Source organism: Salvelinus sp. IW2-2015, linkage group LG20, assembly GCF_002910315.2.
Source record: "Salvelinus sp. IW2-2015 linkage group LG20, ASM291031v2, whole genome shotgun sequence".
Classification (NCBI taxonomy): Eukaryota; Metazoa; Chordata; class Actinopteri; order Salmoniformes; family Salmonidae; genus Salvelinus; species Salvelinus sp. IW2-2015.
Genome location: NC_036860.1, coordinates 46,619,595 through 46,763,773, shown reverse-complemented (window position 1 = coordinate 46,763,773; position 144,179 = coordinate 46,619,595). Strand labels below are relative to the sequence as shown.

Here is a 144,179-nt window from a genome sequence, read left to right as displayed (position 1 = left end):
GTTGACTGCACCATAAGAGAGAGAGGAGAGAGATTGAGAGGAGAGAGTAATGACAATTAGTTTACTGGGAATTTTCTTATGCTTGCAAAAAATATAAATAATTGTAAGGTAATATACAAAAAAAAGTAATACAATTTACTATGGATGCAAGTGTAAACACACACACACACATAAACATATATATAACATGTTAAATATACAGTACAAGTCAAAGTTTGGACACAGCTATTTCATGGGTTTTTCTTTATTTTTACTATTTTCTACATTGTAGAATATAGTGAAGACATCAAAACTATGAAGTAACACATATGGGATCATGTAGTAAAGCCAAAATAGTAACAAAAAACAAATCAACAAATTATTCTTTAATAATTTGAGACCTTATCTTCAAAGTAGCCACCTTTGCCTTGAATGAAAGCTGCACACTCTTGGATTCTCTCAACGAGCTTCATGAGAAATGCTTTTCCAACAGTCTTGAAAGAGTTCCCACATATGTGAGCACTTGTTGGCTGCTTTTCCTTCAGTCTGCTGTCCAAACTCATCCCAATCGCATCTCAATGGGGCTCCAAAATGGCGAAACGGTCTAAGGCACTGCATTCAGTCCTAGACGCATCACTACAGACCCCCTGGTTAAACTTAGGCTTGTATCACAACAGCTGTGATTGGGCGGTGCACAGTTGCCCAGCGTCGTCCTGATTTGGCCGGTGTAGCGTCCATTAGTTAATAAGAATTTCTTCATTAAACTGACTTGCCCTAGTTAAATAAAGGTAAACATTTTTTTGTGGAGGCAGGTCATCTGATGCAGCACTCCATCACTCGCCTTCTTGGTCAAATAGCCCATTACACAGTGGTGGATGATGTTTGGATCCATTGTCCTGTTGAAAACAAATCAGTAAGACAAAACCAGATGGGAATGGCGTAATCGCTGCAGAATGCTGTGGTAGCCAGCTGGTTTAAGTGTTTGAATTCTAAATAAAATCCCAGAAAAGCACCCCCCAACCATACACATCCATTGCTTCATGCATGGACCGAACACATGGAGATTATCCGTTCTCTACTGTGCGTTTACAAAGACACAGTGGTTGGAAACAGAAATTCAAATTTGGACTCACAGAATAAGGACATTTAACCGCTCATATGTCATTGCTATGTTGTTTCTTGGCCCAAAAGTATATTCTTCTTATTGGTGTCTTAGTTAGTGGTTTCTTTGCGAGCATTTCTACCATGAAGGCCTGATTCAACAGTCTCCTCTGAACAGTTGATGTTGAGATGTGTCTGTTAGTGAACTCTGTGAAGCATTTATTTCGGCTGAACATTCTGAGACTGAATAAATCTAATGAACTTATCCTCTGCAGCAGGGTATCTGGGTCTTCCTTCCCCTGTGGCAGGTCCTCATGAGAGCAGTTTTCATCATAGCACTTGATGTTTTTTTGCGACGTGCCTTGAAGAAACTTTCAAAGTTTTGTAATTCGCACTTGATTGACCTTCATGTTCTGAAAGTAATGATGGACTGTTGTGTTCTCTTTTTTATTTGAGCTGTTCTTGTGCCATGATATGGACTTGGGTCTTTTACCAATAGGGCAATTTTGTATACCACCCCTACCTTGTCACAACACAACTGATTGGCTCAAACACACACCTTAACAAGGCACACCTGATAATTGAAATGTATTCCAGGTGACTACCTCATGAAACTGGTTGAGAGAATGCGAAGAGTGTGCAAGGCTGTCATCAAGGCAAAGGGTGGCTACTTTGAAGAATCTCAAATATAAAATATATTTTGATTTGTTTAACACTTTTTTGGTTACTACATTATTCAATATGTGTTTTTTCATAGTTTTGATMTCTTCACTATTATTCTACAATGTAGAAAATAGTATAAAAGYCCAAACRTTTGACTGGTACTGTATATGTAGCATATTAATGTGTTAATACTCATCACACAAATGAAAGTTAGCCATATTATCATCCTCCATTAGTTGCTGTCAATCAGTTATGTGTGCTAGTGGAACAGAAAGSCAGTGGTACGGCCGGGTGAGAGGAGGAAGGAGGACGTTTATTTGGAGTATATTTTTGGTTCCAACTCCATGAAAGATTCATTGGTCACTCAGTTTGAACAATGCAGAGGAAGAGGAGCAGCCAATGCAGGGCGGAAGAGGGAATYTACCAAACAAGGAGGGTGTACTACATGTGTGCAGTGTGTTTATCTGTATGTGTGAATGCGCATACACGTGTGTTTGCGTGTGTATATGTGTTCACTGTTAACATTTTAAAATATGAGACACCAAACCCGTTCACAGGGATGGTTAACTCTCGAGGTTCCACTAGTCTGTACCGATCTAGATAAATCCACCTTCAGTTTAGTGCCCCCCATTTTTGGATAGAGGACAAATCTCCCTACATTTTGACTCTCTGGTGCCTCTAGGACAGTTTAGGACTTTAATGTTAAATGAATTTAATGAGAATTGCAGCGATTTGGATTGAATGTAAATAATTGTACTTGTGGTGTTTGAAACTGTAGTGTTGATTCTGTAATTTGGTGAAGATTTTTAATTGTTGTACTGCTGTCCTCGGGGCACCATTGTAAATGAGACCCTGATCTCAATGGGTTCCACTGAATAAATACAAATGCCTGTCACATGCATTAATTTTTCTTTTGGAGAAACCCAATACCACTCTATTTCCCAAGTGTTGTATGATTGAATACTTTTTTTCTGGGTCTTTGAATTCATTTGTTTTCATGTAAGCAGCCCAGTGGTTGGCAGTAATTCCATGTAGTATCCCAGTAGGGTTCCTCTCTGACCATACATTACATCACAGTGACTCAACAACACACTGTATTCTCTTGKCTTGTTCTGTCATAAGAAAGGTACATTATCTATTCTATAGCCAAACAACAACAACAAAAACAACAACAACCATATACARCAAATACAGCATGGTAACCATGGTTGCTCCCAATCTAATTTCATAGTAGGCCTTTATGGATTTCCATAATACATGTTTGTGTAATTTGGCTGGTAGCCTGAGAGCTGACTGTCTYTTATCTGGAGAATATATAAGAATGGCACTCTCTGCACAGCATATGGTATCTATTTGTTACAGATATACCATGACAATTAAGACACYATGTAGGTGTACACAGAAATACTAATTAAGCAGGGTAAAATTGGATCCGTAGCATGTTAACTTTCCCATTCAGATAATAATGAACGACAGCGCTAACATCCCCCTTTGTGAATATTTAGTAGATGGAGAGAGACACATGCAGACAGTGTTGCTAGGAGACCACACACTCAGTGACTGGCGTGAGAGACTGGCTGGTTTCACAGGCAGCCCTCCCCCAATTCTTACAGTCCAGCTTCTTCTCCCTTTTCACTGTTTGTCTATCGTCTCCTCTTTTCTCCCTTTTTTCCATATACGTATCCCCTCTCTCCCTTCCTCCATTTCGATATCTTACTATCTATCTCTCTCCGTCCCCCTCCCCCCTCTCTTTCTCGCTCTTATCCTCCCTCTCCCTCCCTCCTTCCCAGTCCTTCTCTCCCAGACTGATTGGCTGCAGCATGTCGGGCTGCCATGGCGTACAGTCGGGCTTGTTAGAGTGTGGTGAGGGTGACAGTGTGAATGCGTGCGGCGCGGGGTCAAGCCATGACAGCACACAGTGCGGCGCTGTACAGTGTGGCGGTGTGGTGGAGCCCCGTAACAGGCCAGCACTGTGGCGTGACAGACAGCAGCCCCATGGCCCAATAGAGCAGACGGCCTGACTGCCAGGTGCTCTCTCTGCCACCACTGGGAGGCAGGGGAGGAAAGGAGGGAGGGGAGGAGTGGCAGGGGAAGACAGGGAGGGATGAGGGAGGGAGAGAGAGAGAGAGGCAGGGCGAGAGGGAGGGAACGAGGGGAGAAGGGGGAGACAGGGATGGGGAGATAGGAAGGAGGGAGACAGGAGGAGTTTATGTAGGGCTCATTGTCTCGGGAGCTCCGTCTCCCACAAACAACCCAGATGGCAGCGAATGCAAAGCGTGGATTCAGAAGTCATCCAAGGTTGAGTTTAAATAGGAGATGTAGAAACAGCCACAGACACAGTCCTTTGACACCACAGATCCTCAATATACTGTAAGCCTGTAAGGTTAGCCACTCCCTTTTTACAACCAGAGATGTTTCTCACAGTAATTATTGTTTGGTTAGTTCAAACTGTGGGCATATCTCATTTTCATATTTTTTCCACATAATTTACTGTATCAGTTCTCTACCTTTTAATCAGTGAGCATTTGAGGTTATAGCTCGAAGGGTTTTGTGTGTGTCCGTGTGTCAGTGTGTGTGTCCGTGTGTCAGTGCAGTGTGTGTGTCCGTGTGTCAGTGTGTGTGTCAGTGTGTGTGTCCTTGTGTGTCAGTGTGTGTGTCCAGTGTGTCAGTGTGTGTGTGTCCATGTGTCAGTGTGTGTGTCCATGTGTCAGTGTGTGTGTCCATGTGTCAGTGTGTGTGTCCATTGTGTCAGTGTGTGTGTCCTTGTGTCATGTGTGTCAGTGTGTGTGTCCATGTGTCAGTGTGTGTGTCCATGTGTCAGTGTGTGGTCCATGTGTTCAGTGTGTTGTCCATGTGTCAGTGTTGTGTGTCCATTGTGTCAGTGTGTGTGTCCATGTGTCAGTGTGTATGTCCATGTGTCAGTGTGTGTGTCCATGTGTTCAGTGTGTATGTCCATGTGTCAGTGTGTGTGTCCTGTGTGTCAGTGTGTGTGTCCATGTGTCAGTGTGTTATGTCCATGTGTCAGTGTGTGTGTCCATGTTTCAGTGTGTGTGTCCATGTTTCAGTGTGTGTGTCCATGTGTCAGTGTGTGTGTCCATGTGTCAGTGTGTGTTTTGTTTGCTCATGTGCCTGAATGGCTAAATTATCTGCAGCCTTGCATGCAGATCCAGTTATGTGAATCACGCCTCCATCTGCCTCCATCTGCCTCCTAGCTCTAATGAGGTGGATTTGAATGACTTCTGACCCTGTAAATGCCTCTTAAACTGATTTAAAAATCCCCAAATTGCTGCTTTAATGTGTCAGTGTGTGGGCTTTGGTTGCATATATACATTGTGGGCTGCATACACAATATAGCCTATATAGTGTGTGTGTGTGTGTTTGTGTGTGTGAGAGAGAGAGCACGTGCGCACAAGTGAGTGTCCGCGCATGTGTGCATGCATGTGTGCGCGTGCCGTGTGCTTATACTGTAGCACGTGTAAGAGCTGAATAAGAGTGCATGTGAGTGCTGCTTTTGCCTCCACGTTCATTTAGGCTCTGATAAGAACATGCATGCYTGGTGTGTATGGTGTGCTGCTGTATGGTGGAGTAGTGAACCTGATGAACCATCTCCCATGAGGTGTCCTAATCCTCAGCAGCCTGGGTACTTGCACACTTCTCAACAGCTGTAATGCGACAATTGCAGGGCTGCCTGCTCAGCCACCAAATCCTGGAAGCCCAACTCAGTGGCCCTGTTAACAGAAGGCCGACCTACACTTTCTCAGCTCACTAACCTAATTAACACTGAGTCACACAGCACGCCACACCATACTACGCCACACCACGGAGGGTAGCCAGGCCACAGCATGCAGCGGGGCATTGTGGGTAGGGAGGCCAGGGCTCTGGACAACAGGAATAACGGGAGCTACGATGACACACAGGGCCATCTCAGAACCATGATGGGATGACACCGCTCTCTGTATGATCTCTCAAAAAAAATCTAGTTGTTTCAACTTATTATTATTCAGTAACTGGTTCCACAGCCTTTTTTTTGTTTACTCAACTTTTCATTCAAATGTTACCTAAACTTAAAATTTGTAGTTGGTCCAAACTTATCACGGCTCAGGAGACGACCCTGATGCAGACAGTTCGAAGTAACAAAGGTTTATTACAAAAACAGGGGGCAGGCAAACAACAGGTCAAGGGCAGGCAGAGGTCAGTAATCCAGAGCAGAGTCCGAAAGGTACAGATCGGCAGGCATGCTCAGGTAAGGGCAGCTCCAACTTGAGAAAACGTAGGCCAAAATTTTCAGTCAACTTAAAATTATTTGTTTGCGCAACTTATCTCATATGTTCATTCAACTAGAAATGATTATTTCGGCATCTTAACTAAAAAAGTATGTGCAACTGGTTCCACACACAAACAGTGCTTTTAACATACACTGTTTTCAACATACATAATTACATTGTGCATGTTCATTTTTACAGTAGTTATTATTCAACATGCAATCTACCCGGGATTTGAACTCACAACCTTGTGGTTCACGGCATTCCGATCTTCTATTAATCTGACTATTCTCTAATTCTTACAGTCCAGCTTCTTCTCCTTTTTCACTGTTTACCTTTTTCTCCATTTACTTATCCCCTCTCCCTTTCTCTCTATCAATCTGTCCCCACTTCGTTTTTTGTCTATTCATGTTTATCTCTATCCTGCTCTCTTTATCGGCTTCCCTCATCTTTCCCAATACCTCCTCTCCTCTCTCCCTCGATCTCCTGCCTGAGCTGTCTTCCTCCCTCCCTACCCTTTCCCTCCCCTTTCTCTCTCCCTGTCTTTCTATGCATCTCTATCCATCCTACTCTTGAGGACTGTTTATCTCTCTCCCTCTCTCCCATGCCCACTCCTCCCTTTCTCACTCTATATCTCTTGCTATCTGTGTCAATTATCAGTTAATGTGACTATTCTCTCCTAATTGATTTGATTTACTTATTTCAGCATTTATGGTTTTCTGTATTAGTTGTGTGATGTTGGTGGGCATATTACTTTGTTTTAACTTGACTCCTTAATCACTATAATAAATCCAATTGTTTTACTTTAGAGTACTTTTAACAAAGCTGAGATTTACTTTGGAGTGGAAGGTGTAAAAGTACGTTTGGAATCAGTCAATGACACAGACATGGTGGCGTAGCAGGAAGAATGATATGCCATGAACCAAGAGTTTGTGAGTTCAAATCCCAGGTGGTGACATGTTGAATAATAATTACTGTATAATGAACATGCACAATGTATTCATGCATGTCAAATATGTAAGTTGAAAGTGTTATATGTCAAAAGCAGTGCATGAGTAGCTAGTTCCACAGCCTCTTTTAGTAAAGATGCCCAAATAATCATTTKTATTTGAATCAACATATGAGACAAGTTGAGCAAACATATCATTTTAAGTTGACTGAATCTTCTCAATATTTTATTTTTTTACAGTGCATACTGTATATATGGCTCTACAATCTTCCATTTACTGTAATCGGATTGAGGTTGAGATTTATATTGGTTATAAGACATTAAATTGGCTATCCCAACCTGTACAAATATGTAAAGTCCAACATGAACAACAAAGTACAGAGACAGACGTACAATAAGTTACGTATAATCTAATGGAGTAAATGTTGTTTAATTCCCTGTGCCGTTGGAGAAGGGTTGATACAGTTATGTGTGGGTGGATTCCTTGAGTGCTATATTAAATGTGTACTAGTAGACCATTATTGATTTTGTCCACATTGGATGTTGGCATACTTTTGATCCAGTGTTTGTGATCCTTCTCAAACCAAAACCAATAGCAAGGAAAGAGTGTCCCGTGCAGTATAAGTAAAACCACCAAAAGCCCCTGAACTCTCACACTGACAGCTGTGCTTTTCTTAGCGAATCGCAACACTGTGCTTGCATACTCCAATGCACACAACACTGTTGGGCATTCAAATATCTGCCTCGCAACAAGCCTTACTCCTCATGTCATGTGCACGAAGCCTTGTGTGCGCTACATATGACCAACCACATTACTGCCTGGGTAGCAGACAGCTTTAGTCAGGCGACCCCAAGGCCCCCAGCCAGAGAGCAACACAGCAGTTGAGTTACCATGCTTACTCAGATAGTCATAATTGGATAATGAACATATACTGTAAATAGTGTTTTCATGTGATCCACTGTAGGTTGGGCATTGGTGTAAACAACACAGTGGCTGAGTAAACATACAGTACCCTGTGCCTTACTGTCTGGCTTCCTGGGTGCCTGGCACAATGCACAGTTTGTTTTAGCCTGGACGACAGGATATCCACCATGACACAAGGAGCCTTATTAGCAATGTTTCCTGCATTGTAGCGTCCGTTTGTCTGGATACTTTTCCATGTTTTGGTCAGATATTTTGTCAGACATAGTTTATAATGCTGCATCTCATCTCTGTTTTAACTTTCCCTCCTGATCATAACTCCTACCCTGAATCCCTCCTGGTCTGTTCACCTGTATGGAAGAGAAAGACCCCAACCTGGTCTCGGAGTATTTCATATTATTCTATATGTAAATCTGAGACACTTCATTTAGTATGATATGTGACGTTTCGTAATATATGTATTAATTTGTGGATGACATTTCGTATGACATGTTACGAATTACAACTCATATTATATGTTATAGATTTGCAAAATGTGCAATATGTTAAGAATTTGCAAAATGTACTATATGTTACGAATTTGCAAAAGTATGCTATATTACGAATACTAGCTAGTTGGCTAGGTGGCTAACGTTAGCTAGCTGGCTAACGTTAGCTAGGRTAGGGTTAGGGTTAAGAGTTAGGTTAAAGGGTTAAGGTTAAGGTTAGGGGAAGGGTTAGATAAAYGMGTTAAGGTTAGGGTTAAGGTTAGGTGAAGGGTTAGCTAACATGCTAAGTAGTTGCAAAGTACCTAAAAAGTAGTAAGTAGTTGAAAAGTTGCTAAAATGCTAAAGTTGTCTATGATGAGATTCGAACTCATAACTGTTGTGGTTGCTAGACGTTCGCGTTATACGCCTACCCATCCACCACGACCAACCATCCTACTTTAATTTTAAGTAGCCATCTGTCTAATGTAACCATACCAAATGTAACATATCATACTAATTTGAGTGTCCKGGATTTACATTTACTATGTTACGTCTAGTCTATGAGACAAGGCTGAGGAGCCAGGTACTATAATCGTGCTGTGACTGCTACTGCCCTACATACAGCATGTCGACATGAGAGCTGTGTAACTGTGTAGGGGAGCTGTGTAAAAGGAGAACTGGAAGTGACTGTCATGTCAGCTCAACGTGTAGTAGATGACTATTAACAATGCCACTGTCTCCATCTCCTCTGTGTCTAGGTGATTGAAGTGTGGCCTGCAGTGACATCCATCCCCTTCTCCCTATTGGTCTTCTATACCATGAGCTCTGGCTCCGCCCAGGATGTGGCGGTGGAGCATTTCTTGCGTGACATAGAGAGGCGGGGCAAGCGGCTACATTGTGCTGTGATCGGTTGCGAGGAGCAACGTCCCCGTGGCGACATGAACCTGCTGTATCGTAAGAGCCGGCTGGACTGGAGGCACAAGGACCAGGAAGGCAATAAGAAGAGGTGAGGAGGGGTGAACTGATCTCAACTCACAGCAGCATGCTGGACTGGAGTGATGGAATGCGATTATTCAGTTGAGTTGAGTTGTAAATCTCTGAGCTGAAGTGGAAGAGTTTTATCGTTCATATTTTATGTGTAACCATGTCGAAAGGAAGTAGAGAAACAAGAGAAGAGAGGAACAGAAGATCAGAAGGGAGGAGCTTTATTGCCTTCATTATAGGGACAATGTGGCCCATTGGTGCCTATGTAGATTATGGCAAGCGTACACACACTTACACACCCGCAGGCACACACACACACACACACACACACACACACACACACACACACACACACACACACACACCACACACACACACACACACACACACACACACACACACACACACACACACACACACACACACACACACAACACACCACAGACAGCTCTGCTCTTGGCTTTTCTTCACGTAATGCAATGAGACAGAAAACAGTTGCATCTCTGTTCTCCATGATGAACAGGCTCAGTGCTGTTTTCGCTGCCTGCACTAGCTTCCCCCCTCTCAATAGGAAGGTGTACAATGACATTGTCTCCCTGCTGGTTCACTGCTTCATAAGGGATGATGGCAGAGTTAAGGCACATCAGTAGGATAAGACTACTCATTGTGACCTATAAACAAGGCATGCATTTAGATGTGTGTAGTTTGTTACGTTTTATCGTTCTTGCTTCTCTACCTCAAACAAACATGGCAACCTGCACTCAGGGATCATTCACAGGCAATAACCTCCTAAATGAGGCCTTTGATTGCATGCTCGGAAGCAAAACATCTCTTCCTCCTCTCCTCACACACGAAGAGACCCAGTTTACCGCCCCCCTTTTCTCTCTCTCTCTCTCTCTCTCTCTCTCTCTCTCTCTCTCTCTCTCTCTCTCTCTCTCTCTCTCTCTCTCTCTCTCTCTCTCTCTCTCTCTCTCTCTCTCGCTCTCGCTCTCTTTCTCTCTTTCTAATACACACACACACACATATGTGTGCACCCACGCACTCAGTTCCCACTCTTTCCCAGCAGGGAAACAGAAGGTGGTCGTAGCCTCCAGCGCCATTCCTCCGGTCCTGCTAGGAACGTCAGATCTGACCCATTCGTCCCCTTGTTCCTTCCTCACCATGGCTACCTCTCCCCTCCTTTCCTCTCGGAAGGGTCTTGGAATCGGAGAGACAGGTCGAAATGGTGATGATCCATAGTTGACACACTAAGTAGAGGCTTTTTATATACTGTGCTATACAGCCAATATATCCCTTCTAGGCGGTTATAGTGAAGAACGGTTTCATTTCAGGTCTTTTCATGGTAATTGCTGTGCACAGTGTTTTTCTACTGACTTCAGCCACTGTTGTTATGGCTGAGTCACCTCTATAAAGGTTCATTTACAGAGCTATACCGTATATTCTATTTGTAATAACTCCAGATTTGGACCATGTCAGCTGCAACTCCCCGTCCCATTTAATTGTCCGTTAAGGTACACTGTTGTATGGATTCTGCTCAAATGTAATCAATCATTAGCTTGATTGGTGAGATATTGATTTTGGTTTCTCCTATTAGGAAACCAAAGATGTTCGGAATCTGTGGCATTCCTGCATGATGGTAGTTTGGATGAGGTCATGATGACCTTCAAAAGATCTTCAGGGATTATCCATTTGAAGTTTTTGGCTTTAGAAAGCAATTAAGAATTTAGTTGTCTGTTTAATCAAAGGAACAGTACAGTAGTTCATACATTAAATTCCGATGTATTTACTTTTCATCAAGTAAACTCCAGTTGAGATTTTTATGCTGCACTGCCACACCTTTCCTCAGGCACTAAACGCCCCTCACACATTATATGTTTTAAGGGTGCTTTTTCCTTTGTGCGCTTGTTTGTAGTATGTTTAGTACTTTGGCAAGTAATACCATGTGCATTTTCTCAGGTTTCGAGACAAACCACTAAACAAATAAACAGGCAAACCAGTTGCCATGGAAACAGATACAATACTTGGCAGAGGTCATGGTGAGTGTAGTAAAGGGACAATGAAATAAAACAGATAAAGAATTAGTTAGAGAAACTCGGTGACGTACACACAGGAGGATTATAGTCAGAAAGGAGCAGCTAGATTTGGGAGGGCTGGGTTTTAGGGGAAGCAATTTCCTAATTAAATGTGTTTGTGATCTAAGGGAGCAGATGTGGAGGGATAGAAATGGAAGGATAGAAGAGTTCTGAAGAGGGAGGGCTCCCCCCCCCCCCCATGAGATACCGGCATGCACAGCTGCTGCACGCCTCGCCCAATCTCCTCATCACTCCTCTCTAACGGGAAACTACGCTCCCCGTGCCATCCATGCATGAGGAGCAGTGTGTGTGTGTGTGTGTGTGTGTGTGTGTGTGTGTGTGTGTGTGTGTGTGTGTGGTGTTGTGTGTGTGTGTGTGTGTGTGTGTGTGTGTGTGTGTGTGTGTGTGTGTGTGTGTGTGTGTGTGTGTGTGTGTGTGTGTGTGTGAGAGAGGAGAGGGCAGAGGAGTAGAGGGAGCCGTAGGACTGCAGATTTAATTGAATGTAAGCTATGTAGAGACCATTTTTTTAACAGAAAAAGAAAAAAGGAGAGAGGCAGAAAAGGGGAAGGCAACACAATGGGAAAATAAATGAACGTCCTTCAATAAGACGTGATTAACTGCTGAATGAGGGAATGTTGTTCTTCCTGTGTTGTTCAGCTCCAGCCAGAAGGACCCCTCCTCAGCCACGGTGGGCAAGGTCCGTGACTTGGCATCCTTCCGGCGCCACTTCCGCATGGGCTTCATGACCATGCCTGCCTCCCAGGACCTGTCCCCTCACTCCTGTGCCTCCGCCATGGCTCCCCGCTCCCAGTCCTGCCACGCCGTGGGCGCTGGAGACACAGGTCTGGAGAATGGGGAAGATTACTCTGACACCCAGTCACAYCACGGCGGGCGCTGCCCCCCTGCTAAACCCAAACGCCATCCCAGCACCCGTCTCAGCTCCTCCTCGGACCCCAGAGCACCTCACGCCCCACCGGACGCCCCTCCGCCACCCCCGCCCACTCACCCGCAGGCCAAACACTCAGAGAAGAAGAACGGTAGGCTATGGAAACAGTAATGAGGGCAGTGAAGTGGGGAAATGTGAAAATGTGTGTTAATATTATTTTCCCTGTTGTAATTATTGAATTATCTCTCATTCATTGCTCTCTCCCTTTCCCCTGCAGCCATGAAGAAGTCTGACTCAGGGGACATGTCCAAAAAGGTGCCGCCTTTGAAGCCCAAACGAAGCCCCAGTACTCAGCTCTCGTTTGAGCCCCCAACTCCCTGTGTGCCCCCTCTTGCCACACCCATCCAGGGGGGTGAGGGTCAGCCTCAGGGGGACGATGAGCCCGTCTACATAGAGATGGTGGGCCAAGTGTTCACCAGGGAGAGCCAGACTGCCACCCCTCACCCTGTCACGCCCGTAGCCACCACGCCTGATTCAGACTCAGACCAGAGCGAGGCCATCTATGAGGAGATGAAGTACCCACTGCCAGAGGACAGAGAGGGACACAAACGCCTCCCTCTCAAACACGAGAGACTCAAATCCTCCAAACACCACCACTCCTCCTCTGGCACGTCCGCCCATCTACCTCGCCCCTCCTCCTCCCCCTCCTGCTCCAAACCTAAAGCCACAGTGTCCATCTCCCACTCCTCGCCCCTCCCCTCCTCCACCTCCACCACCCCTGTCCCCCAGCCACTCTCCTCCAGCCCGCAACCCCCACGGGCCCCTACCCCCTATCTCCTCCAGGGGAACAAATCAGAGACAGAGTCCAACAGTAAGATCCCAGCCCCCTTCCCCAACCTGCTGCAGCACCGGCCTCCGCTGCTCGCCTTCCCCCAGCCAGCTGCTGCCTCCAGCGGGGTCGGGGTCCAACACAAAGCTGTTGCTGCCAAACTGGGAACCATCAGCATCCAGACCTCCTCCAGTATGACAACGCCATCCAGCACCTCCTCTGCCTCTACCACCCCCTCTTCCAATCTCCCCATGCTCCTGTCAGGCTGTAAGGAGTCTAGGGAAAGAGACAAGCAGAGCAGAGACAAAGACAAAGACAAAGACAGAGACAGAGACAGAGACAGAGACAGAGACAGAGACAGAGACAGAGACAGCCAGCTCGGCCCTGCACCAGGGCTAAGGGCCAGGAGCCACTCCACACCGCTGCCCCCTTCCTCCAAGTCCACCTCCCCTTACTCCCACCAGCACCACCACCCCCACCACCGGCCCTCACACTACCACCACTACCGCAAACCAGAAAGAGGAGACTCGCCCAACCCCAACACCAACAACAAGAATGGCTCAGAAACCTCCTCCAAGTCCACTGCCCAGACCCAGACCCAGGGCTCTGGCAAGGAGGGCAAGTCTGTGAGCTTCTGCTTGAAGTCAGACAAAGGAGACAGGGACAGGGACAGAGAGAGGGAAAGAGACGGTCACAGGGACAATCACAGAGACAGAGACAGGGACAATGACAGAGAGAGACACAGGGAGAGAGACAGAGAGCGAGACCGTGACAGAGACAGAGAAACAGGGTCCCACTCTACCTCCTCTCAGGCTGAGAGCACTCCCACCACCAACAGCCATTCATCCCAGACCAGCACCAGTTCAAACCCAACCCAGTCCTCCTCCTCCACCTCCTCCCACTCTCGCCCTCACTCTCGCTCCCAACTCCACCGCTACCACACCCCCCACGGCCTACCCGCCTACAAGCCCCCCTCCTCAGACAGCCCCCTGCTCTGGACCTACCCCTCGGTGGGCTTCCGGAGACCCCCGGCGTACGACAGCCTGCGAGGAGGGTCTCATCTGCCCTCCTTACACCTCCAGGGTCACGGTGATGTGTCCTCCAAAAGCAGCACGGTGCCTGGGCCCGTCCAGGGGAAGGCTGGGTTCATGCCCTGGGACAACAGTGGCTTTGGAGATGACGGATCTTACTTGCCCATGCAGAGGAAACTGTCCTTCAGCCAAGGCAGCAGAGAGACAGAGAGAGAGAGTAAGTTAACATGTGCTGGACGGCATCATGGGTTTGAATTGAGTATTGAAATGTATCAGAAGTTCCTCAGATCCCTGGGGAAGGGATAATCAGACTATTAGACTGAGCTAAGTGACATCTGTCACTACACTATACTTTGTCAATAGACGATTATTCCATGTTTACTCAACAATTCCCTCTGACATTCCCCTCTCAGAGGATGAAGGGCGGGCGTGGAATGGCAGTGCCGATGCCCTCCTGAGGATAGACAAGGAGGACCTGGGCCCTGGACGTCGAGGAGGAGGAGGCCACTCTGGGATCCCAGTACGCTTCACTGGAGGGAGGGGGCTGGGCCACAGTGAGTCCCTGGCCGGGATGGAGGGGGGGTCCTTGGGGTTCCGAGCCCTGCCTAGAGGGGGTCTCCCCCTCCCCTGCCAAACCTTTCCAGCCTGCCGCAATGGAGGTAAGCACTAAGACACCCAGCACAGACTCCTTCACCCAGAATATTTTCAAGGAAAGGGGTATGTCTAGGATTTCACTAGCACACAAAAATCGCTTTAGAAAAGAGACGACATCAGCAGGTTTATCTGAAGATCCTYTTACGTGCATTTCTTAAATCCACAGTCACATCATCATGGTGTTATGGGTTAAGATCATCAGTGGCAGCATATGTAGTACCAGAGCTATATATACACACACARAGTCAGGCACATCATACCTCCCCCCACATGTATGCATAGTTGCACGTAGATACATGAAATAATGCAATCCATTTTATACGCACAGCCATTCTCCCTGACAACATGAACAGCACAGTTGATTTGTGGTTATAGACAGCTATATGAACAGTGCTGGTTCTTTCTGTTCCAGAACTGGGTCGATTGAGCCGCTCATCATCCACCTCTGGGGTGAGACAGGTGGGTGGAAGCGACGTTCAGCGGCAGAGCAGCCTGCCCCATCGAGAGGTACTGAATCAGGTGAATAATACCTATTATTATAATGARGATGATTATTATAATGACGATGAGCTTTGGTATTACTGTGATTACTGTCATTTGTACAAGTAGTAGTATTGGAATTATTCTGAAGAATATGGCCATTCTTATTATTCCCTGTGCTGATAGCAACAACCCTCCTCCTGAGCTATTTATAGTGTGGAGATATGTTCAGTGAGCAGAATAAGGTTGCGCCTTAAAGAATAWGTCCAGGGGAGAGCGATGCTCTAATTGACGTATGCAGAGATGCGTGGATGTAAGAAGTATGCTTCTCTACAGTGTTTTGGGGCAGTGAGACACTGTCCAATAGCGTTGCATTTTGCCCAGTCACTTGGCTGCATCTCAAATGCTGACGCAGTTCGAGTGTGCTGTGCTGTGCTGCAGAGACTGTTCGCGTGTGCTGCGTAACCCTCCCTTGCACGCCACGGGAGCTACAGGCTCGAATATGGTGTCACACTGCCGCCTGGTGGCAGACTTGGGTGCAACACGTTCTTATGGCTGTTGTGGTTGCTGGGTTTGGTCTTCAGTGCTACAACAGAGATGCAGTGTTTACAGCAGGGATGGGCAACTTTGATGGTGTTGGAGGCCACAAAAAAATCTGAACTCATCATGAGCCGCAGTGGCTCACGGGTCTACATACCCACATCCATGCCCACATATGCAGTCTACTGATTTGTGCAATCAGTCCATTTGTGCAGTTAAACTACTTGACTCTCTTAACTAAATGCTTTATACCATTAGCCAAGGCCAGCCCTAGCGTTTTGGGGCCCCTAGAAGATATTTGGTTGGGGGCAAAACCACCWTGAGGGCAAAACATTTTACTAGCCCCGTCGTGACGTCGGAGAGAAAACATTTTATTTGCAATTCTACACATTTTGCCATGGGAAGGAGACAATATATGTACATTTTCTAACACATTTCATGCAATTGTACTCATTTTGACATAACTTATGCCATGTTAATATGATATCTGAGTGAGAGTGACTAACAAAATCAATGGGGCACATYCCCTGCGTGCCAGATTGGTATTTGGCCATGATTACTACAAGTTTAGATAGCTGGCTAGACTTAACCTTTTACTGCAGTGGGCTTAATCAGGGTCACACAGTCTTTCTTGATAMTCTTAAACAAATCTACTTTGAAACAAAAGTATACACCTCACACACATTGTTATGGGCTTAAAAAAATACATGTCAGATATAGAGTTGAAAGTATAACATTATGAGTTTGCATCCCAATATTACTCTTTATATACATCACAGAAGACTGAAATATAACAAAACCGTTTGACATAGAAACACCAGATTTTCTGTGTTTTTTAATTTTTATTAACATTCCACCCATGATGCCACTAGAGGGAGATTTGGTTAATTGACCTCACCAATCAAAAACATTGTTAGCTGACATGGCTAATTGAGTGACTGTCAGTGACTGACATAACATGTAACAAACTGTGACAAACTGTATTCATGCATACCCCACATAAGATTTTAGGTKAAAAAATATTTCTTTAACTCCTCTCCTTCCACCCTCCCTGCCTCTCTCTCTGTCCAGTTGCATGGGCTGTCCCAATCCTCCCAAACGCCCTGCAGTCCTATCCTGTCCAGACAGCAGCAGCAGCTCCAGCTCCACCAGCAGCAGCTGCAGTTACAGCAACAGCTCCAGCAGCTGCAGCAGCAGCACCACCTCCAGCTGCAGTTCCAACACCTGGCCCAGCTGGCCCAGGGACAGCCTCCCACCACCGGGGGCGCTGCCACGTCCGCAGCCCAAACCCAGAGGGATGGCAAGCTGCTGGAGGTCATTGAGAGGAAGCGCTGCCTATGCAAAGAGATCAAGGCCCACCGCCGCCCAGATAATAACCTATGTAAGCAGGACAGCATGCCCATCCTGCCCAGCTGGAGACGGACCCCTGAGCCCCGGAAGACAGGCACGCCCCCCTGTCAGAGGCCCCAGGCCGTGGTGTGGGACACAGCCATCTGAGGGGGGGGGGGGGTTGTTGGGGCAGCGGAGGTACAGTAGAAAAACAGGGGCAAGTAAATAAGTACTATTGTGGTGAGAATCAAGAAGTTTACACGTGGAGAGAGATGGTGACAATCCCTCTCTACAAAGGGAAAGAGGATGAGGACTATTTCCTTTCTTAGGAGTGACAGTGTGATTACCGCCGACCTCCACAGAAGAGTGAGAATATACATGAGAGTAAGATGAGAGTTTTGTGCTCTCACACAGTAAAATAAACTTTATTTGGAGCTGATACAAGGTCTACAAGGTTAATGAGATGTTTTGAAGTGTGTGGGCCAGAGAGATAATGAACTGAAACATAAATCGTTATTTTGCCAAGAGTGATCAACTCTACTTTGTAGAGATATAAAAAGATTGGGAAGATTCAGTTGAGGGATATACCAATCCAATTTGAAACCAAGAAGAGACATACGTACAATCTTTCAGTACAGTGTGATTTCTTACACTTTAGTTTTACAAGCCCTTGTACAAGCCCTTCCTTGACTCTTTATTAATTTCTTAAACGCCAGTCAACTCAGACTTTGTTGAGGCAAAAAAAAGGGGAGAATTTAGCCTATAAGAGCAATGCTGGTTTAACTAATTAGGCCTAATTTCCCCTAACTTAACTGCAGCTTACATTAATTTTCTCTCCCGCCACTGTCACAAATGGCTATTGGTAGGGAGAGTTTGAATGAGACTTCAGGTTGATCCTCAGCAAGACACATCTTATACAAACTTATGTTGAAGCACACAGACACAGACCCTTCCCACACACACACACACACACACACACACACACACACACACACACACACACACACACACACACACACACCACACACACACACACACACACACACACACACCTTACAGTTGAAGTCGGAAGTTTACATACACTTAGGTTGGAATCATTAAAACTTGTTTTCAACCACTCTTTCAACCACCCAACTTATTGTGGGAAGCTTGGTGGAAGGCTACCTGAAACGTTTGACCCAAATTAAACAATTTAAAGGCAATGCTACCAAATATTAATTGAGTGTATGTAAACTTCTGACCCACTGGGAATGTGATGAAAGAAATAAAAGCTGAAATAAATCATTCTCTCTACTATTATTCTGACATTTCACATTCTTAAAATAAAGTAGTGATCCTAACTGACCTAAGACAGGGAATTTTTACTAGGATTAAATGTCAGGAATTGTGAAAAACAGAGTTGAAATGTATTTGGCTAAGGTGTATGTAAACTTCCGACTTCAACTGTATAATCTCTAGCCTTTGATAAAAATGAGAAAGGATTCTTATTATTAAAGAAACATTGAAACATGTTGAATGCATATGAGATGGTTTGGTTTGCCTTGTGGTCTGGGTATCAGTAGATTGTTATTGTGGAGATGAAGTGGATGAAAATACTACCTAACTGTTTGCATTTTTGTAATGTAAATATACAGACTTTCTCAGCATTCCTGCAATTTTACAGCAATATGTTCCCAATGTGGGAGTAACGATGTTAAAGCGTGTCAGCCGGCCAAAACATATCTCGGACATGAACTCAAAGTCATAGTTAACATGTCATATCATGCATGTCATTGAACAGACATAAAGTACTGTATAAAACCATATCAATGAATCGACTACAAGTTATCGTGTGGAGATGGTCATGTGAGATTGTCCGATTTTCACATAGATCTTGAAGATGCCATTATATCACTACATACACCATGAAAAGTCCTGCTGAAATGTTATGTTGTGGTTGTGTAAAAAAGATGAATGTGTTGCTGGGGAAATCTTTTCAAAAAGTTAATATAATGGCAGATGGCACATACTGTACACTCAAACATAGTAGGCATGCTGAGGGTTTAATATTTTGTTATTAATAACAAAAGTAGTGCACTGGGCCTTTACTAGACTTGTATTAGTCAACTGATAAAGCTGTCTGTAGCGGGGGCTAAAGAATCTGCACTCAAATCATACTGTACACTCAAATGAAATACAAACGGATAATTGTACAAAAAAAACATCACTGGTCGAAAAAACCACCACCGGTCATGCGGACTCACAGTAACTTATTGATGAGTGTCCCATCCCACAAAACAATATTTTCAACACAGATAGTAGGAGATGCTGCAGTTGATAAGGTAGTGCAACATCATCACACACACACCTCAAATAGAATGCTGGAAGAACCTGCCCAAAAACACAGAAAACCCCTATATAATATGTAAATAGATATGTACAGCTGTATTAATAATGTAGCAATTATTTCCACTTTCATACTTGTAATCAATAAATATAATGTAGCATATAATGTATAAATGTATTTGGTCATATATTTTGTTTTTTACTTTTTTTTAATTGGGTACTTTATCTGTTGCAACTGGTCCACACAGACGTTACTGTACGGTTTTACCAATACATGACAAGCCCTCAAGACAAAGGCAGTCTCACAATTGTTGTATCATATTTATGCAAGATTCCCTTTAAGCAGTACATACAGTTGTTGTATTTATGCCCTTTTCTACATACATTGAATTTATGTACAGGTTTGAACAACTCAGTTTGACCATTGTTTGGACATTTTCTGAAATACTTTGCTGCTATCTCAAACTACTACTAGCTACTGTTGTTGTTTATTGAATTATAATGGCATTTGTGACCATATCTAACATTACTACTCTTGTGCTTATTGTTACATACTTTTAATTGATTTACTGAAAACCATGTGAGATGAAGTTTGTACTGTAAAGAGTCAGTCTCTCTGTACTTGTATTCTGGCACTTGAATGTCTCCTGGTTGAAGTTGTTGTTTCACTGGTTAGCACCAACCTGTACAGTTCCAGGGCCACCCCGTGACATCGCACCAATGTTACCAAGATACTGCTTCACTTTCTGCTACTCAAGGTTATTATCACCCATTTGACTATAATTTCAACTAAACAAACAGAGATGAGGACCATGTTGAGGGAGAGAGGGGAAGTGCAATGCATTCCTTACATTGAAAACATGTCAGAGTTTGGATTCTATCCCAAACCCATTGATAAGTGTGCCCAATTGTATTTCAGATATACCAAGTAGTCATCTTTTTAAACATTTATTACAACAATTGATAACTTAGGCATCATTGACAAACTAGTTTACAGAAGCTGTCAGCTTTGCGTGTCGCCTAAAACAGTGGCCATTATATGAGTGCCATACTATATTGATATGGTAAGATACGGTGTAACTTGGAAATCACTGTAGTGCTATATTCACATTGATATTGTCATTAAATCAGTTTTATATAATGACCAGGATTTTTGCATGTCTTTATGTTTCATTTCATGACAAACAGAAGRGTACAAATATGATCTATTTGCTTTATCTCTTCACATCTCTTATGTATCATGTTCAATATCATTGGTAAGATAAGTAGTGGTGAATGTAGAACATTGTCTCTGGTTAAAACCATTGCCGACAGACAGAATGCACTCTAACAGGATTCTGCTGCAGGCTATGAACCCAGTGACACGACCCAGACACAGACGTGTTGTAATGTCTTAGATCTCCAAGTGAGGGCACCATTCACATCCACTGTACCAGTTACTATTCTCTCTCTGAGATTCATGTACCTATCAATTCAGTATATGTACACACACACACACACACACACACACACACACACACACACACACACACACACACAACACACACACACACACACAACACACACCACACACACACACCACCACACACACCACACACACACACACACACACAGAGAGAGATGTGAATGAATGCCGGTGGCAGAGCAGGCCACATTCTATGGCACCAGAAGTGTTGCAGAGTAATCCATCAGCCTTTAGACTTGACCTCTGCACTGCTATGAGACTGACTGGCAGACCAGACGCCCCTGCCACACAATGCATTAATTTAGCTAAGGCAACTCCCTCGAAAATAAGCAGTGAGCTACATTCCCTATATCATAGACATCAGTTGCCAGTTGCGTGCAAATAAGCATCATATTGATATTGTGTGAGGCAGCACCATATGGTCCTCCCTCCTCCTTCCCTCATGACAGCCGGGTTTAGAGGACTGCATGGGAATTAACCGCAACATAATGAATAAATCCTCAGAGGAGTCTGCATTATTCAARAGTGTGGGTTTCAGGGAGGGGATGTTGAGGGGGAGACATTTTGTTTAGATGGATGTTACTATATGAGCTATGTTCAAGAGCCTAATCTATGAGCAGCACCACTGTTTTCACACACATGCACGAGCTGCATGAGGAATCCCAAGAGCTTATATCATTTGCTGGAATGCTTTTCACTCAAATCCTTGCTCTGCCATTAAGCGAGCAACACAGGTTGTAGAGGGCATATGATTGGTTAGAGAGGCAAGCTGGTTGGCTGCTGGTGTTCTCTGGTGAGAGGGGAGGAGGATGATTGTAGCTTTCTCCTCCGAGGGGTTGGAGTGATGGGTAGGGGAGGGGGTGATGCTTGAGGGGTAAGTGAGGGTGAGCGAGACAGAGGCTGGTAGAGAGAGAGAGAGATAGAGAGAGAGAGAGAGAGAACGCTTTACCGCAGTATCACTACATTTCTGCATCACTCATCAAAACTCTGCGGCATGCTAACTAGATCTGGGGGGAGGGCTTTGTGCTGAGTGTAGTGTCAACACCACCGTCGTTTAGTATAGATTGACTGTAATTAGATACAGTAGCACGGAGCCGCCGGATTGTTCATCCTTTTCTTTCAAACAGCTCGTCCATTTGTGCGCTCGCTAACGACTTTCTGCAGCCTATCTGAGTAAAATATTTCACATCTCACCAAAACGCCTATTACATTAGGTTATAACACCCGGTAACAGTCCGTGGATTAAACTAATTTAGCAAAATGGCAAAGGATGCTGAGAAGAGCACTTGGAAGGACTTCATATGGAACTCCAGGACCCGAGAATTTTGTGGCAGGACAGGGAGCAGCTGGGGTGAGTCTTCTACCTAGTAATGGTCGCCTGCAGCAATGCAGCACAGATGGCCCCTCTACATCTAACACAGGGATGGGCAACTCCAGTCCTCGGGGACCGGAGTGGTGTCACACTTTTTCCCCATCCCTAGCAAACACAGCTGATGAAACTAATTGTATTCTGAACTGAATATGATTCGTTTTTATTGGAGTCAGGTGTGTTAGCTGGGGCTGGGGCAAAAGTGTGACACCAATCAGGCCCCGGAGGAATGGAGTTGCCCATCCCTGCTCGAACATAATAGCAGGTCCGCAGCATCTTCTAGTTGGCTGCAGGCTTCACTTTGATGTCATGAGCACCCTTTATTTGTGCTGCTTGAATACTTATGAATGTGTAAAGAGTAAAATAATGTGACCCGGCAGAAATGTAAAATGTGTGTAGCATTCAATGCGCAATTTGAAACCGCTGCCTCACCCGAGCGATTGCTTAATGAGATTGGTCGCTTTCCAGTGCAAGGCGGTGCTGAAGCTCAAATGTGCAATTATGTGTGGTTTGAGCTTGTGTGAGCTCACGAAATTTTGCCTATATTATTATTTAGTATTTATTAATTTATGTCACTGAGTTTTATGCGCAATGCGTCTGGACATAAGGGTGGAGGCAGTGCCAATATTTTTTATGAAATGAATATGCCAGTGCACACCATTTAAATACTATTCTCTGTTGTAGCCTACTTGTTAAAGGCTACAGTAGGCCTCTTTAGATTTAATGGTCTTTACTTAAGCTGTCTTCTGGCGCAGAGCACCCCTTCCTGAGATGTGAGGGGCAGTTGTTACTTCAAATAGCTTCAGAATGTATTAGCCTGACCTGTTATTAAGTTACTTGAATAGGCTTTACCAAACGCAAATGTAGTGGGTTTGTGGTATTCACTTCAACTATAGGCTATTTGCAATCAATGTTACAATGTACGTTTTGTTTCAATGAAGAATCAAATGTATAAGATTAAAGTTGTATCGTCTGCTTAGTGTCAAGATCAGCACAATAATCTGCACTGACAAGATCTGAAATAAAATAGGTAATGTAGTCTAGCATCCGAGATTTTAAGCCATGACCACAACGTTATACTCTCTTTCAACGCCCTTAATAGTGCACTCTTTCAACGCCCTTAATAGTGCACTCTTTCAACGCCCTTAATAGCCTGCAACTATTTCAAATCGCTCTTTTCTAATGACATTGAGGCGTTTTAATCTGGGTAAAGCTGAGGGCCACATTCTATTTGTATCACCTCCAACCCCCCAGCCCTCTCCTCTCTTAGTGTGAGTAAATCTGTGCAGGATTTAATCCTAATCTAATGACTTCATTGGCTGGCCAGCGGAGTATCAATTGTAGTTGTCAAATCAAACTGTATCAATTTCAGAACATTCCCTTTAATTGATTGTACATCTAATCAGAATGGTTTCGGATGTAATCTGTCTTTAATGTAAATGCAATGATTTGAGATGTCACACACGCACACACACATACTCACATACACCTTGCATTTCGCATTTCCACAAGAAACCGTGCACTTGCTACGATATTCATGAATGGAGAGAAATGTAAGTCATAGGTCTACTGAGTGGTGTGTTCACTGACTGTAGTTTCCTTTGCAGTAATTCTCCCAGAATGCACTCCTTCATCCAGCTCAGTGTGTCCCATATGCTTTGAGGACTGGTGGCCTGGTTAAGCTGCACTCTCTAAGGCTTGTTAATTAGGCTATTTCTGTAGTGAGCCAAAACGTTTATAGCCTATACATGGTCCCTGAACTTAGTACATCCTTATTACCTGTCTGCGCCTAAGTGATCCATGTATCCAGGTGCTAGTCTACATGTATCTGTCTTTTAATCAGCTCTGACCTCCTCCACAGCCCACAGAACAAAGATGGAGACTTATAGACGAACCACACCAATCTTATGCACACAGTACTCTAGCTAGTGTAATGGCCACTTTTTTCACTAATAGTGCACACTGCTTAGATAAGATGGGGTAGAAAACCAGCCCAATCATGGAAATGCAAGTGTGTGTGTGTGTGTGTGTGTGTGTGTGTGTGTGTGTGTGTGTGTGTGTGTGTGGTGTGTGTTGTGTGTGTGTGTGTGTGTGTGTGTGTGTGTGTGTGTGTGTGTGTGTGTGTGTGTTTCACAATTATGGAAATAGTTCTTAGATCCATCGGCAATTTCAAAAGTACATGAATATTAAAACAGCCATATCACATGCATATTCTTTTATCCTTACCACATTTTCCATTCAAAGCCTCTTGTTTCATAACCCAGCTTCAAAACAGTGTCCACCGCGTTTGAACACTAATCAAACAAACAAAAAGAAAAGAGACACCTTTTAAAAGGCATCCATGTTGCCATTGTAGGAGGGAAAGCACAGGATGCTACCGGCCTATTCAGCCCCGCCATTTTGTTCTTTGCTTTCAACTCTCCCGGTGATGGGGGGATGAAAAGAGAGGCGGAGGAAGAGTGAAAGAAAGAGGGCACGGTGTACATCATTGGCCGGGGCATGGTGATGAGAGGTCAGGCAGAACAGCCAGTGAACTGGACACCCTCCTGGTGTGGTCAGGGGGAAGGTGACCCTCTCTACACTCCTCTTGATCCTCTCTCTGGGTTTGCACACAACACCCAGTCTGTCTCCCCACAGGGATGGGTGGTATCTGTGGTCACCATGACGCCCCATAATGTTAGATCAGATAAATAATGTCAGGTTCCCCTCCCTGATGGTAGTCCCTCTCGGCATTGGTTGTACCAGAGCCAGGGCTAGACCCAGGGCCTGTACAGCAGGGTTTGTCCTTCCAACACACTATGTAACACAGCTCCCGCTCCATCCCTATCTCTCTTCACCACATCTCACCCCACCCCACAGGATGCTGCTCTGCTCTCCTCTCCGCTTACGATCCTCTCTATAAGGTTACATATCTATGTAGATCCCCTCACCCTGGGGACTGGCAGACAGACACACTTACACATTCACTCTCACTCACCAAGAAGCTCCAGTGTTCGTAACTTTATCCCATGGAGGAGCTTCCCCTTGCTATTTGGTTATGGATCCCTGTAAGCCTGGCTGCGCTGTGAGGCCCACGGCTCCACACAGCTCTAGGCCTGCTGACAGAGGGAGCCCTCATGCTGTTCTTTGACAGGGCCCAGGTGTGGAGCTCCACATTGGGGGCCATCTAGCAGAGACACAGCAGGCCTACACCCCAGGACTGGTCTCAGATGACAATGCTGAGATGGCAGATGGAAGGGAAGGAGGGCTACTGATAGGCTCAGTCAACTCACCTGTTTTATTCATTATATTTTACACTAATTGTATATCTCACATCCTGTATGACCATATAATATTTAGCAGCTGTGGTGATTTTATCTTATCAACCCTACAGKATGGTTCAATAGCCACCCGTTCCCTTTGGGCCCAATGCTGATATGTTACCGTGTTGGTTTGGTCTCCGTATGGTTTGTGTTAGTGGAATACTGTACATGGCAGCTAATCCCCTGACCCCCTGCCCTAATCTCCAGGGGTCTTCTCTCCTCCTCCCCTTTCTACTTCTGTCACCACTCCTCCCTCCCTCTCTTTTACCCTCCCCCTCGTTGCAGCTCTCTCCCCCATTGTTAGTGTTACTTAATAATTAATTAGGACAAAGACCAGACATTCAATCCTGGATTAATCAGCGATGTTTAAGACTGGGGGAAGGGCGTGTGTCTTTATGTGCAGGTTGTGTGTTGTCGGCAGTGTGAGTTCAGACATTTATGGAGAAGTGTGCATGTCCAATTAATGTTTCCATAAATAGATAGATATTCAATATCCATTCATTGAAACATTTTTTTTGTAGTGTATGTTTGAGAGAGAGAGAGAGAGAGAGAGAAAGAGAGAGAGAGAGAGAGAGAGAGATACTATAGAAGGAAGTAAAGGCTTCTGGTTTGAAGTAAAGAGGATTACTCCGTACCTCCTGTGTCTTTTCATATATTTGATCGTCGGCACGGTATAGTGTGATAAATATAGAAGAGTGGTATAGTGTGATAAATATAGAGAGAGTGGTATAGTGTGATAAATATAGAGAGAGTGGTATAGTGTGATAAATATAGAGAGAGTGGTATAGTTTGATAAATGCAGAGAAAGTGTCCAAACAATGACTTGGATCATAGACAACATAACACCTACTCTACATGACATTTTCACTTCTCAGCATTTCCGGCTTTGTTATAACACAGATAATACAGGCAAATAATAAATGGCACCCTATTCCGTATAAGTGGGGAATATGGAATGGCCATCATCTGAAATAGCCCCACTGTTTAGGTAATAGAGTGCCATTTTGGGCATAGCCATATTTTGTTGAATGTTCCATTTCCTTTGATCTTGTGTGATGTTAATACTGTATCTGTTTGCTGGTTGTCTCCCTCCCAGGCCTCATCCTGCTCTTCTACCTAGTGTTCTACATCTTCCTAGCAGGCATGTTCTGCCTCACCATGTACGTCATGCTGCAGACCTTGGATGACTACAAACCCACATGGCAGGACAGGCTTGGCACACCAGGTAGGATGAACTAATACACCAACACACCAATACCACATTCTAAGAGGTTTTGATACACTAAAACCTCAGAATTCAAGCTAACATTTTGGCAAGTCTCTTTACAACTGCTACTGTATAGTCAGTAACAGCCCGGACAATCACACATAGTATAGTATACATGTGATGTTGGCTAAAAGCCCTCCCCATCTTCTCTCTTCTCTGTTCTGCAGGCATGATGATCAGACCCAGGGGAAAGGCGATGGAGATCACCTACAACACCACCAACACTGAGACCTGGGACATGTACATCAAGACACTGGACAACTTCCTCTCCCGTGAGTCTGTCTATCTGGCCGCTTGTCTCTGCCTCTCTGTGTGTCTGTCTATCTGGCCGCTTGTCTCTGCCTCTGTGTGTGTCTGTCCCACGTAATTACATTTCTATTGTGCTAAACAACAGGATTAAAATGTATTTCTCTCCCATCCAGCCTACAACAACTCTCTGCAGGCTGAGAAGAATGAAGAGTGCACACCGGACCAGTACTTTGTTCAGGCAGACAGTGGTGATGTGAAAAACAACCCCAAGCGCTCCTGCCAGTTCAACCGCACCCTTCTAGAAAAATGCTCTGGKCTTGATGACCATACCTATGGATACCAGGCTGGCAAACCATGCATCATCATCAAGCTGAACCGGGTATGGGAGAAGCAGAGAGCAGAGAKGGGCTGGGGAGGGAAGAACTTGGCATGTTGCTAGGTGACGTAAGGGAGAGGGGGATGGAGCAGTCATGTGAATGGTTGGGAGCCTGGAAGAGATCATACCAATTAAGTACAAACAATGTTGGCCATTTTTGAAATTGTTATATCGACAATCACAACAATGATCAGTTGACTGGATCCGCTTTAAGGAGGGATGAAGTGGGYATGATGGTGGAACTCCCAGGTTAACGCATGTCTGTCTGTTGGTCTGTCTGTATTCTAGGTCATTGGGATGTTGCCAGGAAAGGATGGCCAGGCTCCATTTGTCACCTGTGGAGCGAAGGTGAGCCTCTCTCTCTTTCAGTTCTCTCTCTCTCGCTCTCTCTCAGAATGAACCCATCACGTCTCTGGTTCTCATCTATGTCCCCCATTACCATCCTTCATGTCTGTGTCTTTCTTTGCTCGTCTGTGTTGCATGACACAATGTCATTTCCTCATTTCAAACCCTATGTGTATGTTGTTGTTCTCTTCTTTTCTGTTACCGTCCATTTTGTCCTTGCACTCTCAGAGGTACAAAGTTGGCAAAGATGAATGGGTAAGGGTGCCACTGTAGTGATCTTAGTGACAGATAGAGAAGTAGATATGTGGTGTATAGTTGCTAGTGCTACACTAGCACCCTCGTTATTTTATATTCCAAGATATAGAGGTTCAACAGCTTTATTGCATAGCATATACAGGTAGACACAATGGCTAAAGTAAATGTAAATAAATAGTATACTCTAAGTGTCATGGTGTCCTTTCAAAGTTCATCCAGTCCTTCAGATTGGGCAATCTTTCCCTGCTCGCTCACACACTTCCGACAGAACATGCTCTAACATGCTCTAACATGCTCTAACATGCTCTAACATGCTCTAACTAATGGCCTTGATCCTCTGCCCCTGCAGAAAGAAGACTCTGATAAGATTGGACAGGTGGAGTACTACCCTGAAAATGGCACCTTCAACCTRATGTACTACCCTTACTATGGCAAGAAAGCTCAGGTGAGAATCCCCCAATACCAACCTGGCAACACTCACAAATCATCACTTATAAACCTTTGTTTTATGGTTAGATTAACTCATCTTTGTTCCAATGTCATTTCTAATGTTATTACGCATTATTTTGCCTGTGCTTTCAACATGTCATAGATCAAATGTTGCTGAAAAAGAATGCTTAAAAGCTTATGTAACAATATCTTAAAAATGGATAACTACTCCCAGGTGAACTACTCCCAGCCGCTGGTTGCCATCAAGTTTCTCAACATKACCCTCAACGAAGACATCAACATCGAGTGCAGGATCATCTCCAACAACATTCCTCCTGGGAGTMTAAGAGACAAGTTTGCGGGGAAAGTGTCTTTCAAACTGAGGATCAACACTAAAGGCTAGATGTACATTCTCTTTCTCTCACTAACATGTCCACCCACCTCTACATTCTGTACACAGGTACACACACACACACATACAGGGACAGATAACAGAATTAACACCCTCCGTTTGTCGAATAGAAAATGTTTACAACTTCAATTTACCCTAGATGTCGGGCATTGTATGTCCAGTGGAGTGATGATGTCAGAATGGTGGAGTTAAACGGGTGGTAATTCTGTCTCTGTTTCTGTGTGTGAGCTTTGATTCTTTTCTGTAAATTAGTTTGAGGTGAAGTCTATTGATACTGCATGACTAACTAGGGGATATAGTGGACATAAACATGTATGAATTGAAAGTTTGCAAGGAGAAGCAACGCCTCTTACCAGTTTACTGTTGCTCCTTCATCTCTGCCTCCCTATAGAGTGCCCCTCTATATACAAATATACACAAAATACAATACAAACCGTGTATATCTATTTATATATCATAACCTTATATCAGTATGTCTATTTTGTTGCGCTTAAAAATAATCCAACAGCTAAAACATATGATGAAAAAAAATATTTTTGTGGATGAATGGAGAGATGGAGACATTTTGCATGTGTGTATTGTCTTTAGTGCCCTAAGAAGGCGGGAGGCCCCATGTCTCAGCTCTCTGCTCTGCTATGTGGGAATTATAAACGAGGCTATGTTAAACTGCTGGCCACCAGGAGGGACCACGCTGCACTCTGCAGTGATCATCCAATTTAACCCATAAGAAGATAGCATCTCCAACATGGGGAGTTACAGAGGTCAAGACCATTGAGTCTGTGTATGTGTGTGCGTGTGTATGTTTGTATGTGTGTGAGTATGTACTGTACATTTGTTTGTATGACCAAATTCCATTTGCAAGACAGAATGCATACTCTAGGTCGGGAAGATGCATATGCAATGTGCAATATTAATTAAGAATGACACATCATGCACATTCTACACATTAAACAGGACTCTTTTGTCATAAACACTTGAATTGCAGATGGTCATAAATCGGATTAGGCTTCCATAACATGAATATACACTACATTGTCCTTACATGGTTTATGTTCACATCTGTGTTCCTACAGCTCAAGGCTTAGGGCTGGTTTGTTTGTTCATAGTTTTTTGCATGTGCATCGCATCTATTGATATGTTCCTATACATATAAGAAAGAGATGCTGTTCTTCTATTTTGTATTGATTTGCACTGGTTTGTGTTTTTCTTGTGAAGACGACATGCTTATGGTTCTGTGGAGAAGGAAAAATAGAGAGTTTGTTTTGTTTCTACGTTTGTTTAAATTTATATWCAAACATGTCGTACCAATTTAATCAGTTGTACATGACTTGTTATTGCTGTAATAGTGCATCTCAGTTTGAAGGCTGTCTCCAACATCTGATTACATCGGCCAGAATGTCTGTAAGGCTGGTTTGGTGATAACGGTAATATGTTTGATTTATTTTTATTTTGGTAGGATTCTCTACCATTACATTGCTTTAAAAAGGGAGCAACAGACCAACCAACCTTGTAGTTGGAGGGTGTACTATAACTAAAAGCACCTACAGTTGAGCATGTGCAAGAGCGTTTATGAACTTGCTCTAGAATGATGGTCAATGTGCTGGTGCACAGATGCCCTGGATGTGCTGCTGATTTGGGGCTGGATTCAATCCGTAACGCTAAACTTCGGCATACAGATTGAATCCAGCCCTTGATTCAGTACACATAATGAGAAAAAACAGTTGAGGAATCTATAGATCTGAGCAAGTGCTGCTGAACACTGGCTGTGACATTGTGGCAATGTGACTCTGATCCTTCTTCAACGTCATAGCGACACTTTTAGAACCCTAGCATCTGTTCACTCAGCTTAACGGTTGGGTTGACTTTTAGGACCTTTCTTCCATCAGTCAGTATAAGGTGTATATCAATCAATTTTCCTTCATTTTGGTTAAAGTTGCACCTCAGTAATATCATCATCATGAAGACTTGACAGTATAATAATAATCAGTATATAAATAATCTGTTTTGTTTGATAGCTGTATAATACACGTTGAGGGTTGACMGAACAAAGTCAATTGACTCCATGCTAAACATCCATGTTGCGTGTGGCCTACCAATAGTCCTTGTTTTTGACATTGTGAGACAATGGAGTGAACAGTGCTACTTCCTCGTTAGCATTCCTGCTCCACTCAGTCTGTTTCGCATGCTGAGATTTCACTGTAATCTCTTAATCTGGTCAGATAATCTAGAGCAGGTACTTTATCCTCTCTTTGTAGTTCCTCCTTCTTGTGTCAACCCCCCTCTTCTCTCTTTTGTCCACACACACACACACACACACACACACACACACACACACACACACACACACACACACACACACCACACACACACACACACACACACACACACACAACACACACACACACACACACACACACACACACACACACACACACACACACCAAACACCACCCAACAGGAGAGAGGATCCTCCACCCTTTCTGTTAAAAGATTGTCAGGTGAGGAATGACTACGGTATTGCTTGGTTCCAAGTACTTTAAGGTCTATATTATTATTATCATGGTTTTATCCATGTGACCCATGTATTGCCATGTTGTATCACAAGATGTTTTGTCCCATGAGCCCATTCCATTCACAATTCAATCTACAAGTAAATGTGTATCCATGGTGTGTGTAGCCACACAAATACATATATGTGGATATATTCCAGTTGTAAAATTAATGCTTTTCTTTTCTGCCTACAAAAAAGTTGTCCTGCCACATTCCCTCCAACCAAAGATATTCATGATCATTTTAACATTATGAAATAATCGTGCTGCAACTACAGACCACAGATCTCTAAGAGAAAGGGTTTAATTTATGAAGGAAGTCCTATTCTTATATAATGCTACGCACAGAAGGAGCAGGTTTCACTAAATAACAACAGTGCCTCCTGGTGGGTGGACAGATGTGTTGTTCCCCAATATCGCCGAATGTTATTTAATGTTATCTCCATATATCCGTTTTTATATGATAATTTGGAGATGTCTTCAAAAAGCAATATATGTATTTCCTGTGTTGCTGATGATGTTTTTATTCTTGGAATGGCTGTAACAAATTTATAGTAACATTAATCATCAAGAGAGTGAGGAAGAAGACAGAAAGAACATGTATATATTAATATTCACAAATAGATATACAGTTATATGTCTGCCAATGCACATCTTCAAGATTGAACAATAGAAACAKTTAACAGTTTTGTTTTCAAAAGAGATAAAGTATTTTTATTGTTATTTTGTTGTAAAGAGGAGATTATGTGTTAGCTTTGGATTGTAATAAGACAGGGGTGCTACCTGGTAGGTGTTTGACCTGTAAACTCTTGACTCTGGTTGAACACATACCAAGTATGGTTGAATGTAGAACACGTTTCTTTTTGGTTACCTTCTTTCTCTATTTTGTTTTCAACCTTGCAGTATTGAATGTTTGCAATGATGAGCGCTCCACTCTTTCTCAGTCATTGTCTACTGGTTACTCTTTCAGATGAACAGTGCATGTCTTTATATGGGCCACAGTATGATGAGATGAAGGAGGGCATCATCTTGGTTTGATCAGTTACACTGATTCAACAGAAAGCTGCATATTTACACTAACTGCAATGGATTTATCCTCAAACAGCACAATACTCGCCTGTGACCACTGCATGTGGCAAACTAGTGTGAACTACCTATTTGTTTCAAACTCACTTCTGAAGCAGCAAGACACAGCTTTTCACGAAGGTCCACCCTGAAAAGAACAGCAAACGTCTCCCTGATTTAAGACTATCTTGTATCAGACAGATAATTCAAAATGATCTAAGGCAGAAATCCTTTGAAACACATTAGGACAGTCTCACCCAAAAATGAAAATGGCTGATAATTCTATTCTCTTTGGATCTTTTTTTGCTGTTATTGTATTTATATATATTTTTTGCTCATGTTCGTTGTAAAAAATGATAGAGAAATCAATAAACGTGATTGAAAGAAACACAACCGGACTGTCTGTTTCGTTCCCTTTCATCATTTTATATAATTMTATTATCTCAGTTCAGTGTGTCTGTCTATCCTCATCCCTCCTTCAGTCACACAGTCAGTCAGTCAGTCAGTCAGACATAGAATACCCAGGATAATATAACACTGGCATAAAAATAAGCTCTATTCTAAGACTTGACAGAGTAAAAGCAGACATCTCCCAGATTTTTTTTCTTTTTACAGTTTACTATAAAATACTACAGTACTTACTATAGAATTCTGTAGTAAAGTGTTGTATACTGTAGAATACTACACACTGTACTATCTCTCGATAATGTGTAGTACTTACTATAGAATGGTGTAGAATACTGTAGAATACTACAGTAAATACTACAGTAAAGTCTGTAAAACCCTACAGTCCGCAAAAACACAACACTTTTTTAACTATAGTAAATACTACAGTATTTAATTAGCATACAGTGGCTTGCGAAAGTATTCACCCCCTTGGCATTTTTTGTCACGCCCTGACCTTAGAGAGCTTTTTATGTCTCCATTTTGGTTTGGTGAGGGTGTGATTTGGGTGGGCATTCTATGTTCTATTTTCTAGGTTTTTGTATTTTTTTGTTTTGGCCGGGTATGGTTCTCAATCAGGGACAGCTGTCTATCGTTGTCTCTGATTGGGAATCATACTTATGCAGCTTTTTCCCTTTTGTGTTTGTGGGAAGTTGTCTTTGTGTGGGGTACTATAGCCCTCTTAAGCTTCACGGTCGTTTTGTATTGTTTATTGTTTTTGTTGGCGACATTATCCAAATAAAAAGTAATGTACACTTACCACGCTGCGCTTTGGTSTTCCTTCAACGACGGCCGTGACATTTTTACTATTTTGTTGCCTTACAACCTGGAATTAATATATATTTTTGGGGGMTTTGTATCATTTGATTTACACAACATGCCTACCACTTTGAAGACGCAAAATATTTTTTCTTAAGAAGACAAAAAAACTGAACAGGGCAATACTTTGTAGAGCCACCTTTTGCAGCAATTACAGCTGCAAGTCTCTTGGGTATGTCTCTATATGCTTGGCACATCAAGCCACTGGGATTTTTTAAATTTCTTCAAGGCAAAACTGCTCCAGCTCCTTCAAGTTGGATGGGTTCCACTGGTGTACAGCAATCTTAAGTCATACCACAGATTCTCAATTGGATTGAGGTCTGGGCTTTGACTAGGCCATTCCAAGACATGTAAATGTTTCCCCTTAAACCACTCGAGTGTGGCTTTAGCAGTATGCTTACGGTCAGTGTCCTACTGGAAGGTGAACCTCCATCCCAGTCTCAAATCTCTGGAAGACTGAAACAGGTTTCCCTCAAGAATTTCCCTGTTTTTATCGCCATCCACCATTCCATCTATTCTGACCAGTTTCCCAGTCCCTGCCGATGAAAAACATCCCCACAGCATGATGCTTCCACCACCATGCTTCACCGTGGGGATGGTGTTCTCAGGGGGATGAGAGGTYTTGGGTTTGCYCCAGACATAGCATTTTCCTTGATGGCCAAAAAGCTAAATTTTAGTCTCATCTGACCAGAGTACCTTCTTCCATATGTTTGGGGAATCTCCCACATGCCTTTTGGCGAACACCAAACATGTTTGCTTATTTTTTTCTTTAAGCATTGGCTTTTTTTCTGGCCTCTCTTCCGTAATGCCCAGCTCTGTGGAGTGTATGGCTTAAAGTGGTCCTATGGACAGATACTCCAATCTCCGCTGTGGAGCTTTGCAGCTCATTCAGGGTTKTCTTTGGTTTCTTTGTTGCCTCTCTGAATAATGCCCTCCTTGCCTGGTCCGTGTGTTTTGGAGGGCGGCCCTCGCTTGGCAGGTTTGTTGTGGTGCCATATTCTTTKAATTTTTTAAATAATGGATTTAATGGTGCTCCGTGCCACTTTCTTGGTGGTGCCCCTTGCTTAGTGGTGTTGCAGACTCTGGGGCCTTTCAGAACATGTGTATATATACTGAGATCATGTGACCGATCATGCGACACTTAGATTGCACACAGGTGGACTTTATTTAACTAATTATGTTACTTCTGAAGGTAATTGGTTGCACCAGATCTTATTTAYGGGCTTCATAGCAAAGGTGGTGAATGCATATGCACGCACCACTTTTCCGTTTTTTATTTTGTAGAATATTTTTAAACAAGTAATCTTTTTCATTTCAGTTCACCAATTTGGACTATTRTGTGTATGTCCATTACATTAAATCCAAATAAAAATTATTTAAATTACAGGTTGTAATGCAACAAAATAGGAAAAACGTTAAGGGGGATGAATACTTTTGCAAGGCACTGTATACCCTTGCCCATTCCTCTTACCCAATTCGCAATTTGTGACACCCAGAACTGAGAAACCTGCATGCCAAGTATAGACCATATTGTGTTCCCTACAGGTTATAGAAAAGAGCAGAAGCTCTGTACTATCCATTTAGACCCCAGACCCCAGTATTTCTCTAGTAGGTTTCCTGAAGGAGGAAGCCTCCACTTCTATGACAAAGATAATAAAACAAAACACTATAGTAAATACTACAGTAAAGTCTGCAAAATCTCTACAGTAATTTCCACAGTCCGCAAAAACACTACAGTAAATACTACAGCATAGTACAGTCCTAAAAAACACAACAGTAAATACAATAGTATACTACAATCTGCAAAAACACTATGTTAATTATTATAGTAGATACAAAAGTTTTCTTTTACTAACTGTTAATACTTCAGTAAACTACCGTATACTACATTAAATACTACAGTAAAATCTGCAAAATAGTGTTTATACCATGTATGTTATAGTATTTGTTAATGTGGGCTGTAACAGAATCATTCACAAGTCGATTCTCAAATATTTRAACAATGAGTTCTGTAAAGTCAACAGCAATCTAACAAAACTATTTGATGATCCAAACTGATTTTGTATAAAGACGAAGCTACCCAATACTGAGGCTCTGGGAAACTAGGTTGAAAATGTAAATTATATTTTCAACCTAGTCGGGAAAGGGGAAGTAAGGTACCAGGGGAGTCAAGAGGTAGCGTCAGGCAGATGGATGTAATCTAATGTAATCTCATTCACCATGATAATCCCTATGCAGCTCCTCCAACACTCATGTATCCTATTCTCTGCTCTCCTCTGGCAGATGATGGCCACTTACCTAGCCTGACATCAGGACAAGGCATCTAGCCAAGTACCCAGAGCATAAATTCCTGCCATCCAGGACCTCTATACCAGGCGGTGTCAGAGGAAGGCCCTAAAAATGGCCAAAAACTCAAGCCACCCTAGTCATAGACTGTTCTCTCTGCTACCGCACGGCAAGCGGTACCGGAGCGCCAACTCTAAGTCCAAAAGGCTTTTGAACAGCTTCTACCCACATGCCATAASACTGTTGAACAGCTAATCAAATGGTTACCCGGACTATTTGCATTGACACCCATCCCCACCTTTTTTTATACTGCTGCTACTCGCTGTTTATTATCTATTATCTATGCATATTCACTTTACCCCTACCTACATGTACATATTACCTCAATTACCTTGTTTAACCGGTGCCCCCGCACATTGACTTGGTACCGACCCCCTTGTTGCTCTTTTATTTTTTACTTTAGTTTATTTAGTAAATATTTTTTTCTGAACTCTTTATTTTTCTTAAAACTTCATTGTTGGTTAATAAGGGCTTGTAAGCAAGCATTTCACAGTAAGGTCTACACCTGTTGTATTCGGCGCATGTGACAAATAKKATTTGATTTAAATACCTTTCYTGGGAGACATTGGCTTGTACTGTAGATCACCTAAATTACAATGTATAATTTGAACCTCGAAACAATTGAACTAAAACCACTACATTTTAGTACTTTCTTCATAGAAGGTGCAAGATAAGTAAATGTGTTAGAATCTGAATGTCAGACTTGGACTCTGTTCTCAGATTGGACAGTGCTTCATGATGTTAAAATGTCATTGTGGTTCTGTCTTGTCTACCCTGCTCTGACCACTTTACAAGTTTATAACAGAACTTGACACCCAGTCTTTGACCTTCACCTCAACTCTCACCACCCTGTACATTCTCTCTCTCTCTGTCTCTCTTTCTATCTCTCTCGCTCACTCTCTCTACCTCACTTCCTCCTCTGCGCAATGCCCTTTGGCTCTCTCCTTGCCTCTCTCTTCCGTTCATCCTTTCTGGGAATGAGATCCAGTGGAGGACGACAGGGAGAGAGAGCAAGGATTACATAGCATTAGAGGTATTTGTGGGTTTAAAATAGTGTGATCAAGTGTAACACAGGTGGCTGATATACTGAGCATGCAACAGCTCTCTCTCTCACACACACACACAAACACAGACACACACACACACACAGACTCACAGACATACAGTGATTTATGTTGACTCTCCATGAACAACCTAAAGCAATATTTCTGTCTCCATTATCAATCTCAAGAGCATTTTTTAATTTTTCTAACCGTCACAGTACAGTCAGACACTTGGTGGTTATTAATAGTTTTTTAAATTACAGTTAATTCCCTCAAATATATTCTGAGGTCAAAAAGTCATTGTAGCTTACATTCAAAAATCTCTTCAATGGTGGTATTATGCCATTCACAACATGTGTCCAAGTGAGTGGTGAGTGCTTGTGAGGTAGAAGGGGGATTATGTCACAAATGCTCATTTAAATGACTTGTCACTCACTTCAAGGTTGAGTGAGAGAGTTGTGCTTCTGTAGTATAGCACTATGACCTCTAGTGGAGATAGTCCAGTACTGCAACAGGAGATCAAAAAGTAACTAATTGTCATATTTGAGTAAAAGAAAAGATACCTTAATAGAAAATGACTCATGTAAAAGTTAAAGTGAACCAGTACTTTTACTACTTGAGTAAAAGTCTAAAAGTATTGGGTTTTAAATATACTTAAGTATTAAAAGTAAAATAATAAAGTCAAAGTATAAATAATTTCAAATTCCTTATATTAAACAAACCCAAAGGCATGTTTTTTTTTCACGGACAGCCAGGGGCACACTCCAACACTAAACAATAATTTACAAACAAAGCATTTGTGTTTAGTGAGTCTGGCAGATCAGAGGCAGTAGAGATGACTGGAGATGTTCTCTTGGTAAGTGTGTGAATTTGACCATTTTCCTGTCCCGCGAAGCATTCAAAATGTAACGAGAACTTTTGGGTGTCAGGGAAAATGTATGGAGTAAAAAGTACATTCTTTTCTTAAGCGATGTAGTAAAGTAAAAGTAGTCAAACATATAAATAGTGGAGTACACTACAGATACCCCCAAAACTACTTAAGTAGTACTTTAAAGTACTTTTACCTAAGTACATTACACCACTTCCATATCATTGTGTGATTGCTTCATTTTTTCAAGTCAGAGATTCATTTAGATAATGTAAACATATCAAAAATATTATTTGTACAGTGTAAAATGTGTAGGGCTGCTTAAACCATGACAACAACAGTAGCAAAGATCCTAGTGAATCACTGCATTGTAAATGTGGTTTTGATTACCATGAATAATGTCCATCTGATGTGTACTGCAGCCCTAGAAAATATTTACAAATGACATAATGACAGTGTGGGGCATGGATAAAGTCCTTGGGATTGGCCTTTGATTGGCCTTTGAGTCAACGACGGCAATGCCGAATTACGCATAAACATATCAGTCACTCACAACAATCACTGACCTATGGAATTAAATTGTCAGCATCATCCTAATTTACAACAATACCTAATAAATTAGACTTATTTTTCAACCAGACATAATTCATATGTTCTCCGGTCTTCCAACAGTATAACAAGTCCATTACATGATCTCACACAAACAGTGACATGACAATGACTTATCAGTTGTACAACGAAGATGAAGTTTAGATTCAGTTGATTGCTTTCACCTGCACCTTGGTCATATGGCCCTTAATACAATTTAGTTAACGCTGTTGGGAGCACTCACTCATGACTACTTGAGCAGCTCATTGTTCTTGCTAGTGAACTTTAGCCTGATAGTAGAAGGTGTGTTGATAGTACAGCATATGAAACAAGGCACCAGGGGATAGACTGTAAGACCTAGTTTCCACTATTGTGCTGACCCGAGCCATACTGTGCTGGTTCTAGTTTATTTTCACATGGTCCATTCCAGCATGATTCCAACCTCTGTGGCGGATGTGTAACCAGGCCAGTGCAGTACAGCTCAGCTTGGCTTGGTACAGTTCCACTCAGTAGTGTGAAAAGAGTATTACTGTAATATCCAGATGTGGCTGGTCTCTCAGGAACAGAACCCCCCCCCCTTCTCCTACGGCAGAGAGGAGAGGGAGGGGGAAAGGGAGAAAAAAAGAGTAAAAGATTAATTTGAGTAAATTTGGTTATCCATATTCAGTCCATTCATATAAAATCAGCTGTAAAAGTAAGTTTAGAATTGTTTTAATTGTATTTGACCATACTTCTCTCTCTCTCTCTTTCATTGATTTACCCTGTTTATCTAACTTTAACATGTATGACACAAATCCCATTGGTAATCCAAATATCTGTAAAGAGAAAGAAGACTGCTAAGAGTAAGATACGATGTTTTCAAAGATGAGGAAAAAATGTTTTTACTCCCCACTGGGCACACCACGTCATTTCAACGTTGAAATTAGAGTAATATTTGGTTGAGATGTTGATCAATGAGATTTCAAACGTTATTCACCCACTCAAAAAGACAGCCAGAAGTATGTTGAATTTTCAATATTGCTAACACTATGCTTTCACCCATCTAATAGCACAACCAAATTCTAATGGTAAAACAATGTCTGATTTTTGGTTTAGTTGTCATCTAAATGTGTTATCACTGCATTTTCAACCATTTGAAAGTGCAACAATGTTCAAATGGTAATACAATATCTGATATTTTGTATTTATACAACAACTTAAAACCTTTTACTGCAGTGGGCTAAATCAAGGTCACACAGAGTGTTTCTTGGTAGTCTTAAACAAATCTACTTTGAAACCAAAGTATATACCTCACACACATTGTTATGGGCTTAAAAAAAGAAGACACCTGTACCATGTCAGATATAGAGTTGAAATGTATAAAATGTTGAGTTTGCATCCCAATTTTACACTTTATACACATCACAAATTACTGAAATATAACAAAACCATATCTTTGGCGTTTATAAAATAATTATGTTTATTAATTTGGAAATTAGGAAAAATATTAACAACATTCCACCCATTTGACTGCAGGCAAGGGCTACTGTGTTATCACTGTGCTTCATCTAATAGCAGAACCAAATGGCCTGGATTGCAGTTGAGATTACATTAAAAGTACATGGTGCAAGTGATCAATGCTGTTCAAGATTCTGCGCAGATTATTACAGCAATTGTGAAGATCTCCACAGACCTGCGACCTGTGCATGCTATCTGGAACATGCATGCTGTCTATGAATACATTAGAATTTATAGTTACTCTAGACTAACTCAAAATGTGGCCATGGATGTGGTACTCATTTTAAGGTTGAATACTGTTACATTAGTTTGTAAGATAGACTTAACTTCAGACTATTTACTGTATTACAAAAGTAATGAACTGTGTTTAGTTGACAACCCAACCAAATAACAACATTCCAATATCTAATGACTGCGTATACTCTTAGAAAAAAAGGTGCTATCTAGAACCTTTAAAGGGTTCTTTGGCTGTGCCAATAGGAGAACCCTTTGAATAACCCTTTTTGGTTGCAGGTAGAAAACTTTTGATTCCAAGTAGGACCCTTTAGGGTTCCATGTAGAACCCTTTCTACAGAGGGTTCTACATGGGACCCAAAAGGGTTTTACCTGGAACCAAAAAAAGTTCAACCTGGAACCAATAAGGGTTCTCCTATGGGGACAGCCAAAAAAAGTGACAACATTTTTACTGTTAAAAGCGCGTGCACAAATAGGCAATCCAGTGAAAAAAAAGGATCCAGCCGGAATGTCACGATATAATTAGCACTCTGGTTATTACACAGTAATTACAATGAATCATGTCATTTCTAAATTGATACCTGTTCATTTCTGAACTGTAAAACAAAGTGCAACCAAAACATCTAATCCTTCAGAATAGTGACGAAACCTCACTCTGTTAGACAGACAGACATGATTTATAATCACAACGTTATTAGTTTATGTCCTTCTTCCTGACCATTCTACCAAGCTGTCACACACTTTCATGACCTCAGGCACAATGTGTACTTTATGGGGGGTAATAAAGGCTTATTAGATCACTCATATGTTCCGTCTCATATCATGAGACTGACATCTGTGATAGTGGGAGACGCATGACAATAGGCCAGCCACCCTACTGATCTAAATAAGATTCAAGAGCAAACTGATAATTACAAACTTGTGTATAGCACACATCCTTGCATCATGAACTGAAGTTAACTGCTTGGAAATTGAATATTTATTGTGCTTCACTCCTATCTCCTTCTCTATTCTAATACCTTTGTTAAGTGTATGTCTTCCTCACTGCAACTAAAGTTATGGTGCTGGTTGACGTTAGAATAGAGGCAAAGCTTGCCCTGATTATTGTGTAGAGTAGCAAGATGTGGGGGTGTGTGGTGTTAACCCAGCCTAACCAGCAACCTAACCACCACAGGAGGAAATCCAAACTTCTAGAGATTCCTAGGTTAGCAGGTGTCACGGATCCCTCCGGAACTTTCATTACGGACACCTGTCCCCTATTCCCACTGATTAGTACTCGTGTAAGTGTGCCCTTATGTTTCCATTCGGCTGTCGATTATTGTTACAATGTCCGTTAGTGCGGGGTGAGTACCTCTGCTGTGTGTTTTGACTTTCGTGCCCTTGAGGATTGCGCAGATGATAATCATTGTGCGCCAGTGTTATTTATTCGAGGTACTCCTCGCTCTTTTGTTTGGGTTTCAACCCTGTGTTTTTGTTACGTGTTTGTTTGGTCTTCGTCTCCGTGCCTTTACACGGCGCGCCGTAATTTGGGGCTTAATTTAAAAAACMATTATGCATTCCTGCGTCTGTCTCCCGAATCTCTTCATACCAACGTGACAGCAGGCACCATGTAATATTATTATATACATTGCAAACAAGTGAGGCATGTGTAAATCAATAAAGCTACATTACATAGGCTGGCTAACACATGGAATGTTTACTATACCGGACACATGCTCAGCCAAACATGCCCCTCAGTGTTGGCTTGAGACAAATACGTTACTTTTGGCTTTCGTGCCCTTTTTGCTTTCGTGCCTTTTGGCTTTCGTGCCCTTGTCACATGGCGCTGAGCAAGAGCATTAGAACCCCGGTGGCCACAGCTGCCTTGCCCTTTACTCCCATGCTCACACGCGGCTGGGTGTGAGTCAGCCTGGCCCTCTCTCTCACCCCTCTCTCCCGGAATATGCTACTACGCCTGCCAGCCTCTATCTATCCATACCGCTGCCTCTTCCTCATGTGAGTGAGTTCTTTGATCTCCCCACTCAGATTCTGTTTCTGTCTCTCTATTGGCCCCTTTACCTCTGACCCCCACTGTCTTCCTAAATRTGTCACCCTAACTTCTCCTTTTTCTCTGTTTCAAAAACCATCCTGGACCTGCTCTCTTTCTCTATGCTCTGTCCTTCTCCTTTCCTGGCTCCCTCTTTATTTAAGAAACTGTTGGTCTCTCTGTGTCAGTCTTCAGCTTTGTTGATCAATGGAAGGGTCCAGAAATAATCTGAGTTAATCAGCCGCTAGCTGATTAAGCAAGTGTGGTCTGTCCCACCAAAGCAATACCCATTCTCCACACCAGCTAACACAACCAAYACTTTTCTCTAATCACCCCCCTGTAAAAACACAGTCCTACATTCAGGCTTCCCAAATGTCTGACAGCATGTTTAAATATCAGAGGGGAGGTAGTGTAAGAGAACAAATTGACCACAGAAGTCACAGTTCAGTAAATAAAGGACAGGTTATGCTCTATGTAAATACGTTGTTTGTTGTTCCTGTCTGTTGCTTGTTTATCATCCAATGTGMACTCTATACTCTGACAATGTTATCATGCCCTCTATACTATTAAAATTCCACTATTGATCCAATGGCAGGTCAACACAGTCCACACACTCATCGTGCACTACRGAGTCCCATGGTCATCTACATACTACTGAACTCAATGTTTTGGGGATTTCCAAATATATGCGCCAAGACCAATCAATTGCAGATAAAAGAAAGCAGCYGGGTCACTTAGATGTTTTTTGCTGTCATGGTGATGTTAACCATGTTAAAACCCACACACAACAAAGGAGGTTTGTCATAGGATATTTTCCTGCAATTGATTAAATTGCATAATTTGCCAATGAGTTTGCCAAATGAGCTTGTCAATCAATAACTCCACAAAGTCTGCCCTTTTATTGATTTTATTCAATCAATCCCTATCCCAGTCTGCTGTCCCCACATGCTTCAAGATGGCCACCATTGTTCCTGTTCCCAAGAAAGCAAAGGTAACTGAACTAAATGACTATCACCCCGTAGCACTCACTTCTGTCATAATGTAGTGCTTTAAGAGACTAGTCAAGGATCAAATCACCTCCACCCTACCTGACACCCTAGACCTACTTCAATTTGCTTACCGCCCCAATATGTCCACAGACYATGCAATCGCCATCACACTGCACACTGTCCTATCCCATCTGGACAAGAGGAATACCTATAGTAAGAATGTTGTTCATTGACTACAGCTCAGCATTCAACACCATAGTACCCTCCAAACTCATCATTAAGCTTGAGACCCTGGGTCTCGACCCTGCSCTGTGCAACTGGGTCCTGGACTTCCTGAATGGCCGCCCCCAGGTGGTGAAGGTAGATAACAACATCTCCACTCCCATGATCCTCAATACTGGGGCCCCACAAGGGTGCGTTCTCAGCCCCCTCCTGTACTCCCTGTTCACCCACGACTACGTGGCCATGCACGTATCCAACTGAATCATCAAATTTGCAGAAGACACAACAATGGTAGGCTTGATTACCAACAACGACGAGACAGCCCGGAGTGTGGTGTCAGGAAAATAACCTCTCACTCAATGTCAGCAAAACAAAAGAGATGATCGTGGACTTCAGGAAACAGCAAAGGGAGCACCCCCCTATCCACATCGAAGGGACAGCAGTGGAGAAGGTGGAAAATTTTAAGTTCCTCTGTGTTCATATCACCGACAAACTGAAATGGTCCACGCACACAGACAGTGTGGTGAAGAAGGCGCAACAGCGCATCTTCAACCTCAGGAGGCTGAAAGAATGTGGCTTGTCACCAAAAACACTCACTAACTTTTACAGGTGCACAATTGAGAGCATCCTGTCAGGTTGTATCACCGCCTGGTACGGCAACTGCAACTGCACCGCCCACAACCGCAAGGCTCTCCAGAGGGGGGTGCAGTCTGCACAACGCATCATTGCTGTTTAACAATCCGATGGCCTCGAGATAGACGCTGTTTTTCAATCTCTCTGTCCCAGCTTTGATGCACCTGTACTGACCTCGCCCACTGGATGGAAATGGGGTGAACAGGCAGTGGCTCGGTTGGTTATTGCAGTTGCCGTACCAGGCGGTGATACAGCCCGARAGGATGCTCTCGATTGTGCATCTGTAAAAGTGTGTGAGTGTTTTTGGTGACAAGCCAAATTRCTATGTGACTAAAATTATAAATGCTGTGATTGGCTGTAGACCTACAGTATTTTGACGTACGCTGACGTCAGATATATCCTGACAAAACCTGATGACATATCCTGTAGATAGTAGGCCCCATCTTAGATGTATGGGTTGATAAACTACTGGGGTATAGGGGAAATAGTGTAAGTGTTCCTCCATTATCACCATTACTGATTGACTTTGGATATTATCAGTGGCTGTGCTGCTGTTGGGGTGGAGGAGGGGCAGAGACATAAGCTGTGTTCGAATACCTGCTAGCCGAATACCTGCTAGTCGAATACCTGCTAGCCTGCTAGCCGCGGCCCGCTAGCTGTCTAGAGCATATCGGACAGTTAGCTGAATGGGTCCATCGGCCAATTTCTTGGGCCACTATACCTATTTTGCCAATTGGCCTGGACCCCTTTTACTCCACGGAACCCTACTAATCCATCACGACTGGTCTGCTGACGTAACCGCACGAGGAGGCTATAACAGACTTCTTCTGTCGCGACGTCCCTCTAAGGCCATTCTGCTAGCTTGCTAGGCCCGGCCCGCTAGCTGTCTGAACATTGCCGATGTTCTCTAGCCCAGCCTAAAAACTGACTCAAACTGGACCCTAAATGACTCACCCTCGGCTACGCATGCCTCCCCTATCAGCAAAAACATAAAGTTACACGCCACACGTGGATACACGGAACCTTCAGCACAAACAGTGCCTAACGTAGAGAGTCATCTACAAGCTGGGTTTCGTATGGTGGTACTATATAAGTAAGCTGCAGGTAGATAGCCTCCATAGAGCCACGACCTGTACGTAATACAGTCAGGAAAATTACCACTAAAACCCTCTGATATAGGTATTTGCGCACCACGATACCGATGCGACCGAATGCCTGCAAATACAAAGCGAGTTGACAAGTCCCTATGCTACGACTGCGTGGATGCTGTTGATGTGTGCTGGGTACCCAGGTAGTTTGTGTAGTGTGTGTGTTTGGGTACAACGTGTGCTGTGTGGTGTGTAGTGTCAGTGTCGTGTGTGTGTGTGTGTGTGTGTTGTGTGTGTGTGTGTGTGTTGTGTGTTGTGTGGTGTGTGTGGGTGTGTGGTGTGTGTGTGTGTTGTGTGTGTGTGGGTGTGTGAGAGCACGCGAGAGAGAGATGGGGTGGTGAGAGAGGGTGTGGGTCAATCAAAGTATAAATATAATTTAGACTATTGCAACATGAAGGTAGTGTGCATATAATAGTCTATGTTATGTGGGAATGTGTCCTCGTCTGGCTTGAATTTGTGACTCTGCGACCGTGAGATACGTTTGGTCTCCCAGATCAGAGGTCCCGGTTACCTCAAAGGAGCGCATCTCCGTTCACTCATGTATTTTTAGAGGCACTTCGCAGACGGCGGAATTCACACGGAACACATATTACAAGGCATCAATTATTGTCTTGTTGTTTAACATAGAAACTTCATCAACCTTTCTTAATATCCAGCAGCTGCATGATCAAATTTGAGGGAAAAAATCGAATTGACCAAAGCTGCTACAAATTTCGGATTATACCTCCCGGTATCGACATTGTTCATTAGACCTTCATTTTATTTATTCCATGGAAATGTTAATTAACGTGGTTGACGTCGTTATCAATACCAACGACAATTGTATGCTGATATGCTGATGATTGGATTCTTACCTCTCCACGGCATTTTACGCACATAGTCACTGCAGCGCCTGCTCTGCTGCCACTGGTTGGTGTTGGTCACTCAACGAAATGTAACAGGCGCATCGGCGTCTCCAATCTACACACACACACACACACACACACACACACACACACACACACACACACACACACACACACACACACACACACACACACACACACACACACACACACACACACACACACACACACACACACACACACACACACACACCCTGGTACATAATTCATCTTCACGGGACCCCGTCCTATCTGTCGTCTATAACCAGCCGTCATCGTGACAAAATCCTCCCCACCCCACCCCACCCCAAGCCCCCAGAGATTGTTCCCGTTTCACCGGAGCCCCGCAGTGCAAACTGCAAGGAGCAGCATAGACACTATTATTTATACCCTCCCCGGGTAGAGAGAGTGGGGCAGTGCAATGGAACGGGCGCTCCCCCAACTAGGATCCCGGTCACCTGTTCACTTTGCTCACCAGTAGCGTCGACACACACACACACACACACACGCACACACACACACACACGCACACACACACACACACACACACACACACGTTTTCGAAGTGGTCAGCTGTGGTCTAGGCATAATGGGCCTATAGATGCAATATTTGTAAAACAGAGATAGGCTACTTTGTAAATGGACACTATCCCATTCCATCCTACATTCAGAACGTTGTGGGCTATTACTAGTTTGAAACCCGCTGACATATCAAGCAGAAAAGGTCCCCTTCATAATCGGAGTATTGTCATAACTACACCATAGAATAATGATAATGATTATTATTATGAACGACCCGAGTGTGACTTTAAGACCGAGTTTAGCGCTTCCCGGTTGGTGTGTAACCCGAGCCAAGGGTAGCGACAGCTGGAGAAGCGAGACGAGGGGCAGCGGGATAAGGGAGACGGCGAGCCATTCGGAAATAACCTCTCGCTTTCTCTTTCTTTGAATTTGTACTTCACTCAAATCTGGAACTGTGCGTAAAGAGCAATGAACTTTGCGATGGCAACGCACTCCTTTTGGACGTGTTTGATTGCAACTGCAGGCCTACTCTGGGGTGTGACAATACCAGGTAAGTGCGTATATTGATAGTTTTTTCTCATGGCCAGGATCAAGGCTCTTGGCAATGGCACCTCTCGGTTTTTTGACTATTAATCTCCGTCTCCATGCCAAATGTGTCTGCGACTGTTGTTTTGGTGTTTCTATGGGCTTGTTATTATTGTTCCTGTGAGGCAGATGTCATGTTCATGTTTTTATAGGTGCTGTGAAAACTTTCACAAACATTGTTAAAACTTTTGGTGTTAGGGTTGACATGCCTAAATGTCAAACATGTAAATTGAKAAGGGTTCAATGGGTGATTTTAGCAAAGCAATCGGTCACTGATCATTTAAGGTCATTTGGCATTTTAAGTGTTATGGGTCGTTTGAAATGGTAAGTGTTATGTGTTGTAGTCCCTATGGGTTTTACTCCACCCATATCTCATCATATATTGCCATGGCACTCTGCTGTGTCCTCTTGCTCTTTCTCTCTCTCTCTTTCTCCCTGCCTTGTGCAGTGAGTTGTAATGAGGAGTCTAAGCTGATTGGGGACCTGTTCAGAGGCTACAACAAGAACATCCGTCCAGCGGCGCACCCCACTGACAAGGTGGAGGTGCAGGTCAAGCTGATCCTCACCAACCTCATCTCCCTGGTGAGAGACAAACCACACCTGATGCAGTATAACGCCAACAACACATAGTACACACACACACACATTACACACATTATGCATATCAATAAGAATTTCATTGTACCAAGCATTTCATTGTCCTGTTTACCTTGTGWATCCTGTGCATCAGAGGAGGCTGGTACGAGGAGCTATAGGAGGGGCACATTGTAAAGGCTAGAATGGAATACATGGAACACATCAAACATATGGAAAGCACATGTTTGACTCTGTTCCATTTATTCCATTCCAGCCATTACGATGAGCCTGTCCTCCTATAGCTCCTTCCACCAGCCTCCTCTGCTGTGCATATGCAAATAAACTTGACTTTACTTACTGCTGCAACATAACAATGCCATATAACAACACACAACACATTCCAAACATATTACACACARATATTATACACACACATKTTACACACCTGCTGCAACCCAACAACATTCCATACACATTACCAAACAGTCCTGTGCTTCAACCATTCGGGGTGCACTTAGAGCTGTGGTGGTCACGAKATTTCATCAGCCAGTGATTGTCAAGCAAATAACTGTCGGTCTCACGGTAATTGACCGTTAATTAACAAAAACACATTTATCATCTCCTGGCTTCCACACACAGACCGTTGGAATGTCTACATTTAAAAAAAAGTCTAATAAATCCATGTAYTATAGCCTACACCTTRGCAATAAATCATTTWATTTTTTATTTTAGARAGGTCTAAAGAAGCATGATATGAAGAAAATGTAGTCTATTTCAGAAGAACAGAATAGCATACTCTGAYTTGTCCTTATGTTAGGTCCTGATCTGGCTATGCCAAATGGCTGTGGGTTACACTAGTTCATTTAGCAGACAAGATTTGCTTAGAATTCCGTGGCATTATTTTATATTATTTTATAGTATGAAGAATACAATTGAACAAACCTGAATAAAATAGAAAGGATATTTTCTCCAAACTATGTGAGGGAGTGTACTCATGCTGTTATTCTGTGTTGAGCAGTTAACAAAGAAATAGGTTCTCCTATATGCTTAATTTAGAGTTATTAATGTAACTTTAGTTGTTCTACAAACGTTGGGGTATATGTTTTGATTTTTAATACACTGTAAGGCTGCATGATGTGACTCTAATGATATTTTGAAAAGCTCTTAGTCCTGTATTGACGCTTTGCCTGTTTGATGGTTCGTCGGAMMGATTTCTTATACGCTTTCGGGTTAGAGTCCCACTCCTTSAAAGAGGCAGCTCTACCCTTTAGCTCAGTGCGGATGTTGCCTCTAATCCATGGCTTCTGGTTGGGGTATGTACGTACYGTCACTGTGGGGACGACGTCATCAATGCACTTATTGATGAAGCCAGTGACTGATGTGGTGTACTCCTCAATGCCATCTGAAAATATCCCGGGACATATTCCAGTCTGTGCTAGCAAAACAGTTCTATAGCTTAGCATCTGCTTCATCTGACCGCTTTTTTACTGACCGAGTCACTGGTGCTTCCTGTTTTAATTTTTGCTTGTAAGCAGGAATCAGGAGGATAGAATTATGGTCAGATTTGCCAAATGGAGGGCGAGGAAAAGCTTTGTACYCGTCTCTGTATGTGGAGTAAAGGTGGTCTAGAGTTTTTTCCCCTATGGTTGCACATTTAACATGCTGATATAAATMAGGTAAAACGGGTTTTAAGTTTCCCTGCATTAAAGTCCCCGGACACTTTAATGCCAGCTGTATGTTATTCATGTCGTCGTTCAGCCACGACTTGGTGAAACATAAGATATTACAGTTTTMAATGTCCTGTTGGTAGGATATCTGTGCTTTTAGTTCGTCCAATTTATTTTCCAGCAATTGTACGTTGGCCAGTAGTATGGATGGCAAGGGCAGATTAGCCACTCGTCGGCGGATCCTCACAAGGCACCCCGATCTCTTTCCGCGATATCTTTTCAGTCTCTTTCTCCTGCGAATGACGGGGATGAGGGCCTGTTCGGGTGTCTGGAGTAAATCCCTATCATCTGATTAATTAAAGAGAAATTCTTCGTACAGTTCAAGGTGAGTAATCGCTGTTCTGATTTCCAGAATCTATTTTCGGTCATAACAGACGGTAGCAGCAGCATTATGTACAAAATAAATTACAAAAAATGCGGAAAACTAACAGAAAAGCACGGTTGGTTAAGAGCCCATGAAACGGCAGCCATCCTCCCCGGCGCCATCTGTAGTTGGAAAGTTGAGAAATAAATATGGTAGGCCTAGCCTATAGAAAGCTGATGGCATCCTTTTTATTAGTGGTCATCACTGTGTTTTCTCCCGCAATTGCATAGCCTATATAAATGTTGCGCAACATGAGCTCATGGGCTCTCATGAAGTGTTTGATTAGATTTTCGAATACATTTGAATGGATGTCAATAGTGATTAGAGTGACAATATAGTGCTGAGTACCAGGCAGTTAGCAAGTTTGGTAGGCTACTAATGACCAGCAGCTGCATCATAGCTTGGAGAAGCCTAATTACCATGACTAAACGGTAATGTGGAATTTGACTTGTGACCGCTGGTATGGTGGCAACAGTGTGGCCGCAACAGCCCTAGGTGCACTACAGTATTATCACATATCAAACTGCCCAGCATAATTCCWTAGAGCTGCCACAGTTACCAACTACCCTTTCACAATCTCACTGCACCTCCACATGTATTCCTGTAAMGTTATGTAGGCTACCCAAATAAAATAGACAAATGTCTGCATCAGACCATCATATATCTCCTCTGTTACAGAACGAAAAGGAAGAGACTCTCACGACTAATGTCTGGATTGAGATTGTGAGTGTTTCTCTCATTGTTAACCACAGTTATTTTAATATTGTATCTTCTCAATTAGTTTATCATGTGTTTCCTGCATACGTCTTTGACTAGATTATTTCAGTTTTTTTTATTTTCTCCTACTTTTACCTGATTTRTAGCTGTGTGTCTTTTATTTCCCTCTGATCCTCTCACGCTCTCTACTCTACCTACACCCTCTGCTCCCTCTCACAGCAATGGAATGATATTCGCCTGGCCTGGAACACCTCTGAGTATTTTGGCATCGAGGTTATCCGTGTGCCTTACAACACAGTGTGGCTTCCTGACATTGTCCTTGAGAACAAGTGAGTCAGTAGAGYAGGGCTTTCAACGTCTTTTTCCTTTGGCTTTTTTCCTCATTCTGATTTCCGCCCTTCTGTGGCACTGCTATGTTTTGACCAATAGACTCTTGAACTCTTTTCATCGCCCTCTCTACCCTTTCTTTCCARCTCCTCTCTTCCCCTCCTCTGTTCCCTCTCCTCTCTCCCTCCTCCTCTGCAGCATTGATGGCAAGTTTGACGTGGCCTACTATGCCAATGTGTTAATCTACTCCAGTGGCTACATGTACTGGCTGCCTCCAGCTATCTACCGCAGCACATGTGCCATAGAAATCACCTACTTCCCCTTTGACTACCAGAACTGCACTTTAGTCTTTAGGTCCCAGACATACAGTGCAAATGAGTTGGAAATCATGCTGGCTGTTGACACGGAGACTGAACAGCCCATTGAGTGGGTGGACATTGATCCTGAGGCCTTCACTGGTATACACACACTAATGTTGCAATGTTTTGTTTTTATGGATTTTAAAAATTATATTTCAAAACTTACTACCCCCCTCGATAGTTTTCCACTACTACTCTGGTCCTGTATGTGTGACCAAAATACAGTATATGAAACTTTGTAGTTCCTCAAAATCAATCTGTAGGCCTACACCTATCTGCAAACAACTGACACAACCAGTCAACTGGTCCAATCCTAATGAAATGGTTTCTACTCATCCCAGTGTCTTTGTTTCCAACCTGTTAGAGAATGGTGAGTGGGCCATAAAGCACCGGCCAGCCAGGAAGCTGATCAACTCACGCTACACRCCTGATGACCTGGAGTACCAGGAGATCTCCTTCAACCTGGTCATCCAGAGGAAACCTCTGTTCTACATCATCAACATCATTCTGCCCTGCTCACTTATCTCCTCCCTGGTCGTACTGGCCTACTTCTTACCTGCACAGGGTCAGTGGTATAAGAGTGTAACTTAGAGTTAGTGAAACGGGAAGATGATGGAGTATGCCATCACCAACTGAAGTTAGCAGTTGTCCGCTAGTGTTACTAGTGTTGCTAGTGTTGCTTTGTATATTGACTATTATTTCAAATTGTTTATATTTAAGAAATGCTCCAACATAGATTTAATGGTTTTGAMTTTCAAACTAGAGAATGCACTGTATGCTGTTGGACTTTAGTTGGACTCGGTTAGCCTGTGCAATAGAATGTCAATAGATTTCTGCATCCCAACTAAAGCACTTGGAAGCATTTGGAAACACTTGAACAATCTCATGTTATGTCTGGAATTGCTAGAGTACAATATAATATGCCTGTTGTCATCTATGAGGATGATGYTGGGAAAAGCACTGCACTCCCTTCTGTACCCCTCTGACTCTCCATTGTCCCCTTCACAGCTGGGGGACAGAAGTTGACTGTGTCCATCTCTGTCCTGCTGGCTCAGACTGTCTTCCTCTTTCTTATTGCTCAGAAGGTCCCTGAGACATCTCTCAATGTCCCTCTCATTGGCAAGTGAGTAAGAATTTCTCCAGTCTCTTGCTTACTGCCTTCCTCCATATACAGTATTTCTGTAACTCCATAAGAGAGCCCAATCCCCTCTCCATCCACATCTGTRTGTTCTTCTCTTCCCAGGTACCTGATCTTTGTCATGTCTGTGACAACGCTCATCGCCACCAACCAAATCGTGGTGCTCAACATCTCCCTCCGCAGTCCCAATACCCACACCATGTCTCACACTATCAAACACGTATGTATACAGTAACTGTCTAATATCATGGTAATTCAAAATCAAAACCAAAATCAAGGCACCTGTAACATTAGCCCAAACAAACATAGAATGGACAAAGTAAATGTKATCTGTATTAAGAAACAATACGATATGATAAAATGCTACTTTATCAGAATGAATATTCAACTTTTTTCTTGCCAAACTAATACCTATTCCACCTTTCCTCTCCTCTGTTCAGGTCTTCCTGGAGCTTGTCCCTCGATTCCTGGGTATGGATCCTCTGGTGGATGATGGAGAGGCAGAGGCGGAGGTGAATGGAGTGAGGGAGCGACGGCGTAGCTCTTTCGGCCTGATGCAGAGAGCGGAGGAGTATGTGCTAAAACAACCACGCAGCGAGATGATGTTTGACAAGCAGAGAGAGAGGCATGGCCTCACACGATCCTTTGGTAAGATGAAGGAAAGAGATACTGGTAGGGAGCGAAGGGTAGCACATGGGGGAATGTTTATTTGAGGCGACAGTACAGAATGTTACCTTTTATTTTAGGGTATTTTCATACATACTGTATCTGTTTTACCATTTAGAAATGAACACATTTTATGTATCTAGTCACCCCATCTGAAGGTGTCATAACTATTTGGAGAAATGCACTTATAGTGTATTAATTAAAGTAGTAAAAAGTTTAGTATTTGGTCCCATATTCCTAGCATGCAATGACTACATCAAGCATGTGACTCTACAAACTTGTTGCATGTATTTGCAGTTTATTTTGTTTTGGATTAGGTTGAATTGTGAATAATGATGAGTGAGTAAGTTACAGAAGCATAAATATCATACCCCCCCGAAAATGCTAACCTCCCCTGTTATTGGTAATGGTGAGAGGTTAGCATGTTTTGTTGGAGCCTCTGTTATTGGTAATGGTGAGAGGTTAGCATGTTTTGTGTGTAGCCTCTGTTATTGGTAATGGTGAGAGGTTAGCATGTTTTGGTGGTATCTTTGTGCATCTGAAATTTCATTAATGATTATCTGTAATCAAGGTAAGACCCACATTATTTTAAAAGTGTTTTAAACATATATATTCTTATTACAATAAAAGTGACTCCACAATAACACAATACATTATATACCATTAATTTCTATTGGGCACAAGATAATCCTAAACAGAAACTTAAAAAATTGCAAATGCATCCAACAAGTTTGTAGAGTCACAAGCTTGATGTATGTATTGTGTGCTAGGAATATTAGAACAAATACTAAACTGGGATTAAATACGGGGGACTAAATACGTAAACTGCTTTCATTTCTAAACGGTAAAACAGATATGTATGAAAATACCCTCAAATAAAAGGTAACATTCTGTACTATCGCCTCATATTAAACATTTGATCTCAAATCCAAAATTCTGAGATATAGAACTAAATTAAACGTTTTAGCCTCACTGTCCAAATAAATACGGAGTGTAATGTATGTGCATATCCAGCAAGCCACTTTTCTGAATAGATGTCTGGCTCAATTTGAATCGGTTTTTAAAGCATTTTGCTTGTATTTGGTATTATAAATAAGTATCACAATCAATGGGAAAAGGAGCGGGGATAAAGATTAGCACTGTGGTCCATCATCAGTGTACCTTTAGGTAACTGTATGTGTCTCTGCTACACTAGTGGATGGTATTGATGTGTCTCTGCCTTACACTAGTGGATGGTATTGATGTGTCTCTGCTACCCTCTAGTGGATGGTATTGATGTGTCTCTGCTACCCTCTAGTCACTAGAGTCTAGTGGATGGTATTATGTGTCTCTGCTACCCTCTAGTGGATGGTATTGATGTGTCTCTGCTACCCTCTAGTGGATGGTATTGATGTGTCTCTGCTACCTCTAGTGGATGGTATTGATGTGTCTCTGCTACCCTCTAGTGGATGGTATTGATGTGTCTCTGCTACCCTCTAGTGGATGGTATTGATGTGAGCACCACAGCCAGCCTGTACAAGAGCCTCGCCCAAGCTGCTCCTGAGATCAAGGAATGTGTGGATGCTTGCAACTTTATCACCGAGAGCACAAAGCAAGCAAATGACATTGGATCAGTAAGTATTGCTTTTACCCTGGGGATCAGGGGTAAATTTCATCTGAATTCAGCCAGTTCAAGGCCGTATTCACAAAGAGTGCTGATCCAGATTTATTTGTGATAAAATAAATAATTATGATTAAAAGGCCTACTCTGAGACACTTTGTGAATACTGGCCCATGATGAGCTGAGAGAGAAATCCTGATAGAACATTGTGGGTTATTATCTCCCCACTTCTACCCCCTTCTGACTCACTGTTAACTGTCCCATAGGAAATGGAAAGCTGGGTATTGATTGGGAAGATGATTGACAAGGTTTGTTTCTGGGTGGCCATGGCTCTCTTCTCCATCGGAACGGTTGCCATCTTCCTCACGGGACATTTCAACTCCGTCCCAGATTTTCCATTCCCTGGGGAAAACAAACGATACCTCCCCAGTTAGGAGGGCAAGGCAAGCCCCCCCCACCCCCACCCTTAACCTGGTCACAGGTTATAGGACACATCCTCATCGTCTTCATATCATTGAGAGCTAAGATTTATTCACTTCTTACTCTTACTTACTTATTTGTTTGTCTTTTTAGCAGTAGATGACTGAAAATGGTATCGTCTTGATATGACGTCATCCTTTTTGATAAATATTTCATACTGTGTTTTGAGTTTTAGCTTAACCATTTCTTGTTATGTGTGATTTACATGTGTGCATTTTATTTTTTATAAGGCCTGTGACATGAAAATGCCAAAAACCTCAAACAGTTTGTAGCAAAGCAGTTGTGAAATTAATTCAACAAGTCTGCTGTGGGCTTTTGTGGGCTTTGTTATGTTAGAACAAAATGAAGAAGTTAGATCTCTGTTTTTGCCTTCAACCTTATTCATACCTTAGTCTTTACACACCACCTTAGGAGGACGCTGCAGATCACCTATACCCTGCAGAATTCTTGTCTTTCTTGTATCTCACTCTATGGTACACTGAGTACACAAAACACCTGCTCTTTCCATGACATAGACTGACCAGGTGAATCCAGGTGAAKGCTATGATCCCTTATTGATGTCAATTGTTAATCCACTTCAATCAGTGTAGATGAAGGGGAGGAGACAGGTTAAATAAGTATTTTTAAGCCTTGAGACAATTGAGACACGGATTGTGTATGTGTACCAATCAGAAGGTGAATTAAAAAAAAAATGTAAGTGACTTTGAATAGAGTATGGTAATAGGTGTCAGGCACACTGGTTTGTGTCAAGAACTGCAACGCTGCTGGGTTTTTCATGCTCAATGGTTTCCCATGTGTATCAAGAAATCAAGAATGGTCCACCACCCAAAGGACATCCAGACAACTTGACAGAACTGTGGCAACCATTGGAGTCAACATGGGCCAGGATCCCTGTGGAACGCTTTTGACACCTTGTAGAGTCCATGCCCCGACGAATTGAGGCGGTTCTGAGTGCAAAAAGGGGGGTGTTCAACTCAATATTAGGAAAGTGTTCCTAATGTTTGGTATACTCAGTGTACATGTGACACAGGTTTTTACTGATGGATACAATGCCATGTAAGAAGACCGTATACTGTAAGAATATTTGATTTAACTAGTTACTTTCATTTACACACAATACATTTTCATGGTTAAGTGAATTGTTCTGTTTAATTTCTAAGAATGACACAATGACACAGAGACTTAATTAAAAGTTAGAAACTGAGGCCTTGCCTTCCTTTCTGTCCAATTTGTGCCTCATTTTTAAAATGTTATGTAGATATATAATTTATTTTTTGTATACAATTACAATCCTACACAATTAAAACCCCTGTGCTGCTGATGTTAGCATACACAAATCAAATCTATGCAATCATCATGAACAACAATGCATATAATAATTTGTGTATTTTGACATTTATTTTGAACCTTTATTTAACTGAGCATTCGAATAGGCAAGTCAGTTAAGAACAAATTCTTATATACAATGACGGCCTACACAGTCCAAACCCGGACAATGCTGGGCCAATTGTGCGCCACTTTATGGGACTCCCAATCACGGCCGGTTGTGATACAGCCTGGTTTTACATTATGGACATTGAATATGTTGAGTTTTAGTATTAAGAGGATGTGTTGGATGGTACATAGAGTCAGTACAAACTTTTGAGATTCAAACCATTACTTGAAAGTACTGTGTTGTWCTTGTTTAAGACAACAACAAAAATATTGTATAATGAGTGTTATTAGTATTTTATGTTATTAATATTGTAATAATTAAATCTAATAAATGTTTTATCGAAAACTTTTGGGATCATTGTAGAGAGGGTGCACATACAATATGTGGCTATTCAATCTTGAAATGGCAGTTTGAGATAGTCTTCAACATTGTCTGATATTTAAAAACCAAGGTAGCTCCAGACCACCTCCAAAACACTGCTTGCCTGAGTCCAAGTCTTGATTAGAATCATATGGGAATCCAATCACAACACAGCTTTCCCAGGGATTAAATGGAGCAGTAGCATGGCATCCTACCATGCAACACAACAGTTTGAAGGTAGTTTTAATATTAAAGGCAAAGTAAATATTTCTTCAACCCCTGACCTTACCAACAACTCACATGCAAGTAAGGCTGTATTGATTCATTTTGTCTACTACTGTCAAGTACTGTAATGTTTAAATGTTTTGTTTCACTAGAGTATTATTAAAACCTTTGGGAATGAAGATGAAGGTGTTCTTAAGGCATATTAATGGGATACAGTTTCTGATCAGTGAGTGTAGTGTGTACGGTGAAAGTACACATAGGTTCTAGCCTATAGGGGTAGGCTCTACAAGTCTGAGACATTTCACACCACTATAATTATGAAACTTTTGAGTGACATAAGAATAGGCTACACACCTTTAAGATCATGTTTTGATGTTTCTTTGGGCAATAAATAATGTGTTTTAAACTAAAGCTTTTTGATCTTCATATTATTTAGATATAAATTTGTTTTTCTATTCACAATATTAAAACAATGTAACCTGAGATAAAAAAATATATTTTCAGGTTGAACACATTTTATTTACTACTTCCACTGAGTGTACAGGGTGTGCTCAGTCCGACTGACCTTGAATGACTGACCATCATGTGAGCACTATGGCTGGACAATGTCTGCTGGTTCACCCTAATTTGCAGTCTCCACCCAAAGATTTTATGTTAAAAGTAGTTGTTACTTCAAAATGTTAAAGGCCTAGTTCAGTCAAAAACATGATTTCCCTGTGTTTAATATATATTTCCACACTATGAGGTTGGAATAATACTGCGAAATTGTAAAAAAAAAAATATGATAATGCACRTTTAATGTAGGAGCTATTTGAAAAGAGCTGTTTTGGTGGGGTGGAGTTTTTGCCTGCCTGGTGTTATCACCAGGCGGTAAATTTGCTAATAGACCAATAAGAAAGAGAGTTCCAAATTCCACACCTCTCTGCCAATAACAGCTAGTTTTCAGTTTTCCCCTCCCCACTCAGACCACTCCCAGATAGTCCTAGAAAAATTATTGCTTGGTAAATTGCTCTTTGCTAAGAAGTTATATATATATTTTTTTTTTTACCATTTTAATAGGAAACAATAAACAATTTGATATTGAGATAAGAATGGCTGCATTGGACCTTTAATAGAAGAATCGCAATTCAGGCTAATGTTGTGTGCTGACAACCACCGACAACCTGGCTACAACAGGAGCGCTGCTGTCTCCTATGCCAGCCACAATGCAACATTTTCTATGATCATGGATAGGTCATGTGTAAGGAAAATGTATACATTGTTGATARAGTAATGAATTTGTTTATGCGAACAACTTTTCGCGCGCTATTGTATCATATTGAAACTCCTTTATGACTAATTATGCTACAGTAGTATCTAGTCTCGGTGAATGATTTCATGAATAATACATACATACCATGCAGCCGGAAGAAACATTTACGCGTGCATCATTTAGAGTGAGTACGGTATCGGGCGTGTCTCCCTCTTCTCTTTTACTTAAAAAAACTACTGTTAAGTGTACTAGGACGGAGGAACTACAATGAAAAACGATAGAAGTTAATTGATTTTTTGATTCAACAATACGGAATTATTTGGAATTTGACCATCATCTTTCAGATGTTTTCTGTGTGACGCTTTAGTAAGTAGCATACGCCTCTGCCAAATTACCCGATCTAACTTTTTAAAGGGAACTACCGTGATTTAGAAATTGTTTTAAACAACACGTAAATAGGCCTGTTAAAAAGGGCCTATGCGACATTTTTACGGGACCCTTCATTATTGTCTCACATTGCCAAATCTGCTCCTACGCTCGCATGCCAAGATTTTAGGTTTTTCCCTAGAGTGTTTTGGAACTCTGTAACTACAATGGTGAAACTGGGATGAGTGGAGGGTGTGACAAAAACTTTCCATAGGCTATAAAGGTGCTATGAAGAATTATGGCTTAAGCAGGGAAATCTTCTAGCTAGTCAGTCATTTTAATGACAAACTAGCTAGAATATAGAACCTTTTTAGAAAGTGTTGATTATGGTGTAATAAATTAAGCAAATATCTGGCTGATCATAGATTTTCGTTCCATGGGAGTACTGGTTGTTTTACAATAATTATGGAGCCACCAGTTGTGTGAAAAGTACTCAATTGTCATACTTGAGTAAAAGTAAAGATACAGTACCTTAATAGAAAATGACTCAAGTAAAAGTCACCCAGTAAAATACTACTTGAGTAAAAGTCTAAAAGTAGTCCTATCTGGTTTTAAATGTARTTAAGTACAGTGTCTCAAATTGTCATACWTGAGTAAAAGTAAAAAGTAAGAGTAAATGCTATAGATCAAACTCCTTATGTTAAGCAAACCAGACAGCAACATTTTGTTTTTATTTATTTATGGTCAGGGGCAGACTCCAACACTCAGACAATTTACAAATGCAGTATTTGTGTTTAGTGAGTCTGCCAGATCAGAGGCAGTAGGGATGACAYRGTGTTATATTGATAGGTGTGTGTGAATTGCTGTTCTGCCTGAGCATTCGAATTGTAACTAGTACTTTTGGGTGTCAGGGAAAATATATGGGGGTAAAAAGTACATATTTTCTTTAGAAATGATACTCTGCATAGTAAGAGACTTGTAGGAGAAGGTGATGCACATTCTGCCAATGCTTTCTCTCTCTTTCTCTCTCTCTTTCTCTCTCTCTCTCTCTCTCTCTCTCTCTCTCTCTCTCTCTCTCTCTCTCTCTCTCTGGATTGTGTTCCACCTGGAACCTGGTTGCCCTAGAAACAAATCTTGTCAGCCAATCGGATCCCTCAACCCACATGCATTTGCACACACCCTTCTTCTCTCTCATTGTGTCCCAGGCTTCTTATGTATCACACTGTCGATGATAAACCAGGTAAACACCACCAACACATGATTGCGGTGATTGCTCTCTGTATTTGCTGTTTAAAGCTGTTATCTCTTATTTTTTTCCTCTTCAGCTCCTCAGTACCCACCCATATGTCATTGTGCACACATGATATTTAGCTGTTGACACTAGTCCCTCTATACCTGCTTGCTGCTGTGGTGTGATCGGTGTGAACTGTCTGGTTTACTGCGGTGTCTGAGGCACTTGAGAGGTCCCAGGATTATATTTAGACACACTTGAAGCCCCAGTTTCTCCTAGTTCATAGATCAATTTTCCCATTATTTATTACTTAGCTGTGTTATGTATCCTTTATGGTACTGTACTTCCTACATAACGTGTCTGAAAAATTGTTCTCTGCCTTATTGGCACAGGCCTGAAATTAGTCTAAATGACTCTGTCATAGTGTTGTATAGTCCCGCTATTGGCCTGTAGTGGGACTCCAGCTAGATTTGAGAGTTTCTCAGTTATTTAGCCATGTTTGCATTCCCCTCTCTCATAMAGAAAAACAATACTCCAACTAATCTTGCAAACAGTGTAGCCTCTGAAGAAATATTTTGGCAGTAGCAGTCCTAACTTAGTCAAACTTCAACAACACTTTTGTTGAGACACCTGTGCTTTTAACTTTTTGGACACCATAGCTAGATGTCTTGAAGATTATGATGATGGACTGTGATTCATATTTAGTGCTTCTTTTCTGTGTGATAAAAGGGATAGACCACCATGGCCAGTCCAGCYCCAGCATGCTGCAAAACCCCTTCCAGTCCAGAGGGGGGAGCGGCGGAGACCCAAAAGACAAAGCGCTTCATCACGGACAACTATGAGCTAAGCAAGGAAGAGCTAGATGGTCTCATGAAGGAAGGAGGTGAGGAAACACAGACATAKGTTGTTGATATAGCTTATACATTTTTTTATTCCCTCCATCCAAATACCTTTACATCACATCAGACTGATGAGAGATTCCAGTTGTGGTGTTTTATTAATCTGTGATGATGGATTCCCCCCCCCCCCCCCCCCCACAGAAGAAGAGCGTCCCTTCCTGGTGGTCCATCATCTGTTGGATGTAAAAGAGGCAGGTGTGCCGGTATTATTGCCTGGGACCCAGGTCATCTGCAGAGTGGACAGCACTGAGAGATACACCACACGCTCCAAGGTGTGTGTGTGTGTGTGAGAACTGTAAATGTGTATATACAGTTGAAGTCYGACGTTTACATACACCTTAGCCAAATACATTTAAACTCAGTTTTTCACAATTCCCGACATTTAATCCTAGTAAAAATTCCCTGTCTTAGGTCAGTTAGGATCACCACTTTATTTTAAGAATGTGAAATGTCAGAATAATAGWAGAGAGAATGATTTATTTCAGCTGTTATTTCTTTCATCATATTCCCAGTGGGTCAGACGTTTACATACACTCAATTAGTATTTGGTAGCATTGCCTTTAAATTGTTTAACTTGGGTCAAACGTTTCAAGCTTCCCACAATAAATTGGGTGAATTTTGGCCCATTTCTTCTGACAGAGCTGGTGTAACTGAGTCAGGTTTGTAGGCCTCCTTGCTCGCACATGCTTTTTCAGTTCTGCCCACAGATTTTCTATAGGATTAAGGTCAGGGCTTTGTGATGGCCACTCCAATACCTTGACTTTGTTGTCCTTAAGCCATTTTGCCACAACTTTGGAAGTATGCTTGGGGTCATTGTCCATGTGGAAGACCCGTTTGTGACCAATCTTTAACTTCCTGACTGATGTCTTGAGATGTTGCTTCAATATATCCATATACTTTTCCACCCTCATGATTCTATCTATTTTGTGAAGTGCACCAGTCCCTCCTGCAGCAAAGCACCCACAAACCATGATGCTGTACCCCGTGCTTCATGGTTGGGATGGTGTTCTTCAGCTTGCAAGCCTCCCCTTTTTCCTCCAAACATAACGATGGTCATTATGCCAAACAGTTTATTTTTTTGTTTCATCAGACCAGAGGACATTTCTACAAAAAGTTTGATATTTTGTCCCCATGTGCAGTTGCAAAACGTAGTCTGGCTTTTTTATGGCGGTTTTGGAGCAGTGGCTTCTTTCTTGCTGAGCTGCCTTTCAGGTTATGTCGATATAGGACTCATTTTTACTGTGGATATAGATAGTTTTGTAGTTTTGTTTTGTAGTTTGTTTCCTCCAGCATCTTCACAAGGTCCTTTGCTGTTGTTCTGGGATTGATTTGCACTTTTCGACACCAAGTACGTTCATCTCTAGAGACAGAACGCTTCTCCTTCCTGAGCGCGTATGACGGCTGCGTGGCTCATGGTGTTTATACTTGCGTACTATTGTTTGTACACGTGAACATGGTAACTTCAGGCATTTGGAAATTGCTCCAAGAATGAACCAGACTTGTGGAGGTCTAACATTCTTTTCTGAGCTCTTGGCTGATTTCTTTTGATTTTCCCATGATGTCAAGCAGAGGCACTGAGTGTGAAGGTAGGCCTTGAAATACATCCACAGGTACACCTCCAATTGACTCAAAGGATGTCAATTAGCCTATCAGAAGCTTCTAAAGCCATGACATCATTTTCTGGAATTTTCCAAGCTGTTAAAGGCACAGTCAACTTAGGATATGTAAACTTCTGACCCACTGGAATTGTGATACAGTGAATGATAAGTGAAATCATCTGTCTGTCACAATTGTTGGAAAAATGACTTGTGTCATGCACAAAATAGATGTCCTAACCGACTTGCCAAAACTATAGTTTGTTAACATGAAATTTGTGGAGTGGTTGAAAAACAAGTTTTAATGACTCCAACCTAAGTGTATGTAAACTTCTGACTTCAACTGTAGGTGTATGACATATACTGTATTCTCTGCTAGGTCAGTGTGTGCTCTCTGTACACTGTGAAGCTGACCCATGGCAAGTTCACCTGGACGGTCAAGAGGAAGTACAAGCACTTCCAGGAGCTGCATCGTGACCTCTACAAGCACAAGATGATGGCTCACTTCCTGCCTCTGGGAAGGTCAGACTCAGAGCACCAATCAAAGCTCAGACATGCAAAGCAACCCATTATCTGAGTGGAGAGTAATTTGTTTAGAGGGGATGCAATTCAAATAAGAGTGAAGGCCTGTTTTCATTTCTGTATGAGTTTAAGAAGGAACATTTTTAGAATATTCAAATATTTCTTTTTAGATTTGCAGCCCAGAGAGCGCAGCTGAGGGCTATGACAGAGGAGATGCCAAGTCTACACGGCACTGAGAGGATGAGACAAACCTCCAGTAAACCGGTATCACTCTTACATTCATTGACCCACCCAAACTGTATACAGTATGCACAAAGACAGACTCTGATAAACACCATGGTACACACACAGATAGAGACCCACACATAACTCAGTCTAACACAAAGGCTCACTCCACTGGGCACACCATGTCATTTCAACATGGAAATGTGGGTCATATTTGGTTGAGATGTTGATCAATGAGATTTCCACCTTTTATGCACCCACCCACTCAAGACAGACAGAAGTTTGTTGAATTCCKAATGTGTTATAACTTTGCTTTCAACCGTTGAAAAGCACAACAAAGTTCAAATGGGAATAAAATGTGCTTCATATAATAGCACAACTAAATGACCTGGATTGCAGTTGAGATTACATAAAAAGTACATACAGATGTAGGATCTTAATTTGAGCCAGTTTGCTACAGCAGGAAAATAATCTMGCAGCAACAGGAAATGTGAATTATTATGTGGATTATAATTAATGGAATTTTTTGTAGGGGTTGATACATTTTTCAGTAGGGCAAATCAAGTCATTTTAAAGTGGAAATTACATACCATTTAAGCCTTTTTAAACCTTMAACATACTACAAGTTTGCATTTCCTGCCGTGCAGAAAAATTGTGATCCTACATCTGTAGTGCAAAATTATGGACAGATTATTATAGGAATATTGTGAATATCTCCACAGACCTGCAAATTTTGCATGATATCTTGAACATGCACAATGCACACCTTCTATGATTACATAAGACATTTATAGTTACAGTAATCTCAAAATGTGGCCATGGGTGTGTTACTCATTTTAAGGTTGAATAAAAATGGTTACATTAGTTTGTATCTTTTGTTCCACTGACTTAGTCTGGCTTTAATTCCAGTTTGTCTACAAATTAATAGTTTATATTTTGTATTCACGTCTCCATCTCAACCAAAAAAAAGTTAAAGAATAGGACTAAATCAAYTCAAACTTTAATTAAAGTGCATTTAAAGTTTGATTTTATTTAGTCCTATTCTTTAACATAGATTTTTGGTTGAGATGGAGACATGAATCCAACATATTAATTAACAACTTGAAYATAAAATTTAAAAACAACCAAAGCTTGAAACCCTAGGCCTATAATGGTTTGTATATTTTTAGTTGAACCCTGAGTTGAATTGAAACAATAGMTGTTGATGACTTTGCAAATGCTATATAGGCCTAAATATTGATGATATATGACTTATAAAGTATGGTTACATTTTATTTTGCTCTGTTAAACTGACCCTTTGGAATGACGTCAATAGCAACAGGGAATCTATTTAGTTATTAAGAGATCGCTCATAGGACTGTTACCGTGACCCTATTACCGCCACACCGGCGGTCACGAGTCATGATGGCAGTCAAATTCCATGTGACCATTTACGGTAATTAGGCTTCTCCAAGCTCGGATGCTGCTGATGGTCATTAGTAGCCTACCAAACTTGCTAACTGCCTGGTACTCTGTAGTCTATTGCCCCTCTAATCACTGTGACCTCAATGCAAATGTAATCAAATGTAATCAAACACTTCATGAGAGCCCATGAGCTCATGTTGTGCAACATTTCTATAGGCTATGCAATTGCGTGAGAAAACAGAGTGATGGCCTCTTAAAAAGAGGAGGATCCCATCAGCCTTCTACAGGCTAGGTCTAGTATATTTATRRCTCAGCCTTCCTAATATTGAGCACATTGCTTCTCTTTAAAACAGGAGTATAGCCTACCTGGCTGGCATAAAAATTAACCACTGGAAAAGCGTCCTCCATTCGCTATTTKATTGCATAGCTGACGTATTTTTCCCCCCGGTGCCCCTGTTTTGAGAGAGCTGCATGATAATGATCCATTCTAAATCAAAATAAATTTCACACATATATTATTGAGTATATGTAAAGACAAGATTAAATCAAGAATAGTGTGATTTTTGTGACTTTTTCAAATCATAGTCACACACCTAATGTAGCCTAGCACATTGGACTATATGTTTTCATAAGGTTTGTATCACAACTAAAGTGACCAAATAACTTCTTCAAATTTAAGCACATTAATCCGGWTTACAACGGGTGTAGAGCCTAACTGGCATACATACGCAGCGCGTGAGTTTCAAGTTTGGGGAAGATAATTTTCAGCATAAAAATGCACCTTTATAATAAAAGATTACATGCATCATCACATTTGTGGTCACTTTGGATAATGGTGTTCTTTCGGACTATGGAATATTTCATTCTTGGACAGAATAGAATAACTKAAKTTTTGTACTATGGGGGATAGTAGATTGACATAGGCTAGTGCTTTTGCTGTTCGTTAGGCCTACTCATCTTGTTGGCTGACAAAAAGTAAATGTGGACAGTTCTTCCAATATCTTAAATATGCACCTCTGAATTGGATAAGGACGCGTGCGGTTGCATCCCCAATATGTCTGTCTTCACTAGTAGCCTGTGAGAAAGACCCGATCACGTGACTGAGAACCATGAGAGGTGCTTCTGGACACAGCCGGGAGAAGGATATTCTAATTATTATATTCAGCCCAAGGGCACAATGGCCACTGGCCGCAAAAGGCATGGATTTTTKTAGGGGGCATTACGGCCATGCAAAGGGTATGCAGCCGGGAAATTCAAGGCATTATCAAGTGCTTGTCAAATTGTGAATGAGAGACTGATGACGTGTGTACAGCCTGCGCAAAAAAACAACGCATAGCTCATGCCTTACATGCAACTTTTTTCAAATCATCATTAGAGTCGCATCATGCAGCCTTAGAATGTAAGAAAGATCAAAACATATAGCCCAACATTTTTAGCACAACTAAAGTTACATAATTAACTCTAAATTAAGCATATAGGAGGACCTGTTTCTTTGTTAACCGCTCAACACAGAATATTCGCATGTACGCACTCCCTCAAATCATTTGGAGAAAATATCCTTTCTATTTTATTCAGCTGTGTTCATTTGTATTCTTCATACTTTAAAACAATATAAAATAATGCCACGGAATTCTAAACAAATCGTGTCTGCTAAATGAACTAGTGTAGCCCACAGCCATATGGCATAGTCAGATTAGGGCCTAGCATAAGGACAATGCAGAATATGTTTTCTGTTCTTCTGAAATAGACTACATTTTCTTCATATTGTATTTATTAGACTTTTTTTCAAATGTAGATGTTCCAAAGGTCTGCATCAGTGGCTTGTAGGCTATGCGTGGGATCCAGAAGATGCTAAATGCGTTTATGTAATGAATGTAATGACCGCCATATCCCTAATCGCTCAATAATAATTCTGCCGATAATTTAAAAAATATGTAATCTTTATTTAACCTTTCATAACTAAGTCACTTAAGAACAAATTCTTATTTACAATGACTGCCTACCCCGGCCAAACCTGGACGACGCTGGGCCAATTGTGCACCACCCTACGGGACTCCCAATCACAGCCAGATGTGATACAGCCTGGAATCGAACCAGGGACTGTAGTGACGCCTCTTGCACTGAGATGCAGTGCCTTAGACCGCTGCGCCACTCMGGAGCACATTAGTAACACATTGGTAGTAGTGACAAATGTCATAGCTAAGCAGGGCTGGGATTGGTTAAACCCTGGATGGGAGACCAAATGGACAGCTTTAGGTAGATCAATTATCCTAGGATAATGATAGTGAATATAACGTTGAAGATCTGACGGTATTTCAAGGTACAAATAGACAAACCTTTTATAAGATATGTTCTATGTTGAAAATTGGTTAACCAATGATGATATAAGTTCGTAAATTTGTACTGTTAGGTGACCTAAACTGGGACATGCTTAACACCCCGGKCGTCCTACAATCTAAGCTAYATGCCCTCAATCTCACACAAATCATCAAGGAACCTACCAGGTATATCCCTAAATCCGTAACCATGGGCACCCTCTTAGATATCATTCTGACCAACCTGCCCTCTAAATACACCTCTGCTGTCTTCAACCAGGATCTCAGCGATCACTGCCTCATTGCCTGCGTGCGTACTGGGTCCGCGGTCAAATGACCACCCCTCATTACTGTCAAACGCTCCCWAAAACACTTCAGCCAGCAGGCCTTTCTAATCGATCTGGCCCGGGTATCCTGAAAGGATTGACCTCATCACGTCAGTAGAGAGTGCCTGGTTGCTCTTCAAAAGTGCTTTCCTCTCCATCTTAAATAAGCATGCCCCATTCAAAAAATGTAGAACTAAGAACAGATATAGCCCTTGGTTCACCCCAGACTTGACTGCCCTTGACCAGCACAAAAACATCCTGTGGCGTTCTGCATTAGTATCGAATAGCCCCCGCGATATGCAACTTTTCAGGGAAGTCAGGAACCAATATACTCAGTCAGTTAGGAAAGCTAAGGCTAGTTTTTTCAAACAAATTTGCATCCTGTAGCACTAATTCCAAAAAGTTTTGGGACACTGTGAAGTCCATGGAGAATAAGAGCACCTCCTCCCAGCTGCCCACTGCACTGAYGATAGGAAACAATGTCACCACCGACAAATCTACGATAATCGATCATTTCAATAAGCATTTTTCCACGGCTGGCCATGCTTTCCACCTGGCTACCCCTACCCTGGCCAACATCTCAGCACCCCCTGCCGCAACTTGCCCAAACCCTCCCTCCTGCTTCTCCTTCACCCAAAACCAGACAGCTGATGTTCTGAAAGAACTGCAAAATCTGGATCCCTACAAATCAGCTGGGCTAGACAATCTGGACCCTCTCGTTCTAAAATCACCCTCCGAAATTGTTGCAACCCCTTTTACTAGCCAATTCAACCTCTCTTTCGTATCGTCTGAGATCCCCAAAGATTGGATAGCTGCCGCGGTCATCCCCCTCTTCAAAGGGGAAGACACTCTAGACCCAAACTGTTACAGACCTATATCCATCCTGCCTGGTCTTTCTAAAATCTTCGAAGCCAAGTTAATAAACAGATCACCGACCATTTCGAATCCCACCGTACCTTCTCCAATATGCAATCTGGTTTCTGAGCTGGTCATGGGTGCACCTCAGCCACGCTCAAGGTCCTAAAAGATATCATAACCGCCATCGATAAAAGACAGTACTTTGCAGCCGTCTTCATCGACCTGGCCAAGGCTTTCGACTCTGTCAATCACCGCATTCTTATCGGCAGACTCAATAGCCTTGGCTTCTCAAATGATTGCCTCGCCTGGTTCACCAACTACTTCTCAGATAGAGTTCAGTATGTCAAATCGGAGGGCCTGTTGTCCGGACTTCTGGCAGTCTCTATGGGGGTGCCACAGGGTTCAATTCTCGGGCCGACTCTTTTGTCTGTATATATCAATGATGTCGCTCTTTCTGCTGGTGATTCTCTGATTCACCACTACGCAGACGACACCATTCTGTATACATTTTGTCCTTCTTTGGACACTGTGCAAACAAACCTCTAACAAGCTTCAACGCCATACAACACTCCTTCCATGTCCTCCAACTGCTTTTAAATGCTAGTAAAACTAAGTGCATGCTCTTCAACCGGTTGCTGCCTGCACCCTCCCGCCCGACTAGTATCACTACTCTGGACGGTTCTGACCTAGAATATGTGGACATCTACAAATACCTAGGTGTCTGGTTAGACTGTAAACCTTCCTTCCAGACTCACATTAAGCATCTCCAATCCAAAATGAAATCRAGAATCGGCTTCCTATTTCGCAACAAAGCCTCACTCATGCTGCCAAACATAAAACTAACCATCCTACCGATCCTTGACTTCGTCATTAAAACTCGTTTTTCAACCACTCCACAAATTTCTTGTTGACAAACTATAGTTTTGCCAAGTCGGTTAGGACATCTACTTTGTGCATGACTCAAGTAATTTTTCCAACAATTGTTGACAGACAGATTKTTTCACTTATCATTCACTGTATCACAATTCCAGTGGGTCAGAAGTTTACATACACTAAGTTGACTGTGCCTTTAACAGCTTGGAAAGTTCCAGAAAATTATGTCATGGCTTTAGAAGCTTCTGATAGGCTAACTGACATCATTGAGTCAATTGTAGGTGTACCCTGTCTCTTATACACATCTAGATGTGTATAAGAGACAGAGGTACCACGTTCATCTGTACAAACAATAGTACGCAAGTATAAACACCATGGGACCACGCAGCCGTCATACCGCTCAGGAAGGAGAAGCGTTCTGTCTCCGAGAGATGAACGTACTTTGGTGCGAAAAGTGCAAATCAATCCCAGAACAACAGCAAAGGACCTTGTGAAGATGCTGGAGGAAACAGGTACAAAACTATCTATATCCACAGTAAAATGAGTCCTATATCGACATAACCTGAAAGGCCGCTCAGCAAGGAAGAAGCCACTGCTCCAAAACCGCCATAAAAAAAAGCCAAACTACGGTTTGCAACTGCACATGGGGACAAAGATCKWACTTTTTGTAGAAATGTCCTCTGGTCTGATGAAACAAAAATAGAACTGTTTGGCCATAATGACCATCGTTATGTTTGGAGGAAAAAGGGGGAGGCTTGCAAGCCGAAGAACACCATCCAAACCGTGAAGCACGGGGGTAGCAGCATCATGTTGTGGGGATGCTTTGCTGAAGGAGGGACTGGTGCACTTCACAAAATAGATAGCATCATGAGGGCGGAAATTTATGTGGATCTATTGAAGCAACATCTCAAGACATCAGTCAGGAAGTTAAAGCTTGGTAGCTAATGGGTCTTCCAAATGGACAATATCCCCAAGCATACTTCCAAAGTTGTGGCAAAATGGCTTAAGGACAACAAAGTCAAGGTATTGGAGTGGCCATCACAAAGCCATGACCTTAATCCTATAGAACATTTGTGGGCAGAACTGAAAAAGCGTGTGCGAGCAAGGAGGCCTACAAACCTGACTCAGTTACACCAGCTCTGTCAGAAGGAATGGGCCAAAATTCACCCAATTTATTGTGGGAAGCTTGTGGAAGGTTACCTGACACGTTTGACCCAAGTTAAACKATTTAAAGGCAATGCTACCAAATACTAATTGAGTGTATGTAAACTTCTGACCCACTGGGAATGTGATGAAAGAAATAAAAGCTGTAATAAATCATTCTCTCTACTATTATTCTGACATTTCACATTCTTAAAATAAAGTGGTGATCCTAACTGACCTAAAACAGGGAAMTTTMACTAGGATTAAATGTCAGGAATTGTGAAAAACTGAGTTTAAATGTATTTGGCTGAGGTGTATGTAAACTTCCGACTTCGACTGTATGTATATTCTATATATATATATATACTTTTTTTTCTTCTCAGAACCCCCTGCGGCCTAGTAGGCTATAAGTCCTGATTTCTGATTTCTCTGTTATAGAAATACCTTGAAAAATATCTAAATGGCCTCCTGGAGAATTCCTTTTGTAAGAACTTCCACGGCATGGTGAGTGATGACACACACACACACACACCAATTATCATTCAGTGTCAGGATGTGCTGTCATCAATGTCTATCTTGTTCTGATTCCAGCTGGAATTCCTTGATGTCAGTGCTCTCTCTTTTGTCAGTGAGCTTGGACCCAAAGGCCTGTAAGCAATATTAATTGTCTATCAGAGTGTGTGATGGTATACGAGAAAGTGAGAGTGAGTGTTATTCACTATATTTTAATGCGACTAATTCTATGTCCGTGTGAGCAATGTGAGTGATGTCATTGTATTTCAGGGAGGGTTCCATCTTCAAAAGGTCAGGAGGTCATCGTATCCAGGGGCTGAACTGTATTGGTCATCACCAGTTCTGCTTCCGCTGGTCAAAGCGCTGGCTGGTGGTCAAGGACTCCTTCCTGCTCTATATGAACCGGGAAAATGGGGTCGTCTGCTTTGTACTGGTCTTTGACCCAGAGTTCAAAGTTCAAGTGGGCCGTGCATACACTGATACCAAGTATGGGGTCTGTATTCAGAACTTCAACAGGTAAGTCCACAGTGGTGTCCAAAATGGTATTATCTATTTGTAGGCAGACACCCATAAAAGTGTACACTCAAATACAGATCACACTTGTGAAGTACACATTTGTATACCTAATTGTTTATTTATGAGTCAATCCCTAGCTGTGTGTGTATTCGTGCAGGCAGGTAGAGGAGAGTGTGGTAAATTGAGATTTCTTTTTACATTCCGCATCACTATGTCAAGGGGAATACAGTATGTGACCCACCTCCTTGATTCAGTCCTATGTAGCAAAATTTGAATTTATGTTTTTTTTTTACATTGGATAAAAGTAGAGACTCAGAGATAGAACATTGTATATCATACACTGCAGTAGAGGAACAATGGGAAAGTAATTCTGCTTTGAAAGTTGATAAACGTGTAACACTACTTTTGAGAAAATGTTGTTACACCAACTGGAGAGCTCTTATTTTTCCACACCCATTCAGCATCGTTATCACCCGTATAAGCCTTAGCCCCACCCATCTTAAGGGTTCACGTGTGAGGCCATGTACTTAACAGAGTGAGTAAGTTATTGTAGTAAACAACCAAAGATTAAGTCTAAAAGTGGTGAAAAAAGTATTAGTACAAATATACTTTATCTAGTCCTTGTTCTATATCCTATTCTGACTTTGGTGCAGMTRATGTTGTTCTTCACGTTACCATCTCTGGTAAACACACACTAAATAAAATAAAATCTAAGTAGTCCATCACAACTTCTTCCCACTGATCTTTGTCTATAGCYCCTGTTAAATTCAGCAGTAGCAACACTTTTTCAGTTCTTCATGATATCTTTAAAAAAATCCTTGGTAGAAAGGATTATCTACACATAATGAGCAACTCGTGTTATAAACAGAAGCATGCTACATGGCAGACCAATCCGAACTCATGTCCAGCCCATCCATTATCTCAGCCAATCATGGCTAGCAGGAAGGTTCCTGTCTTTTTTCGTTGTCAAACCAACTAGGCTTGTAATTCATTATTTTAAATGTAATTTAATTTATTTACATATGGCATACATGTTTGTTATTAAGGCAAATGACAGTCCACATGTTCGAGAAGGCATTTCTCCCACAGAACTTATTTTGATAAAAATAAAAAATAAACGTTAAAATGCCTCCTGTGTAGTAGTGACGTGCAACATACACATAGATTCCTGGAACGTGTCACATACAGTAATATTTCTAACAAAGATATCTACATATTTCAGGATGTTGTGTATCCCTGGAAATAATCTGAATTCATATAAACATAACCGTTTTGAAAACATAGCTTGTCCAAAAGAAGTGGTCTCTTGGCACAACTTGGGGTAAGTTGAGAATGGGACAGGGTAAGTTGAGTCACCTTGGGGTATGTGGTTGATGGTGTCCTGTGACAGTGGGTAATGGTGCTGATAGGTCAACGTTTAATTAATTAATGTGGTGTATTGTATATCTTAAATGTATGCCTAAATTCAGAMATAGATCTTTCTGTTCAATATCACTTACCCTTCCATTTCTTGACCAGTTGTCTGGGACAGGGATGTTTCAATGTGTCAATTAGTAGGCAAGTTCTCTGCATTTGAGGCTACAAAGCCCATGAAACTGGTCCACAAGATTCTTGATATGTTTAGGAAGTTCAGACTCCATGTCGTCAGATAAGACCTTGTGTGCCTCTGCTACTCTATCATAGCCTCATTCGCACAGGTACATGTTCATTTTGGTTTTTGTCATTGAACCTCTTCTGTCATTCAGTCTATTTTTTTCATCCCTTGCTGCTGCTCAAATGGACTTCCTCCTTTCTCACTTCTTCCTTRGCTGCTCTCTCAAGAATCTCAAGGMGGGCTAGACCCCTGCTTGTTTTATGTGTGTATACAGGGGGCATGAAGATGTCTGCTATGTAACAATAAAATATGCATCTTGAGTTCATACATGACACATTGCAAAAAGACCATGCATATTATGCACGAAACTGACTAAATGTGATGKTAAAATGTATGGGGTATGGTGGAGATTGGCTCAACTTACCCCATGGCCATTGGCATAACTTACCCCAAAGCAAATATGTTGACTATATTAGCCCACACAGCTACAAGGATACACTTTCATGCTAGGTTTAGGACCTCATATTTTAGCTTATAGTCTCAACTGATGTATAAAACATTATTTAAACTATCTACTTTGGTTTAGATATAAGCATCATGAAACCTATAACACAATAAATTCATTCGACTTTGTGAAAATCAGTTTTTTGGACCTAACTTGCTTACCACTTTCCCCATATGGCTTCTTAATTCACAGACTATGAAATGATGAACTCTTCCTAAATATTTGGCCACATGATTATTTTTGTGTATGGTTTTCTAGAAACAATTAGGGTGGCTCAAATAATTATTTGGTTCAACATACCCCACTCTCCCCTATTGCCTCGCTGTGTTGCCTCATATGTGTATGTGTGTTCTTACATGAGCATTGTATGTGTGTTTTAGGAATCTGGTCATCAAGTGTAACAGCTACAGACAGGCTCACTGGTGGAGCCATGAGATCAACAGGCTGGCTGAGCCTTGTGAATTCCTCCAGGTCCAACGCTTTGGGGGCTTTGCCCCACCACGGGAGAACACACTCACTAAATGGTCAGATGTGTGTGTGTGTGTGTGTATTACTTCACATTAGATGATGATATGGTATTTGTACATACTGTATACATCCATAGATTTGTGCTCCCTTAACTTGAATGTAATGTCTCTGTTTATGAATTGGTTGTATTAAAGGTATGTAAATGGCAGTGGCTACTTTGCAGACCTGGCTGATGCTCTGGAGCAGGCCAAGGAGGAGATCTTCATCACAGACTGGTGGTGAGGAGCAGAGCTAGCACAATCGAAATAGAATAGAACGTTATATTATTATACAGTATATCTTTATGGCTAGTAGGAATACTCTGTGTTCCAAGTTTCATGTCACTTATGTCAATTACAGCGAGTGGTTATCCAGAGCCCTATACGGTATACTGTATACATGGCTCTGCTATGCCGTTAGCTAAATTAGAGCATACAGCAAACAAAACAAATATTTGATTTCACTCTCTCAATAACAACGGAGACCACTTTTTCCAACATTTATTAGGTTTGTTTCTAATTAGTCTGTAAACAGCAGGACAGAGWGTAAATATGTACATTGTTAATATTGCATGGTGAATATTTATTTCCCTCCCTCCAAGGCTCAGCCCAGAGGTTTTCCTGAAGAGGCCAGCTACAGGAACATACTGGCGCTTGGACCAGATCCTCAAACGCAAAGCAGTACGGATTTACTTCCCACCTTTCTCCTGACAACATATGTCTATAGTCTCTCTTATACCTGTCCTCCTCCCTCCTCTCCTCTGAAAGCACTGAAGGTTAATCCCTTCCCAGCCAGCACATAATGTTCTCAGAACCATTTGTTTCTTAGAGCTTGGTGAGAGCGTAGTTATCCTATTGGTTATTTTGCATACAACRTTTCCCAACTTTATGGGAATGGTGCAGGATAATTGCTTGGCTTTGGAACATTCTCAGCACATGTAAGGAACTTCACACAAAAAATACATTATTTACTTGGTATTTCATTTAACAGAACGTTTTCCAAAAGTTCAAACATGGTTACATTTAATTAAATRTTTGGTAATGTTCTAGGGACGTTCTCCAAATGGTTTGACATTGGGAATGTTCTCAAATAGTTCAGAGAATGTCAAGAAACAATGTTATTCTGTGGGAATTTCAGTACTTTCTGCATAACGTTTCCTACAGGTTTCCTCATGGTTCTATTTAAAGCCATGTTCTCAAATTGTTCAGAGAACTTTAAGAAACAATGTTCTTCTGTGGGAATTTCAGTACTTAACAGATCATTCCACCACAAGTTCCCATGTGGTTCTATTTTATGTCATATTTTTACCACATTCTGGGAATTTTCTAAAAAATTATGTGACTTAAGTGATGTTCCCAGAACATTCAGAGAATGTATGGTTGGTTCTCTTTTATGCAGGTTCTTGGAAATGTTCCGAAAAATGTATCGTACCCATTACTCTCAATAAGCTCTACATTTCGTTAACTGAACATGAAGAAAACCTTCCATAAAAAACACAATAAAACTTTAGTAACATTCAGAGAACATTCTAAGAAAAAAAAGTTAACCCAAAGTAAGCTAGCAGGGTTATTAAGTCTTAATGAAACATTCAGTGAAAGTTATTAAAAAAACTCTAAATAACCTAAAAATGTAGTTCTTAGAGTCAATAATAACCATAACAAAACTTTCACAACATTTAGAGAATGTTCTCAGAATGTTATTTAYTTACCTACAAATAACCTATATTTTCAGATCTCAGAATAAAAAAATAAAACCTCCCAGGAAAACGTTCAATGAACTTGAGTAAAGCTTTCTGCAAACCTCCCTGCAACTTAAAAATAAACAATCCCAGAACAGGTAAKATTTTCACTTCTGTTCTCAGYATGTTTAAAAAAAACGTTCAGTTTTACCTGTCAGGAAACTTATGGCTTTGTTCCCACAACCAATTTGAAACCAAAAACATACTTTCCAGCAACATCCAAGGAGCCAAATGTTCTAGCTGGGTCCTTTCCTCCTTCCCACCTTTTGTGTATATCCATCCTTTCTTTTATCTGTGCAGGAACAAGGTGTCAAAGTGTGTGTGCTCCTGTACAAGGAGGTGGAGATGGCACTGGGTATAAACAGTGGCCACAGCAAGAAGACACTGATGGACATGCACCCCAACATCAAGGTCTGTCTGAGACACTAATCTCTGCTCTGCAATCAGGTGGTGCTATACACCTCATAAACCAACCCACATAGCATCATCATGCTTTCATTGCTGGTGTTATATTGTGTCATTATTTAAAATTCAAAAAACGTTATTAGATTTGTGTCCTTAGCTTCACTGATGTCTCTCCAACAGGTGATGCGACACCCCAACCACATGTCTGCTGTGGTATTTTTCTGGGCCCATCATGAGAAGATGGTGGCCATCGACCAATCAGTGGCTTTCGTTGGAGGCTTGGACCTGGCCTTTGGGAGGTGGGACGACAGCCAGTACCGGTTGACTGATACAGTTCCCACGGAGACAGCCAATCACATCTCTGAAGAAGTGCCAAAGGCTCCAATTTCTGAGCCAGAGGTGATARATCTCAAGACAAAGTCAAGATGAATCTTTCTTTCTCTTTCTCCTGTGTTGTTCTGATAATCCATAGTTCATATTGTTACCTGGTGTTAAGCAGTGACTTCATTGCCAGACTGTCCTATTCTGCCTCCTAGGCAGCTGATTCAGGTGACCAGGTGGATGGGTCAAACTCAGCCCAGGATCCAAAGCCTCCAGAGCCGGAAGAGGTCAATTCTGAGGATCTGAAGAACAACACCCAGCTGTGGCTTGGCAAGGACTACAGCAACTTCATCAAGAGAGACTGGGTCCAACTGGACCGCCCATTTGAAGGTACAGTATACACATTATACCCCCATTCATAACACCCACTACCACTCTCTCTGTCACTTACTAACATACACACACACACACACCGGAGGGATAATCCTTCATTTTAATGTGTTTTGTTTCCCCAGACAACATTGACCGCACTGAGGTGCCCCGTATGCCGTGGCGTGACCTGTCTGCTGCCCTCCATGGCAAAGCTGCCAGGGACGTGGCCCGCCACTTCATCCAGCGCTGGAACTTTGCCAAGGTCAGAGGTCAAATGAGAGGTTCCTAAGGATCTTTCTTTCATGGCTTTACTTGGATGTACGTACACTACTTCTAAACTAGGTTCCAAAGGACAARACTAGACAAAAATAGGGTTATGTGAGAGAGACATCTGGCTCTTATTGTCTTTGTTTTGTCTGCCTACAGATCTTTAAGTACAAGAACATTAGAAGCACGTTTTTCCCCTGCCTTCTGCCCAAGTCTCACAGTACTGCTGATGCACTGCCATTCACTGTGCCTGGCTCTGGGAAGGCCTCCGTGCAGGTACACATGCTCACACATAAGAGTGAACAAACTCACTCGGACACATACAAGCTCACAGAAATGTTTCTCATTCTCCTTTTTTTGATGATCAATTGTTTATTGATTTTCATTTTCTCCTTTCTTTCTCTCAGGTGTTGCGTTCTGTGGATCGCTGGTCAGCTGGAACTTGTGACAACTCTATCCTCAATGCCTACATCCATACCATCGAGAACAGTGAACACTACATCTACATCGAGGTAACTCTGCTACCAGCACACTACATACATTATATACACATTATTTAATTGCACCCATTTACCAGACTCTTACCAGTCTCATTGCACCAATTTACCAGAGTCAAACCCATGCTAATTTATGCCATATCTATCTTCTCTACCTATCTGTTTGATTGCTGTAAAAGCATAGAAATCAACCAGGAGACGAGGTTGTTTTTTGTAATGCACGACGGTATTCAGTGCCCTGACCTCCCCCATGCTGTCTTGTGACTGTATCTCTGTACTAAAGTCAACTTGGAGCTCAAGGTTGCGATAACGGCAGTCCCCTATGCCTTCACAGTCCACATGGTCCTATCAAGTCCAATTGAATGTATGGGTTGTGGTATAAATTCTCAAATGTCACCCTCTCTGCTCTCAGAACCAGTTCTTCATCAGCTGTGCTGATGGGAAGAACGTGCACAATGGCATCGGTGACGCAATCGTGAAGAGGATACTACGTGCACACAGGTGTGGTTCTACCACCATGTCTCTCGCTTTGTCTGTCTGGGTTTAATCAGTCAGCACACGGCTGGGTTTACTGTATAACATGATTTTACTGGACTGATCATCACACTGGGTTATACACAGGGGTGAAAGTAGAATTAATTTCTTCCTGGTTCGGGACCTCCTATATGTGCTCGTGCCCAATCATAAAATTACATACAGAATCCCTATTCATTCAATAGCACCTCTGTGGGCCTAGTCGTAAATGCTTGTCATTTAACTTTTAAAAAGTATTACCTTTTATTGTGGCATAAACAATCAATCATGATGTTTTCATCTGATTGTCAAAGTAGTCACGTCAAAGGACTCCTTCACTAGGCTCCCCGCGCACCTTCATCCACTCACAACATATTTCCAGCCTCCAAACAAAGTGGTGAATGAAAAGAGACATCTGTTACACAAAACACCAAAAAGTGTCATGACATTTGGCGATTGCCATTAGGCCAGAATTTATGAATCTACTGCTGTCCACGTAGATCTCCGTGTCGGCCACTGAACTCTGCCTTGGCAAAATCTCAGTGTTCATGTCTAACCACATTGCATTTTGAACTGTAGGCTATACCACCCGTTTTCAAGTCCATTCTCAAATTGTTCATGCCTCTGACATGCGGTAATGATAAAAAGTGGTGTGATAGCTTACAGTTTGATTTACATTTTGTTTTAATTAATGTGATAGGCTCATGTTTTACCGGTATGGCGTACCCGCACTATTCATTTTGCCGGGACGCCATACCAGACCGTACCTACTTACTTTCACACCTGGTTATACATGTTTTATACTTGCTTGTCAGTTGATGGTCTGTATCGAGTCAAGTTAAATAATCATGATTCAATATTGTTAATGTCACATACCACATTGTTGCCAATGTTTTTACATTTCTTAAATGTTTTATTTAACCTTTATTTGAACAGGGAAGACATATTGAGACCTAGTTCTCTTTTCCAAATGCGCCCTGTATAATATAAATATAAACAATATACAATATATATATAACTATTATATATATACTATATATATATATATAATATATATATATATATATATATAAGTGGGGAGAACAAGTATTTGATACACTGCCGATTTTTGCAGGTTTTCCTACTTACAAAGCATGTAGAGGTCTGTAATTTTTATCATAGTGACACTTCAACTGTGAGAGACGGAATCTAAAAAAAATCCAGAAAATCACATTGTATGATTTTTAAGTAATTAATTAGCATTTTATTGCATGACATAAGTATTTGATCACCTACCAACCAGTAAGAATTCGGGCTCTCACAGACCTGTTCGTTTTTCTTTAAGAAGCCCTCCTGTTCTCCACTCATTACCTGTATTAACTGCACCTGTTTGAACTCGTTACCTGTATAAAAGACACCTGTCCACACACTCAATCAAACAGACTCCCACTCTCCACAATGGCCAAGACCAGAGAGCTGTGAAGGACATCCGGGATAAAATTGTAGACCTGCACAAGGCTGGGATGGGCTACAGGACATTAGGCAAGCAGCTTGTGAGAAGGCAACAACTGTTGGCGCAATTATTAGAAAATGGAAGAAGTTCAAGATGACGGTCAATCACCCTCGGTCTGGGGCTCCATGCAAGATCTCACCTCGTGGGGCATCAATGATCATGAGGAAGGTGAGGGATCAGCCCAGAACTACACGGCAGGACCTGGTCAATGACCTGAAGAGAGCTGTGACCACAGTCTCAAAGAAAACTATTAGTAACACACTACGCGCGTCATGGATTAAAATCCTGCAGCGCACGCAAGGTCCCCCTGCTCAAGCCAGCGCATGTCCAGGCCCGTCTGAAGTTTGCCAATGACCATCTGGATGATCCAGAGGAGGAATGGGAGAAGGTCATGTGGTCTGATGAGACAAAAATAGAGCTTTTTGGTCTAACTCCACTTGCCGTGTTTGGAGGAAGAAGAAGGATGAGTACAACCCCAAGAACACCATCCCAACCGTGAAGCATGGAGGTCGAAACATCATTCTTTGGGGATGCTTTTCTGCAAAGGGGACAGGACGACTGCACCGTATTGAGGGGAGGATGGATGGGGCCATGCATCGCGAGATCTTGGCCAACAACCTCCTTCCCTCAGTAAGAGCATTGAAGATGGGTCGTGGCTGGGTCTTCCACCATGACAACGACCCGAAACACACAGCCAGGGCAACTAAGGAGTGGCTCCATAAGAAGCATCTCAAGGTCCTGGGTTGGCCTAGCCAGTCTCCAGACCTGAACCCAATAGAACATCTTTGGAGGGAGCTGAAAGTCCGTATTGCCCAGCGACAGCCCCGAAACCTGAAGGATCTGGAGAAGGTCTGTATGGAGGAGTGGGCCAAAATCCCTGCTGCAGTGTGTGCAAAACTGGTCAAGAACTACAGGAAACGTGTGATCTCTGTAATTGCAAACAAAGGTTTCTGTACCAAATATTAAGTTCTGCTTTTCTGATGTATCAAATACTTATGTCATGCAATAAAATGCAAATGAATTACTTAAATATCATACAATGTGATTTTCTGGATTTTTGTTTTAGATTCCGTCTCTCACAGTTGAAGTGTACCTATGATAAACATTACAGACCTCTACATGCTTTGTAAGTAGGAAAACCTGCAAAATCGGCAGTGTATCAAATACTTGTTCTCCCCACTGTATATATACTGTAGATGAAGTTTACAATTTAACAGATTGACCAATGCGGTTTATATAAATGTAGAAAAAATCTACCCGTGGTTCACCTTTATGTACAGTACCAGTCAAAAGTTTGGACACACCTACTCATTCAAGGGTTTTTCTTCATTTTTTACAATTTTCTACATTGTAGAATAACATCAAAACTATGAAATAACACACATGGAATCATGTAGTAACCAAAAAAGTGTTCAACAAATCAAAKTATATTTTATATGTGAGATTCTTCAAATAGCCACCCTTTGCCTTGATGACAGCTTTGCACACTATTGGCATTCTCTCAACCAGCTTCATGAGGAATGTTTTTCCAACAGTCTTGAAGGAGTTCCCAAATATGCTGAGCACTTGTTGGCTGCTTTTCCTTCACTCTGCGGTCCAACTCATCCCAAACCATCTCAATTGGGTTGAGGTCGGGTGATTGTGGAGACCAGGTAATCTGATGAAGCACTCCATCTCCTTCTTGGTCAAATAGCCCTTAAACAACCTGGAGGTGTGTGTTGGGTCATTGTCCTGTTGAAAAACAAGTGATAGTCCCACTAAGCGCAAACCAAATCGGATGGCGTATCGGTGCAGGATGCTGTGGTAGCCATGCTGGTTAAGTGTGCCTTGAATTCTAAATAAATCACACATGCAGAGATCATCCGTTCACCTACTCTGTGTCTCTCAAAAACACGGCGGTTGGAACCAAAATTCTCCAATTTGGACTCATCAGACCAAAGGACAGATTTCCACCAGTCCATTGCTCGTGTTTCTTGGCCCAAGCAAGTCTCTTCTTCTTATTGGTGTCCTTTAGTAGTGGTTTCTTTGCAGCAGTTCAACCATGAAGGCCTGATTCACATGGTCTCCTCTGAACAGTTGATGTTGAGATGTGTCTGTTACTTGAACTCTGTGAAGCATTTATTTGGGCTGCAATCTGAGGTGCAGTTAACTTTAATGAACTTATCCTCTGCAGCAGAGGTAACTCTGGGTCTTCCTTTCCTGTGGCGGTCCTCATGAGAGCCAGTTTCATCATAGCGCTTGATGGTTTTTGCGACTGCACTTGAATTGTTTTTTAAAGTTCTTGCAATTTTCCGCATTTTTTGTCATTTTTATTTTTATTTCACCTTTATTTAACCAGGTAGGCTAGTTGAGAACAAGTTCTCATTTACAACTGCGACCTGGCCAAGATAAAGCAAAGCAGTGCGACACAAACAACAACACAGAGTTACACATGGAATAAACAAACATACAGTCAATAATACAATAGAGAAAGTCTATATACAGTGTGTGCAAATGAGGTAGGATAAGGGGGGTGGGGCGCGTGCTGCGGATGGGTTGACTGAACTTCATGTCTTAAAGTAATGATGGACTGTCGTTTCTCTTTGCTATTTGAGCTAGTTCTGGCAAAATATGAACTTGGTCTTTTACCAATTAGGGCTATCTTCTGTATACCACCCCTACCTTGTCACAACACAACTGATTAGCTCAAACGCATTAAGAAGTAAAGACATTCCACAAATTAATTTTTAACAAGGCACACCGGTTAATTGAAATGCACTCCAGGTGACTACCTTATGAAGCTGGTTGAGAGAATGCCAAGAGTGTGCAAAGCTGTCATCGAGGCAAAGGGTGGCTGCTTTGAAGAATCTCAAATCTAAAAAAATGTTTGACACTTTTTTGCTTAATACACGATTCCGTCTGTGTTTTTTTCATAGTTTTGATTATTCTACAATGTGGAAAACAGTAAAAATAAAGAAAAACCCTGGAATTAGTAGGTGTGTCCGAATTTCTGACTAGGATTGTATCACGATGGCCATAGTTCTTTCACTGAGATAATCATGAAACCATGAACCAGGCGTCAGAGCTCAGGCAACAGTATCAAAAGCTTTTGACAGGTCCACAAACAAAGTAGCACATTTCATTTTAGTGTCAAAAGCATTGACAAGATCATTAACAACTAAAGCTGTTTCTTTAATAGTGCTGTGCCCAGGTCTWAACCCTGATTGGTTTACATTTAAAATACATTTCACTGATACATTTTTGGGGATATATTTTACATTTACCCAGGATTCAAGAATCTTAGCCAGACGTGGAGCCTTGAAATGGGCCGATAATGATTAAGATCACTACTATCCCAGCCCTGATGGAGTGGCAGCACAAGAGTGGATGTCCATACTCTTGGAATATTTCCTGAAAACAATGTTGAATTAAATGATATATAACCCCCTCCTCTTCTACCCCATTCCCTAACTCTATTGCTCTTCCTCAGTGAGCAGAAGAAGTACAGGGTGTTTGTGGTGGTGCCCCTGCTTCCTGGGTTTGAAGGAGACATCAGCGAGGGGGGTGGGAAAGCCATCCAGGCCATATTACACTTCACCTACAGGTCAGAACCCTCCCTTATGGGCCTACACACACACACACACACACACACAGTAAAAAGTAGCACACCATCACTTACAGTATCATACTGCATAATTTTTAAACATACATTTTGTGTAGTGATTTGTGTTTTAAGAAAACAACTTTAAAGATTGTTGTCGATTTGATGATGTAAGTAATATGTATTTTTCACGACAGGACCATGTGCCGTGGAGAGTACTCCATACTGATGAGACTGAGAGAACGTGAGTTTTGTTTCCTTATTTCCAATTCAACCTAATATCTGGAATTACTGTCTGTCTGTCTATCTCATCTCTGATAATATTTCTGCTTTTCTTTCTCTCCTGTGTTTGGCTTACCCTTCTGCTAACTGAAGGCTCATACTAGGTATCTAACTTTACTATCTATATTATCTATAGTATTGTTCTCCATTCTCCCCATACTTAATCATTTCCTCCTCTTTTCCTATAACGCCCATCTGTCTTCTCATGTTTAAATTGTGGTCCTGTTTCGTTAGCGTTCATTTATTCATTGGCTTTAGCTCTATGCCAGTGTGTCAGCCAACCAGTGTCTCCCTACCCCCAGTTGAGGACCAGTGGAGCGAGTACATCACCCTGTGTGGCCTGCGCACACACTCCCAGCTCTCACAGTCCCTGGTCACAGAGCTCATCTACGTACACAGTAAGACCCTCATAGCTGATGACCGCCGCTACATCATCGGTGAGTCACTGTCATCACAGCCACACTTACAGATGAGACAGGATGGGGCATCACTGTGGCTGTTTCCAAAATGGCCCCCTATTCCCTATATACTGTAGTACACTACCTTTGCTCTGGCCAAAAGTAGTGTACTATAGGCAATAGGGTTCCATTTCCGACACAGCTTGTGACTGTGACTCATCACTGGGATCAATCACAGGCTGCTAATTACTGTCTCTGCATAATAATCACAAGGTGAATGATATGCAGAGCTAATAAAATATTCAGCTATAAAAACACACTGGACTTTAGGGGAGGGAGGGAAGGGGAACTTAAAAGGCACCACCCTCATTGAAGATGAATGCATTTTTTCCCGAGGTAGATTGTATTGGAATCGTTATATAAAAACATGCACTCCACACTGTGTAATGTAGGTACAACCCACTGAACCCACCTTTAGGTACAACCCATTGAAACTCTTGCGCTTGCATGGCTCCATGCTATGATATTATTAGGATTACACTGGGACTGGGTAGGGTACAGTAATTATGATGCTTCTGTCAGCTAGATAAGGATGAGTCCTTGAGACACAGAAAAGTTTTATGAACAATGTTTTTTGATTTTGTTGTAAGTAAGTTGCTGCAGCATCTATGGCCATCGTCACTGATATTAGTGTCACAACACGCTCCTCTTTGCTCTCTCTTTCTGTCTCTGGCTCTGTCTCTCTTTTTCTCTCCTCTCCGGTTTCTATTCCCTCCACTCTCTCTGTGCTCTCTCCATCCAGGCTCAGCTAACATCAATGACCGCAGTATGCTGGGAAGCCGGGACAGTGAGCTGGCTGTGCTGGTGGAGGATGAGGAGAGGATCCCCTCCATTATGGGGGGAGAGGAGTACCAGGCTGGACCCCTCACTCTGGCCCTGCGCAAAGAGTGTTTCAGGTTAGGACTCAGCAAAAGAGTCCATACACTTCTGCACTGTCTGTGATTTTACATTAAATTAGTTCACTGATAGAGAGGTTTACTGAGGTTGAGTGGTATGGGAATGATATACACTATATATACAAAAGTATGTGGACACCCCTTCAAATTTGTGGATGTGTTTATTTCAGCCACACTCGTTGCTGACAGGTGTATAAAATCAAGCACACAGCAATGTGATCTTCACAGACAAACATTGGCAGTAGAATGGCCTTTGTTACGTATACTCCCTCTCCGGCCTCTAGGTCATCAGGCTGCTGATTATCCCGCACAACTGTCACCATCGTCTCGCTCACCTGCGCCTCATGACACTCAACTGGACTCCATCACCTCCTTGATTATCTTCCCTATATCTGTCACTCCCCTTGGTTCTTTCCTCAGGTGTTATTGACTCTGTTTTCATGTCGATGCGTTGTTTGTGTTCCGTGTTTCGTGGTTCTTTTATTTATTAAAACACTCACTCCCTGAACTTGCTTCCCGACTCTCAGCGCACTCGTTATAGCCTTACTGAAGAGCTCAGRGACTTTCAACGTGGCACCGTCATAGAATGCCAGCTTTCCAACAGTTCCTCAAATTTCTACCCTGCTAGAGCTGCCCCGGTCAACTCTAAGTGCTGTTATTGTGAAGTGGCAATGTCTAGGAGCAACATTGGCTCAGACTCTGCAACAGTGGAAACGTGTTCTCTGGAGGGATGAAACACCCTTCACCATCTGGCAGACCGACGGACTAAGCTGAGTTTGGTGGATGCCAGGAGAACGCTACCTGCCCCAGTGCATAGTGCCAACTGTAACGTATGGTGGAGGAGGAATAATGTTCTGGGYCGGTTTTTCATGGTTTGGGCCCCTTAGTTCCAGTGAAGGGAAATCTTAACGCTACAGCATACAATGACATTCTAGATGATTCTGTGCTTCCAATTTTGTGGCAATAGTTTGGAAGGCCCTTTCCTGTTTCATCATGACAATGCCCCCGTGCACAAAGCGAAGTCCATACAGAAATGGTTTGTCGAGATCGGTGTGGAAGAACTTGACTGGCCTGCACAGAACCCTGACCTCAACCCCATCGAACACCTTTGGGATGAATTGGAACGCCGACTGCGAGCCAGGCCTAATCGCCCAACATCAGTGCCCGACTTCACTAATGCTCTTGTGGCTGAATGGAAGCAAGTCTCCACAGCAATGCTCCAACATCTAGTGGAAAGCCTTCCCAGAAAAGTGGAGGCTGTTATAGCAGAAAAGGGGGGACCAAATCCATTTTATTGGCCATGATTTTGGAATGAGATGTTCAACAAGCATGTGTCTACATACTTTTGGTCATGTAGTGTGTCTGTGTTGAACCTGGGGGTGTTTGGACATGAAAGGTTTCTCACGAGATGAACCACTCTCACATAGCCGTCCTTATATTAMCGAGGGAGGTCGTAACCAGGGTCCCTACACTGACATACTAATAACGCTGACTCCACTGCTAGTGGATGGATCTATTGATTAGCAATTGTTGGCATTTGTGATGCACTGAAACTGTCCCTAAAGATCCTAGACAGAATATGCATACTTCTCACAGAGCTTGTCTGCAGCCTATTATGCCAGCAGAGCTATTCATTTCAAATCAGCAGCTACCAAGTATATCCTCTAGTTTCCAAGGGAACCATCTCAGATGACAATTTTGCGCAGGCGTAGTCATCATTCTCTSTATGAAGGAATTCTCTCTTCTTTTTTTTTTTTTTTTTCAATATGAATTTTTGCACCAACCTCTACTCAGATACTGTATTATGAACTGTCACTAGCAACAGTTTGAATGTGCAGTTAACATAGCTGCTTGGCAGTAACTGACTTACAACTATGTGCATGTGCTTCCCAGGGTGCTTTTAGGAGCCGATTCTGAACCCCAGATCGACATCGATGACCCGATCAGTGACCAGTTCTTCTTTGTGGGGTGGAACACGACGGCAAAACTGAATGCTAAGATTTATGACAAGGTATGAATAGAACTAAAAGCTATTTTTGTTCTCTTTTATGTGCATCCTCAATTACATCCACTCTCTCTTTCCCTTCTCCCTGTCATCTCTGCTGCTCACCTTTCCCATGGACTGTTCCTTCCCTTTACCCGGAACAGGTCTTCCGCTGCCTCCCGTGCAACTCTGTCCACAACATGAGGGAGCTGAAGGAGCATTCAGGCCTGGAACGCCTGTGTGACACATACCCCCAGCAGGCTAAAGAGGAGCTGGAGGCCGTCAGGGGGCTACTGGTCCACTTCCCCCTCAACTTCCTGTCTGAGGAGAATCTGCTCCCCCCACTGGGCAGCATGGAGGGCATGGCTCCAACAGAACTCTGGACATAAGAGTACCAGGCTACCAGCCACAKGGACCAAGATGACACTGGAAAAGCCCAGTCTAGCAGGAGAGAGCTTTATAGATTTGTATCGCATTGACCAGATTCCACTCCATTGGAAATCAAAAGATTGGAACAAAATGTATACTCAACTCACCTAGCTAAAAAACACTAACTGATGTGTCTTTGAAGAATGCAAATAAATGCAAGGCATTTAAGATGTTTACATAGATGATACAGAGTGAATTTGAACTCTTTGTTAAAATGGAAGAATAAAAAATTCAACACTAGATGGTAATGTATACTAATGCATTATGAGCCTTGTATGTGCTCCAAGTGACTTTGAGACATAGGTATTTGAAGGATTACCACTCTTGTAATGTTAAAAGTAAATTTTTATGATGTTGGATCATTGCTATACTCAACTGACCAAATTTGTTTGTTGATATAATACTGAACCTGAGTATTTCTTTTTTCGAAGGGCTTAGGCATGGGTGTGCCATTATAGAACACAACAGGAACAGGATGCCACTGTATGATAGGCAGGGGGAGGAATGGAGATCAGAAGTCAAGAGTCTCAGATGATTGAAGAACATAGCGTACATGTATTGTTGCAAGGTTGTGGGTGGATAGCTCTCCTCTCTCTCTCACTGCCTCTTTCTCTCTCTGCCTCTCTCTCTCTCTGCCTCTCTGTCTCTCTGCCTCTCTCTCTCTGCCTCTTTCTTTCTCTCTGCCTCTCTATCTCTGCCTCTTTCTTTCTCTCTCTGCCTCTGTCTCTGCCTCTTTCTCTGCCTCTCTCTTACCCTCTCAATGCAGTACCAGCAAATCTGTCAGAACATTTGTGGTTGTTATGGTGACGGTTACAAAGAGCTGACTAGATTGTGGCCAAAAGAGGAAAGGAGAGCTAAACAGAGGGGCAGAGTACGATGAGCTATGGACTGAATCAAACAGAGGTTTATGAAAAGATTGAAGGTGATATGGAAGACATGGATGTGAGAGAGAGCCCATGACAAAGAGGAAGGCAAAGGACCATAAGAGGGTCATGGAGTGAATAGAGGGGAATGAGGAAAAAGATATTCAGGGGGTGCACCTGGCGTGCTTTAATTTTTGCGTATTTTTGCTGTCACCATGGCAGCCAAGTACATTATTGTTACATTACTTACCCGGTTGTCAGTGGTCCAGAACATTCCACCTCATTTTGAGATAGGGGAGCAAGGAAATAGTGTTTTTGTAAAGCACAGTTTCTAATCTGGGATGGGAGGAATCAAGTGACAGGTGAACAAGGAGCAGGGATGTTCTCTTTTCTGCCATAGTCTTTATATGCATGTAACAGGTTTATGTTTCCATTGATAGTCTCATGTGCATGCTGAATTCTAGCATGTTGTCCCTATCTCAGCATAATCAAATTATTGAGCTTAACCAATTTAACTGAAATGGTAATGTTTATTTAGTGATACTACTTCTACCAGTACTTAATCTATCACCACCACTACTACTTCTCCTCTTCCATCTAATCCTCCTCCTACTACTGCTACTGTTTCATCTGCTAAGTATGTCTATGTGACCAATAACATTTGATTTCATTTGATGATACTATGRCTACTACAACTACTACTAATTTTGTTTTAGATTTTGGCATTGGTTTCATATTTTCATTTCACCAAATAAAATGTGTAAATTCTCAACTCTATCAATGGTAATTATATTCACCATACTACTTTATGCAGAGTCTAAACCCCATTTATAGATGGTAATGTTAAAGATTTACTGTTTATTCACAAACCTGTCTGCCACCTTTAAACAGTGTAGGCCTACCTTTCACTATGTTTTTAAACATTTTAATGTGCATCAAATGTATGTGTCACTTATCACTTAATTATTATAATAACTAGGTTATAGCCTCTGCTTTAATTTTTTTCAATGATCATTTGTGAGAATGTATCTTTGTAACATTTAATAAACATCCTAACATTTAAACATTTAAAGTTTTAGTATGAACAGTATTAGTTAACTTGCCTCTGGTTTTGGCTTTTAAGTCTCATGTCAATCTGATTTTCCAGCCAGGTAAACAGTAGGCTAGCCGAGCCGACAGGCCAAGGCACTAGTATGCATTACTGATCACCTCTCAGGTAATTTGTCCCCGATGGTGTACCGTAGCACTCTTCAGTAGGCATAGGGGAGTGGGAAGAGAAAACAAATAAAAGAGTAGAGAGGAAAGGGTGTTGTATACACACTTGCTGGAAAGGGATGAAATAGCTGACAACACAGATGAAAAGGGTTGTACAACAGCGATAGAGGYATTTTAGTGCCCAAATGCATGTTTGAGCAGGGCAGTGCCAGTGAGCACTTTCACCATTTTGAAATAGTCAACTGGGTGGGACTATCTTTGTGTTATTGAAGGATCACATAATTCAATCCAGGTCATCAGGAGGGGTCAGCCAGTGAATTATCCTCATGAGAAAACATTTCATAACTGCAGGTAGCAGCAAATCGCCAACCTTGGCTTTATATCTGTTCAAACAACACACTTCTGGTGGCAGTAGGCACCCTTTCAGATTGTTAACCAACTCATAGAAGTAGTGGAAGAAGAACATTGACTACTTCAAAATGGAGATGGCCTCATTGGCACTGCCCATGGGGAGGGAGGATGACGGTTTCCGGAGTAGGGGACTATGGGAGGTGGYTGGACGGCAGGAAGATGGCGGAAGCGGATGGTGAACTTAAATCTTATGGCGGTGGAAACAAGGAAGAATGGACAATTGTCTAAAAGAATGGGAAAAGCGACTTGGGACTTATCTGAAGTCGGTACAGCCGATCTGCCAACTTCTGTCTGTAYCYTCCYAACAGTTTGGACTACACCCCGATGTGTAAAGATGAGACTGTCACGAACACGTACAGTACCAGTCAAAAGTTTGGACACACCAACTCATTCAAGGATTTTTCTTTATTTTTACTGTTTTCTACATTGTAAAATAATAGTGAAGACATCAAATCTATTAAATAATACATATGGAATCATGTAGTAACCAAAAAAGTGTTAAACAAATGAAAATGTATGTTGTATTTGAGATTATTCAAAGTAGCCACCCTTTGCCTTGATGACAGCTTTGCACACTTGGCATTCTCTCAATTAGCTTCATGAAGTAGTCACCTGGAATGCATTTCAATTAACTGGTGTGCCTTGTTAAAAGTTAATTTCTGGAATTTCTTTACTTCTTAATGCGTTTGAGCTAATCAGTTGTGTTGACACAAGATAGCCCTATTTGGTAAAAGACCAAGACCATATTATGGCAAGAACAGCTCAAATAAGCAAAGAGAAATGGCAGTCCCATCATTACTTTAAGACATGAAGTTCAGTCAATGCAGAAAATTTCAAGAACTTTTAAAGTTTCATCAAGTGTAGTCGCAAAAACCATCAAGCACTATGATGAAACTGGCTCTCATGAGGAACACCACAGGAAAGGAAGACCCAGAGATACCTCTGCTGCAAAGGATGATTTCAGTTACCAGCCTCAGAATTTGCAGCCCAAATAAACGCTTCTCAGAGTTCAAGTAACAGACACATCTCAACATCAACTGTTCAGAGGAGACTGTGTGATTAAAATCAAATCAAATTTTATTTGTCACATGCGCCAAATACAACCTTACAGTGAAGTGCTTACTTACAAACCAACAATGCGATTTTAAGAAAAATAGATATGTAAAAAATAAAAGTAACAAATAATTAAAGAGCAGCAGCAAAATAACAGTAGTGAGGCTAAATACAGAGGGTACCGGTATAAAGTCAATGTGCGGGGGCACCGGTTAGTTGAGGTAATTGTAAGTAGAGTTAAAGTAACTATGCATAGATAATAAACAGAGAGTAGCAGCACTGTAAAAGAGGGAGGAGGGGSGCGGCAATGCYAATAGTCTGGGAAGCCAATTGATTAGCTGTTCAGGAATCTTATGGCTTGGGGGAAGAAGCCGTGTAAGAAGCCTTTGGAGCCAGACTTGGCGCTGCGGTATCGCTTGCCTTGCGGTAGCAGAGAGAGCAGTCTATGACTAGGGCCTTCCTCTGACACCGCCTGGTATAGAGGTCCTGGATGGCAGGAAGCTTGGCCCCAGTGATGTACTGGGCCGTACGCACTACCCTCTGTAGTGCCTTGCGATTTTTCAACAGGACAATGACCCAACACACCTCCAGGCTGTGTAAGGGCTATTTGACCAAGAAGGAGAGTGATGGAGTGCTGCATCAGATGGCCTGGCCTCCTCAATCGCCTGACCAATTGAGATGGTTTGGGATCAGTTGGACAGTTGAGTGAAGGAAAAGCAGCCAACACGTCCTCAGCAAATCAAATCAATTTTTATTTGTCATTTGCGCCGAATACAACAGGCAGAGTTGCAAAGAAAAAGCCATATCTCAGACTGGCCAATAAAAAGAAAAGATGAAGATGGGCAAAAAACACAGACACTAGACAGAGGAACTCTGCCTAGAAGGCCAGCATCCCGGGGTCGCCTCTTCGCTGTTGACGTTGAGACTAGTGTTTTGCGGGTACTATTTAATGAAGCTGCCAGTTGAGGACTTGTGAGGCATCTGTTTCTCAAACTAGACACTCTAATGTACTTGTCCTCTTGCTCAGTTGTGCACCAAGTCCTCAAACTCCTATTTGTATTCTGATTAGAGCCAGTCTGCTCTGTTCTGTGAAGGGAGTAGTACACAGCGTTGTACGAGATCTCCAGTGTCTTGGCAATTTCTCGAATAGAATAGCCTTAACTTCTCAGAACAAGAATAGACTGACGAGTTTCAGAAGAAAGTTCTTTGTTTCTGGCCATTTTGAGCCTGTAATCGAACTCACAAATGCTTATGCTCCAGATACTCAACTAGTCTAAAGAAGGCCATTTTTTGCTTCTTTAATCAGAACAATAGTTTTCAGCTGTGCTAACATAATTGCAAAAGGGTTTTCTAATGATCAATTAGCCTTTTAAAATGATAAACTTGGATTAGCTAACACAACGTTGATAATGGGCCTCTGTACGCCTATGTAGATATTGCATTAAAAACCAGCCATTTCCAGCTACAATAGTCATTTACAACATTAACAATGTTGACTTGTTAACTTAACTAGCTAACWTAAACAAATGGTTGCAAAAACGGCAAGGTAAAACGCAGTTATCTAGCTAGCATACTAAGTTCAATTGRGTTACAGAGACCCAATCGTGTGCTGCACTCTCTTACTGCGTTCATTTTGGCAATAACGTCACTGCGTATATGCTGTTTGAAGGTCGTCGACAGATAATTTGAATGCTTCTGAATGCTTCTGTATGTCTGATCAATTTGATGTTATTTTAATGGACAAAAAAATTTGCTTTTCTTTAAGAAACAAGGACATTTCTAAGTGACCCCAAACTTTTGAACGATAGTGTATATATATATATATAAAAATGACAACTTCAAGGGGTCTTAAAATTCCAAATCATTTAAAAATTCCAAATCATTTAAAACAATACCATATAGCTTAGTAGAAAATATTAAAATATTTGAAGAGCTGCTTAGAGTCTCGAGCAGTCCCACCCTCTCAGGCCCCAGAGCCTGAGTAGGGAGGAATGAGTTATCTGAAGGAGTGGGAATGTTTTTTTTGATTATCATTTTTGGGTAGTTTTTTTTAGAGATTCGTGTTTTTTCTTCCATTCCTGTAATGAATTTACATTTCTTTTGTGTATTTTTTCACCCCCGTCCAGTTGGTAGCGGCATGCACCTCTAACGTTTGTTTACGGACCCCCATAACACCATAGAAGAAGAAGGCGCTGCCCATGCGATCACAGATGCCATAGAACATATACAATGTTGAGTCCTCTGACTATTCATATGGGCCATACCAAAACATGGCGAGGAAATAAGTTTATGCACTATATTTGTCGGAAAATTACTTGCCTAGTCATTGGTACCAACTACTCTAGCTAAAGTATCTATTTTAGAAGTACGAACCAGCTCCATGACGCGTATCGATCGAGGGTCAATTGGGACTGCACAGAAACTGTTTGTTTTTTCACGGTCGGTACAGGCAGTGCAAGGCGCGATCACTGTCAACGCGAAAGGAATGAAAGTTTGTGTACGGATATCGAACATTTGACGTCGCTAGCCGTACATTCCACACTGATCGCGCTGCTCGCCATTTGCTACTTCATTTGTGGAACATTTTAAGTATTTGCCAGATGGGAATTGCGAGTAGTTATAATCCATGTATAAATACAATAAATCTTATTTTTGATTTGTGCGTGGGTAGCTAGCTAGCTAGCTAATAGCGTTCATGTTGTGGCAGACTGAAAAGTGACAGCTCTGCTGCGGACCACCTTTGTATTACGCTGTTATTATCTAGCCTGCTAATTTAGCAAGCTAGTTATCTACTTGTTTAATCTCACAAACATTAACATTATAATTGCATTGTATTTGTAGTTAGAAGCATTCGAATGATCTGTCGACGACCTTCAAACAGCATATACGCAGTGACGTTATTGCCAAAATGAACGCAGTAAGAGAGTGCAGCACACGATTGGGTCTCTGTAACGCAATTGAACTTAGTATGCTAGCTAGATAACTGCGTTTTACCTTTCCATTTTTGCAACCATTTGTTTATGTTAGCTAGTTAAGCTAGCAAGTCAAGTCTCATCAGGGATTGATGTTCTGAGCGGGACTTGACAGCTCAGGACACAGTTAAGTTAAACATTGGGCCACCTGGATTTTCTACTGGCTGCTGCTTTTATTTTGTAGCTAAATTATTAGCTAACGAACGTTAGCTACGACTTTTGCCAGCATGTCTGAAAACGCCACCACACGAAGCTTGGATGACATAGACCTCGCAGCTTTGAGGGTAAGTGGCTACTGTACATCTAGTTATCTTGGCTAGTTCAAAGCTGCAGCCAGTTGTCACAATGCGCGTGACAAAAGTTCCCTGATAATAATTTTTTMGGAAACTTGCAACAACTAGAACTGTAAGTTTGAGGTGCTTGCTTGAGCTAACTAACGTTAGCTACCTAATGTTATATTTAGGTAAATGGCTAGTTGTGGGTTACGCACAGAGAGGGTTGCGAAATTTGGGTGTCACTACTGACTACACTATCTTGCTTTTTTCCCCCATATCACCTTGGTCAATCTGAGTCCATTTTTGTAAGTGCATGAGTGAGCAGGATGAAGGCCTGATTCGTTTGATCGACGGCTTTTAAAATAGGCCTGTATCTACGTTGCATTTATCCTTTTAAAACTAGCCCACATCGATCTACTTCTAGTCTATCTATCAAACAGTTGAACTGTATCTTGTGTACTTTTTACCCGTATCTTATCATACAACTTCACAGACCACAACACACAGGTGTTGACAAACGTATTTACCACAGTGTGTTGCGCTACAAGACTTCCTCGTAGGCTTTTCTTTTTTGTATCATTAGAAGTAATAACAACGTAATCTCAAAAACATTTATTCCAAGAGCTATCAAAGCATGATTTTAAATAGATTTGGGGGCACTCTCTCTCTGACATGCACACAATGGTCCACAAGTGTATTGTGAAACTCCCGTTTTGCATATTCCAAAACCATAAAAATTAGAAGTTGAACACAAATAATTAATAAACCCAGACCTGGGAGCTCACTCTCCAGGACCATAGACATTCAAGTTATCTATTTGTAATGTGGACCGTCATGGAGGTTGACCGTTCTGATATCATGATCCAGTGTCAGTATATCATCAAAACAAAGACTAGTGGCATGTAACAACAGAGTAGAGGCACTTTAGTTTGAGAAAGGGAGATTTAATATCTACCGGTATATCTCACCTACACACTTTTGCGATTTCAGTACAGCGAGTTACAGGCCAGACCTCTCCAGGCAATGCTATTTAATTTTCCATTCTGAGAGAAGAGGGATGAGAGAGAGAGCTCTGAGAGGGATGATTCACTGGAGCTCATTGTTTGATGGCTGTCCTATATAACACCCACTCTGCCTGCTACACATAAACACACACATACACACTCACATAGCCTACAAGTACAATCTAGGCTAGTACTAGTGCATGACTGTTTTCTGTGGAAGACTCAAAAGTTAGCTAGTAGAACAGGCTTTGTGTAATGGATTTTTTTGGGGATGCCTTGGATTCTTTGAGTCCCCACATCAACAAATGTCAGGTGGTAGGACAAGTGTCAACACACATTGAATCAACGCTTACCTTCCAACTTCCAAATCTGTTCTAGGATATTTCTTGAGCAACCGACCCCTTTGCAGACAGTTGTTTTTCTCGATTTGACATTTTCTTATGGTTTCTGTGAGTTTATTTTTGATAGTAGACAGTGAGTCTAAAGGCCTAAATATTTGTGAATTTGATAGGCCTATTTGTCGAGGGYGAGAGGAAAAGCTGTTTTTCTTTAGGTAAGTACAGACATTAGGGGGGGTCTTCTGACGGACACAAAGATCCAACAGCATTATTAATGGGTGAAGTTTGCACTTCTGCACCCAAGTTAAGTTGACTGAAGTGACGTTAACAGGTCCACAGTGTGTCTCATGCACTTTCTGATCAATGTTGACAGTTTTGTTGCTGGTACAGCGCTCCACACTCCCTAGCTTCCCCCCCCCCCACCTTCATCTCTTTCTTCCTTCCCTCTCTCGGCGTTGGACGTGGGCGATGCTGCCATCTCTCCCTTCCCTCTGGATAATTGCATTAGCCTCCTCCATGCCATCGTTCCCTCTTCCCCCCCGACCCCTGTCATCTCATTCTTTCCCTCTATTTTGTACACTTGTACTCCAGCGCTTTTACTCCAGCCCTTTTGTCAGTTTGATCCTGCTTCTCCTGCTCTCAGTGCTCCTCTTACACACAGCATAGATGCACTAATTGGACGATTTGTCATTCCCATTATGTTTTATTTCATTTCTCTCTCAACCCCCTTAGCCCTAATGCTCACATCTATCTATGCCTCATTCTCTTGTACACCTCTCTCCTCTCCTTATATGCGTTCTCTCTGTTAAAGACAAACACTTGAAAAAGTCAGGAGACAGACCCATTATTGGAACCAGATGAAAGCAGGATGATCACGCTGTACGCTTCCAACCCAAAGCAGCCCCAACGCCCACAGATCCTACACAGGCCATAATGAATCACACTGTGAAAGTGGAACTGGGTGTCTTTTTGCCCTATCCAGGGAAAAAAGTGATGGCTAATTTTAGCATTTAGCTAGAAGTAGCCATTATGACCATCACCTGTGGTTTTATCTTATGGTGGGGAAAAATAGAAACGTTCTTGCAAATGTTTCTATAACATAAGTGGTGGATGGATGTCTAGAGCTTCTATGTGTCTCAAAACATCTCAAAAGCGCTCAGGCCTCCTTGCTTGTGTGGTCTAGGCCTATATATTTAAATGATATAGATTCTATTTAAATGTACCATGTCTGTCTGCATCTTGTCTCCCAGTCTGTCTGGCCTGGTGTTCTGGTCTCAGTCTGCCAGAGAGCAACCAATCTTAATGAATCTATCACTCTTTCTTTCAGGACCCAGCAGGGATCTTTGAGCTGGTGGAGGTGGTGGGAAATGGGACCTATGGACAGGTGTACAAGGTAAGACGAGTTTGGGCCAGCGACCCAGTTTAGGAGCTGAGAGACACTGAGGGGATGAGTCAGATGAACCACCTCAGTTACTCCCCTGAGTGTCTCAAACTCCAGCTGTGGTAGTAAATCTGAGATTAGGCCAGATTAGTGCACCTGTGCTGGACCACGCTAAGGCTGTCAGTTTGAGGAGCCCAGGAGACAGGTAGTGGTAATGAGATAATATGGAGAGAACTAAAAAGTAGAGGGGAGAGAAYAAGAGTAAATGACGTGGTGAAACATACAGCATAATCACTCTAAAAACGGATTAAACCAGGGCAGGAGTTCCTTGAACTATTAGAGATTTTTGGCTCAAATTTAGGATATATTTTTTTTAGAGCTGACATCTGTTGTACTCACTTAATTTTCTCGTTTTCGATTGAGCAGTTAAGATGATCAAGTATGCTCTGCCTTTAATCAGGGGCGTCACGTGAAGACAGGACAGTTGGCTGCAATCAAGGTGATGGACGTGACTGAGGAGGAAGAGGAAGAGATCAAGGCTGAGATCAACATGCTGAAGAAGTACAGCCATCACCGCAATATCGCCACCTACTACGGAGCCTTCGTCAAGAAGAGCCCACCTGGACATGATGACCAGCTCTGGGTCAGTCTGATGGATTCTGCCCCTGTCTGGTGGTATAATCTGAGAGCGAGCTTCATCATTTATAGGGCTCTCTCTGATATCCATGAACCCCATAATGCACAGAAACTAGATTAGGGTTATTGCATGCAGCMTATATTATTTATTACAGACATTTATGTGTGCTAAGTTCCTTCCTGTCTGTGTATAGCTGGTGATGGAGTTCTGTGGGGCGGGCTCAGTGACAGACCTGGTAAAGAACACCAAGGGCAACTCCCTGAAGGAGGACTGGATCGCTTACATCTGCAGAGAGATCCTCAGGGTGAGGAACCACAGTGCACCCACTATAGAACCATTACAAAAGTCTTAGGCCAAGCACCAGTGTAAATCCCTGCTTTGGAAAAGTGCCATTACAGACGCCCTCCAGAGGGCCTCAAACCCCTGACTGAACTCTGACCCCTCTCTAATACCCAGGGCCTCTCGCACCTCCACCAACACAAGGTCATCCACAGAGACATCAAGGGCCAGAATGTGCTGCTGACAGAGAACGCAGAGGTCAAACTCGGTGAGATGATTGATTCTTAACTGTTAATGTGTTTGCTCTGCTGCTGCTTGTTGTTTACATGTGTTTCTGTACAGTGTGTGGGCTTGTTGTTTACATGTGTTTCTGTACAGTGTGTGGGCTTGTTGTTTACATGTGTTCTGTACAGTGTGTGGGCTTGTTGTTTACATGTGTTTTCTGTACAGTGTGTGGGCTTGTTGTTTACATGTGTTTCTGTACAGTGTGTGGGCTGTTGTTTACATGTTTTCTGTACAGTGTGTGGGCTTGTTGTTTACATGTGTTTCTGTACAGTGTGTGGGCTTGTTGTTTACATGTGTTTCTGTACAGTGTGTGGGCTTGTTGTTTACATGTGTTTCTGTACAGTGTGTGGGCTTGTTGTTTACATGTGTTTCTGTACAGTGTGTGGCTTGTTGTTTACATGTGTTTCAGTGTGTGGGCTTGTTGTTTACATGTGTTTCTGTACAGTGTGTGGGCTTGTTGTTTACATGTGTTTCTGTACAGTGTGTGGGCTTGTTGTTTACATGTGTTTCTGTACAGTGTGTGGGCTTGTTGTAATCAAACATTTGTATCTTTTCTGTTCCAGTGTTCCGGCCAGAAAATACATTTACAAAATTGGTTCAAACCAAGAGAAAGTGACTGTTCATAGTACATTTTCGTTCTTTTTTTGAACCTGTGAAATCAACATAGTTTTTACAAAATGGCTCATTAATTTACTCGACACATTAGCACAGATAGAGAAACTTGCCATGTAACGCGTAAGCTAGTTGTTTGCACGTTTAATTGGTCAGAAAAGTGCAGGCAGATGCGATTGAAATTTCACTGGTGGGGAGAGCTCGAGAGGAGGCAGGGTGGACATGGAGGGGGCTTGGCTTGATGCGCTGAACATCATGACGTCATTTGAACTGAACTGTGTTTAAGCTATTACTAGCATTATAACTACACCAAATGACAATTATATACTAGACAGGAATATTTTTGTAACAAAAAAAGAACATTATTAATCGGTTCTCAAGATTTAAAAATAACGGTTCTGTTCCAGAACATTAGAGATCACTTTCGTTCCCACTTTCGTTCTCTGAACCGGGTCCAACCCCTGGTTGTGATGAATATGTAATCGTGCTCTTTGTTTCCATATGTGATCTTTCAGTCTGTGTTTTATAGCAGCTTCCCTAAGTCTGAATAAAGTGCTCAATTGTCTCACCATCAAGCACACTACATATTTGTATTATGGTTTTATCTACAACTTAACTTAATCAAGACTTGAAAAATGTAACTGTAGCCAGTAATACTAAGTCTCTGTCCTCCGCTGTGTGCAGTGGACTTTGGGGTGAGTGCTCAACTGGACAGGACCGTGGGGCGCAGGAACACCTTCATCGGCACACCTTATTGGATGGCCCCTGAGGTCATCGCCTGTGACGAGAACCCCGACTCCACCTATGACTACAGGGTAATGACCCCTTTCCATCCTAACGTGTCTGTCTGTGTGTGAGAGTGGGTAGTAAATCTCACATGTCTCCACAGAGCGATATCTGGTCCCTGGGGATCACAGCCATAGAGACAGCAGAGGGAGCTCCTCGTAAGTACATCTCAATGCACCCACCCACACACATCTATCTCCACTTTATTACCCTTTTCATCCACACCCACCCACACACATCTATCTCCACTTTATTACCCTTTTCATCCACACCCACCCACACGCATCTATCTCTACTTTATTACCCTTTTCATCCACACCCACCCACACGCATCTATCTCCACTTCATTACCCTTTTCATCCACACTCACCCACACGCATCTATCTCCACTTTATTACCCTTTTCGTCCACACTCACCCACACACTCAAACAGCTGATATTTATCTCCTAAACTCTCAAAAGCACATTCTGCATAACATAAGCCTGCAGTGGAGAGATTTAATCATCTCCCACATTATGAAACTCCTGTCTCGTCACTGGCTCATAAATCAAGCCATGTGTTTGAGATGGCTCATTCACCACTGTGCTGCTCATGTTAGATACGAGGTGAGGGGGCTATTGATCTGTGGTGTTAGAGAGCCTTCTCTATATCAAACCGCATAACACAAGCACATATCACTGCACACTGCTCCCACCGTAGGCAGCTTTGAAGTGGGAAGCCTGCCTGGAGAAGGATTCTCTCCCTGGAGCTCCTGCTGTTGCTGTATCCACCCAGTATGCGTGACACAGCCCAGACAGGCAGACAGTCGAGGGCTGTTGTCGTCAGATGCCTGTAGTCAATGAATTATGCAATATGGACTTTCTCACATTCTCACTAACACTGAGTTTCTACTGGTGACTGGGAGGCTACTGGCTAATTGTTAGCTAGCATTGCTGTTGTTTTTCAAAACCTGATAAAACCACCCTCTGGTCTGACATGAGCAGACTGATTTAACTCATGTGAACAAACCAACATTCGTTCTGTTGTGATGACTAAATGTGCAAAACGCTGAAGTGTGCACGTTGGTACATGTATCACCATAAAAAGTTCCCACAGATGCACATAAACTGCTTTTATACTTCACAAACATTGTCAAGAATGACATACTTAAACTGGTCGTGTAATCACCATGTATCAAATTTTATTGGTCACATACACATGGTTAGCAGATGTTAATTTGGGTGTAGCGAAATGCTTGTGCTTCTAGTTCCGACKGTGCAGTAATATCTAACAATTTCACAACAACTACCTTATACACACACAATTGTAAAGGAATGAATTAGAATATGTACATATAAATATATGGATGAGGGATGGCTGAACGGCATAGGCAAGATGCAGTACATGGTATAGAGTACAGTATATACATATGAGATGAGGAATGTAGGGTATGTAAAGATTCTATAAAGTGGCATTGTTTAAAGTGACTAGTGATACATTTATTACATCCAATTTTTAATTATTAAGTGGCTAGAGATTTGAGTCAGTATGTTGGCAGCAGCCACTCAATGTTAGTGATGGCTGTTTAACAGTCTGATGGCCTTGAGATAGAAGCTGTTTTTCAGTCTCTCGGTCCCAGCTTTGATGCACCTGTACCTGTCTCTTATACACATCTAGATGTGTATAAGAGACAGGAGTACAGTATATACATATGAGATGAGGAATGTAGGGTATGTAAAGATTCTATAAAGTGGCATTGTTTAAAGTGACTAGTGATACATTTATTACATCCAATTTTTAATTATTAAGTGGCTAGAGATTTGAGTCAGTATGTTGGCAGCAGCCACTCAATGTTAGTGATGGCTGTTTAACAGTCTGATGGCCTTGAGATAGAAGCTGTTTTTCAGTCTCTCGGTCCCWGCTTTGATGCACCTGTACTGACCTCGCCTTCTGGATGATAGCGGGGTGAACAGGCAGTGGCTCGGGTGGTTGTTGTCCTTGATGATCTTTTTGTCCTTCCTGTGACATCGGGTGGTGTAGGTGTCCTGGAGGGCAGGTAGTTTGCCCCCGGTGATGCGTTGTGCAGACCTCACTACCCTCTGGAGAGCCTTACGGTTGTGGGCGGAGCAGTTGCCGTACCAGGCGGTGATACAGCCCGACAGGATGCTCTCGATTGTGCATCTGTAGAAGTTTGTGAGTGCTTTGGTGACAAGCCAAATTTCTTCAGCCTCCTGAGGTTGAAGAGGTGCTATTGCGCCTTCTTCACCACGCTGTCTGTGTGGGTGGACCATTTCAGTTTGTCCATGATGTGTACACCGAGGAACTTAACTTTCCACCTTCTCCACTACTGTCCCATTGATGTGGATAGGGGGGTGCTCCCTCTGCTGTTTCCTGAAGTCCACATGTAGTCACTGAAAGTACTGAAATGAAACCCACTGCATGCCTTGGGCAGTATCAGAACTAACGTCAGTGTATTCGTCCTAACAAAGGGCATTTTATTGTTGTGCTGATAACCTAACCAGACAGGTTAAGCTAGCTATGCTTGGAAGACAATACGTACGTGTTGCTCAAACAAGACAATGGAGCAATAGGTGTGAGGCAACAAAGGAAGGATAAGGATCGGGTTTATCAAGAGCACATTATATTGATTGGGACTACAGTTGTATGCATAAGGATTATGTGATCATTACATGTTTATACTGTATAGTAGTGTACAAGCAGTATTTAAATGCTCTTTTGATTTAAATGCTTTGTACCAATCCATCATTATCTCCCTCTCTCTCTCCCCCCAGCTTTGTGTGATATGCACCCTATGAGAGCTCTGTTCCTCATCCCAAGGAACCCCCCTCCCAAACTCAAGTCCAAGAAGTGGTGAGTGCTGCGGTTTGGTTTCTGCTGTTGTTTTAACGTTTTATTTTAGGACATAGCTATTTTCTCTTGGCTCCCCACCCTCTATTGCCCTCCCTTTTGTAGTGATAAGATTCCTTCCTTACCATAGCCCTGCTGCGCTTTACTGAGCTATTTACATTCAACACCAGCTGGCCATGGTACAGTGGCATGACAGAAATGTTATCACTAGGGGCTGTGGTGGTCACGAAATTTCATCAGCTGGTGATTGTCAAGCAAATAACTGTCGATCTTAAGGTAATTGACAGTTAATTAACAAACACATTTAGCATCTCCTAGTTTCCACACATAATAAATCCATGTGATATAGCCTACACCTTCACAATAAATCCATTATTTATTTTAGATAGTTCTAAAGAAGCATGATATGAAGAAAATGTAGTCTATTTCAGAAGAACAGAATAGCATACTCTGAGTTATCCATGTTAGGTCCTGATGTGGCTATGACYAATAGCTGTGGGATACACTAGTTCATTTAGCAGACAAGATTTGCTATAATTCTGTGTCTATATTTTATAGTATGACGATTACAACTGAACAAAGTTGAATAAAATATACATATTTTATCAATGATTTGAGGGCGTGCAACTATTCTGTGTTGAGCAGTTATCAAAGAAGTAAACTCAGCAAAAAAAGAATGCTTGTTCAATGAACCATAAACAATTAATGAACATGCACCTGTGGAACGGTCGTTAAGACACTAACAGCTTACAGACGGTAGGCAATTAAGGTCAGTTATGAAAACTTAGGAGACTAAAGAGGCCTTTCTACTGACTCTGAAAAACATCAAAAGAAAGGGTGCTCAGGATCCCTGCTCATCTGCGTGAACGTGCCTTAGGCATGCTGCAAGGAGGCACGAGGACTGCAGATGTGGCCAGGGCAATAAATTGCAATGTCCGTACTGTGAGACGCCTAAGACAGCGCTACAGGGAGACAGGACGGGCAGCTGATCGTCCTCGCAGTGGCAGACACATGAACAACACCTGCACAGGGTACATCCGAACATCACACCTGCGGGACAGGATGTAAACAACAACTGCCCGAGTTCACCAGGAACGCACAATCCCTCCATCAGTGCTCAGACTGTCCACTATAGGCTGAGAGAGAGCTGGACTGAGGGCTTGTAGGCCTGTTGTAAGGCAGGTCCTCACCAGACATCACCGGCAACAATGTCGCCTATGGGCACAAACCCACCGCTGCTGGACCAAACAGGTGGCAAAAAAGTGCTCTTCACTGACGAGTCGTAGTTTTGTTTCACCAGGGGTGATGGTCGGATTCGCGTTTATTGTCGAAGGAATGGCTTTACACTGAGCTGAACCTGACTCGGAGCGTGATCGATTTGGAGATGGAGGGTCTGTCATGGTCTAGGGCGGTGTTTCACAGCATCATTGCCTGCAATGACAAGCTCAGTCCAATCTCAACGCTGTGAAGACATCCTCCTCATGTGGTACCCTTCCTGCGGCTCATCCTGACATGACCCTCCAGCATGACAATGTCACCAGCCATACTGCTCTTTCTGTGCATGATTTCCTGCAAGACAGGAATGTCAGTGTTCTGCCATGGCCAGCGAAGAGCCCGATCTCAATCCAATTGAGCACGTCTGGGACCTGTTGGATCGGAGGGTGAGGGCTAGGGCCATTCCCCCCAGAAATGTCTGGGAACTTGCAGGTGCCTTGGTGGAGAGTGGGGTAACATCATACAGCAAGAACTGGCAAATCTGGAGCAATCCATGAGGAGATGCACTGCAGTACTTAATGCAGCTGGTGGCCACACCAGATACTGACTGTTACCCCCCCCCCCCCCCCTTGTTTAGGGACACATTATTCAATTTCTGTTAGTCACATGTCTGTGGAACTTGTTCAGTTTATGTCTCAGTTGTTGAATCTTGTTATTGTTCATACAAATATTTACACATGTTAAGTTTGCTGAAAATAAACGCAGTTGACAGTGAGAGGACGTTTCTTTTTTTGCTGAGTTTAGGTACTCCTATGTGCTTAATTTAGAGTTATTATTGTAACTTTAGTTGTTCTACAAACGTTGGGCTATATGTTTTGATTTTTTTATACATTGTAAGGCTGCATGATGCGACTCTAATGATGATTTGAAAAAAGTCGCTTGAAAGGCATGAGCTCTGCTTTGTCTTTTTGCGCAGGCTGTACACACTCCAATAGTCACTCATTCACAATTTGACAAGCACTTCATAATGCCTCGAATTTCACGGCGGCATCCCCTTTGTGGCTGTAATGGACCCTAAACAAATCCATGCCTTTTGCGGCCCGGAGTGCTGTGTTGTGCCGTGTTGTGCCGTTCTCCCTGAGTGTGCTGCACAATCCGAAGCGTCTCTCACTCGCATGGCTCTCCGTCACCTGATCGGGTCTTTCTCATAGGCTGTAAGTTAAGACAGGCACATCTGGGACGCAACTGCCTGCGTCCCAGAATTATCCAATTCCGAGGTGCATATTGAAGATACTGGAAGAACTGTCCACGTTTACTTTTCGTCAGCCAACAAGATGAATAGGCCTAACGAACAGCAAAAGCACTAGCCTATGTCAATCCACTGTCCCCCATAGTACAAAAGTCAACCTATTCTGAGCAAGATATAAATATTTGCTTATATATGACAGTTAGGCTCTACAACCCTTGTAAAGCAGATTAATGTGCTTCATTCTAAGAAGTTATTTGACCACTTTAGTTGTGCTACTAACCTTGTTAAAACATACTGGCCTATGGGCTATGATTCGAACAAGTTGCAAAGAAAAAGGCATTGTTTTCTTATGCTGGGCATCATTCTCAAGTGATAATATTAGCCTATCACTTGTGAATTATATATTATCACCCATCAGACTATACTAATCTTGTCTTCACATATACTAAATAATATGTCACATTTGATTTATAATGGACCATTATCAAGCACATGTATCGAAACGGGCAGCGGGAAAAATACATGTCATCTATGCACTTAAATGGCYAATGGAGGATGGTTTCCCCTATGTTTTTTTCCTTCATGCCAGCCAGGTAGGCTGTACTCCTGTTGTAAATATAAGTAATGTGCTTAATATTAGGAAAGCTGAGAAATAAATATTGCCTAGCCTATAGAAAGCTAATGGGATAGAAATGTTGCGCAACATGAGCTCATGGGCTCTCATGAAGTGTTTGATTTAGATTTTCAAATACATTTGCATTGATCGTGGACTATAGGTGTCATGGTCCAAATACACTAAGGCCGTTGTGAAGTGTAATGTGTATTGGCGCCGGAGGGGATGGCTGCCGTTTATGGGCTCTTAACCAACCGTGCAAATTTTTTGTTGTTGCATTGTTTGTAACTTATTTAGTACATAAAGTTACTGCTACCGTCTCTTATGACCGAAAAGAGCTTCTGGACATCAGAACAGTGATTACTCACCTTGAACAGGACAAAGAATTTTTCTTTAATGAGTCGGACGAGAGGCATTTACTCCAGACAGCTGAACAGGCCCTCATCCCCATCATTCACAGGAGAAAGAGACTGAGGTTTCGCGGAAGGAGATCAGGGTTCCTTGTGAGGATCCGGCGATGAGTGGCTAATCTGCCTTTGCCATCGATACTATTGGCCAACGTACAATCGCTGGAAAAAAAAGTGGACAAACTCAAAGCACCTATATCCTACCAACTGGACATTAAAAGCTGTAATCTTTTTTCACTGAGTCGTGGCTGAACAACAGCTGGTGGGTTATACACTGTACCGGCAGGATAGAACATCAGCCTCTAGTAAGACAAGGGGCGGCGGTCTATGTATATTTGTAAACAGCTGGTGCACGATATCTAAGGAAGACTCAAGGTTTTACTCTACCTCCGGCGAGCATCTCATGATAAGCTGTAGTCCACACTATCTACCTAGAGAGTTTATCTATATTCTTCGTAGCTGTCTGTTTACCACCACAGACCACCACAGATGCTGGAACTAATACRGCACTCAACGAGCTGTATACGGCCACAAGCAAACAGGAAAACGCTCTTCCAGAGGCAGCGCTCCTAGTGGCCGGGGACTTTAATGCAGGGAAACTTACATTTGTTTTACCTAATTTCGACCAGCATGTTAAATGTGCAACCAGAGGGGAAAAAAACTCTTGACCACCTTAACTCCACACAGAGACACATACAAAGCTCTCCCTCGCCCTCCATTTAAAAAATCTGACCATATTTCTATCATCCTGATTCCTGCTTATAAGCAAAAATTAAGCAMGAAGCACCAGTGACTCAGTCAATAAAAAAAGTGGTCAGATGACGCAGATGCTAAGCTACAGGACTGTTTTGCTAGTACAGACTGGAATATGTTACGGGTTTCTTCCCATGGCATTGAGGAGTACACCACATCAGTCACTGGCTTCATCAATAAGTGCATCGATGACATTGTCCCCACAGTGACGATACGTTCATACCCCAACCAGAAGCCATGGATTACAGGCAACATCCGCACTGAGCTAAAGGGTAGAGCCTGCCGCTTTCAAGGTGCGGGACTTTAACCCGGAAGCTTATAAGAAATTCCGCTATGCCCTCTGACGAACCATCAAACAGGCAAAGCATCAATACAGGACTAAGATCGAATCGTACTACACCGGCTCCAACGCTTGTCGGATGTGGCAGGGCTTGCAAACTATTACAGACTACAAAGGGAAGCACAACCGAGAGCTGCCCAGTGACACGAGCCTACCAGACGAGCTAAATTACTTCCAGGCTCGCTTAGAGGCAAGTAACACTGAAACATGCATGAGTGCATCAGCTGTTCCGAACGAGTGTGATCACGCATTCCACAGCCAATGTAAGGCCTTTTAAACAGGTCAACGTTCACAAGGCCGCAGGGCCAGACGGATTACCAGGATATGTACTCCGAGCATACGCTGACCAACTGGCAAGTGTCTTCACTGACATTTTCAATCTCTCCCTGTCTGAGTCTGTAATACCAACATGTTTCAAGCAGACCACCATAGTCCCTGTGCCCAAGATCACTAAGGTAACCTGCCTAAATGACTACCGACCCGTGCACTCACGTCTGTAGCCTTGAAGTGCTTTGAAAGGCTGGTCATGGCTCACAACACCATTATCCCAGAAATCATAGACCCATCTCCAATTTGCATACCGCCTCYTGAAGAGGGCACGACAACACCTTTTCCCCCTCAGGAGACTGAAAAGATTTGGCATGGATCCCCAGATCCTCAAGAAGTTCTTCAGCTGCACCATCGAGAGCATCCTGACTAGTTGCATCACTGTCTGTTATGGCAACTGCTCGGCATCTGTCCGTAAGGTATGCGTATGGCCCAGTACATCACTGGGGCCAAGCCTCCTGACATCCAGAACCTCTATACAAGGCGGTGTCAGAGGAAGTCCCAAAACATTGTCAAAGACACCAGTCACCCAAGTCATAGACTGTTCTCTCTGCTACCGTATTACAAGCGGTACCGGAGAGCCACGTTTGGGACCTTAACAGCTTCTACACCCAAGCCATAATACTGCTGAACAATTAATGAAATGAACACTTGGACTATTTACATTGACACCCCCCCCCTTGTTTTTACACTGCTGCTACTCGCTGTTTATTATCTATGCATAGTCACTTTATAAATTACCTTGACTAACCTGTAACCCCGCACATTGGCTCGATACCGCCTGTATATAGCCTCGTTATGTAATTTTCTTGTTACTTTTCGAATTTAAATGTACTTTATTTAGTAAATATTTTCTTAACCAAAAATGCAGTTCAATAAATGGACTTAAGGGGCTTGAAAGTGAGCATTTCACGTAAGGTCTACACCTTTTTGTATTTGCGCATGTGAAATAAAATTTGAATTGATGTCAGAGTGATTTTAGAGGGACAATAGTGCTGAGTACCAGGCAGTAGTTAGCAAGTTTGGTAGGTTACTAATGACCAGCAGCAGCATCAGTTCTTGGAGAAGCCTAATTACCGCGACTAAACGGTCATGTAGAATTTGACTGCCTTCCTGACGCCGGTGTAGCAGTAATACGGTCACCACAACAGCCCTAACTTAAACTAATGTAGCCTGTTTTTTACTTGCACAGTTTTTTCCTGACAAACCAGGCATGTAGGAAGAAATTCTTAGACCTCAAACAAGCGAGTCATCTGCAAATCACATTTAAACTACTCATATAAATTATTCAATGACTAAGACAAGAATGTATTGAATGAAGTTGTTGCTCAATGCACATGTTTCATTTGGTTGACCTATAGTTACATACCTTAGGGATAGCTATTGGCCTCCAGACAAGTCATGTGGACAACTTTACTGCAATTGATACACCCAAGTACATCCTAATGAAAATAGCAGTGAAAAATCTACCGAAAGAGGCACTGTTGTACATTTAATGTATGGATACTCGGACTGTCTTTTTGTCTCTCTTTCACTCCCACGCACACAGACCTTCCCTGTTCTTCTCCTTTCTTTCTGAACACTCATCTTGGAATAGTTTTCATTCCCAAATACATGCGACCTACAGGAGATACCAGGCCTCCTAAAATTCCCACTCACACCAGCTCTCCCATCTCTCTCCACCAACACCTGTTACTCAACACTCCCCTCTTCCTCACCTGACCCACCCACCCCACCTCCAGGTCTAAGAAGTTTATAGACTTTATAGAGGGCTGCCTGGTGAAGACGTACACCAGCCGGCCAACCACAGAGCAGCTCCTGAAGCACTCGTTCATCCGGGACCAGCCCACGGAGCGCCAGGTCCGCATCCAGCTCAAAGACCACATCGACCGCACACGCAAGAAGAGGGGCGAGAAGGGTGAGCGAGGGAAGGGCCGGCCTGAGCCCGACTGAGGCCTCTGTGGGTTTGGGTTGGGCATGAGATATTGTGTTTTGCACATGTCTGTGTGAATAATGGTTGGAGGGTTGAGGTTGACTGAGAAGATTGGGTGGATTATTGTCATTATATGTACATACAGCCAAAATAAAGGAAGCACCAAAATAGTGTCTTTAATAGGTCATTGGGCCACAACAGCTTCAATGCGCCTTGGCATAGATTCTACAAGTGTCTACAATTCTATTGGAGGGATGTGATGCCATTCTTCCACAAGAAATTCCATAATTTTGTGTTTTGTTGAGGGTGGTGGAAAACGCTGTCTCAGGCACCGCTCCAAAATCTCCTGTTAGTGTTAATTTGGGTTGAGATCTGGTGACTGAGTCACAACCACACACCCTTTAAACCCCCCTGTGATCCTTTAAAGCCCTTCTTTCAAAGTCACTGACATCTCTTCTAGCCACGGTAGCCAAAATAATGGGCAACTGGGCATTTTTATACATGACTAATCATGATGGGATTTTAATTGCTTAATTAACTCAGGAACCACACCTGTGTGGAAGCACCTGCTTTCAATATACTTTGTATCCCTCATTTACTCATGTGTTTCCTTTTTGGCAGTTACCTAGTATGTTTTCACTACTATATGATATGCTTTCTCATTTCTGTTCATTCTTTCTCTCACTCCCTTTGTTTCAGAGGAGACCGAGTATGAATACAGTGGCAGTGATGAGGAGGATGAGAACCGTGGGGAAGACAGGGAGTCCAGGTAACACAACACTACCCATATAACATTACTACTCCCGTAATATAATACTATAGTGTCCTGAGATTAATGACACAATCTCCTGATTCTCTACTATGATCTCTCATCACCTCATCATGCTATATTCCTCCCTGTCTAAATCCTCCTTTCTAACCCTTCCACCTCTCTCTCCTCCAGTACCTCCATCCTGAATGTGCCGGGTGAGTCGACGTTGAGGCGGGACTTCTTGCGTCTTCAGCAAGAGAACAAGGAGCGCTCGGAGGCTCTGAAGAGACAGCAGGCCCAACTGGCCGCCCAGCGCCGAGACCCAGAGGAACACAAGAGACAGCTGCTGCACGACCGACAGAAACGCATTGAGGAGCAGAAAGAACAGCGCCGCCGCCTGGAAGAGGTAATACACACACACACACACACAGAGACTCACTCACACACACACACAGAGACTCACTCACACACACACACACACACACACACACACACAGAGAGACACACACACACACACTGACAAACAGACAATTTGATCAACTGCGGCTTGTGTTCTTTAGCTTGCTTAAGCAAACCACGTTTTTACCCTTTGAGGTAAAACCTGTGACCAACATGGTTCAGCTGACTTGATCCCACCTTACAAAGAATGAATCATCACAAGCCTTTTATCTAGCTATTTATGTCACTCCAAGTCTAAGGCTTTCACAGTAGACAGGTTTACTGGGATTGTACTAAGCTGTTATGTACATTGCGACTGTTTAGGGAGATACCGTAATACAGCAGGATATGAAGCTTGCTAATTTAGCAAGTTGGTAACACCAACGGTTTGACGATATCTATAATACATTTTTTATTCATGATAATTATGAATAATTGCACATCATTTCTGTGCAATTAAAATATTTCCACTGGATTTAAATCTCAATTAATGTTGGATTACCTGCATACAGTGTGCAGTAGATGGGAATTGATTATCACAAGGTCAGAAAGCAACTTACCATCAGGGAGAGAACTAAAAATGATAGCTCAATATTCTCTCGAGATTGTTAATCATTAATTCTCAACAACAAAAGAGAAGACGAGCATTTAAATGTAAAACATGTCATTTGCAAGTGCTATCTTAATTCTAAGAGGCATCCTCTCTTAAGGGAGTTGTTTTAATAGGGAGGCTGTAATGTCTTCAGAAGGCGGCTTAAAACTATTCAGGGTGATAACAATTAAAAGAACAACTGGCCAAGTGTTTGAATCAGGGAGCTGTGCGGTCTCAGCAGAGGAGCAGGGCTGCAGTGGCTGTTGGTAACGGGGGCTGGTAGTGACTCACAACTAACATCTCGCTCGCTTGCTCTCTCTCTCTTTCACGCTCGCTTGCTCTCTCTCTCTTTCACGCTCGCTCACTCTTTTGCTCTCTCGCTGTCTTTTCTTTTGCTCTCTCGCTCTCCATTTCCTCTCTCTTTCTTTCCATTTCCTCTCGCGGTGGAGGGGGAAAAAACTAAAGGTTTATGCAAGGCATCCATTATAACCACAACTAATGTGCAAAAGTGGCCTCCACACTGATTTCTCTCTCCTGTCATCCCTCTCAGCAACAGAGAAAAGAGCGAGAGATGGTGAGACAGCAAGAAAAGGGCCCCCATCGGAGACTTGACGATATAAGGAGGGAGGAGGATAGGAGGCTGGCTGAGAGGGAGCAGGTAACCAACCAGGAGAAGCACAGGAGCACAATCAGCCAATTGGGAAGAGGTGTGGGTGTAGCCTACTCTGCAGCCTACTGCAAGCCATTCAGCTGTGGAATGTCCGTGCGCTGGTTGCCATGGCAGCCGGGATCTAAATTAGTGTGTTTTCTGTTTTCTGTGCAAGAGCTCAGTTTCTGCTGCTCCGTTTCCGCTCTACCTCTACCACACAGTGACTGGCATTATATCACAGTCAACCTACGTTTTATAATCTACTCTTCTTTTCTCCAACCTTTTAACTCTCCTACCATGGCCCGTTTCTTCACGATAACTAACCTGCATCTAGTACTGATAGAAGACGTGATGCCTATATGGAACTGTATTGTAGTCTTAACAGTAGATATTCAATAGAAAAAAGCTAATACCATTTAGCTTTTAGTGTGAATGTAGAACTTTAAAGCCATGACAAATCACTAGGGCTGTATACTAACTAGTGTATGACAGTCATAAATCCCCCCCCCCCCCTACATCGTGGTCTATTTATATCTATCCTCTTCTCCATTGTCTTTCCTTTCCCTCTTCACCCCTCCTCCACCTCTCTTCAGGAGTTCATAAGAAATAAGTTAGAGGAAGAACAGCGGCAGTTAGAAATCCTTCAGCAGCAGCTGCTTCAGGAGCAGGCGCTGCTCATGGTAACTCTCTTCCTTCCTTTATCCTGCAGTCACCTCCTCTCCTCAGCCCTAGTCTACCCCTACCTCTGCCTGCAGGGCATACTGCTTACCTTACCCTCCTCCTCCTACTGGCACTTCACACCTCTCACCACTAGAGGCGTCAAATACTCCAGTTTGACAGTTTGCACTAACATACTGTATTTTGCTTCTTTGTTTTACGAAAACATTTCTTGAGAGAACTAGAGAATCATTGAGAGAATTTTSAGAATAAGGCCCATYTCTATGTATACCCTGCATGATGTCCCCATCTTTGTATGTGGGATTGTGTCTGTTTTGGGGGCATGTCAAAGCGGTGTGTATTGTGTACTAGCCATGCTCAGTCCTTAGTAAGTCTGCTTTGACCGTATCATGGTGTGTGTGCAGGAGTACAAACGTAAGCAGCTGGAGGAGCAGAGGCAGTCTGAGCGTCTGCAGAGGCAGCTGCAGCAGGAGCATGCCTACCTGGTGTCCCTGCAGCAGCAGCAACAGGACAAGAAGCCCCAGCCCCTCTACCACTACAGCAAGAACCTGGAGCCCAACAACAAGCCTGCATGGGCCCGAGAGGTACAATAACCACACAGACAGGAACAGTGGAACATGCTCTTACTTCACCTTAGATAACCCTAGGGACCACACCTTTCATTACATAGTGTTTTATAACCTRGAGTAATATAGAGTAATACCAGTGGAATACATTTAGCTATTTCCCTGTAACAAGCTAGCATATACAAGCAGTTATGTAGTATCACCTTAGGTGTCATCTTTTTTCCTGGAAGTTAGTCTGAATCGACATCTCTGTGATATGCTCTCTCCCTCCCTCTCCCCGTCTCCTGTCCCCCGTCTTTGCCTCCCTTTCCTTCTCTCCCTTTGTCTCAGGTGGAGGAGCGCAGTAAGCTCAACAGGCAGGGCTCACCCAAAATCTGCACCACTGTCTCTGACACTGCCATCCAATCACGCTCCGACTCCATCAGCCAATCCGGAGGGGGCCAGGCTACTCAGACCCCGCCTATGCAGCGGCCTGTTGAACCTCAGGGGGGACAGGGCAAGGTGTGTTGGTGTTCATCTGGGAATGTATTAGTCAGTGTGTACTTTATTTGTATGTTTTCCCTTGTTACAACATTGCAGACATTTTGGTCAAATACTGGTTTAGCACAGTGGCGACTGCGTTGTCTTTCTTTCTTGAGCTGCATTACCCCCTGTCTAATAATGCTTCTTTGAATTTTATTTATTTCCAATCTTATTTACCTTCCTTTTCTCCCTTCTCCTCCTGGACCCACTCTCTTCCCTTCTTATTGCTTTCATATTGTTTTATTGCCATTTCATAAAATGGCAAAAATCCCTCTATTCCCCATCTTAAAACATACACAATCCTAAATCCTCAACATGCACAATCCTGTCCCACTCTATCCTGCCTGCTCTCACTGCCCTACCCTGCCCGCTCCTCCACCTTCACACTCCTTTCCCTACTTCCTCACCGCTGCCCCCCTGCAGTTCCAGATGGCCCACTTGGTTCCGCTGAAGCCCTACGCTGCCCCTGTCCCCCGCTCCCAGTCCCTGTGTGACCAGCCCACTAAGACCATGTCCGCCTTCCCCACTCAGGACCCATCCCCTACCCCCACCCCCCGCCCCGTCCACTCCAGGGAGCTGGTCCGACAGAACTCTGACCCCACCTCCGAGAGCCCCGCCCCACAGCCTCGCACAAGGGAGGACCGCGGCCCCTGGATCCGGCTGCCAGAGATGGAGCAGCCGCCCAAGGTCAGAGACCACCTGCTGGGTTTTAGTCTTTAGATGTTGAAAAAAGACAGCGCTCCAGACTAATATTTTCCCTGGTGGCGCTTGTGCCACTACATTTTTCAGTTGGTGGCACCAGCCCAGGATTTGGTCACACCAATTGTTTTCACAGCGTTACGTAATATACAGTGGGGAGAAGACGTTTTTGATACACTGCCGATTTTGCAGGTTTTCCTACTTACAAAGCATGTAGAGGTCTGTAATTTTTTATCATAGGTACACTTCAACTGTGAGAGAGGGAATCTAAAACAAAAATCCAGAAAATCACATTGTATGATTTTTAAGTAATTAATTAGCATTTTATTGCATGACATAAGTATTTGATCACCTACCAACCAGTAAGAATTCGGGCTCTCACAGACCTGTTCGTTTTTCTTTAAGAAGTCCTCCTGTCTCCACTCATTACCTGTATTAACTGCACCTGCTTGAACTCGTTACCTGTATAAAAGACACCTGTCCACACACTCAATCAAACAGACTCCAACCTCTCCACAATGGCCAAGACCAGAGAGCTGTGTAAGGACATCAGGGGTAAAATTGTAGACCTGCACAAGGCTGGATGGGCTACAGGACATTAAGGCAAGCAGCTTGGTGAGAAGCAACAAACTGTTGGCGCAATTATTAGAAAATGGAAGAAGTTCAAGATGACGGTCAATCACCCTCGGTCTGGGGCTCCATGCAAAGATCCCTCGTGGGGCATCAATGATTCATGAGGAAGGTGAGTGATCAGCAGAACTACATGGCAGGACTGGTCAATGACCTGAAGAGAGCTGTGACCACAGTCTCAAAGAAAACCATTAATAACACACTAGCCGTCATGGATTAAAATCCTGCAGCACACGCAAGGTCCCCCTGCTCAAGCCAGCGCATGTCCAGGCCCGTCTGAGTTGCCAATGACCATCTGGATGATCCAGAGGAGGAATGGGAGAAGGTCATGTGGTCTGATTAGACCAAAAAGCTCTATTTTTTTCTCAACTCCACTCGCCATGTTTGGAGGAAAAAGAAGGATGAGTACAAGAACACCATCCCAACCGTGAAGCATGGAGGTGGAAACATCATTCTTTGGGATGCTTTTCTGCAAAGGAGACAGGACGACTGCACTATGAGGGGAGGATGGATGGGGCCATGTATCGTGAGATCTTGGTCAACAACCTCCTTCCCTCAGTAAGAGCATTGAAGATGGGTCGTGGCTGGGTCTTCCAGCATGACAACGACCCGAAACACACAGCCAGGGCAACTAAGGAGTGGCTCCGTAAGAAGCATATCAAGGTCCTGGAGTGGCCTAGCCAGTCTCCAGACCTGAAACCAATAGAACATCTTGGAGGGAGCTGAAACTCCGTATTGCCCAGCGACAGCCCGAAACCTGAAGGATCTGGAGAAGATCTGTAGGGAGGAGTGGGCCAAAATCCCTGCTGCAGTGTGTGCAAACCTAGTCAAGAACTACAGGAAACGTATGATCTCTGTAATTGCAAACAAAGGTTTCTGTACCAAATATTAGTTCTGCTTTTCTGATGTATCAAATACTTATGTCATGCAATAAAATGCAAATTAATTACTTAAAAAATCATACAATGTGATTTTCTGGATTTTTGTTTTAGATTCCGTCTCTCATAGTTGAAGTGTACTATGATAAAAATTACAGACCTCTACATGCTTTGTAAGTAGGAAAACCTGCAAAATCGGCAGTGTATCAAATACTTGTTCTCCCACTGTATTATATATATATATTATTTTTTTTTTACTGCTGCTCATTAATTACTTGTTACTTTTATCTCTTGTTCTTATCCATATTTTTTTTAACTGCACCGTTGGTTAGGGGCTCGTAAGTAAGCATTTCACTGTAAGTTCTACACCTGCTGTATTCGGTGCATGTGACTAATATAATTTGATTTTAATTATCTTGGTTGTAAAATAGTTGCTATTGAGCTCAAAGTTGAGAGTTGAGAAATATAAATTATACTACAGAAAGCTGAGAASCACCTCTTTGACCGTGACAACCGGATAGCTGTGTTTTCCCCGCAATTGGATTTTGAAATCTTATACAATCAGAAAGAAAAAATTTCCCGCAGCATTTTTTCACCCCTCGACACAGCAGCAGTTTACAGGGGCAGACAGACACTTTAATTACAGGAATCATAAAAATAATGTGCTTTACTGTTTTGACCAAATCGTGGTTTTAGACGTTTTGAGTGAAGCGACCATGTAGAATAAAAACAATTGCTCGCACAGCCAAGTCAAGGGGTCACAAAATGTGACTAAATGGTCGCAGTCTGGAGCTCTCTAAAGGGCATATAGATCTATATGTTAATGTGGTATTTCACTGTATCTTTCCCAGATTCCCCAGAGGACAGCCTCCATTGCCACAGCTCTCAACACCAACCTCTCGTCTGGCATCAGGCATCCAGTCAGAGCCAGGTAACTCAGGCGGACACATTTGAGCTAATCTTGTCTAATCTCGGTGTCAAGAACGCCCAATTTCCCAGTACTTGATTTAGGTTCTGGAGGAAAACACTTTCCAATCTGTCTCAACAAAGTCCGTGCCTCCCTCTGCCAAAGCCCAGTCCCTCCTTCCTTCTGCAGAAAGTCCACCTGTGTTTATTAATATTTTTTTGCTGCATGCTGACAACATGGAGGTATCTGACGTTTTCCACAAAAATATTTTACATGTAAGCAGTGTTTATTAGATTTGTGGCTAAAATCCCTGTTCCCACTCTAAGCAACACATCTGGGATATCGTGATTCATCAAAATAATCAGCTGACGGTGTTCCAACACACCCATCAGAAACTGTTTTACTCCCTGTCTCACAGATTTTCCTTTAAATGCATGTCAGGGGAGATTACTCTGTTTCTAATCATGACACATGCATGATGGTAGATCATGGCACAGTTATGATATTGACTGCTGAGATCAGATAACTGATTTGGTGTCTTCCTTTACAGCAACCCAGATCTCAGCCGCAACGACCGCTGGGAGAGAGGAGATAGCATGCACCTTGTATCCAATCTGCCCCAGACTGGCTCTCTGGAGAGGCACCGCATACTCAGTGAGTAAATCACACTGTTGCTGACTCTGCTTCTCTCCATCTCTTGATCCCTCTTACGAAATGAAAGCAAACCCCAACAATGATGTGATATTTAGTGTGTTGGTTTCAGGCTCCTCCAAAATGGACTCCCCCATACTAGGCCATGACGGGCGCATGAAGGGGCACAAGCCAGGGGAGTCTCGCACCTCGTCCCGCCCCAGTCGCCCTGCTGTAAGTACCCCTCACCTGTAAACCCCCCCCTCACTCTGAACACTGCGTGATGGATAATCAGACAACACTTTATACACCCTTATCACACTCATCTTCTTTTAAGCTTATCACTTGTAGAAATCTATATTGCTCTCTTCACGGACTATTCTGCACTATTGTGATATCTGCACTCACTCCCCAATCCCTACACCTGGATATTGACACCTGCACTAACAGTTGCTCTCTTTTTATGATCCTATTTTCTGTACCTGTTGATCACACCCTTTCCTCTGCACTCACTTCCCTGTTTGTCCACTGCTTCTTCCAATGCACAGAGTTACAAGAGAGCAATAGGAGAGGTTAGTATCTCTGTGTGTGCTGTGATATGTTTTTGCTTCCACTATGTCAGGCTGCTGTGTTAAAAGTTACACAAGCCTGCCATAGTCCTGGTATGCTGGCAAAGTATGTTAACTATTGAGGAAACGCCCAGCTCTATGCTTCCCTAATGTCTGTTGCGTGTCTGTGTCGTCTGCGTGTGTGCCTGTTTGTGTTCAGGACCATGGGCTGTATGCTAAGGAGCGCCCTGAGGAGCAGCCCAGACCTCCGTTGAAGGCCAACGACTACTCTTCATCCTCAGAAGGCAGTGAGAGCAGTGAGGAGAGTGAGAGTGGAGAGGGGAATGAGGAGGAGGACAGCCCCACAGACCGGTCAGTACCAGGGTGGGAGAGGCACACAGACAAACAGGAAGAAGAAAAAAGGAACAGCTTTTTAGAGACATAGCTCTTAATGTTATTGAAAGCCCATTGTCCACTTTTACCGCCACCCTGACCATTCCTTGTCTTTTTATTTTCCTGTACACTCCATATCCTCCACTGCACTCTGKTCTGTCACCTTCCTCTGTTTCCTTCCCATCTTCTCCCCTGACTTCCTCTCCTGTCTTTCTTTAGTCCCCGGGATGCAGACTCTGACTCAGTCAACACCATGGTGGTTCATGAGGAGGAGGGGGAGGGAGGGGAGGAGGGGCAGGCTGGAGGCTACGGGGACCAGACCATGCTGGTGCAGAGGGTGAGTCATCTGTCTCTCAGGAAGTAGCCTACTGGACTAATCTGCATTAAACACACACCTATAGGACTGACGTGAGGGGGTGTGTGGGTGGTCAGCTTACTCTTATGTAGCGGTTGTGTTAGCTTACTCTTATGTAGCGGTTGTGTTGGGAGTTAGCTTACTCTTATGTAGCGGTTGTGTTGGGAGTTTGACTGTGGTTTGTCCCCGTTGCCTGGCAGACACCAGAGAAGCGGAGCCACAATGGATACACCAACCTGCCTGACGTGGTGCAGCCCTCCCACTCCCCCACTGACTCGGCCTCCCACTCCTCCCCTGGGAAAGACTCTGTCTATGATGTAAGTCTGTCTCTCTGTCTGTCTGTCTCTGTCTGACCATTTGTCTTTCTCTCTGACTGTCTCTCTGACTGTCTCTGACTGTTAATCCGTCTCTCCATGTACATGTTTCTCTGCCATAAACCCCGTTCCCAGTGGTATTTCTCACTCCCTTCCTGTTTCCCCCAGTATCAGTCCAGGGGTCTAGTCAAGGCGTCAAGTGGCAAGTCCTCCTTCACCACCTTTGTCGACCTGGGCATGTACCAACCACCAGGCCCTGTGGATGCCATCTCTGTGGGCAGTAAGTACAGACAATAGAACTGGTCATTATCATAAGGGGTTAAATGAGTTTCCCCTATATACCTTCACTTACCTAGTTTCCAAATTCTAGTCCCTCTATTTTCAGTACTCGGCTCACAATCATCAGCATCTCTTATTTACTGCTGTAGGTAAATCTAAGTCATGGAAATGTCTAACAAGCAGGAGGGCAGCAGTTGCCCACAGTAGCTTGATTCAATATTATCATTCCCTTAAGGAAGTTTTAGCATTCATAGAGAACGGCTTGTGTTTCTCTCCTCCCTCTAAACTCTGCTCCTTCTGTGTCCAGGCCTGGGCTCCAGGTTTGAGCAGCTGAAAATGGAGGTGAGGAAAGGCTCCATGGTGAATGTGAACCCCACCAACACACGCCCCCACAGCGACACCCCCGAGATCCGCAAGTACAAGAAGAGGTTCAACTCTGAGATCCTCTGTGCTGCTCTCTGGGGTGAGACAGACGGCACACTGGTCTTGGCTATAGCCCACACTCTAATCATATGAGCCACAGAATTCAAATGAAATATAGAATGATATGCATTTCAATGACCACATGTAACACGCTTTGTTCCACCCAGCTTGAGTATCACATTTTTCACATATTGTACGTCCTGATTGATTGCATTAAGGGGGATATTTGTATCTAAGCGTGCATGTGTGTTCCCCAGGTGTGAACCTGCTGGTGGGGACAGAGAACGGTCTGAAGCTGCTGGACCGTAGTGGTCAGGGGAAGGTCTACTCCCTCATCAACTCCCGCAGGTTCCAACAGATGGACGTCCTGGAGGGACTCAACCTGCTCATCACCATATCCGGTGATTGATTAGTACTGCTCTGCACTTTAACACACTCTGCACTCACCTGGGGTCTGTTTAGGAGAGTGCAACGTCACAAAACCTTCAGATAGAGCTAACAGGATTCTAACTTTAGCATTTCTATTTGCGACGTTCTGAACGTTTCACTTCATTTAATAAGCCTGGGGAAAAGGACCTGTGCATCGCAAACTCCATCTGTTGCTACTAAGCCCCTTATCCACTAAATAACTGTGTGTGTGTGTCCATCCCAGGTAAGAAGAACAAGGTGCGTGTGTACTACCTGGCCTGGCTGAGGAACAAGATCCTTCACAATGACCCAGAGGTGGAGAAGAAGCAGGGCTGGACCACTGTAGGGGAGATGGAGGGATGTGTCCACTACAAAGTGGGTGAGTAAAGGAAGGGAGGAGACGGATTAACAGTGATGTGACCCGTTATTSAACCCATTATTGAAGTTTTTCTAACAATGTATATTTACACATTTGGCTTTGCCTTTTTGGCACTGTTTATTTATAGCGTCACATAATGGCTCTAATCCCGCTTTGTATTTGTCTAGTGAAATATGAGAGGATCAAGTTCCTGGTGATAGCTATGAAGAACGCGGTGGAGGTATACGCCTGGGCTCCCAAGCCTTATCACAAATTCATGGCCTTCAAGGTAGGTCTCACCTTTCCTGCCTCATTGTTCTAAATGCCAGGAGTTCTATTTCCCCTCAGCCAGTCGACCAGAACAACATTCAAAAACACCCCATGTTCTCCTCTCTCTTTGCCTCTCTCWCTCTRCTCTAGTCCTTTGGTGACCTGCCCCACAGGCCCCAGTTGGTTGACCTCACAGTGGAGGAAGGACAGAGGTTGAAGGTCATCTACGGCTCCAGTGCTGGCTTCCACGCTATCGATGTCGACTCTGGGAACAACTATGACATCTACATCCCAGTGCATGTGAGTGGAGGAGTTCCTCATGGGACAAGACGCACGCAGACAAATTCTTCCACATCAAATATAGCTTTGGAATTAATTCACACCTAAAATATCTGTAAAACATGAATAATGATAAGTTTAATTGATTAGATGCCCAGACCTGAAAGGTATTGATGTGAAAACCTCCTCACATATTCTTTCAAGATGTACATATATTTAATATTTTAGTCACTTCACACTCTTATTCAGAGTGACTTAGAATCAGTGCATTCAACTATATTAGGTAAAACAAGATTCTAGTCCTTCGCCCCTGTGTGTGTCCCCAGATCCAGATCCAGATAATGCCCCATGCCATCGTGTTCCTGCCCAGCTCAGACGGCATGGAGATGCTGCTGTGCTACGAGGACGAGGGAGTCTACGTCAACACCTACGGACGTATCATCAAAGATGTGGTGCTGCAGTGGGGCGAGATGCCCACCTCCGTTGGTATGGCACATGTGTACCTGCACGCAGTCACAGGCACACACACTTCTTTCTCTTGAAATTGGCATGTTCTGAGTTCTCTCTCTCTCCCTGTGCAGCACATATCTGCTCTAACCAGATCATGGGCTGGGGAGAGAAGGCCATAGAGATCCGTGCTGTAGAGACGGGCCACTTGGACGGAGTCTTCATGCACAAGAGAGCCCAGAGGCTCAAGTTCCTCTGTGAGAGGAATGACAAGGTGGGTCACACACACATTGGTATTCAAAATATCACTTAAGTGATCTATGTTTATGCCTCCGGTACGTACAGCTGTAGGCACTGGAGTCTCATTGAATATGAGTAATAAGCCTAATGTCTTGTTAATGTGTGTCTCAGGTGTTCTTTGCCTCTGTGCGCTCCGGAGGCAGCAGCCAGGTCTACTTCATGACCCTGAACAGGAACTGCATCATGAACTGGTGAAGCAACATAGTCCCATACACAGACACAAAACACTCATACACATATATACACACACACGCACGGGCGCTCGCCAACACACAAGCATACTGTAAATCCATTCCAGCCTAAATCTTCACGACAAAGAGTCCATCTCACCTGCCATCTTCTGACTCCCCTGATCTGATTGATCTCCCTCTGGAATGGTAGCTACCTATGAGACATCACTACAGGCTTCTAATGTAATATCTCTACTTTGTACTGTATATACTTGTCCTGTAGTATTGTACCTCAGTCACTTGGTGCGCCTGTGTTTAGTTGTAACTACCGTAGTTAGTTCCTTCTTATTGGGGGTATGTTAAAAACATTCCTTCCTGGTGAAATACATTTTAAAGAAAGCAAGATTCAACCAATATAAGTCAAGATTGAATTGTAAATAGCCAGTATCTAACATGTTTAAATGGAAGAGAACATGGGTAGATTGATGTCACTGGCAGACGTGTATATAACGCCTCCATTCAGGGTGTGACCACTGACCTGATATATATACTGCACTGGCACACCCTAAGGTATTGTTGCAACACTCAAAATGCTAAGCTTCAGGTTCACTATGGTTTAATTATTCAACTCATCATTCAAAAAGAAAAATTGGTATTTGATTAAAACTTGATTTCATGTTTTTATTTTGATGTTTTTTTTGGAAGGAGGTTTTWAAAAATTAAATAAATAAAAACTCCTAGGAAGACAGACTATCCATTATGTGAACGTAGTAACATTCTAGTCCCTAGTAAAATGGAACATATTGCTGTGTTCTAGCGTCATGCTTTCTATTTCTTTATTCTCCCCGTGTTTCATATCGGGGATGGAGCTATTTACCWTTTTAGGAGCCTATCGAACAGACTTAAGATATTAAACTTTTCTCTTGTCAAGAATTTAAACAATATCACTGCAAACAATTGATATTATCTGTACTGTTTCTGTATTTGGTATTAGCCTAACTGGCATTCTTACTTTTACTCTCTACTGTTATATTGCCATTATATTGCAATATATATGCTGTTCTAGTGCAGTTCTTGTTCAGAGAGGGGAGTTTAGGTTGAATTAATTTGTTTTGTGTAAAATGTACCAGAGGTAGYCAGTGAGGTGACTTAAGATGTGGGMGTCGAGGGGTGATGAAGTATGAAGGTTTTGATGTGACCGTAATATAGAGGACATAGGAATTGGGTGAGCGAGTGATGTGCTTGTTAGAATATTATAATGGCAGCAGGTGTCCATGATCCTTACCTGGGGGATAGTGCTGGGGTTCAGGCTCTCATCTGGCGGCTGTAATCCAGTGAATAATAGTTCCCTCTTGCTAGATCTACTCTGTCTGTAACCTCTGTTATCGATGTATTTTATGTTCATTGGTATGGATCTTGTTACGTTTGTACTCAGAGATGTTGGTTTGTAGGGATAGGGCTGCAGTGGATAATACTGAGCTATCAGTGTGGTTCCAAGCAATAGCTGTGTGATTCTTGAGCCAGTGTTGAAATCCACTGACTGATGCTTTAGCAGGCCCAGTTTTGTGTCATATTTGTCACTGCAATACTGAACCAGAGGACTCAAACTCATTGGGCACTTTCATTTATCATCTTACTAAACTAGTTGAAAGGCAACAAGTTGTTGAATATAGTGTATTTGCTCTTGTTTTCCCTACCAAAGTTCCCAATTGTCCTCTGAACATACATGAATCTGCTTTGATTCTTTTAGAGATCAGGGGAAATGCTTAAGCTGTGGGTATGTTATGTAGTTTATGCTAAATGAGTGTTATAAATATATTTAGTAAATATAACATTAAATATATATTAAAATATATAAGGGAGTAAAGAACGGAATCGATTGACACACTTTTAGTACAGTTACAATTTGTATATTTTACTCTTATGTGAGCATGCTTGCATGCACATATCTGAGCCATTTATCCTGTATCACAATTCCGTATCAATTCTTAGATTAGTTTCTCGCTAGCCTAGTGCATTCAATATCAGCTGTGTGCCATTTGTGACTGATATCGCAAATGTCACATTTTACACACACTCAACAAGTAGCTCTGGCAGCTGTGAAAAAGTCCTCTTATCTTAGTTAGCCAAACTGCCATGTTTACAGTTTAAGCAGTGCCTTGGAGTAGAGAAGGGGCTGGGAGGGGGGTGTTGGGGGGGTGAATATGACCCTCCACTCAATCCTCTAACTCTGAACTTCATGAAGAAGAGGTGTTACTGACAGACGGATCAAAATAATAAATAGTTGCCTCCCTCGTTAAGAATGGTGTTCTGTGCCAATTAAGTGCACTTAAATAGAAACCAGAACGTCCCAATATGTTTCAACAACTTTTAATGTTTTACATTGTCAATGATTATATATTTCATTCTGTAATAATAACTGCAATGTTTACCCACTGCTCTTTAAACATTGAATGGACTCACCAGTTACAGGGATTGTGTCTGTTGCCACCATGTGGAAGAGGAAACATTCTCTAGAGAATTTCAACCAGCGTTAATTTCATGCAATTTCATTCAATGCATACCATCTGCTGGTATGACACATTCATGTGACTAGAATATAGGCACAGGGAGAATGTGCAGTTGATGGCAGCAAACCAATTTGGAATGTAGAAAATGATATGCCTATAAAAATGCATCTCTCTTGATATGATGGTTCTCTAGACAGTGGGAGGGGGGCCAAAATACCATAGAAAAGCCATATGCTACTTCACATTTGTTGCGAATAGTTTTAATAGTATTTCATATGTTCAAATGAAACTGAAGCCAGTGACCTGGGTTTTGTTATGTGGTGTTAGAGGGGCTAGGAACATGGTGATAAAYAAGCAGGTTTTTGCTGGTGGTCAAGTGTGTGGACTGGCTGAGATGCAGTGGGAAAGTAACCAACTTAATATATTCTGAAAGGACTATTTTATTAAAGGATATGTAAATTATATTGAGAGATTTAAATAAATGAATGTATATCTATAAAACAGATTTCTATAACATACTTTACTGTCTGGTATATTAATTAATCTAAGCACAATGTATTCTAATCTACAGTAGAGAGGGGAAGGCTATGAATGTGGGTGTGTACGTTAAGACTGAATGTTTGGACTGTTTTGGTGGGTGTGACAGATGCATGAGAGTGATGGCTGAGCTGCATGTATTTCCAGTGGAAGTACAGACTCCTCTTGATACAGCCTAACTAGTAGTCATGCTATTGGTTGAGAGGGAGTGACCAGTCTATTGAGGACATGTACTGTTCGATGCAGGAGTAGCCAGCTGAGACAGAAAGGTGGGTGGATGGAGAGGGTCAACAATTTGTCATCAAGTGTGCCATCACATTTTTGTATAGCAACATTTCTATTGTCAATCCTAAATATAAAGTATCAGTCAAGTGTAGTGTTATGACAAAGTTGTAACAGTAAAATGGGCTTTGTTACATTAATCAAAATTTTCAGCCCCACAAAACAGGCATATCACGAAGGCTGTCCTTGCCATATCAAACGTTGACACTTCTCCTTCATAAGCAATATGAGTGTTAAGTTGAGTTCTCTGCTGTCTCTGTCTGTGTGACTTTGGTGGGAGGGTGTTTATCGTGGCCTTTAGCAAACTGAATGTAAGATGGACGGTTTGTCTGTGTCTCATAATTGAGAGATACCCATACACTGCTTAATCTGTTTTTTTTTGTCTTAATCCCAAGAAAATATACCTTGTAATCCACAGTCAGCATAATACACAAACATCACTTTAACAGTTGTGATACTAGTTTTGCATTGATGTGTTTATCCAGTAATMGCCTTTATGAGGAGGATCAATAAATTCATGATAAATGATAATCAGTTGGGTGGGTTTCCTGCTTCTGTGTAGTGTTTTATTACCTTCCTCTTGAGGCAATGACCTGCTCCACCCAATGTAGTCACACACTAATCAGACACTCCATTCACATATATGATATAGTAATACTGTACAACAGGGCTTTTGCCCTAGTACTACACATCTGATTCAAATAATCAAAGCTTGATGATTTGGTTATTTGAATCAGCTCTGTACTGCTAGGGCAAAAACCAAAATGTGCACCCAGGGGTGGCCCCAGGACCGAGTTTGGGAAACCCTGCTGTACAACATAATCTTGGATCTTGTAGAATAAGATTAAAGTATGAATYGATTTGTGGTTTTTACTAGGTGCTTGTGGGAACCAGTACAGGTGAAAGTCTGAAAGCTGAAAAAGCTGATATCTTTGGATGGGTCTATAATCTCTTCTACTTTTTTTTTGTTTTTTTCAATCTCTTGTTTTTGAGAAATGAAATGTCTTTTACCATGTTTGTTTAGTGTTTCTGTTTTGAGGGGTTAACTTCAGATTGTATTAAATAGACTGATGAACTTTAATATTTTAAAAGATTGTGTTGAATGAACTCATGAGTCTGTAAAAGTCTTGATGAAGAATTGTTTGAAAAATAAAACTATATTGATCTCATCTTAAACGGTCTATAATAGTTTCTGTATTCATATATTGGGTGTAAAGCATGAGGAACAATGAATCCAATGAGAATGGGCTAAGCATGTGTTGTATAAATGGCCTCCAGGTCCCAACCACCATCATGCAGTACTTCATTCCAACAGACACATTTACCATGCTTGCAGTCCAATATTCAACCATTTCCCTGAAGTGTGGATTTATACTCCACCTTGTGGAATTAAAATGAATAGACTGGTTTAAAGAACATGGTGGAAACCAATGATGTATATATACCCTATATTGCTGATGCTATGTATTGGCGAATGAGATGCTTTGACGCCACTGGTCGGCCATATTGGCACTCTCCGGATGAAGCAGTCCAAATGAATGAATGGAATTCTACAGTATTTCAATTAAATGTTTCAAGGACAAAATTACATGTATTTAAATAATGTTGTAGTGGGGACAGTAACATTAGAACTTTAAACAATTATACTTTAATAAGGAAAACATTTAAATATTTATTTTATTTGTATGTTTAGCTCACATATAAGTATGCATCAAAGCGTCTAATATAATAAACTTGTCAATAAAAATTTAGATGTTAAATAAATGCATTTCTTTAGCTTCCAAAGTATGTTTTACGACGGTTGGGTGTGCCAAGATGGAGGTACAGTGGCTTCAAAACAGGTTATCATCTAGTGTATATATAAACCATTGTTGGGAACTCCCTCTGGTCTTGGTATGCACCAATCCAATCCCCATGTGGGGGAGTGAACGGGTGCACACTTCTGGAAAAAGGGTAGAGAATACACTTCGACATGAATACATTATCTGAGCATTCTAAAAATGACCAGTAACTATTTATATCATTAATCAGTCTATAGTAAGTAGTGTGTTGAGAAATTAGAGCAGAAATCTGGACATCAGGTATGTTTCATCAAGGTTAAATTGGGTCATCAAAGCATGTCAAATTCACTGTTTATGTTCAAGTTGTGTGCTGAACAGGATCCCCATATATCTCCCTTGAAAACTAGCATGCATGGTTTTAAACACAGAAATTACTATGTTAAAAAAGAAGTACACACAACTGGCCAAAACTGGCAAGAGAGGCTACGTGTATTTATTAATAGTATGTACAATGTATACCATCATAAAGTTGACATAATATATTGACAAAGTCAAAGTATGAATATTGCCCCCTGCTTATCTGAGAGTTGTCTCTTGATAATCTCGCTCACCTTATGAATCTCTCATTTTATTGATTTCATTTAGTTTAATTTCATCATTATTCTCTATTAATTATCCTTAAAGTGTATCTGAGGCACACAGGGAAAACATGAATAAAATAGGCGTAAAAAATTAATACAACAAAAACATCAAAATCAAAACTATCATATATTTACTTATATATGTGGGTGTACATATCTATAAAAACAGTAACTACATGATAGCATTTTGTTTGAGCCAGAAGAAACTTTAAGAATTGATGGTTTATCTTGATTTTCCTTTAACAGTGTCACTGTGGAAAGTTGGGCATTCTTTCTGCTCTCTATCTATCTCCCTGTCTGTAGTGTCTTGAGTGTTATTGGATTCACTTATTATCATGCTTTTCCAGCCCATCACTCTCTATTCCTTCAACTGTGACTTTTTTCACCCTGTTACAGAGACACACAAACCTACTGTAGTACAGAAAATCAGATTGAAGGATATTTGGGACTTCAGAGTAAACAAACGAAAAACAGAATTGCCTCCCCCATTTAGCTCAAGGGTTGGAGTTTCACTCAGAAATAAACATGTACTGTAGATGTGTGTGCATGTATATATTTTTGTATGTTTGTGTGCGTATGTATGTGTGTATGCACTTAAAGTGTGTGTGTGTGTGTGTGTGTGTGTGTGTGTGTGTGTGTGTGTGTGTGTGTGTGTGTGTGTGTGTGTGTGTGTGTTGAAAAATCTGGTAAATTGTGACATTTCAAATGCGTGTTTTAGTTTAGCATATGTCAGGATTTTATTTAATTTGTTCACGTCATTAATGGTAGTTCCAATTACAAATGTATTATAACTGTGTGTGTACTGTGTACATATATATCTGTTGTGGGTAGTGTGGGCATATGTTTGTAATTCTGGTGGACTCTTCCTGCATACAATGTGATTGGTAACATGTACAATTGCAAGTGGCATTTGTGTGTCTGTGTAAACTCATACCTAATTGGCGTTATATATATATATTATGTACAATGTTTCAATGTGTATGTGTGTATGTGTACATCTTTACGTACAGTGTGAATACAGTGTGCAAACTATGTGTACCAAAATGTGAGATGTGAATACTTTGTATGATCAATATTGTGTTTGCGTGTGGGTATGTGTGTGTGTCTATGTGTGTGTAATGTGTGTGTGTGTGTGTGCATGGCTCAGGTAACTTGTCAGTTCCAGATCTTGAGGAAGCTGTCCCAGGACCCAGTGGCCACCGCCATGCCATCATCAGTCACACCTAGACAGCTCACGCGATTGTCATGGCCGGCTAACACTCCTGACACAGAGAGGGACAAACAAACAACTGTTATCATATGGTGTCCTGGTTAGCTCTCTCATCAATCCACCATCTTGAAATACCCCTGAACTGTTAACACAGGGATCCCTTAGAGGGTTGAATTACATTTGACTGAGATCAGCTTGTGAATTGAAGTCTAACATCTCAATGAAATCAGAAGATATAACATTCCCTTTTAAGTTATCAGTTGTTTTCAGTCACGGGTCTGATGCATAGCCAGACACAACTATACAACAATGGCTGCCAGCTAAATGACAGCCGCTCGCTCCTACTCCACCCCACCACACCCCACTGACCTGCTCGATCTCCCTTCATGGCATCCCAGATGTTGCAGTTGAAGTCGTCGTAGCCGGCCAGCAGCAGCCGTCCGGAGCGGGAGAAGGCCACGGAGGTGATGCCACAGATGATGTTGTCGTGAGAGTACAGGCTGAGCTCCTGGTCAGCGCGCAGGTCAAACAGCCTGCATGTGGCGTCGTCGGAGCCGGTGGCAAAGGCGCTGCCGTTGGGAAAGAACTGTAGAGGAGAGAGGGAGTGACAGCCATGGGTTAGATCAGCTAGCATTAGGTACATTAGACACTCAGAATTAGCTAGTGCAGCTAACATGAAGGACTTTGGGAACGGTGACATGTCTTAGAGTATGGTTTCCTGGCTTAATGCCATGACATGAACCAGAAAGCAGGTCAGCACACTCACACAGACTGCGTTGATGTCAGACTCATGGCCCGTGAACGTCTGTCGGCACATGCTGTCCCTGATGTCCCACAGCTTAATGGAGGCGTCACAGGCTCCGGACACAAAGGTGCGGAAGTCTGGAGACAGGGACAGGCTCATGACGTCACCGCTGTGGCCCGAAAACACCGTGGTCTGCTGGCTTGTCTCGATGTCCCACAGTGCACTGGATAAGAGAACAGAAGAGCGACCCACTGGATTTAAAAACTGCTATCAGATCATTTTGAGTGTAAGGTTATGCTAGCTCATAGCTAGTTACAGTATAGACAATATACTGTAGTATATTTATATTTGCATTCTCCATCAGCCTTGGTTACTGATCCATCAGGACTCACCAGGTAGTGTCTCCTGAGCTTGTGATGATTTGATTGTCATCGATGAAACGGCAACAGGACAGGTAACCTGTAACACAAATAAAAACATCTAGTAGAACACTGACCACACCATATCAATGTATGGTGCTCCTACTAACGCCTCGATCACACCAACAGCTTCATTGCATTTTGGTACACCAGAAGTACATTCATTTCCAATGAATCGCTGCGTTTGCCTTGCAGCATTGCGTTGCAGAGGCAGTTTCAGTGCGTTCTGTGCTGTGCATACGTTGGATTTATTGAACGAATGCGTCAGACTGTATGCGTAGACGGCTTGACAGAAATGGTAGCAGAATGTGAATGTTGAACTTTTGTTGCACACATATCCAGATGATGCTGCGTACCATTTTGCGAAATGACGCTGTAGGTGTGATCGAAGAGTAAGACTTAATTTCAACAATACTCGTCCTCCCGAATGTGAGTAATTTAAAAGCCCCAGGTGAGCTAGCACTGTAACACAGCTAAGGGACTCACTAGGTTTTCTGGCTGATGTCTCAGCTCGTTATAATTGTGTTGCCCTGTGACTAATTAGCCATGTGAATTAAAGTCTTCCTTGTTTAGGGGTTTGGGACCTGGGGATCCCAGTGGGACAGGGAACAGGTAGGAATACTCAACTGAACTGCATACATAACCATATGTAGTGTCACTGGGGAAGTTAGAATCAAGGAGGTTCAAATAAACTCACATAACCTAGCTAAGACACTTCCATGATTTCTCAATAAAAATGAACACAAAATGACTCAAGCTTAGTCACATAGGTATTTGTGTGTAGTAATGCTTCTTCACCTGTGTGTCCGGGTAATTCCCTGCTGACCCTGACGTTGCCCTCGCGGGTCTTCAAGCAGTAGATGGAACAGATGTTGTCCAGACCTCCACAGGCCACGTAGTTACCAGAGGGGGCATACGCACAGGTCATCACCCAGGAGGAGCGCAGGGGGATAGCATGCATCTGGAGGGGGGATAAGAGTTGGTCACTGTGTGTCACAGAATAAAGGCCTGGCCATGGACAAGGAGAGAGTAGTATCATAAACAGGACCAGGCAGGAGTCCAGAGCCAAGTCCACATCCAGACAGAGCAGGAGCGTAATAGTAGTTCATTTTGCTTCCTCTATATTGAATTTGTGGGATCTTTTCAGGGGGAGCCATTGCATAATATAATTTACAATGTTTGAATGGCAAAGTGACTCTGGTAGGTTATGATGTAAGTAGAAGTATGAGATGAGTCAAAACACACAGTCGGCTCCCATTTCATTTCCAATCCCTGAAGGCTGCCTAGTTTGCTGAGAGTGAGTCAACCTTTCCAGGCCCCTTGGTGAGACCAGGGGAGATGTTGTTATTTGGGTGCAGCTCTCACCTTGTTAGTGGTGTAGCTGTCCCAGATGATCAGTTTTCCATCTTGAGAGGCGCTGACCAGGAGCCTGCGGAGCCAAGAGGTAGAGCCATTGTGTTATACCTCATCAAAAAAGTACCGCTTGTACCGCCATGTGTGGTATATGAGTGAGAGTGTGAAGAGAGGGAGAAGCCCCCTAAGGGGTTGGCATAACGTTACACCCACCTAGAGTCTGTGCCCCAGTGCATGGCATAGATCTTAGCCAGGTGGCCACGGAGAGTGCGCCTCGTCCGCATCTGAATCCTCCCCACGGGATCCAGACCTGACGTTATCTGGTTGACACACAAACACACAGAAAAGCAATGTAAAGAAGACAAGTTCATCACAGGGTTACTGTGTCAATGTAATGCACTATATTCAGATCTTTTTTCGCATATCAGATCTTTTCACATTAGATATTTTACAGAGCTAATCTAACTGGGCAAAATATCAATTAGTGAAAAAAAGATGAGAATTGGGCTGGCTGTCAAAACGCAGCCATACTCTCTTTTATGCGGGTATGTGTGATACTTACCTGTGTCAGGGTTGAGTCCCCACATGCTTTCCTGGCATCCTAAGAGACAGAGAAACAGAGAGTGGTTAGACAAGCATTAGCAATCTCTCTGAATCTCACCCAGGCAAATATCCCACCTCTCAATATGGTGTGTTAGGCCTACTCCCTTTTCCACCAACCCCCTTCTCTTCTAGACCCAATGGTTTTACTGCTTTCATTGAGATCATAAAGCGTTTCAGAGTAGGATTGCTGATCTAGGATATATCCTGTAATCTAAAAGGCAAAACTGATCCTATATCAGCATGCCTAGCCTCTGGGACTCTTTGTAAATGTGTGCCCAGATCAGTAACATTCTCTGACACACGTACTCTTATCTGGTTCCTAAGTTGCTCCGCCTCCTGACGCAGCTGCTCCAGCTCGCTCATTTTGGATTGGTCCCTGGCCTCGTCGAAGTCCTCTGTCACTCAGTCAGTCACCTCGTGGGAACAAAGGATGGAAAAACAGCATGAGAATTTAAACTTAAAACATTCATGTAGATCGCCCAGACTGAGATATCAAGTTCAAAATTAGGACTCCATCTAAGAGCAGAAATGTCCAATTAGAATGATGGACAGTGCCTGCGTCAGAACAAACCAATCTTCTGCTTGTAATGTAATATGCGCTATGTTTGTACATGGCATGCGTATCAGATTGCATGATTTGATTGCAGTGTTATCATGGTGAGTAATCGACTCCAACTACATCAGAGGTCTCGTAGTCCTCTGCTGGTCTCAACCTGATCAATGGGTTTGATCTGATCATAATCATTTTGGCATGTTTCACCTGGAGGCTAGTTGTTTAACACCATCACAAACATGGCTGCAGAGCGGCAGCTAGAATCAGAGTAAATTGGGCATATAAAATAATACTTAATTCAGTATTTTAAGTGCACGGTTTACTAACATAGCACATCTAAAATACGTAAAGCTCTGTAATCTGTATATTTATGCTAGTACAGCCTTGTCTGGTTTAACTGTGGAGAATAATCTCTAATCTGGTATAATCTGAGAGAGCGCTTCATCATTTAATGGGCTCTCTTTGATATCCACGAACCACTTAATGCACAGAAACAAGATTAGAATTACTGCAGGCAGGCAGGCATTTATCATTCATTACAAGCACATTGAACAAAATGTATGTGTGTTTGTGTTGTGTTCTAAAAGGGGGCTCCCAAGTGGCGTAGCGGTCTAATGCACAGTATCTCAGTGCTAGAGGTGTCACTACAGACCCTGGTTCGATTCCAGGCTGTATCACAACCAGATGTGATTGGGAGTCCCATAGGGCGGCCCACAATTTGCCCAGCGTCGTCCGGGTTAGGCTGGGGTAGGCCGCCATTGTAAATAAGAATTTGTTCTTAACTGACTTGCCTACTTGAATAAAGAATAAATAAAATAAAAATGTTAAAAAAGCAGTTTTGAATCTCTATTTAGCATAGCTATCATCACATTTGGAATTTGCCAGTGGGATATTTGCATAATTACTATGTTATTACCTGGCTATTACTATGTTTTAACAATGACTTGTTAATGATTCAACATTGCTGCGATTATGGTCGATTCTAGTGGACACAAAATGTCATTGTTCAAGCTGCAGTATCAAAACGAATTAAAACTATTTTACAGCAAGATCTCGATCATCTAGTGAAATACACTGAAAATGGCTGACACTAGCATTATAACAAACTACATTTCCAAATTACAAAAATGTTCACCCGCTAGACCTCGATTGTTACCGTCACAGTTGAATGTGACTGAAAATACTATGGTAGGCCTATTTGTATTATTTAAATTCACCAAAACAGTATTGGCTGTACCATACACTTCCATATCAACATGATTAGCACTACAGATGTGTTTATGATCACATGCACGGGGAATTCGAAGAGAGAGAGAGGTTTCACATTCAAATCCTATTCAAAAATGGGCACTAGTATTTGCATGAGTTTGTGGGCCTATTCAAATCCGTAAAGACACTGATGAAATACCTCTGACCATTGTACTCTGCTTTGCACATTCTAATTTGCATCACTGTCGATACTGTACCTCTTTCGGTGGCGGTGTACCGGTACTTGTAAAACACGCATATTAAAAAAAGAAAATGCTTTCACAGACAGGTACACTGCCCATACAGCAGTGTCAGGTAATATCACATTTAGTGTTCACATTTTCCATATTTCCTCTAATTCCAGTGCCTCAATGTTAACATTACCTAACACTCACATCACATGTGCCATGTTATTAAAGGCCTCCAACTCCACATACACAAACAAATAAACAGGAACATCCACATCATCACCATCTACTAGGCTAGGGAGAGGAGCAGTTAACTGGGTCATTGTTCCCGGTGGGAACCTCCAACCAGATGGATCACACAGCACTAATGGAAGGCGACCGGGGAAAATTGGTGGGTCCCAGTCTCCTGGCACAGCTGCTCATTTAGCCAATAAAGCACTGAGGGGTTGGTGGTGGTGCATCACCATCAGATACCAGGGTGGGAGAGGAGAGGACTGGGCATCATGGGATGGGATGATACACCATCGCCCACTGACATCATCAAATGACCCTTTTTTGGTTTCCTCCTTTCCCCAATGCTTTCTGGACAGTATGTGCAATGCAATCCACCTTGCAGGCAGTCACCAACCCAATCCGTTGTTGTCTGGACACACGTTCCAGTTCCTAACCCTCCCTCAAGAACATCATTTTAAGGGAGCATTTCTGGTAGAATTGGTTCAAGAAGTGTTTGTACACTAGTAAAATAATTTTGAAAGATGTATTAAATGATGCAAAACACAGGGCAGGGCTGGATGTAAATGATCCTTATTGACTATACGTGGTTGTGGACCTCAGCACGTGTCCTGTGCTGAATAGGTGGCCATCAATGTCACCATAATAGCTTATTAAGCATTTTCTCCAAGACAATATATTACCCATGACAACTGACAGACAGAAGCTACCTAAACTATAGGTCAAAGACTTGCTTGTCATTTGGAAAAAATAATGCAAAATACAGTATGGCCCCACCCCTTATGTTCATGCACAGTAAACGATAGCCTACTTGGTCTATTCGGTTGACATTTCACAGCGAACCAAGAGTGCTAAAGTAATAAGCACATTATATTAGCGTTATTGGATTGAGTGCATTACAGCATAATTTTCTATAATAGAATTCTAAATAAAATCCTTGCATAAAATGTAAAATCCATTTTAAGGTCAAATTGCAGCATAGACACTGTAGAATAGCCCTCCCTCATCAACAAATAGGTTGCTTACATCGGCCTTGGGGCGCAGCTCAGACGGCTAGGCTACTCCCTCACTACAAGCAACAGTAGCCTACCCAGTACCCACAAATGTATGGAGGCTACTTGATATAGGTAGCTGTTAGGCTACTTGATGAATTTAAGGCCATAATTCCACGACTATAGCAGTAAACCCCTGGCATTCGTGGTTAATGGCACTGACACCCTGGCAACCGTGTAATTTTTCCAAGCCGCTAAATATGCAAACACTTTACGGGGTTGCCTGTGTTAATATAGGTTATCACAAGAATGTACAGCAAGTTATGCTATATGCAAATAGAAAAACATTTGGTACAGTGGGGAGGTTCGTCCATATGTCTATATTTAGGCTACCAAAACATACAGATGAAATATAATTTCAGCGAAATGATGAGCCTAGTCATGAATAGGCCCATCACTGGTAGGCTACATCATCCAGCCATCTTACATCCATGACAATTCTGACAGCATTTTATAATGGATGGCTACCTGTTAGGTAATGTTTCCGATGAGGTTGGTAGTCTTTCTCGAATACAGTCTGGATTTAATGTTTCAAAAAGGCTGGGGATGTTTATTGGCCCCTTTTTCCTTAGAAAAGAAAACAATATAGGGACAGAAATATGCAGATATTTTCAATATCCTCTCTGCTCCTTGTCTTCTCTAGATTTTTGCTCAGTGAATCTCCAATGTAGGCTACACATCAAATAAATATTAGATCGAAGTACAGAGACACCATATCTCCGTTTGACTGGACCCCTTGAAAAGATGAGTTCTGCTGTTGTGTTCCCGTTTCCTCTTTAGAATGGTTTGCCTTTCTACGCCCGAGACCTTCATAAACTCGAAAACATCTTTGTTGGAGCGGATTGAACACAATTGCAATCTGTCCACGCATCAAAGAAAATGCATTGAACCATATGAAATTAGTAAATAGCTTTTTTATGACTCAGTTTTTCTCTTGATTGTGGTTTTCGTGATCCTCGCTTCCTTCCTCCTCTGCTAGTTCGCGGATATCTTCCTCCTCCTTCTCTCCCCTCACTCCCTCGCTTCGTAATGACCGTCGCCTCCTCGTCAAAAAAATGAATTATTAAATAAATTGCCAAACACAGAGGCTTAAACTCTTGAGAGAAAAATGTAAATGATATTTTAAAAGCGACTGGGCTATCTTGCCGGAGGAGCAGGAAACCCACCCATTGGTACACAAATTAAAAAAACATGCAATAGGCCTAATGCATATTCGCATGAGGTGTTCTTGTATTCAAAGCTCTAAATTGCAGTATTGTAATAAAATAACGTCGTTTCAGATTAAATCACCCGGTCTGCGCTTGCTAACGTTAGATCTCGTAAGCACGATTCAACCACACCCATTTCGGAGAGACTATACCATTTTAAAAAACCCCTCTGATGTCTACTCGATAGGCTACGGGTGGGATGACTCTCAGATGGTCCTCGATCTACTGCAGATCTTGAACATCACAGGGCCGCATTTGTCTCCTTTATGAGAACCCTTTTCGTGTCTTAGTTATTGATTAGGCCTACGACTATATCTCTCAGTACAGTGTGCACTTATAGCGTTAACTACTTCCACTGTAGGAAAATTACTGCAAGAGCCCACCCACCTAGAAAAAAATAACTGTTGAAGTGGCTCCAATCGGCCTCAATTCATCACTCATAGCAGATTTCTTACTTCGTCCCCTTCACGTTTTGATTAAACTACTTGTGTAATTAATACCTCATAGTAGACTAATTACTCCGAAGCACTGTATTATCCCTGGAGATGTAGGCTATACACCTAAGGATTATTTTATAATTAGCAGATGTGTGTGTGCGAGAGCAAGGCCATAGGCTGGTGAGAGCTGGGTTTTTATCAAGCCATGGTTTTATATTCATGATAGTGAGTAATCCGCTCATTTCTAAATCCTCTGTCTGTCCAGATTTTTTTTAAACCTTGGTCTTTATTTACTGTCAAAAGACTGTGAAGGTTACAGTGTGATAAAAAGGTCAGAGACCTGTGCATACACACACACACACACACACAAACACAATTCATAATATGCATAATCATTATTCTTATATCTAATGCATTTATAAACTGTCATTGAACTTAGAGACCCACACAACACACACACAATATATACATAATAATTATATTCTTATATTTTAATGCATTTGTAAGACAGGAGTAAACCAGAACCAAGCAGCTGGTACTAAATGGCCATATGGGCCTGAGAAATATATTCCCATGGTTTGACTAGAGCAGACCATTGTTTAACCAAACATACCATTAATGATCATTTATAATAATGCCCCTAGGGTGGGGGGTTACCTAGGCCCTCGATCAGTCAAAAAAGCTAACTCAATTTCAATTTGATATAAGTATGCTTACTCTCAGCAAACATAATCTGATTTGGTGGGCTGACCCCAGAAATCTAGTGACTGGTTTTGGTTGAATGGGAGTCGGGATCTGCCATAGTCTGTGGATAGGTAAATGATCAACACACATCTAAAGAGAATGCATGATTTGCTCTTGTTGACACTCTGTGTGTCAGTGTATTCCAAAAGGTCATTGGAAAAGTCGAAAGGTGTACTTTGAAGTTCAACAGAATACAGTAGACTCTACCATCTCTGGATCTGGCTGCAGTGCATTCTGTCAGACAAAGGGGTGATATGGCTTGGACATCCAAGGAAGTGAAACAGCGAGGCTGCAATATTATAGGCAGGGACAAGCATCCTTCCCCTACACAAAGTAAGGCAATGGTATATCCCACCTGCCCTGTCCCTCTGCAGGCCATAAGGGACTGTAGTAAATGAGGATAGGTTGCCTAGCAACAGCAAGGGCTTGAGCAAAGAGATGGACACAAGGAGCCATACATCCACAGATTGAAAATACACATGCATGCAAATATTATATATGCCACTAAAAATGTCTTACTTAACTACACATAAGCATAAATTATCAGATGTTTTTGTTCCAATAGGGGCTCCCCTAATCAGAGCAAAGTCCACATTTAAAATGCTTTACTTTTAAAGGCATTGTTAACCGGAATTGCATCCCAAAACCAGGTGACCGCTCTTATCTTTTCACCATAAAGCTTTGATTAAACCTTTAGATAAACACAATGGTGCATTTCGCTCTCCATTTTTTTTGCAAGCAAGAGAGGCTGATGCTGATTCGATGCTCAGTTCTTTGCTTAAACAGTGGGTGGCAGTGAACATTCAACAAAACAGAGACCATCATTTTCATAAAATGCAATGTATTCTTATTTTAAGAGAATGTCACCTACTATGGCCATGAAGTCCTTGGATACGTTGTTGGGTCACATCAATATGAAGCCCAGTTCCTAAGGACACTGACTGCAAGAGTAGGATAGGAACAGTGTTGGTGAAGCTACTCTGAAAATATAGTTTACCAAGCTACCAATTACTTCTCACTGGAAGAAGTTAAGCTAAACTAAACCTACCCTTAATGGCACAGTGCAGTCACAAACGTGCATTTCCAACCTGGACTCAGGGGTAGAAGTAACAAAGTAAATGTAAATCCAAGACAACGGTCGCAACAACAGGGTCAAAGTTGAATGTCTCTTGCTCCTTCCCGGAAAAAGCAATGGCTATATACATTTCTGAGCACACAGTCTCTCCTGGAGCTCGGTGTCCTGGCTCAGCCTGGTCTCCAGCAGCTCCAGTCCTTGCCGGTCCCCCATCGGGAGATTGAAATCATCAGGCAAGGACAAATCTCCTACCGACCCATTGGCCCATCGGTCCGATACCACCCGGACCTATAGAAAAAAAGAAGCACTTAATCACTGTCACACCCCTAAAAACAATTATACACCAAAAATAGATATGCAAGTTATGTTCTCACCTGATTGCCCACTGTTTTCTTTCTGGTCTTTGCATTTCTACCCAGAAAAATTCAAGAAAATTGAAAAAGGTTAAAAGTAAATTGCAGGTTACTTTTTAATATAATTACATACTGTGCAAAACAGGACAGACAAGCATAGTCTCATCTGTGCTAAGTGAATGTACTACATACCTCCATGGCTGTCATCCACATGCTGCTGTGGTGAATATGATCCTGGGGCTGTCCAGTCTCCTAATTGAAAGACAGATTACACAAATAAAGGGTCTTGTGTCTCCTCTGAATGTACACACTCATTCATACATGGTGCAAAAAAGTTACTGTTCATATTTTAAGTCAGTATGTTCTTGCCTTCATGTCTACCGCCATCATTTGGCACGTTGAAGTGTCTCAATGTAGGCCCTGTTTGAAACAATACATTGAAATTAAATACTGTGCACAAAAGAACAGATAGGATAAGTCATCTGGGAAAAGTGAATGTATTACATACCTCCATGGCTGTCCTCCACATGCTGCTGTGGTGAATATGATGCTTGTCCTAATTGAAAGAAAGATTACAATAAAGGGGCCTGTTTCACCTCTGAAATTCATTCAGTACTTAGCAGGAGAGAATACATCCTCCAATGGATTTTTTCATGAATAATGCTTCACTTACTTGTATTCGACCTCTTGGCCCCTTGAAGTGTTATAGGGGAGAGAACTAATTCTAAGAAGAAAAAATACATAAGTACAGTACATTTGGAAATTGACCAGGAAAGCTGATTATGGTTCAGAAATGGAACTTCGCATATAATCAAGCATTTAAAAAAATAAATTTTATAATTTTCTAAAGTCTACGACCCCCACAAGCGTCTTGGGACTTGTCTGAAGTCGGTACAGACGATCTGCCAACTTCTGCCTGTAGCGTCCGAACAGTTTGGGCTACTACACACTAAAATGACCCATCTGTGTAAAGGTGAGACTCTCTCACGAACACATACCCTTGTCTAAAGGTCTCCCGGTACCAGTCAAAAAAAATATGGAAGTTTATGGAGACTGTTTTGTGCCAAAAATAAGGGATTACATACATGTAAAAAAAATGAATAAAATGTTTCCTGACCTTTTTTAATATCTATCAGATATAGGATAGAAACTTCCTTTAGATTGTTTTGGGGGGATATCTGTTGTTCAATGTAGAGAATCTGTTAGTCAATGTGTTTGCTTTGGCTAATAGCAGTAACGGCCCCAAAAAATGTATCAAATTTTCAAAATCAACTTCTTAAAACAATTCCATATACAGTGCATTCGGAAAGTATTCAGACCCCTTCCCTTTTTCCATATTTAGTTACGTTACAGCCTTGTTCTAAAATTGATTACATGCATTTTTTTCCTCAATCTACACACAACACCCAATAATGAAAAAGTGAAAACAGGTTTTTAGAAATTTTTGCAAATGTAAATAAAAAAATGAAACATCCTTGAGATGTTTCTACAACTTGATAAATTGAATTGATTTGACATGATTTGGACAGGCACACACCTGTCTATATAAGGTCCCACAGTTGACAGTGCATGTCAGAGCAAAAACCAAGCCATGAGGTCGAAGGAATTGTCCGTAGAGCTCTGAGACAGGATTGTGTCAAGGCACAGATCTGGGGAAGAGTACCAAAACATTTCTGCAGCATTGGAGGTCGCCAAGAACATCCATCATTCTTAAACATCCATCATTCTTAAATGGAAGAAGTTTGGAACCACCAAGACTCTTCCAAGAGCTGTCCGCCTGGACAAACTGAGCAATTGGGGGAGAAGGGCCTTGGTCAGGGAGGTGACCAAGAACCCGATGGTCACTCTGACAGAGCTCCAGAGTTCCTCTGTGGAGATGAGAGAAGTTTCCAGAAGGACAACCATCTCTGCAACACTCCACCAATCAGGCCTTTATGGTAGAGTGGCCAGACGGAAGTCACTCCTCAGTAAAAGGCACATGACAGCCTGCTTGTAGTTTGCCAAAAGGCACCTAAAAGGACTCTCGGACCATGAAAAACAAGATTCTCTGGTCTGATGAAACCAAGATGGAACTCTTTGGCCTGAATGCCAAGCTTCACATCTGGAGGAAACCTGGCACTATCCATATGGTGAAGCATGGTGGTTGCAGCATCATGCTGTGGGGATGTTTTTCAGCGGCAAGGACTGGGAGACTAGTCAGGATCGAAGGAAAGATGAACGGAGCAAAGTACATAGAGATCCTTGATGAAAACCTGCTCAAGACCTCAGACTGGGGAGAAGGTTCACCTTCCAACAGGACAACGACCCTAAGCATACAGCCAAGACAACGCAGGAGTGGCTTCAGGACAAGTCTCTGAAAGTCCTTGAGTGGCCCAGCCAGAGCACGGACTTGAACCCGATCAAACATCTCTGGAGAGACCTGAAAATAGCTCTGCAGCGAAGCTCCCCATCCAACCTGACAGAGCTTGAGAGGATCTGCAGAGATGAATGGGAGACACTCCCCAAATACAGGTGTGCCAAGCTTGTAGCGTCATACCCAAGAAGACTTGAGGTTGTAATCGCTGCCAAAGGTGCTTCAACAATGTACTGAGTAAAGGGTCTGAATACTTATGTAAATGTGAAAATTCTGTTGTTTTTTTTAATACATTTGCAAAAAAAATTATGAATCTGTTTTTGCTTTGTCTTTATGGGGTATTGTMTGTAGAATGATGAGGATTTAATCCATTCTAGAATAAGGCTGTAACGTAACAACATTTGGAAAAAGTCAAGGGGTCTGAATACCTTCCGAATGCACTGTAGCTTAGTAGTGCCGTCTCCCAATTGTCTAGACCAGTAAATAATAAGGTAGAGGCGTGAATTATCCCGCAAAAGATTGACCTTCATATCAGGCAAGTAAATTACACTAACAGTTAAAATGAGAATTTATCAGAGACATACACTACCGTTCAAAAGTTTGGGGTCACTTACAAATTTCCTGGCTTTTGAAAGATTTTTTTTTTTTTGTCCATTAAAAAAACATCAAATTGATCAGAAATACAGTGCAGACAATGTTAATGTTGTAAATGTCTACTGTAGCAGTACTGTAGTCTACTGTAACGGCAGATTTTTTATGGAATATCTACATAGGCGTACAGAGCCCATTATCAGCAACCATCACTCCTTCACTCCTGTGTTCCAATGGCATGTTGTGTTAGCTAATCCAAGTTTCTAATTTTAAAAGGCTAATTGATCATTAGAAAACCCTTTTGGAATTATGTTAGCACAGCTGAAAACTGTTGTTCTGATTAAAGAAGCAATAAAACTGGCCTTCTTCAGACTAGTTGAGTATCTGGAGCATCAGCATTTGTGGGTTAAATTACAGGCTCAAAATGGCCAGAAACAAAGAACTTTCTTCTGAAACTCGTCAGTCTATTCTTGTTCTGAGAAATGAAGGCTCCATGTGAGCCTTGTTCAGCTCCATGCGAGAAATTGCCAAGAAACTGAAAATCTCATACAAAGCTGTGTACTACTCCCTTCACAGAACTGGGCAAACTGGCTCTAAACAGAAGGGAGGCCCCYGTGCACAACTGAGCAAGAGGACAAGTGCATTAGAGTGTCTAGTTTGAGAAACAGACGCCTCACAAGTCCTCAACTGGCAGCTCCATTATTATACCTTTATTTCAACAAGGAACACAGACTGAGACCAAGGTATCTTTTACAGCTGGGCCCTGCTGTCACGCCCTGACCTTAGAGATCCTTTTTATGTCTCTATTTTGGTTGGTCAGGGCGTGCGTTGGGGTGGGCATTCTATGTTTTTGTTCTATGTTTTCTAATTCTATGTGTTTGGCCGGGTGTGGTTCTCAATCAGAGGCAGCTGTCTATCGTTGTCTCTGATTGAGAACCATACTTAGGTAGCCTTTTTTCCACCTGTGTTTTGTGGGTAGTTGTTTTCTGTTTTGTGTGAGTACCTGACAGAACTGTTGCATTTTGTTCCACTTTTGTTTTTTGTTTCAGTGTTCACATTATAATAAACATCATGAACACGTACCACGCTGCGCTTTGGTCTAATCCTTCTTCCTCAGACGAACATCGTTACACCTGCGTATACATGTTTACACATACAGTTTAGGTACAATGATTAAGAAACTACACAAGACAAACAAAACGATCACAGATAACACAAACAAATACAGCAGCAGATTATTACATGTACACACAGGTTATTCCCCTAACAGCACAAGAACTTGCATTACCCGAAGCAGTTACAAGCAATACAAAAATAAAAATCCTCCAATAAATGTTTAAAATGGGCAAGGGGGACAAGAGTCTCAAGTTTAAGTTTAGTCTGCAGGCTATTCCATAGGCAAGGAGCTTAACAGGAAAAGGCAGCCATACCCAACTCTGTGGAAATCGCATGGGCCTCAAGTGTAATCCATGCTTGAGACCTGGTTTTAGGAATTATAATTATAATGTTGATGAGTGATGATAAATAAGAAGGTAGTTTATTCAGAAGTGCTTTTACATTGAATAGTACCCGCAAAACACCAGTCTCAACGTCAACAGTGAAGAGGCGACTCCGGGATGCTGGCCTTCTAGGCAGTTCCTCTGTCCAGTGTCTGTGTTCTTTTGCCCATCTTAATCTTTTCTTTTTATTTGCCAGTCTGAGATATGGCTTTTTCTTTGCAACTCTGCTTAGAAGGCCAGAATTGCAGAGTCGCCTCTTCACTGTTGACATTGAGACTGGTGTTTTGTGGGGTATTGTGTGTAGATGGGTGAGAAAACAAGTTAATTTAATCAATTTTGAATTCAGGCCCTAACACAACAAAATGTGGAATAAGTCAATGGGTATGAATACTTTCTGAAGGCACTGTATGTACAGCACACATATCTAGGAATAAAGGATAAATAATTAAACCGTAAACAGTAGCAGCAGCTTATGTGATGAGTCGAAACCAACAGGGCAAAAATGGTCAATGCAGATAGTCCGGGTAGCTATCTGGTTAACTATTTAACTAATTATTTTTAAGTCTGATGGCTTGATGATCAGTCTTGTTTCGGGTCCTGTTGGTTCCAGACCTGCATCGGTACCGCTTGCCATGCGGTAGCAGAGAGAACAGTCTATGATTGGGTGGCTGGAGTCTTTGGTATCTGGTATAGAGGTCCTGGATGGCAGGTAACTCGGCCCCAGTGATGTACTGGGCCATATGCACTACCCTCTGTAGTGCCTTGTGATGAGATACCAAGCAGTTGCCATACCAAGCAGTGATGCACCCAGTCAAGATGCTCTCAATAGTGCAGCTGTAGAACTTTGAGTATCTGAAGGCCCATGCCAAATCTTTTCAGACTCCTGAAGGGGAAGAGGCGTTGTCGTGCCCACTTCATGACGGTCTTGGTGTGTGTGGACCATGATAGATCCTTAGTGATGTGGGCACATCACTACAGCCCTTTTGATGTGAATAGGGGCATTTTTTGGCCCTTTGTTTCCTGTAGTTCA

General features: G+C 42.4%; 6 protein-coding genes and 1 long non-coding RNA gene across 17 annotated transcripts; 5 read left to right on the top strand and 2 right to left on the bottom strand.

Annotated features, from left to right (window-relative positions):
* Positions 1–9,105: 9,105 nt before the first annotated feature.
* LOC111979989 (neuronal tyrosine-phosphorylated phosphoinositide-3-kinase adapter 1-like) lies at positions 9,106–17,316 on the top strand. The gene is made up of 6 exons (XM_024010683.2): positions 9,106–9,349; positions 12,057–12,436; positions 12,563–14,362; positions 14,559–14,804; positions 15,212–15,318; positions 16,891–17,316. The coding sequence occupies exons 1-6, from the start codon at positions 9,162–9,164 to the stop codon at positions 17,314–17,316; spliced, it is 3,147 nt and encodes a 1,048-aa protein (XP_023866451.2). The 5' UTR covers positions 9,106–9,161.
* Positions 17,317–21,798: 4,482 nt separating this feature from the next.
* On the top strand, positions 21,799–31,343 carry LOC111981831 (sodium/potassium-transporting ATPase subunit beta-2). Of its 2 annotated transcripts, XM_024013286.2 has the most exons (8): positions 21,799–22,289; positions 26,706–26,834; positions 27,044–27,148; positions 27,299–27,504; positions 27,790–27,849; positions 28,075–28,101; positions 28,451–28,546; positions 28,766–31,343. In XM_024013286.2, the coding sequence occupies exons 1-8, from the start codon at positions 22,199–22,201 to the stop codon at positions 28,931–28,933; spliced, it is 882 nt and encodes a 293-aa protein (XP_023869054.1). In that variant the 5' UTR covers positions 21,799–22,198; the 3' UTR covers positions 28,934–31,343. The 2 variants fall into 2 exon arrangements, with proteins under 2 accessions (XP_023869054.1, XP_023869055.1); XM_024013287.2 differs by lacking the exon at positions 28,075–28,101.
* A 6,558-nt stretch (positions 31,344–37,901) lies between these two features.
* On the bottom strand, positions 37,902–46,608 carry LOC139029445 (uncharacterized). Its single transcript, XR_011481745.1, has 2 exons — positions 46,268–46,608; positions 37,902–39,479 (listed from the first exon to the last, which is right to left on the bottom strand). It is a non-coding gene; the product is annotated as an uncharacterized lncRNA (long non-coding RNA).
* A 204-nt stretch (positions 46,609–46,812) lies between these two features.
* On the top strand, positions 46,813–56,563 carry LOC111981625 (acetylcholine receptor subunit gamma). 3 transcript variants are annotated; one of them, XM_024012995.2, is made up of 11 exons: positions 46,821–47,369; positions 47,853–47,986; positions 50,750–50,794; positions 51,008–51,117; positions 51,314–51,573; positions 51,839–52,039; positions 52,483–52,597; positions 52,718–52,832; positions 53,053–53,260; positions 54,758–54,891; positions 55,145–56,563. In XM_024012995.2, exons 1-11 carry the CDS (start codon positions 47,288–47,290, stop codon positions 55,310–55,312), a joined length of 1,572 nt encoding a protein of 523 aa, XP_023868763.1. In that variant the 5' UTR covers positions 46,821–47,287; the 3' UTR covers positions 55,313–56,563. The 3 variants fall into 3 exon arrangements, with proteins under 3 accessions (XP_070305533.1, XP_023868763.1, XP_070305532.1); XM_070449432.1 differs by lacking the exons at positions 54,758–54,891; positions 55,145–56,563 and adding an exon at positions 54,474–54,535 and having other exon boundaries at positions 46,813–47,369; XM_070449431.1 differs by lacking the exon at positions 46,821–47,369 and having other exon boundaries at positions 47,583–47,986.
* Positions 56,564–58,384: 1,821 nt separating this feature from the next.
* Positions 58,385–89,183, top strand: LOC111980817 (phospholipase D2). Of its 3 annotated transcripts, none has more exons than XM_024011821.2 (24): positions 58,385–58,618; positions 60,957–61,110; positions 61,268–61,398; positions 63,101–63,243; positions 63,414–63,507; positions 70,826–70,891; positions 70,979–71,037; positions 71,171–71,416; positions 73,896–74,039; positions 74,178–74,261; positions 74,624–74,702; positions 76,061–76,171; positions 76,346–76,564; positions 76,702–76,876; positions 77,002–77,120; positions 77,285–77,401; positions 77,533–77,637; positions 78,035–78,123; positions 83,097–83,210; positions 83,405–83,451; positions 83,792–83,926; positions 84,690–84,843; positions 86,737–86,854; positions 86,992–89,183. In XM_024011821.2, the coding sequence occupies exons 2-24, from the start codon at positions 60,969–60,971 to the stop codon at positions 87,214–87,216; spliced, it is 2,916 nt and encodes a 971-aa protein (XP_023867589.1). In that variant the 5' UTR covers positions 58,385–58,618; positions 60,957–60,968; the 3' UTR covers positions 87,217–89,183. The 3 variants fall into 3 exon arrangements, with proteins under 3 accessions (XP_023867589.1, XP_023867588.1, XP_023867587.1); XM_024011820.2 differs by lacking the exon at positions 58,385–58,618 and adding an exon at positions 58,830–58,996 and having other exon boundaries at positions 60,963–61,110; XM_024011819.2 differs by lacking the exon at positions 58,385–58,618 and adding an exon at positions 58,830–58,996.
* A 3,787-nt stretch (positions 89,184–92,970) lies between these two features.
* On the top strand, positions 92,971–126,041 carry LOC111982054 (misshapen-like kinase 1). 6 transcript variants are annotated; one of them, XM_024013590.2, is made up of 32 exons: positions 92,975–94,054; positions 96,715–96,780; positions 97,229–97,411; positions 97,599–97,709; positions 97,862–97,952; positions 99,266–99,396; positions 99,471–99,525; positions 102,140–102,218; positions 108,862–109,037; positions 109,752–109,821; positions 109,996–110,209; positions 111,384–111,491; positions 112,076–112,162; positions 112,565–112,744; positions 113,057–113,227; positions 113,780–113,935; positions 116,307–116,386; positions 116,913–117,016; positions 117,126–117,226; positions 117,541–117,564; positions 117,761–117,912; positions 118,153–118,270; positions 118,489–118,605; positions 118,771–118,882; positions 119,189–119,344; positions 119,562–119,705; positions 119,957–120,091; positions 120,259–120,359; positions 120,491–120,640; positions 120,946–121,105; positions 121,201–121,340; positions 121,478–126,041. In XM_024013590.2, the coding sequence occupies exons 1-32, from the start codon at positions 93,998–94,000 to the stop codon at positions 121,559–121,561; spliced, it is 3,813 nt and encodes a 1,270-aa protein (XP_023869358.1). In that variant the 5' UTR covers positions 92,975–93,997; the 3' UTR covers positions 121,562–126,041. The 6 variants fall into 6 exon arrangements, with proteins under 6 accessions (XP_023869361.1, XP_023869358.1, XP_023869355.1 ...); XM_024013587.2 differs by having other exon boundaries at positions 113,672–113,935; XM_024013589.3 differs by lacking the exon at positions 112,076–112,162 and having other exon boundaries at positions 113,672–113,935.
* A 1,076-nt stretch (positions 126,042–127,117) lies between these two features.
* Positions 127,118–136,388, bottom strand: LOC111980922 (guanine nucleotide-binding protein G(I)/G(S)/G(T) subunit beta-2). The gene is made up of 10 exons (XM_024011979.2): positions 135,358–136,388; positions 131,924–132,031; positions 131,577–131,615; positions 131,228–131,334; positions 131,027–131,090; positions 130,460–130,622; positions 129,635–129,701; positions 129,264–129,465; positions 128,867–129,083; positions 127,118–128,549 (listed from the first exon to the last, which is right to left on the bottom strand). Exons 2-10 carry the CDS (start codon positions 131,978–131,980, stop codon positions 128,443–128,445), a joined length of 1,023 nt encoding a protein of 340 aa, XP_023867747.1. The 5' UTR covers positions 131,981–132,031; positions 135,358–136,388; the 3' UTR covers positions 127,118–128,442.
* Positions 136,389–144,179: the final 7,791 nt, after the last annotated feature.

Bases quoted from the DNA above. Each gene is read 5' to 3' on its own strand.
- LOC111980922 (XM_024011979.2), bottom strand. From the start codon at position 131,980: ATGAGCGAGCTGGAGCAGCTGCGTCAGGAGGCGGAGCAACTTAGGAAC. The intron at 131,616-131,923 runs GTACGTGTGTCA...TCTGTCTCTTAG, and splicing joins AACTTAGGAACCAGATAAGA to GATGCCAGGAAAGCATGTGG. The intron at 129,466-129,634 runs GTGAGTCCTGAT...TCTCTTATCCAG, and splicing joins AGCTCAGGAGACACTACCTG to TGCACTGTGGGACATCGAGA.
- LOC111982054 (XM_024013587.2), top strand. From the start codon at position 93,998: ATGTCTGAAAACGCCACCACACGAAGCTTGGATGACATAGACCTCGCA. The intron at 109,822-109,995 runs GTAACACAACAC...TCTCTCCTCCAG, and splicing joins GGGGAAGACAGGGAGTCCAG to TACCTCCATCCTGAATGTGC. The intron at 121,341-121,477 runs GTGGGTCACACA...TGTGTGTCTCAG, and splicing joins TCTGTGAGAGGAATGACAAG to GTGTTCTTTGCCTCTGTGCG.